Below are 144,179 nucleotides of genomic sequence, written 5' to 3'. Positions count from 1 at the left end.
GTATGCCGTACAGTATGGGCTATTAGACGAGCGTCTAAAAATGGGATAAAAATGTCTAAAAATAGACGTCTAAAACACGTCTAAAATTAGATGTGTTTTAGACGTCTATTTTTAGACGTTTTTTATCCCATTTTTGACCATGGGCTATAGCCCATACCGTACGGCATACTATAGCACGCCGTTTTTCATCATTTTTGAGGATTTAAAAAAAATGGGGAAAAAAATAACGATGGGTTATAGCCCATCGTTTTTTTTTTTTTTTTTTTTTTTTTAATCCTCAAAAATGATGAAAAACGGCGTGCTATAGTATGCCGTACGGTATGGGCTATAGCCCATGGTCAAAAATGGGATAAAAAACGTCTACAAATAGACGTCTAAAACACGTCTAATTTTAGACGTGTTTTAGACGTCTATTTTTAGACATTTTTATCCCATTTTTAGACGCTCGTCTAATAGCCCATACTGTACGGCATACTATAGCACTCCGTTTTTCATCATTTTTGAGGATTTGAAAAAAGAAAAGAAAACGATGGGCTATAACCCATCGTTTTTTTTTTTTTTCATTTTTTTCAAATCCTCAAAATTTATGAAAGACGGCGTGCTATAGTATGCCGTACGGTATGGGCTATAGCCCATGGTCAAAAATGGGATAAAAAACGTCTACAAATAGACGTCTAAAACACGTCTAATTTTAGACGTGTTTTAGACGTCTATTTTTAGACATTTTTATCCCATTTTTAGACGCTCGTCTAATAGCCCATACTGTACGGCATACTATAGCACTCCGTTTTTCATCATTTTTGAGGATTTGAAAAAAGAAAAGAAAACGATGGGCTATAACCCATCGTTTTTTTTTTTTTTTCATTTTTTTCAAATCCTCAAAAATGATGAAAAACGGCGTGCTATAGTATGCCGTACGGTATGGGCTATAGCCCATGGTCAAAAATGGGATAAAAAACGTCTAAAATAGACGTCTAAAACACGTCTAAAAATAGACGTGTTTTAGACGTCTATTTTTAGACGTTTTTATCCCATTTTTAGACGCTCGTCTAATAGCCCATACCGTACGGCATACTATAGCACGCCGTTTTTCATCATTTTTGAGGATTTGAAAAAAAGGAAGAAAAAAAATAACGATGGGTTATAGCCCATCGTTTTTTTTTTTTTTTTTTTTTCAAATCCTCAAAAATGATGAAAAACGGCGTGCTATAGTATGCCGTACGGTATGGGCTATAGCCCATGGTCAAAAATGGGATAAAAAACGTCTAAAAATAGACGTCTAAAACACGTCTATTTTTAGACGTTTTTAACCCATTTTTAGAAGCTCGTCTAATAGCCCATACCGTACGGCATACTATAGCACGCCGTTTTTCATCATTTTTGAAGATTTGAAAAAAAAAAAGAAAACGATGGGCTATAACCCATCATTTTTTTCTTTTTTTCATTTTTTTCAAATCCTCAAAAATGATGAAAAACGGCGTGCTATAGTATGCCGTACAGTATGGGCTATAGCCCATGGTCAAAAATGGGATAAAAAACGTCTAAAAATAGACGTCTAAAACACGTCTAAAAATAGACGTGTTTTAGACGTCTATTTTTAGACGTTTTTATCCCATTTTTAGACGCTCGTCTAATAGCCCATACCGTACGGCATACTATAGCACGCCGTTTTTCATCATTTTTGAGGATTTGAAAAAAAGGAAGAAAAAAAATAACGATGGGCTATAACCCATCGTTTTTTTCTTTTTTTCATTTTTTTCAAATCCTCAAAAATGATGAAAAACGGCGTGCTATAGTATGCCGTACGGTATGGGCTATAGCCCATGGTCAAAAATGGGATAAAAAACGTCTAAAAATAGACGTCTAAAACACGTCTAATTTTAGACGTGTTTTAGACGTCTATTTTTAGACATTTTTATCCCATTTTTAGACGCTTGTCTAATAGCCCATACTGTACGGCATACTATAGCACGTCGTTTTTCATCATTTTTGAGGATTTGAAAAAAGAAAAGAAAACGATGGGCTATAACCCATCGTTTTTTTATTTTTTTCATTTTTTTCAAATCCTCAAAAATGATGAAAAACGGCGTGCTATAGTATGCCGTACGGTATGGGCTATAGCCCATGGTCAAAAATGGGATAAAAAACGTCTAAAATAGACGTCTAAAACACGTCTAATTTTAGACGTGTTTTAGACGTCTATTTTTAGACGTTTTTAACCCATTTTTAGAAGCTCGTCTAATAGCCCATACCGTACGGCATACTATAGCACGCCGTTTTTCATCATTTTTGAAGATTTGAAAAAAAAAAAAAAAAAAAACGATGGGTTATAGCCCATCGTAATTTTTTTCCCCATTTTTTTCAAATCCTCAAAAATGATGAAAAACGGCGTGCTATAGTATGCCGTACGGTATGGGCTATAGCCCATGGTCAAAAATGGGATAAAAAACGTCTAAAAATAGACGTCTAAAACACGTCTAATTTTAGACGTGTTTTAGACGTCTATTTTTAGACGTTTTTATCCCATTTTTAGACGCTCGTCTAATAGCCCATACCGTACGGCATACTATAGCACGCCGTTTTTCATAATTTTTGAGGATTTGAAAAAAATGAAGAAAAAAAAAAACGATGGGCTATAACCCATCGTTATTTTTTTCCCCATTTTGTTCAAATCCTCAAAAATGATGAAAAACGGCGTGCTATAGTATGCCGTACGGTATGGGCTATAGCCCATGGTCAAAAATGGGATAAAAAACGTCTAAAAATAGACGTCTAAAACACGTCTAATTTTAGACGTGTTTTAGACGTCTATTTTTAGACGTTTTTAACCCATTTTTAGAAGCTCGTCTAATAGCCCATACCGTACGGCATACTATAGCACGCCGTTTTTCTACATTTTTGAGGATTTGAAAAAAAGGAAGAAAAAAAATAACGATGGGTTATAGCCCATCGTTTTTTTATTTTTTTTATTTTTTCAAATCCTCAAAAATGATGAAAAACGGCGTGCTATAGTATGCCGTACGGTATGGGCTATATAGCCCATGGTCAAAAATGGGATAAAAAACGTCTAAAAATAGACGTCTAAAACACGTCTAAAAATAGACGTGTTTTAGACGTCTATTTTTAGACGTTTTTATCCCATTTTTAGACGCTCGTCTAATAGCCCATACCGTACGGCATACTATAGCACGCCGTTTTTCATCATTTTTGAGGATTAAAAAAAAAAAAAAAAAAAAAAAAACGATGGGCTATAACCCATCGTTATTTTTTTTCCCATTTTTTTTAAATCCTCAAAAATGATGAAAAACGGCGTGCTATAGTATGCCGTACGGTATGGGCTATAGCCCATGGTCAAAAATGGGATAAAAAACGTCTAAAAATAGACGTCTAAAACACATCTAATTTTAGACGTGTTTTAGACGTCTATTTTTAGACATTTTTATCCCATTTTTAGACGCTCATCTAATAGCCCATACTGTACGGCATACTATAGCACTCCGTTTTTCATAATTTTTGAGGATTTGAAAAAAGAAAAGAAAACGATGGGCTATAACCCATCGTTTTTTTTTTTTTTTTTTTTTTTTCAAATCCTCAAAATTTATGAAAGACGGCGTGCTATAGTATGCCGTACGGTATGGGCTATAGCCCATGGTCAAAAATGGGATAAAAAACGTCTACAAATAGACGTCTAAAACACGTCTAATTTTAGACGTGTTTTAGACGTCTATTTTTAGACATTTTTATCCCATTTTTAGACGCTCGTCTAATAGCCCATACTGTACGGCATACTATAGCACTCCGTTTTTCATCATTTTTGAGGATTTGAAAAAAGAAAAGAAAACGATGGGCTATAACCCATCGTTTTTTTTTTTTTTTCATTTTTTTCAAATCCTCAAAATTTATGAAAGACGGCTTGCTATAGTATGCCGTACAGTATGGGCTATAGCCCATGGTCAAAAATGGGATAAAGAACGTCTAAAAATAGACGTCTAAAACACGTCTAAAAATAGACGTGTTTTAGACGTCTATTTTTAGACGTTTTTATCCCATTTTTAGACGCTCGTCTAATAGCCCATACCGTACGGCATACTATACCACGCCGTTTTTCATCATTTTTGAGGATTTGAAAAAAATTGAAAAAAAAAAAAAACGATGGGTTATAGCCCATCGTTTTTTTTTTTTTTTTTTTTTCAAATCCTCAAAAATGATGAAAAACGGCGTGCTATAGTATGCCGTACGGTATGGGCTATAGCCCATGGTCAAAAATGGGATAAAAAACGTCTAAAAATAGACGTCTAAAACACGTCTAATTTTTGACGTGTTTTAGACGTCTATTTTTTGACATTTTTATCCCATTTTTAGACGCTTGTCTAATAGCCCATACTGTACGGCATACTATAGCACGTCGTTTTTCATCATTTTTGAGGATTTGAAAAAAGAAAAGAAAACGATGGGCTATAACCCATCGTTTTTTTCATTTTTTCATTTTTTTCAAATCCTCAAAAATGATGAAAAACGGCGTGCTATAGTATGCCGTACGGTATGGGCTATAGCCCATGGTCAAAAATGGGATAAAAAACGTCTAAAATAGACGTCTAAAACACGTCTAAAAATAGACGTGTTTTAGACGTCTATTTTTAGACGTTTTTATCCCATTTTTAGACGCTCGTCTAATAGCCCATACCGTACGGCATACTATAGCACGCCGTTTTTCATCATTTTTGAGGATTTGAAAAAAAAAAAGAAAACGATGGGCTATAACCCATCGTTTTTTTCTTTTTTTCATTTTTTTCAAATCCTCAAAAATGATGAAAAACGGCGTGCTATAGTATGCCGTACAGTATGGGCTATAGCCCATGGTCAAAAATGGGATAAAAAACGTCTAAAAATAGACGTCTAAAACACGTCTAAAAATAGACGTGTTTTAGACGTCTATTTTTAGACGTTTTTATCCCATTTTTAGACGCTCGTCTAATAGCCCATACCGTACGGCATACTATAGCACGCCGTTTTTCATCATTTTTGAGGATTTGAAAAAAAGGAAGAAAAAAAATAACGATGGGTTATAGCCCATCGTTTTTTTTTTTTTCTTTTTTTTCAAATCCTCAAAAATGATGAAAAACGGCGTGCTATAGTATGCCGTACGGTATGGGCTATAGCCCATGGTCAAAAATGGGATAAAAAACGTCTAAAATAGACGTCTAAAACACGTATAATTTTAGACGTGTTTTAGACGTCTATTTTTAGACGTTTTTAACCCATTTTTAGAAGCTCGTCTAATAGCCCATACCGTACGGCATACTATAGCACGCCGTTTTTCATCATTTTTGAGGATTTGAAAAAAAAAAGAAAACGATGGGCTATAACCCATCGTTTTTTTCATTTTTTCATTTTTTTCAAATCGTCAAAAATGATGAAAAACGGCGTGCTATAGTATGCCGTACGGTATGGGCTATAGCCCATGGTCAAAAATGGGATAAAAAACGTCTAAAAATAGACGTCTAAAACACGTCTAATTTTAGACGTGTTTTAGACGTCTATTTTTAGACATTTTTATCCCATTTTTAGACGCTTGTCTAATAGCCCATACTGTACGGCATACTATAGCACGTCGTTTTTCATCATTTTTGAGGATTTGAAAAAAGAAAAGAAAACGATGGGCTATAACCCATCGTTTTTTTATTTTTTTCATTTTTTTCAAATCCTCAAAAATGATGAAAAACGGCGTGCTATAGTATGCCGTACGGTATGGGCTATAGCCCATGGTCAAAAATGGGATAAAAAAACGTCTAAAAATAGACGTCTAAAACACGTCTATTTTTAGACGTGTTTTAGACGTCTATTTTTAGACGTTTTTATCCCATTTTTAGACGCTCGTCTAATAGCCCATACCGTACGGCATACTATAGCACGCAGTTTTTCATCATTTTTGAGGATTTGAAAAAAATGAAGAAAAAATAAACGATGGGCTATAACCCATCGTTATTTTTTTCCCCATTTTTTTCAAATCCTCAAAAATGATGAAAAACGGCGTGCTATAGTATGCCGTACGGTATGGGCTATAGCCCATGGTCAAAAATGGGATAAAAAACGTCTAAAAATAGACGTCTAAAACACATCTAAAAATAGACGTGTTTTAGACGTCTATTTTTAGACGTTTTCATCCCATTTTTAGACGCTCGTCTAATAGCCCATACCGTACGGCATACTATAGCACGCCGTTTTTCATCATTTTTGAGGATTTGAAAAAAATGAAGAAAAAAAAACCGATGGGTTATAGCCCATCGTTTTTTTTTTTTTTTTCAAATCCTCAAAAATGATGAAAAACGGCGTGCTATAGTATGCCGTACGGTATGGGCTATAGCCCATGGTCAAAAATGGGATGAAAAACGTCTAAAAATAGACGTCTAAAACACGTCTAATTTTAGACGTGTTTTAGACGTCTACTTTTTAGACGTTTTTAACCCATTTTTAGAAGCTCGTCTAATAGCCCATACCGTACGGCATGGTATAGCACGCCGTTTTTCATCATTTTTGAGGATTTGAAAAAAATTAAGAAAAAAAATAACGATGGGTTATAGCCCATCGTTTTTCAAATCCTCAAAAATGATGAAAAACGGCGTGCTATAGTATGCCGTACGGTATGGGCTATAGCCCATGGTCAAAAATGGGATAAAAAACGTCTAAAAATAGACGTCTAAAACACGTATAATTTTAGACGTGTTTTAGACGTCTATTTTTAGACGTTTTTATCCCATTTTAGACGCTCGTCTAATAGCCCATACCGTACGGCATACTATAGCACGCCGTTTTTCATCATTTTTGAGGATTTGAAAAAAATGAAGACAAAAAATAACGATGGGTTATAGCCCATCGTTTTTTTTTTTTTTTTTTTAATCCTCAAAAATGATGAAAAACGGCGTGCTATAGTATGCCGTACGGTATGGGCTATAGCCCATGGTCAAAAATGGGATAAAAAACGTCTAAAAATAGACGTCTAAAACACGTCTAAAAATAGACGTGTTTTAGACGTCTATTTTTAGACGTTTTTATCCCATTTTTAGACGCTCGTCTAATAGCCCATACCGTACGGCATACTATAGCACGCCGTTTTTCATCATTTTTGAGGATTTGAAAAAATAAAAAAATAAAATAACGATGGGTTATAGCCCATCGTTTTTTTTTTTCTTTTTTTTCAAATCTCTCTCTATCGCTCTCTCTCTCTATCGCTCTCTCTCTATCGCTCTCTCTCTCTATCGCTCTCTATCGCTCTCTCTCTCTATCGCTCTCTCTCTCTATCGCTCTCTCTCTCTATCGCTCTCTCTCTCTATCGCTCTCTATCGCTCTCTCTCTCTATCGCTCTCTCTCTATCGCTCTCTCTCTCTATCGCTCTCTATCGCTCTCTCTCTCTATCGCTCTCTATCGCTCTCTCTCTCTCTCTCTCTCTCTATCGCTCTCTATCGCTCTCTCTCTATCGCTCTCTATCGCTCTCTCTCTCTCTCTCTCTCTCTCTCTATCGCTCTCTATCGCTCTCTATCGCTCTCTCTCTATCGCTCTCTCTCTATCGCTCTCTCTCTCTATCGCTCTCTATCGCTCTCTCTCTCTATCGCTCTCTATCGCTCTCTCTCTCTATCGCTCTCTATCGCTCTCTCTCTCTATCGCTCTCTCTCTCTATCGCTCTCTCTCTATCGCTCTCTATCGCTCTCTCTCTCTATCGCTCTCTCTCTCTATCGCTCTCTCTCTATCGCTCTCTCTCTCTATCGCTCTATCTCTCTATCGCTCTCTCTCTATCGCTCTCTCTCTCTATCGCTCTCTCTCTCTATCGCTCTCTCTCTCTATCGCTCTCTATCGCTCTCTCTCTCTATCGCTCTCTCTCTATCGCTCTCTCTCTCTATCGCTCTCTATCGCTCTCTCTCTCTATCGCTCTCTATCGCTCTCTCTCTCTCTCTCTCTCTCTCTCTCTCTCTATCGCTCTCTATCGCTCTCTCTCTATCGCTCTCTATCGCTCTCTCTCTCTCTCTCTCTCTCTCTCTCTCTCTCTATCGCTCTCTATCGCTCTCTCTCTATCGCTCTCTCTCTCTATCGCTCTCTATCGCTCTCTCTCTCTATCGCTCTCTATCGCTCTCTCTCTCTATCGCTCTCTCTCTCTCTATCGCTCTCTCTCTATCGCTCTCTATCGCTCTCTCTCTCTATCGCTCTCTCTCTCTATCGCTCTCTCTCTCTATCGCTCTCTCTCTCTATCGCTCTATCTCTCTATCGCTCTCTCTCTATCGCTCTCTCTCTCTATCGCTCTCTCTCTCTATCGCTCTCTCTCTCTATCGCTCTCTCTCTCTATCGCTCTCTATCGCTCTCTCTCTATCGCTCTCTATCGCTCTCTCTCTCTATCGCTCTCTATCGCTCTCTATCGCTCTCTCTCTCTATCGCTCTCTCTCTCTATCGCACTCTCTCTATCGCTCTCTATCGCTCTCTCTCTATCGCTCTCTATCGCTCTCTCTCTCTATCGCTCTCTCTCTCTATCGCTCTCTCTCTCTATCGCTCTCTCTCTCTATCGCTCTCTCTCTCTATCACTCTCTCTCTATCGCTCTCTCTCTCTATCGCTCTCTATCGCTCTCTCTCTATCGCTCTCTCTCTATCGCTCTCTATCGCTCTCTCTCTCTATCGCTCTCTCTCTCTATCGCTCTCTCTCTCTATCGCTCTCTCTCTATCGCTCTCTCTCTCTATCGCTCTCTCTCTCTATCGCTCTCTATCGCTCTCTCTCTCTATCGCTCTCTCTCTCTATCGCTCTCTCTCTCTATCGCTCTCTCTCTATCGCTCTCTATCGCTCTCTCTCTATCGCTCTCTATCGCTCTCTCTCTATCGCTCTCTATCGCTCTCTCTCTCTCTCTATCGCTCTCTCTCTATCGCTCTCTCTCTCTATCGCTCTCTCTCTATCGCTCTCTCTCTATCGCTCTCTCTCTCTATCGCTCTCTCTCTCTATCGCTCTCTATCGCTCTCTCTCTATCGCTCTCTCTCTATCGCTCTCTATCGCTCTCTCTATCGCTCTCTCTATCGCTCTCTATCGCTCTCTCTCTCTATCGCTCTCTATCGCTCTCTCTATATCGCTCTCTATCGCTCTCTCTCTCTATCGCTCTCTCTCTCTATCGCTCTCTATCGCTCTCTCTCTCTATCGCTCTCTCTCTCTATCGCTCTCTCTCTATCGCTCTCTCTCTCTATCGCTCTCTCTCTCTATCGCTCTCTCTCTCTATCGCTCTCTATCGCTCTCTCTCTCTATCGCTCTCTCTCTCTATCGCTCTCTATCGCTCTCTCTCTCTATCGCTCTCGTCTAATAGCCCATACCGTACGGCATACTATAGCACGCAGTTTTTCATCATTTTTGAGGATTTGAAAAAAATGAAGAAAAAAAATAACGATGGGTTATAGCCCATCGTTTTTTTTTGTTTTTTGTTTTCCGTTTTTTTCAAATCCTCAAAAATGATGAAAAACGGCGTGCTATAGTATGCCGTACGGTATGGGCTATAGCCCATGGTCAAAAATGGGATAAAAAAACGTCTAAAAATAGACGTCTAAAACACGTCTATTTTTAGACGTGTTTTAGACGTCTATTTTTAGACGTTTTTATCCCATTTTTAGACGCTCGTCTAATAGCCCATACCGTACGGCATACTATAGCACGCCGTTTTTCATCATTTTTGAGGATTTGAAAGAAATTAAGAAAAAATAAACGATGGGCTATAACCCATCGTTATTTTTTTCCCCATTTTTTTCAAATCCTCAAAAATGATGAAAAACGGCGTGCTATAGTATGCCGTACGGTATGGGCTATGGCCCATGGTCAAAAATGGGATAAAAAACGTCTAAAAATAGACGTCTAAAACACATCTAAAAATAGACGTGTTTTAGACGTCTATTTTTAGACGTTTTCATCCCATTTTTAGACGCTCGTCTAATAGCCCATACCGTACGGCATACTATAGCACGCCGTTTTTCATCATTTTTGAGGATTTGAAAAAAATGAAGAAAAAAAAAACCGATGGGTTATAGCCCATCGTTTTTTTTTTTTTTTTTAATCCTCAAAAATGATGAAAAACGGCGTGCTATAGTATGCCGTACGGTATGGGCTATAGCCCATGGTCAAAAATGGGATAAAAAACGTCTAAAAATAGACGTCTAAAACACGTCTAATTTTAGACGTGTTTTAGACGTCTACTTTTTAGACGTTTTTAACCCATTTTTAGAAGCTCGTCTAATAGCCCATACCGTACGGCATACTATAGCACGCCGTTTTTCATCATTTTTGAGGATTTGAAAAAAATGAAGACAAAAATAACGATGGGTTATAGCCCATCGTTTTTTTTTTTCTTTTTTTTTTCAAATCCTCAAAAATGATGAAAAACGGCGTGCTATAGTATGCCGTACGGTATGGGCTATAGCCCATGGTCAAAAATGGGATAAAAAACGTCTAAAAATAGACGTCTAAAACACGTCTAAAAATAGACGTGTTTTAGACGTCTATTTTTAGACGTTTTTATCCCATTTTTAGAAGCTCGTCTAATAGCCCATACCGTACGGCATACTATAGCACGCCGTTTTTCATCATTTTTGAGGATTTGAAAAAAATGAAGAAAAAATAAACGATGGGTTATAGCCCATCGTTCTTTTTTTTTTTTTTTTTTTCAAATCCTCAAAAATGATGAAAAACGGTGTGCTATAGTATGCCGTACGGTATGGGCTATAGCCCATGGTCAAAAATGGGATAAAAACGTCTAAAAATAGACGTTTAAAACACGTCTAAAATTATACGTGTTTTAGACGTCTATTTTTAGACGTTTTTAACCCATTTTTAGAAGCTCGTCTAATAGCCCATACCGTACGGCATACTATAGCACGCCGTTTTTCATCATTTTTGAGGATTTGAAAAAAATGAAGAAAAAAAATAACGATGGGTTATAGCCCATCGTTTTTTTTTTTTCATTTTTTTCAAATCTCTCTCTATCGCTCTCTCTCTCTATCGCTCTCTCTCTATCGCTCTCTCTCTCTATCGCTCTCTATCGCTCTCTCTCTCTATCGCTCTCTCTCTCTATCGCTCTCTCTCTCTATCGCTCTCTCTCTCTATCGCTCTCTATCGCTCTCTCTCTCTATCGCTCTCTCTCTATCGCTCTCTCTCTCTATCGCTCTCTATCGCTCTCTCTCTCTATCGCTCTCTATCGCTCTCTCTCTCTCTCTCTCTCTCTATCGCTCTCTATCGCTCTCTCTCTATCGCTCTCTATCGCTCTCTCTCTCTCTCTCTCTCTCTCTATCGCTCTCTATCGCTCTCTATCGCTCTCTCTCTATCGCTCTCTCTCTCTATCGCTCTCTATCGCTCTCTCTCTATCGCTCTCTATCGCTCTCTCTCTCTATCGCTCTCTCTCTCTATCGCTCTCTCTCTCTATCGCTCTCTCTCTATCGCTCTCTATCGCTCTCTCTCTCTATCGCTCTCTCTCTCTATCGCTCTCTCTCTATCGCTCTCTCTCTCTATCGCTCTATCTCTCTATCGCTCTCTCTCTATCGCTCTCTCTCTCTATCGCTCTCTCTCTCTATCGCTCTCTCTCTCTATCGCTCTCTATCGCTCTCTCTCTATCGCTCTCTCTCTATCGCTCTCTCTCTCTATCGCTCTCTATCGCTCTCTCTCTCTATCGCTCTCTATCGCTCTCTCTCTCTCTCTCTCTCTATCGCTCTCTATCGCTCTCTCTCTATCGCTCTCTATCGCTCTCTCTCTCTCTCTCTCTCTCTCTCTCTCTCTCTATCGCTCTCTATCGCTCTCTCTCTATCGCTCTCTCTCTCTATCGCTCTCTATCGCTCTCTCTCTCTATCGCTCTCTATCGCTCTCTCTCTCTATCGCTCTCTCTCTCTCTATCGCTCTCTCTCTATCGCTCTCTATCGCTCTCTCTCTCTATCGCTCTCTCTCTCTATCGCTCTCTCTCTCTATCGCTCTCTCTCTCTATCGCTCTATCTCTCTATCGCTCTCTCTCTATCGCTCTCTCTCTCTATCGCTCTCTCTCTCTATCGCTCTCTCTCTCTATCGCTCTCTCTCTCTATCGCTCTCTATCGCTCTCTCTCTATCGCTCTCTATCGCTCTCTCTCTCTATCGCTCTCTATCGCTCTCTATCGCTCTCTCTCTCTATCGCTCTCTCTCTCTATCGCACTCTCTCTATCGCTCTCTATCGCTCTCTCTCTATCGCTCTCTATCGCTCTCTCTCTCTATCGCTCTCTCTCTCTATCGCTCTCTCTCTCTATCGCTCTCTCTCTCTATCGCTCTCTCTCTCTATCACTCTCTCTCTATCGCTCTCTCTCTCTATCGCTCTCTATCGCTCTCTCTCTATCGCTCTCTCTCTATCGCTCTCTATCGCTCTCTCTCTCTATCGCTCTCTCTCTCTATCGCTCTCTCTCTATCGCTCTCTCTCTCTATCGCTCTCTCTCTCTATCGCTCTCTATCGCTCTCTCTCTCTATCGCTCTCTCTCTCTATCGCTCTCTCTCTCTATCGCTCTCTCTCTATCGCTCTCTATCGCTCTCTCTCTATCGCTCTCTATCGCTCTCTCTCTATCGCTCTCTATCGCTCTCTCTCTCTCTCTATCGCTCTCTCTCTCTATCGCTCTCTCTCTATCGCTCTCTCTCTCTATCGCTCTCTCTCTATCGCTCTCTCTCTATCGCTCTCTCTCTCTATCGCTCTCTCTCTCTATCGCTCTCTATCGCTCTCTCTCTATCGCTCTCTCTCTATCGCTCTCTATCGCTCTCTCTATCGCTCTCTATCGCTCTCTCTCTCTATCGCTCTCTATCGCTCTCTCTATATCGCTCTCTATCGCTCTCTCTCTCTATCGCTCTCTCTCTCTATCGCTCTCTATCGCTCTCTCTCTCTATCGCTCTCTCTCTCTATCGCTCTCTCTCTATCGCTCTCTCTCTCTATCGCTCTCTCTCTCTATCGCTCTCTATCGCTCTCTCTCTCTATCGCTCTCTCTCTCTATCGCTCTCTATCGCTCTCTCTCTCTATCGCTCTCGTCTAATAGCCCATACCGTACGGCATACTATAGCACGCAGTTTTTCATCATTTTTGAGGATTTGAAAAAAATGAAGGAAAAAAAATAACGATGGGTTATAGCCCATCGTTTTTTTTTGTTTTTTGTTTTCCGTTTTTTTCAAATCCTCAAAAATGATGAAAAACGGCGTGCTATAGTATGCCGTACGGTATGGGCTATAGCCCATGGTCAAAAATGGGATAAAAAAACGTCTAAAAATAGACGTCTAAAACACGTCTATTTTTAGACGTGTTTTAGACGTCTATTTTTAGACGTTTTTATCCCATTTTTAGACGCTCGTCTAATAGCCCATACCGTACGGCATACTATAGCACGCAGTTTTTCATCATTTTTGAGGATTTGAAAAAAATGAAGGAAAAAAAATAACGATGGGTTATAGCCCATCGTTTTTTTTTGTTTTTTGTTTTCCGTTTTTTTCAAATCCTCAAAAATGATGAAAAACGGCGTGCTATAGTATGCCGTACGGTATGGGCTATAGCCCATGGTCAAAAATGGGATAAAAAACGTCTAAAAATAGACGTCTAAAACACATCTAAAAATAGACGTGTTTTAGACGTCTATTTTTAGACGTTTTCATCCCATTTTTAGACGCTCGTCTAATAGCCCATACCGTACGGCATACTATAGCACGCCGTTTTTCATCATTTTTGAGGATTTGAAAAAAATGAAGAAAAAAAACCGATGGGTTATAGCCCATCGTTTTTTTTTTTTTTTTCAAATCCTCAAAAATGATGAAAAACGGCGTGCTATAGTATGCCGTACGGTATGGGCTATAGCCCATGGTCAAAAATTGGATAAAAAACGTCTAAAAATAGACGTCTAAAACACGTCTAATTTTAGACGTGTTTTAGACGTCTACTTTTTAGACGTTTTTAACCCATTTTTAGAAGCTCGTCTAATAGCCCATACCGTACGGCATACTATAGCACGCCGTTTTTCATCATTTTTGAGGATTTGAAAAAAATGAAGAAAAAAAATAACGATGGGTTATAGCCCATCGTTTTTTTTTTTTTTTTTTTTTTTCAAATCCTCAAAAATGATGAAAAACAGCGTGCTATAGTATGCCGTACGGTATGGGCTATAGCCCATGGTCAAAAATGGGATAAAAAACGTCTAAAAATAGACGTCTAAAACACGTCTAAAAATAGACGTGTTTTAGACGTCTATTTTTAGACGTTTTTAACCCATTTTTAGAAGCTCGTCTAATAGCCCATACCGTACGGCATACTATAGCACGCCGTTTTTCATCATTTTTGAGGATTTGAAAAAAATGAAGAAAAAAAAAAACGATGGGCTATAACCCATCGTTATTTTTTTCCCCATTTTGTTCAAATCCTCAAAAATGATGAAAAACGGCGTGCTATAGTATGCCGTACGGTATGGGCTATAGCCCATGGTCAAAAATGGGATAAAAAACGTCTAAAAATAGACGTCTAAAACACGTCTAATTTTAGACGTGTTTTAGACGTCTATTTTTAGACGTTTTCATCCCATTTTTAGACGCTCGTCTAATAGCCCATACCGTACGGCATACTATAGCACGCCGTTTTTCATCATTTTTGAGGATTTGAAAAAAATGAAGAAAAAAAACCGATGGGTTATAGCCCATCGTTTTTTTTTTTTTTTTCAAATCCTCAAAAATGATGAAAAACGGCGTGCTATAGTATGCCGTACGGTATGGGCTATAGCCCATGGTCAAAAATTGGATAAAAAACGTCTAAAAATAGACGTCTAAAACACGTCTAATTTTAGACGTGTTTTAGACGTCTACTTTTTAGACGTTTTTAACCCATTTTTAGAAGCTCGTCTAATAGCCCATACCGTACGGCATACTATAGCACGCCGTTTTTCATCATTTTTGAGGATTTGAAAAAAATGAAGAAAAGAAATAACGATGGGTTATAGCCCATCGTTTTTTTTTTTTTTTTTTTTTTTCAAATCCTCAAAAATGATGAAAAACAGCGTGCTATAGTATGCCGTACGGTATGGGCTATAGCCCATGGTCAAAAATGGGATAAAAAACGTCTAAAAATAGACGTCTAAAACACGTCTAAAAATAGACGTGTTTTAGACGTCTATTTTTAGACGTTTTTAACCCATTTTTAGAAGCTCGTCTAATAGCCCATACCGTACGGCATACTATAGCACGCCGTTTTTCATCATTTTTGAGGATTTGAAAAAAATGAAGAAAAAAAAAAACGATGGGCTATAACCCATCGTTATTTTTTTCCCCATTTTGTTCAAATCCTCAAAAATGATGAAAAACGGCGTGCTATAGTATGCCGTACGGTATGGGCTATAGCCCATGGTCAAAAATGGGATAAAAAACGTCTAAAAATAGACGTCTAAAACACGTCTAATTTTAGACGTGTTTTAGACGTCTATTTTTAGACGTTTTTAACCCATTTTTAGAAGCTCGTCTAATAGCCCATACCGTACGGCATACTATAGCACGCCGTTTTTCATCATTTTTGAGGATTTGAAAAAAATGAAGAAAAAAAAAAACGATGGGCTATAACCCATCGTTATTTTTTTCCCCATTTTGTTCAAATCCTCAAAAATGATGAAAAACGGCGTGCTATAGTATGCCGTACGGTATGGGCTATAGCCCATGGTCAAAAATGGGATAAAAAACGTCTGGGTTTTTATGGGTTTTTAACCCATTTTTTGAAGCTCGTCTAATAGCTCGTCTAATAGCCCATACCGTACGGCATACTATAGCACGCCGTTTTTCATCATTTTTGAGGATTTGAAAAAAATGAAGAAAAAAAATAACGATGGGTTATAGCCCATCGTTTTTCAAATCCTCAAAAATGATGAAAAACGGCGTGCTATAGTATGCCGTACGGTATGGGCTATAGCCCATGGTCAAAAATGGGATAAAAAACGTCTAAAAATAGACGTCTAAAACACGTATAATTTTAGACGTGTTTTAGACGTCTATTTTTAGACGTTTTTATCCCATTTTTAGACGCTCGTCTAATAGCCCATACCGTACGGCATACTATAGCACGCCGTTTTTCATCATTTTTGAGGATTTGAAAAAAATGAAGACAAAAATAACGATGGGTTATAGCCCATCGTTTTTTTTTTTCGTTTTTTTTTCAAATCCTCAAAAATGATGAAAAACGGCGTGCTATAGTATGCCGTACGGTATGGGCTATAGCCCATGGTCAAAAATGGGATAAAAAACGTCTAAAAATAGACGTCTAAAACACGTCTAAAAATAGACGTGTTTTAGACGTCTATTTTTAGACGTTTTTATCCCATTTTTAGAAGCTCGTCTAATAGCCCATACCGTACGGCATACTATAGCACGCCGTTTTTCATCATTTTTGAGGATTTGAAAAAAATGAAGAAAAAAAATAACGATGGGTTATAGCCCATCGTTTTTTTTTTTTTTTTTTTTTTTCAAATCCTCAAAAATGATGAAAAACGGTGTGCTATAGTATGCCGTACGGTATGGGCTATAGCCCATGGTCAAAAATGGGATAAAAACGTCTAAAAATAGACGTCTAAAACACGTCTAAAATTATACGTGTTTTAGACGTCTATTTTTAGACGTTTTTAACCCATTTTTAGAAGCTCGTCTAATAGCCCATACCGTACGGCATACTATAGCACGCCGTTTTTCATCATTTTTGAGGATTTGAAAAAAATGAAGAAAAAAAAAAAAGATGGGCTATAACCCATTGTTATTTTTTTCCCCATTTTGTTCAAATCCTCAAAAATGATGAAAAACGGCGTGCTATAGTATGCCGTACGGTATGGGCTATAGCCCATGGTCAAAAATGGGATAAAAAACGTCTAAAAATAGACGTCTAAAACACGTCTAATTTTTTTTTTAGACGTTTTTAACCCGTTTTTAGAAGCTCGTCTAATAGCCCATACCGTACGGCATACTATAGCACGCCGTTTTTCATAATTTTTGAGGATTTGAAAAAAATGAAGAAAAAAAATAACGATGGGTTATAGCCCATCGTTTTTTTTTTTTTTTATCCTCAAAAATGATGAAAAACGGCGTGCTATAGTATGCCGTACGGTATGGGCTATAGCCCATGGTCAAAAATGGGATAAAAAACGTCTAAAAATAGACGTCTAAAACACGTCTAAAAATAGACGTGTTTTAGACGTCTATTTTTAGACGTTTTTAACCCATTTTTAGAAGCTCGTCTAATAGCCCATACCGTACGGCATACTATAGCACGCCGTTTTTCATCATTTTTGAGGATTTGAAAAAAATGAAGAAAAAAAAAAACGATGGGCTATAACCCATCATTATTTTTTTCCCCATTTTGTTCAAATCCTCAAAAATGATGAAAAACGGCGTGCTATAGTATGCCGTACGGTATGGGCTATAGCCCATGGTCAAAAATGGGATAAAAAACGTCTAAAAATAGACGTCTAAAACACATCTAAAAATAGACGTGTTTTAGACGTCTATTTTTAGACGTTTTCATCCCATTTTTAGACGCTCGTCTAATAGCCCATACCGTACGGCATACTATAGCACGCCGTTTTTCATCATTTTTGAGGATTTGAAAAAAATGAAGAAAAAAAAACCGATGGGTTATAGCCCATCGTTTTTTTTTTTTTTTCTTTTTTTCAAATCCTCAAAAATGATGAAAAACGGCGTGCTATAGTATGCCGTACGGTATGGGCTATAGCCCATGGTCAAAAATGGGATAAAAAACGTCTAAAAATAGACGTCTAAAACACGTCTAATTTTAGACGTGTTTTAGACGTCTACTTTTTAGACGTTTTTAACCCATTTTTAGAAGCTCGTCTAATAGCCCATACCGTACGGCATACTATAGCACGCCGTTTTTCATCATTTTTGAGGATTTGAAAAAAATGAAGAAAAAAAATAACGATGGGTTATAGCCCATCGTTTTTCAAATCCTCAAAAATGATGAAAAACGGCGTGCTATAGTATGCCGTACGGTATGGGCTATAGCCCATGGTCAAAAATGGGATAGAAAACGTCTAAAAATAGACGTCTAAAACACGTATAATTTTAGACGTGTTTTAGACGTCTATTTTTAGACGTTTTTATCCCATTTTTAGACGCTCGTCTAATAGCCCATACCGTACGGCATACTATAGCACGCCGTTTTTCATCATTTTTGAGGATTTGAAAAAAATGAAGAAAAAAAATAACGATGGGTTATAGCCCATCGTTTTTTTTTTTTTTTTCAAATCCTCAAAAATGATGAAAAACGGCGTGCTATAGTATGCCGTACGGTATGGGCTATAGCCCATGGTCAAAAATGGGATAAAAAACGTCTAAAAATAGACGTCTAAAACACGTCTAAAAATAGACGTGTTTTAGACGTCTATTTTTAGACGTTTTTATCCCATTTTTAGACGCTCGTCTAATAGCCCATACCGTACGGCATACTATAGCACGCCGTTTTTCATCATTTTTGAGGATTTGAAAAAAAAAAAAAAAAAAAACGATGGGCTATAACCCATCGGTTTTTTTTTTCATTTTTTTCAAATCCTCAAAAATGATGAAAAATCGCTCTCTCTCTCTATCGCTCTCTCTCTCTATCGCTCTCTATCGCTCTCTATCGCTCTCTATCGCTCTCTATCGCTCTCTCTCTCTATCGCTCTCTCTCTCTATCGCTCTCTATCGCTCTCTCTCTCTATCGCTCTCTATCGCTCTCTCTCTCTCTCTCTATCGCTCTCTATCGCTCTCTATCGCTCTCTATCGCTCTCTCTCTCTCTCTCTCTCTATCGCTCTCTATCGCTCTCTCTCTATCGCTCTCTATCGCTCTCTCTCTCTATCGCTCTCTATCGCTCTCTCTCTCTATCGCTCTCTATCGCTCTCTCTCTCTATCGCTCTCTCTCTCTATCGCTCTCTATCGCTCTCTCTCTATCGCTCTCTATCGCTCTCTCTCTCTATCGCTCTCTCTCTCTATCGCTCTCTCTCTCTATCGCTCTCTATCGCTCTCTCTCTCTATCGCTCTCTCTCTCTATCGCTCTCTCTCTCTCTATCGCTCTCTATCGCTCTCTATCGCTCTCTATCGCTCTCTCTCTCTATCGCTCTCTATCGCTCTCTCTCTCTATCGCTCTCTCTCTCTCTCTATCGCTCTCTATCGCTCTCTATCGCTCTCTATCGCTCTCTATCGCTCTCTCTCTCTATCGCTCTCTATCGCTCTCTCTCTATCGCTCTCTCTCTATCGCTCTCTCTCTCTATCGCTCTCTCTCTCTATCGCTCTCTCTCTCTATCGCTCTCTCTCTATCGCTCTCTCTCTCTATCGCTCTCTCTCTCTATCGCTCTCTCTCTCTATCGCTCTCTCTCTATCGCTCTCTATCGCTCTCTCTCTCTATCGCTCTCTCTCTATCGCTCTCTCTCTCTATCGCTCTCTCTCTCTATCGCTCTCTCTCTATCGCTCTCTATCGCTCTCTCTCTCTATCGCTCTCTCTCTCTATCGCTCTCTCTCTCTATCGCTCTCTCTCTCTATCGCTCTCTCTCTCTATCGCTCTCTCTCTCTATCGCTCTCTCTCTCTATCGCTCTCTATCGCTCTCTCTCTATCGCTCTCTATCGCTCTCTCTCTCTATCGCTCTCTCTCTCTATCGCTCTCTATCGCTCTCTATCGCTCTCTCTCTATCGCTCTCTCTCTATCGCTCTCTATCGCTCTCTCTCTCTATCGCTCTCTATCGCTCTCTATCGCTCTCTATCGCTCTCTATCGCTCTCTCTCTATCGCTCTCTATCGCTCTCTCTCTATTGCTCTCTCTCTCTATCGCTCTCTCTCTCTATCGCTCTCTCTCTATCGCTCTCTCTCTCTATCGCTCTCTATCGCTCTCTATCGCTCTCTATCGCTCTCTATCGCTCTCTATCGCTCTCTCTCTATCGCTCTCTATCGCTCTCTCTCTCTATCGCTCTCTCTCTCTATCGCTCTCTCTCTCTATCGCTCTCTCTCTCTCTCTATCGCTCTCTATCGCTCTCTATCGCTCTCTATCGCTCTCTATCGCTCTCTCTCTCTATCGCTCTCTATCGCTCTCTCTCTATCGCTCTCTCTCTATCGCTCTCTCTCTCTATCGCTCTCTCTCTATCGCTCTCTCTCTCTATCGCTCTCTATCGCTCTCTCTCTCTATCGCTCTCTATCGCTCTCTATCGCTCTCTATCGCTCTCTCTCTCTCTCTATCGCTCTCTATCGCTCTCTCTCTCTCTCTATCGCTCTCTCTCTCTATCGCTCTCTATCGCTCTCTCTCTATCGCGCTCTCTCTCTATCGCTCTCTATCGCTCTCTCTCTATCGCTCTCTCTCTCTATCGCTCTCTATCGCTCTCTCTCTCTATCGCTCTCTCTCTCTATCGCTCTCTCTCTCTATCGCTCTCTATCGCTCTCTCTCTCTATCGCTCTCTCTCTATCGCTCTCTCTCTCTATCGCTCTCTATCGCTCTCTCTCTCTATCGCTCTCTATCGCTCTCTCTCTCTCTCTCTCTCTATCGCTCTCTATCGCTCTCTCTCTATCGCTCTCTATCGCTCTCTCTCTCTCTCTCTCTCTCTCTCTCTCTATCGCTCTCTATCGCTCTCTCTCTATCGCTCTCTCTCTATCGCTCTCTCTCTCTATCGCTCTCTATCGCTCTCTCTCTCTATCGCTCTCTCTCTCTATCGCTCTCTCTCTCTATCGCTCTCTCTCTATCGCTCTCTATCGCTCTCTCTCTCTATCGCTCTCTCTCTCTATCGCTCTCTCTCTCTATCGCTCTCTATCGCTCTCACTCTCTATCGCTCTCTCTCTCTATCGCTCTCTCTCTCTATCGCTCTCTCTCTCTCTCTATCGCTCTCTCTCTCTCTCTATCGCTCTCTATCGCTCTCTCTCTCTATCGCTCTCTCTCTCTCTCTATCGCTCTCTATCGCTCTCTATCGCTCTATCGCTCTCTCTCTCTATCGCTCTCTCTCTCTATCGCTCTCTATCGCTCTCTCTCTCTCTATCGCTCTCTCTCTCTCTCTATCGCTCTCTATCGCTCTCTCTCTCTATCGCTCTCTATCGCTCTCTATCGCTCTCTCTCTCTATCGCTCTCTATCGCTCTCTCTCTCTATCGCTCTCTCTCTCTATCGCTCTCTCTCTCTATCGCTCTCTCTCTCTATCGCTCTCTCTCTATCGCTCTCTCTCTCTATCGCTCTCTCTCTATCGCTCTCTCTCTCTATCGCTCTCTCTCTCTATCGCTCTCTCTCTATCGCTCTCTCTCTCTATCGCTCTCTCTCTCTATCGCTCTCTCTCTCTATCGCTCTCTCTCTATCGCTCTCTATCGCTCTCTCTCTCTATCGCTCTCTCTCTATCGCTCTCTCTCTCTATCGCTCTCTCTCTCTATCGCTCTATCTCTCTATCGCTCTCTCTCTATCGCTCTCTCTCTCTATCGCTCTCTCTCTCTATCGCTCTCTCTCTCTATCGCTCTCTATCGCTCTCTCTCTATCGCTCTCTATCGCTCTCTCTCTCTATCGCTCTCTATCGCTCTCTATCGCTCTCTCTCTCTATCGCTCTCTCTCTCTATCGCACTCTCTCTATCGCTCTCTATCGCTCTCTCTCTATCGCTCTCTATCGCTCTCTCTCTCTATCGCTCTCTCTCTCTATCGCTCTCTCTCTCTATCGCTCTCTCTCTCTATCGCTCTCTCTCTCTATCACTCTCTCTCTATCGCTCTCTCTCTCTATCGCTCTCTCTCTCTATCGCTCTCTCTCTATCGCTCTCTATCGCTCTCTCTCTCTATCGCTCTCTCTCTCTATCACTCTCTCTCTCTATCACTCTCTCTCTCTATCGCTCTCTCTCTCTATCGCTCTCTCTCTCTATCGCTCTCTCTATCGCTCTCTCTCTCTATCGCTCTCTCTCTCTATCGCTCTCTATCGCTCTCTCTCTCTATCGCTCTCTCTCTCTATCGCTCTCTCTCTCTATCGCTCTCTCTCTATCGCTCTCTATCGCTCTCTCTCTATCGCTCTCTATCGCTCTCTCTCTATCGCTCTCTATCGCTCTCTCTCTCTATCGCTCTCTCTCTCTATCGCTCTCTCTCTATCGCTCTCTCTCTATCGCTCTCTCTCTCTATCGCTCTCTCTCTCTATCGCTCTCTCTCTATCGCTCTCTATCGCTCTCTATCGCTCTCTCTCTCTATCGCTCTCTCTCTCTATCGCTCTCTATCGCTCTCTCTCTATCGCTCTCTCTCTATCGCTCTCTATCGCTCTCTCTATCGCTCTCTCTATCGCTCTCTATCGCTCTCTCTCTCTATCGCTCTCTATCGCTCTCTCTCTATCGCTCTCTATCGCTCTCTCTCTCTATCGCTCTCTCTCTCTATCGCTCTCTATCGCTCTCTCTCTCTATCGCTCTCTCTCTCTATCGCTCTCTCTCTATCGCTCTCTCTCTCTATCGCTCTCTCTCTCTATCGCTCTCTCTCTCTATCGCTCTCTATCGCTCTCTCTCTCTATCGCTCTCTCTCTCTATCGCTCTCTATCGCTCTCTCTCTCTATCGCTCTCGTCTAATAGCCCATACCGTACGGCATACTATAGCACGCAGTTTTTCATAATTTTTGAGGATTTGAAAAAAATGAAGAAAAAAAATAACGATGGGTTATAGCCCATCGTTTCTTTTTGTTTTTTTGTTTCCATTTTTTTCAAAAACCTCAAAAATGATGAAAAACGGCGTGCTATAGTATGCCGTACGGTATGGGCTATAGCCCATGGTCAAAAATGGGTTAAAAACGTCTAAAAATAGACGTCTAAAACACGTCTATTTTTAGACGTGTTTTAGACGTCTATTTTTAGACGTTTTTAACCCATTTTTAGAAGCTCGTCTAATAGCCCATACCGTACGGCATACTATAGCACGCAGTTTTTCATCATTTTTGAGGATTTGAAAAAAATAAAAAAATAAAAAACCGATGGGTTATAGCCCATCGTTTTTTTTTTTTTTTTCGTTTTGAAAAAAAAAAATGATGAAAAACGAGGTTAAAAAAAGAATTCAAAAATTCAAAAAACGATGGGCTATAACCCATGTTTTTTTTGGTTCCTTTTTTTCAAATCCTCAAAAGTGATGAAAAACGGCGTGCTATAGCATGCCGTACGGTATGGGCTATAGCCCATGTTCAAAAATGATGAAAAGAGAGGGGTTTTTTTTTCCAAATTTTCAAAAAACGATGGGCTATAACCCATGTTTTTTTTTTCAAATCCTCAAAAATGATGAAAAACGGCGTGCTATAGTATGCCGTACGGTATGGGCTATAGCCCATGGTCAAAAATGATGAAAAACGAGGATAAAAAAAAAATTCAAAAATTCAAAAAACGATGGGCTATAACCCATGTTTTTGTTTTGTTTTTTGTTTTCAAATCCTCAAAAATGATGAAAAACGGCGTGCTATAGTATGCCGTACGGTATGGGCTATAGCCCATGTTCAAAAATGATGAAAAAAGAGGTTATGTTTTTTTTCAAATTTTCAAAAAACGATGGGCTATAACCCATGGTTGTTTTTTTTTCTTCTTTTTTTTCAAATCCTCAAAAATGATGAAAAACGGCGTGCTATAGTATGCCGTACGGTATGGGCTATAGCCCATGGTCAAAAATGACGTCAAAAACACGTCTAAAAATAGACGTGTTTTAGACGTCTATTTTTAGACGTCTATTTTTAGACGTTTTTTATCTCATTTTTAGACACACGTCTAATAGCCGGCTATTGCTCAGTGGGATGGTCAAAAATGATAAAAACGAGGATTAAAAAAATATATAATAATAATAAAAAAACGATGGGCTATAACCCATCGTTTTCATTTTTTTCCCATTTTTTTCAAATCCTCAAAAATGATGAAAAACGGCGTGCTATAGTATGCCGTATATGCTATATATAGCCCATGGTCAAAAATTATGAAAAACCAGGATAAAAAAAAAATTCAAAAAACGATGGGCTATATAACCCATCGGTTTTTTTTTTCATTCTTTTCAAATCCTAAAATTGCGTGCACTCTCGCAAATGTGCCAGAAATTGATTCCTTTTTCGAACATAAACTAAGGATACTATAGATATCTCTTGTTTTTTATTATTATTATTATTTTAAATCTTCTTCCTTTATTTCCTTTGTCTGTTAATTTATGTTTTAATATGTTCAGAATAAATGAAATGGGAAAAAAAGAAGAGAGAGATGGCCCCTAGTGTGAGTTTATGTGGGTGTATATGGCCCTGCCTCGCAGGGGGTGTGGGGGATAATGCTTAAAATTTATATTGAATCGATGGATGAAACAAACCCATGCCTAAAATATACATTACCATATTTACAACCTTCAACATGTTATTTTATCAGAGTTTTCATGTATTCTACTTTTCAAACACTAGGTGGTAACACAACACAACCTAACAATGTGAGACAAAACCTATAGGCCTATAGCTCAATGGACAAAACAGAATGGGTCACATGGCTGCTGTAAGCAGGTACAAATGGATAACAAATCAAAGGAAATAACGGAATAAATGATTTGAGAAACATAAAAGATTTAAAAGTCTTCCATACAGGTGTATACTGCATGATACAATTAGCAATTACATCATATCATGCTCTACGCTACGGCATGTATAAAGCAAGTCCTGCTGATCAGGCCCAGTTGACCTCGATTTCAGATCAAGGTGGAAAGAGAAAAAGATTAAACTATGATTTGTTTGTTTTTTAATTATCATTATTTTTGAGTGTCGCTAGCCCCTCCTATATTTAGCTATAGTGTAGATTCTTGTCCTAACACAAACATAAAATGCCATTGACAATGAATGAAGAATTTACGTCATGTGTCATATGTGGACGAGCAAATCGGCTATTTAGTCCTAACACAAACATTAAATGCCATTGACAATGAATGGAGTGCCATAAGAGCGCCTCTCACTTCACACGGGTGTGATTTTTTAAATGTGACATGGATAGCAGGACCATGGATAGCAGGACCCACAAATACTTTTTTAAACTTTTTTTTAATGAACTGCACATTATCATACACACTGGAGGGGCTCTATGCTATATATGTCTTTAGTTTTTAGCTTTTTTGTTTATTTATAGGCTCTATGTTTTATGTTGCACTGCAAGTGACTGAGGGGAAACGATATCTCATGTTCTTTGTGTATGTAAGTACATAGGGGAAATGACAAATAAAGTGATTCTGATTCTGACTACTCAACTGGCTAGTGTTTCAGGAACAGGAACAGTGACAAAAGTGATATTTGCATTTTGATCTATGACAATTAAGTCATTAATAGGTTAGTAATCTTGAAAATCCAGTTTCAAGTAGTCTCCATATAGGCACGTCAGTCTCCACATAGGCACGTCACATCTGTGACGTAACCCAAGACAAAACAATGTATCCAAAAAACATGAAATTTAAATCCAAAAAGCCCAAAAGACAAATAGTGTGGCACTGACCTACTCGGGAACAATGCAGGTTGGAAATGCATGCCTGTTGTACCCGTGTCAGAGTACCCGTTGTACCTGTCTGTCTGTGTCACTCTCTTCTATGGTGTATCTGTTTCTGTATCTGTTTTTCCATTAATTTGTCACCTATCTGTGGCTCTGTGCTCTAGCAGCTCTCTCTCTCCTCCCTGCGCGACAGGCCAAAGCAGAACCAGTTCTGCAGGTTGACATCTTTTGTTTTTACCAGCAGTGTGGTATTTGTGTAGCTGAAATTGAATACCATCATCAGCCGAACAGATGCTGTCAAACTGGAAGAGCAACTAATCTTACCATGTGGTGTAGGGAATATATTTGACTTCCGCAAGAAGCAAACAATTGCAAGACCTGCAGTCCTGCACCTAACTCGGTGAACCGCAAAGATTGTTATGCAGCTTATGATTTGAGGCATCTGTCACACAACCGATGGCCCGCCATCACCGCTGAGCTCTGAGATGAATGGCAAACAAACACATCTGATGATGAGTCAATGCAACTGCAAACAGAAAGGCTGTATATTGGAATTATCTCTGAGAGAGAGTCCTTCCTCATGATGCTGAAAAAGATTATCATTTGAACAGAATAAAAGAAACTGACCATCAATGAATACCACCTCAATAGCCCATTCCAATATCCCTTCATTATCTCCTCTCGTCCTAATGGATATACTGTAACAATATACAGAGTGCTGACTTATGATCTGATCTACCACCTTTTCTGTAGAAAAAGTAATTAGGTGGGCATGCTGGGAGTCTTTCCCCCACAACAACTATAATCACATCCAAACCTGCTCCTAAAAATACTGGTTTCATTATAAATGGGGTAGCATCACATCATCGGTGGTAATGCTCTCCCTTGTGTTTCCACTCTCTTGAGAAAACGCTATCCACAATATGGTCTAGCTGTCTGGATGAATATCATTAATAGCCAGATTTATACTTAAGCATACAATGGTGTGGTGCGCTGAAAAGAGGAATTCTACAAGCTCACAATGGCTCATGGATGGATACAGTTGTGAGCTTGAAAATCTGCTATTTTCGGTTCGCAAAACACTGATGTACGATGGATCATAAATTAAGCATTACTCCTGTCATTTCTCCTGGTAGGATTAAACTGATGTTGATAATGGGCCGGCATCTAATGGAAAAGACAACCATTCATACAATGTTGATTTATCATTTGTCAAAACATTTAAATGGGTTAACACATGCAAGGTTTGAGTATAAGGAAAAAACTCTTTCTCGATGCATGGGTGAGATTAACCCCCTTGCCTTTTTGGTGTACAGTGGATATACAGTAGCCAACCCATTTGCTGAACCCAAGAAAATTTGCATAATGCCTTTAGACTTATATCCAATAATCTTTCCTACTGGCAGCTGCTTTAAAAAATAACTCCTTAAAAGAGCTGGTCTGTCTGTCTGTTTGATGTTGCCAAAATAATTAAAATTGGGATGTCTGCACATTATGACCCGAAATGGAAACTAGAGAACCATAACATATCAGGTAGCCTAGAGTAGCCGGCATGTCAGTAGTGAAAATGAAGGAATTACAGACTTAATGCTTGTCCCTTTAGCTTTCTAAAGCGGACAGAGAATTCATCCATTGCCCTTCAGAGGCACCTTCAGCAAATAGCCTATAAAAGGAAAGCCCAAGCCCCCCTCACTTTACTGACAGTGGTGGCCTTCAAAGCCAACATGACAGCTCCATGGTTACATTCCTCAAAAAGAAGAAATGGTATATCTCCAAACACAAAGAATATCCCATCGATTTAATATCTCAGTGAAGCCTGGAAGAAGTAGTGTTTTAGGTCATAGGCCTGTTATAGGGAACAATTGGATTGGATCAGAAAGCCTACGTATGGGTTAAGCTCCCAATTATTATACTAATTATTCTATACTACGATTTCATACATCGTGTTTATTTTATTTTTTTACCACCAGCAATTCTTTGCTGTAAGACTGCAAACATGAAAAAGGAATTTCAGAACAATGCATAATGTGCAGCAGTTAGGCCGCATAGGCTATATGTTATAGGCTCATTGATCAACTACTAGTAGCAAAATAGCTTTTGTTACTGTATTAGCTGCATGAACTCTTTAGGTACTTGGTGCTTATGAATGCATACTTTCATAAAAAATTGCATTTCATCATCCTGGCCCATTGGCCCAGTTATTTGACAGTTCAGTCCTATAAACCCGTATTTTAATTCAAGCAAACCTTCCACCGCACTGCAGGCAGCATAGTCAGCACTCAGCAGGCAGGGTGTGTTTTGTCTATGGCCTTGCTAGCCTACCGTTTCAGCTCAACACTGCTGTGAGTGCTGTCTACATCTTTGTAGCCAAAAGCCAAACATAGCGTAGCCTATTGTATTCATACAGCATGATGATGTAATTATAACGTTGTTGTATTATGCTGAATTGTATCAGAGTTACACGCTACACCACTTTGAATAATACCTAATTATTAAAAAAAAACATTCCTAAAACAAAAATGTAAAAGAAAGAAAGCAAAAAAGAAAGAAACTAGGCTAGGTTCCCATGGACCCTAGTGTGCCTATGCCAATAGGCCCACATACAGTAGGACTTGGGCACACCTGGGTGACTTATAATATGCTTATAAAATCCCCCTTGTGTGAAGTGAGGGGCGCTATTATCATCATACATCGCATTCCGTGCTCAACCAATCAAATCATCACATTCCGTGCTACAAACACACAAAGCTGTACTTTAGCCCGGCAGTCGGAGTTGTGGAGTGGGAAATTTCGTATAGTCTTTTTTATTGGCCTAAAATATTGTCTACTCTATATACATACATTCATGAATCCAATTGCTGACCTGCTGTCGGTATTGATAAATTTTTTATAGGGGTTTATATGTTACCCTACCATTAACGCAAAAATGTCAGAAATGTCAAACTTTCCTTATGCTTTAAGTAGCATGTGACATGTCAAACTAGGGGGTTTTCATGATTCTGAATCGATTCCAAGCAATAGTTTTACACAAAAATCACTCCTTGGGCTAAAAACAGCCATAGACACTTGCATATGTGTATGTAGACAATATTTTGGCCAATAAAAAAAGACTATACAGTATACCAAATCTTGCACTTAAACAAAAGAAGCCTGTTGGCTGCCGGACTACATAGTAATTTGTGAAGTATTCATTAAATATAAATGTATGTTGTGCAGACAATTACAATTTGGATCAACCAATTTGGCAATTTAGCAGCGAATTCACAATGCAATTCTGAGAAGCAGGGCAGCAAATCAGCCCTCAGGGCAAGGCTTGCCGCCTTGCCCCAAGTCTCAGTCGATAGCTGCAGTGCTGCAGGGAGGGGCGCTGTCTCAATCTGTGTTTTCTGGCCTGAGGTACGTGTTCAGCATGGGGAAAAGAAGCAGCCTAATTGCTTGTTCGGAAATAGCCTGAGGTAGACTGCCGTCATCTCAATGGGCCTGTGGAGGGAAAGGGATGGCCCCATCCTGTTAAATTACCACCCTGACCTCTGCCCTCACTGTGGCCACTCTGGATGATGCTACTCCGCATGAACACACCGTACTACTATACATGCTAACACGTGTGAAGTCACGCACATCGACATACAGTACATGGACAAATTGAGACACACTCAGTGAAAGCACACGCCATGGAGACACACACACACACACACACACACACACACACACACACACACACACACACACACACACACACACACACACACACACACACACACACAGATTTATCACTGACATCACCATGGTAATAACAGAGATGACCCCAATCACAGAAGGAGAAAAAAGGAAACTAAGGACTAGTTCCCTCACCAAGGCTGCATTTCACTGCTGGCCTCCATTGTACCCTGCTGATGACCTGGCATTGGGGCTTGATTACCTATAATAGAGTCCAGCAGAACTGCAGATTAGAAGTACAAATCAGTGTAAAGGACCAAGTAAAACTGCACTTTCTCTTCATCTGAGGGACCTGGGGTTGATTTGAGGTTCCTTGGCAGCAGTCTCAGAGCTGAGCTTGAGGATTGTAGATAACAGCTACCAGAGCTCACTGCAAGGGAAAAGATCAAAGGACAACATGGTGTGTGCGTGTATGCATGTCTGATAGTAGACCCCTGAGAGAGGATATTAAAGAAGGTGTCCTGCCTCTGAACACGTCTGACCTCTCTACTACTCTCTCCTTAGTCCTTAGTGGGCTCTTATCTGCTTCAGTAACATATGGAGGTGAGGAGCAACTGAGACAAAGTTAATTCACCACACACACAGAGTATCTCCTGTGGTAAGTACAAAGTGGATAGCTTAAATTAAAATGTCATGTTCACTTATACGTGTCACCTTGCTCCAACATGAAAGTCCCTGAAACAGAAAAGATCTAAGATGTTTTGGTAGCCATTGAACATCATGTTCTCGGATGAGAAAAATGTCACATGTATCCACTGACCCTATATTGTCCCCTGAGAAGAGAGTGATGCGTTTGTGGGGGAAGTCATTCATCAAAAGTCACATATTAGTCATCAAAATGTCTTGCTGTCAAGTGTCAACCACACAGGGTCAAAAGTGTGACCCAACTCTATGCTGAGCTGCTGTAGACTTAGAGGTCAGGCAATAACAGATGATCATAGTAGCCAAATGGAGGGTGGGATTTGGATGGTGTGCAGATTTACTTCTCCTCCCGCACTGGGAAATGAGATGAGCTGACAAATGAGTCTACTACAGCAGCTGGGCAAACCTCATGAGAAATCTTGCGTGTCTGTCTGCTGGTATACACAGAGTGCTTGATTGGCCTGCATTTGGGATGTTCTTCACCTCCACAGATATGCTATATGCTGTCTCTGGACAGAACATTCAGGTCGTTTTAAGGCCAGGTATGTATGAAAGCATGCTGAATCCCACAGCAGTATGTAAATAGAAGACTAATGATTAATGTTAATGTTATACTTTGTTGTACAACCATGTTGCTTGCTGAAAATAAGCTGATTTTGTTTTTGGCAACTGACATAAATTATGTCTTGAGCCTAATTTATACGTATAAACGTATAAATTAGGCTCAAGACTATTGTTTTAGACTCAAGTTAAAATTAGTCTAAAATAATATAAATGCTGGTCATGGCCATTTCAGACCAAAGGTAGTAAAGTGTATGGAGACATGTCACTGGGCCAGTTGTACACATGGCGCCCACTATACATGCATGCATATTCCAGTAGCCTACTACATACCACCTCCCTACACCGGCAACCTGACTGAGGTTTCTAAAAACGGCAAATGCTTTGCTGTGACAGCAAACGGCACATTGGACAGCAGCGACTTTGATGACACCACTGCTTTTAGACGGGGAGTTTTGTTAGCAGGCAACGATTCACGCTTTACAAGATAAATCATCCCACTAGAAGGCAGCTTAGACTGTGTACGACCAGATAAGGTTGCCAAGGAAACCCTCCTGAAGAACCAATAAGCCCTCTCCCACCATAGCACCCTCCCCAATCTGTGCAAACAATTAATACCTCACGCGAGCATGAGGGAGCCGCCAGGGAGATGGGCACAAATCCCCATGGGTGCTTAACACAACGCCACTCTCTTTCTGTGAACGAGGAGGCAACAGTGAGCGATATTGTATACATAACTGGTTCTCAAATTATTGAGGACCCACAGAAAAGATTTGCATTGTTAACATTTTCCCATATTATTCCAAAACTAGTCCATATCTGTTCAGGGATGACATACCCAGTCCCTACTCCTCTCCCTCTCCCTCACTCTCCCCCCACTTATATTGGCTCATGTGGCACACTCGTTAGGCGATACCAATCACAGCACAGAATGATACACCTTCCAGCCAATCACAGCAAGCAATATCTGAGGACGCATTCCGGCCACACATTTCGTCCAAAGTTTCTTCCTCAGGCCTGAGGAAGGTCGAAAGACTGAAATGTTGCATTTGACATTAAATAAAAAGCTCTTGAACCAGCAAGTGACAGTGTGCGGGCCTCCCTCCCTCAGTCTCTACAATATCCGAAGTATATAGGGTTAAAGTGGTTAAACTAATTATTCTGCTGGGGACCCCATGGAACCCCTTCAAAGACCGCTGGTGGTCCCCCGGACTCCACTTTGAGAACCAGAGGTACAAATCTCTATATATTAATGAATTGAGAGATGAGTGGCACAATGTCCATAAATGTGATCTTTACACATGCAGAAGAACACATCACTAATGTGTTTTTAATGAATGTTTTCAATGTGCGGCCATAAAAGTGTCATTATATCCCATCATGTCCATTTGCTGGCACTGTGGCGGTGCTGCTGGAAACGAGTACATAACCCCATGTGCAGAACCTATGGGGAGTCATTAGAATCCATGAGTGACTTCGGCTGACCACAGATCAATGCTCCGGGGACCTATCTGTTACTGGCATCCAATTATGACTATGGATGTCCGCTTAGCAATGGCACTAAGTGCTATAGTTTTTTTTTATTGACCACCTGTCAACTGCCAACACACAGCAGAGCCATTGACTAATAATCAGCTATCGACCTATCCATGCGTCAAGATCATGGGCATGTTGTCAAGTGTACAAAGGAGAGAAAAGTATCCCGATAACTGGGTTGCCTTGTAAAATAAAGAGACATGACATTAAAACTTTTCAATCTATATGTAATTGGTTGTCATGTCTAATCTTATGTACTGTAATGCCTTAATATACAAGTGATTGTTACCCTTTGTGGATTCTGTGTGGAAGATATGGCATGAGCTAATGGGATTCCCAATATAACCACATACACATGATTTCCCCCCACAGTAATTTCTTTTGCATTTCACAGTATTCAGCATTGTTAATTAGAAAGCTAATTTTGTACAACTTTGATTAGCCGTGGCTGGTGATGCAGCTAATTACAAACCACATTAACTATGGAGAAAACTGGCATGTACAGAAAACAGCTAAGCAAATGTTGACTTCTCACTTCAAAATGCCCATTATGTGAGGGACAATAATACACAACAGCAGGAGAATAACAATGAGCCAATATCACATGATGAGACTAGTGGATATGACTGATTTATACTTGGTTGTGCGCCTTGTCGTGTGCCAAATCTGCCAATAATAGCACATGTCAAATTGAGACGCAATGTTAGCTATTTTTAGTGCGCAACTAAGTGGAGCTGGTTCAGAAGCTTTCGCATGTTTATGCTAGAGTTGTTGCGGAGATGGCGGGTGGCGATTGAGCATGCCTACTTCATGATTAATTACAGTCATTAAGTGGTTAGAAAGTCCCCTCACCTGGTGCTAGGGTTGAAAATCACTGCTTGATTAAAATTAATCACAGTAGAAGGTGGCAGGAGGCTGAATCCCTGGAGGAATACCAGTGTCTGTTATTGGAGAGAAAATAGGTTATTTAATATGCTTAAAGGAGTAGTTCACCCAACAACAAAAAATATTGGGGTGAACTACTCTAAGTCTGCTGCTGCCAGGGAAACGAAACAAAACATGACTTTTACATTAGTTTTGTGGACTTTTATTAAAAAATACAGCACAAAACACGCACAGAAAAAAAAGGGAAAGTAAAATAAATGCACAGCGTGCAAACTTTAAAGATCTTCATACAATATTAGTACACAATTTTAAAATCTACACTTAATAAGATTAGTAGTACTTGTCATTAATGTTGGATTGTACAGTCTCTCTAATGGCTCTGTACAGTTTGCCTGCAGTTGAAGATCTAACTAAAATACTATATAGAAGTCGCTTCCAGCCAGTGAACCCCCAGCACACACACACGTGCACACACGAGCACACACACACACACACACACACACACACACACACACACACACACGTATTGAGGGACATTCACTCTGCAACGATAAGACCCCAGTGCCCACCTCTCCATTTTAGAGTTTACATAGGCCAAGCACAGCACCGCAGAGCATCTTATATACATACACACATCCATCATCATTGTAGCGTTACACTGTGTTGTGATTAGAACTACTGTTACTTTCACAGGTTATTTATACAGTACATATAGCCAAACATGTCATAAAAAAGCACATCATGTAATGAATTTAAAAAATATATTGTGGGTGCAAGCAACGTCTCAACTATAAAATAAAAGCACAAGAACAGTGTTGTTTTTGAGTCAACCGTGCACAGGTGGGGGGAGTGGTGGGACAAGGTAACAGAACAACAAATATCGTGTACTGGTCACATTTAGTCCAGTCACATAGAGTTGCTCATAAGATACTTAATCTGGCACCACTCTCAAGGCCACCTGGACAGCCAGCGTGACAGCTGTGTAGAAGTCAATATAGGTACAACAAGGCACAACCGAATATTAATTTGCAGCCTGTGGGCTGTACAGGAAACAAACTATGGAGCACTAAATGTAAGGCTGGAGGATTCATTCACTGCAATGTCATTAATCACAAGAATAGGAAAACAGTTAAACTTTTCTGACTGTTGGCTAGTTTATAAGGTGGAGGAGGACAATTTGTGACACACCTACCATAATTATGTCCAATCTGAGGAACAATGAGTCTTAACGTCTCCTCAGGCAAGCCATACTTGCCTGGGGACATTAAGACATTAAGACTTAAAACTTGATGACTAACAATAAGTAGAAAGTAGATATATGGAGTATACTGCTGCATAAGCAGGCTCCAGTTCCAGTTTACCTGCTGTATACACACATTACACAGCACCAGTGGTTCACAATTCTCAGGCTTATCACGTTTCATTCATTTTATGGGCACTTCTCACTTACGTTCTAGATAGTATGCCTCGGTACGGGTGTATAATTTCATTACAAATTCCAATTAATGTCACCAGCCCTGCCAAGTCCTCCATACTGACCATAGAAAGAAGATTAATCAAGATATTGGCTCCTTGTAATGCAACAGCAAATAAGGAGGATTAAGTACTTCAGACCTTTAGACCAGGGTCATAGATACCCCAGATAATGAATTAAGACAGGCTGCTATGTGTTGCATGTTTGGGGGCAGGGATGTTTTGTTAAGGGTCTGAGGAGTTTGGCGGTGGGGTGGGGCGATGTGGTGGGCTGGTTCCAGTCAAACATAATCAGATGAGAATGCTCAGTGAAGCTGCTTTTCGAGCAGTTTCCCTCTATGTGTTCTTCTAGGAACTTGGGGGGCAGGGGGCGGGGGGGCAGTCTTTTGTTTTTACACGGAAAGCCAAAACAATAATCCCCCAATCACAAGAGGCAGTGATTTGCACCGCCCCATTCATCAACCACCAGCCAATCCTCATCTGGCTCCACCCTAAACTAGCCAATTCAAACAGTAAACGGTTTAACAACAAATGGCTGACCTAAATGCTTCCAGGGAGGATAAATACCATATGACATAGTAACGTAACAAGTGTCTTGTAAGTCTAGTAGCAGGGAAGATTGGCCACTTCGTTCAGTTCATAGGTCAAATCTTGGTAATGTCTTCATAAAAACCGATCTGCTACATTAAAAAAATACCCAGAGGTTTTCATCACATATTCTTTTTGTCTAATGTGGAATTCCTGGAGTTAAATATAATAAAAATGGTAAAAAACAACAACATACATATGATACTGTAGTATAGGCATTTCTTCAATCAGACAGTAGCTAGCCCTACACTTCCCATCACAAGCCTTCCTCACACTCACGCATACAGTTGTAATTCTATACATACATGCATAGCATACAGATGTACAGATGTATACGTCACTTACTCATGTCCTGAAACATACAGTATTTATATGGGAAGGGCCATCCAAAAAAAGAGAAAAGAAAACATGCATTTTAAATATGTACAATAAAATCTGTATATTGACCATCCAACTGTTTCCACACCACACTAGTATGATGGTGTTTTGTTTTGCTTTGCCTGTGAGAAAGTCCAAGAAGTAAAATTCGTAAAAGTATATGTAGGCTGTCTTCTGTAAATAGTTCATGTGGTTTGGTGTAGTTCCAGCAATGTACCAGTACCACTTTCCTTCTTAGCACCACACCAAAGCCAGGCCTTCACAGAGGAAGCATCCATTCAATAGCCTGATCCTTCCTCCCAACTTCATTGGCTTGTGTGTGTGCGTGTCGTCCCCCACCATTGTCCCTTCCCCCTTAGAGAGGAGCAATAGCAGGCTAGACAATGGAGCCGTCCCTGTTCTGGGCAGGGATCATGACGGGGATGGCACCCATGCGACTGAGGTTGGGTCCAGCCATCTTGGGGGCGGTGGGCGGGGGCAGCGGGGCGTGGCTCGGGGGCCTGTCGTAGTCCTCCGTCGAGGGGATCTTGTCGTACTGGGGCTTGAGGGCGTACTCGTGCAGGTTGGAGGGCGACATGGAGCCCAGGGACGAGCGCTGGCTGCCCACGCTGGTGAAGCTGCGTGCCGTGGAGACGCGGCTCTTGGGAGGTGGGACGTCCTCCCTGAAGAGACACAGAGACAAGGGCAGGGTTCAGTTTGGAGCACAGAAGCTCTGATCATGAGTAAAATATAAAGCGGTAGGCTCCTCCCCACTTCAATTTCGTCTTTACAGTTGCGCAAATGTATCCGAATATAATCATGTACTAAACATATATAGCTTGCTGCTTAGCAGAAATGGAAATAAAAAAATATTGTTGTGAACACATTACTCAATTATGACTTTGGGAGGTGTAGTTCCAGACTCTATATACTGTTAACATTTGGAGATTGTGGAATAGTTGTCTGGCTACGCGAGACTAGTGTAAATATAACGGGCCACAGGTCAGAGGTGGCGGCACAGAGTTATGGTACTTTCAGACGGGCATCGATTAACCCAGGCGTTGTCGCCTGGATCAACAACAGGGCTGCTCATCATGAGGGGCGCGACAACACAAGTGTAAAAAAAACGAGCGCGCGTGCGACAATTTCACAGGACCTCACCACGCTCACGTAAATACGCTCGCGTTGTCGGCCCTCGAGTTCTTCTCATACAGTGCATACAGGGGGGAAAAGCAGGTAATTGAAAATGAATTACTAGGCACGTTAATCGCTGCTCATCTAAAAGGACCTTTAGAAATAGAAAGCTATGAATAAAGGGACAGAGTATTTAAAACAATATATATATTTGGGGGGGGGGGGGGGGATGGGGCAGGCTGGGAAGTCTGGTCACAGAGAGCGAGTGATCGCCTTCTGCAGTGGCTGAGCAGCCAGACAACCCTATCGTCCCTCTGCCACCACATTAACAACTAATATAATAAGCAGCGATAATCCAGTTAGGAACTCAATCAAACTGAGCCTGAGGGGCCAGGACACATTTGGTACACATATTTTGTTCATACTACAGTGGTTATCGTGTGTGTGCGTGTGTGTGTGTGTGTGTGTGTGTGTGTGTGTGTGTGTGTGTGTGTGTTGGGGGGGGGGGGGGGGGTCTTGGGGGGTACAGTATTAGTATTGTAATCCTCTTTGACCTACAATAATTGACCATAAACACATGGTGGCCATTTTGCTGTTACGTAATAATTGGGGGTTGGAAAACTCTACCTATATATATATATATTCTTAGAATTTAATTTAAGTATTATATTTTGGATATTGCCCAAGCCTAGTTGGGATTTAAGAGCAATATGTTCAATGTTGCGTTCTTAGATACAGTACAGAGCAGAGTAGCGCTGAGTCCAGGGCCGAAAAGAGGCTCTGCATGAAAAGCCCCGACCAGAGACATGGGTTGCGTGTGTGTGTGTGTGTGTGTGTGTGTGTGTGTGTGTGTGTGTGACTGTGTGTGTGTGTGTGTGTGTGTGCGCGCACGCACGCACGCATGTGTGTGCATGTGTGTGTGCTGCCAGCAACAGACAGGGGATCTACAGAGCAAACAAAAGCTTTCAAACTGATTACCACAGCCATTTATTTGCGGATGGGTTAAAAAAAAAAGGAAAAAAAAGGAAACCGCTGATGGAGCGACAACCATTTTCATGGCCCAGTAGTCTGTCTGTGTGTGTGTGTGTGTGTGTGTGTGTGTGTGTGTGTGTGTGTGTGTGTGTGTGTGTGTGTGTGTGTGCGTGCGTGCATGCGTGCGTGAGTGCGTGAGTGCGTGTGTGTGCATAAGAGTGGCCGGATGATGACATGAGATTGCGGTCAGTGTCACAAGTCCCCAGCTGCATTTTAATGGCTGCCCATCCACACATGTGCACACGTATCGTATACATTCCTCAGACATGTTTAAATGCAACAGTTATCACTGGATTTCACTATGACGTTACATATGGGACTCTGGGAGTTTGCTAGAGTACATATTCACTGCCAAGAATTAGTACCAGTCTGTCCAGTCACAGACTGGACCGCCTTGAAACTGGGACTGGGAGGTCGGGGTTCAATCACCGGCCGGGTCATACCAAAGACTATAAAAATGGGACCCAATGCCTCCCTGCTAGGCACAACCAAGGGTTGGATTGGGGTAAGTCCCTGTGATATACAGTACTAGCGTAGGAGCCTATGGGCCTCATGGCTTGGCAAGGCGTACTACTGTCCAGTCACTGCCATGCTGTACTGTCAGGACCTGTGCCTTATTCAACCACCCGAGTGCCGCACTATGAGTTGTAGATCTGCTATTTAAAAAAAAAAAAAAATGAAAAATGAAACGGTAAATATTCTTTCAGAGCCAACGTTTTTAACTCAAATCTTTGCTTCTGCGGGGGTCCCCGAAACAACATATTTTCAGATGGGGGTCGGCGACTGAAATAGAAACATGGGTTTTTCAAGAAAACTGTCATGATTTAGAAGAATTTGTAGAATCGTCCTCAGGTCTAAATGGGTTAAAGTTACAGAATAACAGTTCTGTATGACCAGTTGGACTGATATTACATTGAGAACATGCAGGCAGAGACAGTTGATGAAATTAGCTATTATTGTGTTTAACATTTAACATTACAAGCCCTGTAGTCCTTGGCAGCCCCCAGAGCCCCGTTTGGGAACCATTATGCTAAGCACTCCAGGTTCCAAATGCACTCTTTCAGGTCTGAAACTCTAAATGGACCTGTAAGCGTCCATTTGGTTCCACTTGTTCTATAAATTAAAAGGTTTCAGAACCACTGAGCTAAACTACTGTAATAGTGTAAAATTATTTGTTTACATGTTCATGCTATAGTTTTATTTCAACGAGCTGAAGTAGTCGCCTAGCAACTGTCGCTGTGGTCTCCTGGTTCCAACAGCTCTTTCTTGACATACTATTATCATACCGTGCCAAACCATGTTCTTTAACCACACCCGATTCCAACAACAACATAGAACTCTCATTAGCGTTTAAGAAACAGTACCTGATTTCATTACAGATCTCCTTCTCATACTTCTTGCGGTGTCGAGCACGGAAAAGGCAGAACAGAATGATGGCAATGATGATGAGGATGAGCAGCACTGCGATGATGGACCCCGCAACGATTCCTGCCGTGTTGGGGGCTGAACAAGATGATCAAAGAACATACGTCAACACATAAAGCTCTCACAGTTTGGAAAAGCGACTTAACTACAAACCTAAACTCATGTAACTGTAATTGTATCAATATGCCAGATAAACAATTTGATGATTATTTTCTGATCTGTAACCCATTACAATAGCAAATACCCCCCTGTTGGACACATACATTTCTGGGTACTATTGTCTCATCAGCATGCAAAATCCATATTAGCACTGCCGTGTTTTCAACTCGTTACAATGCTATTGGCACACCGCCAAACAATTATTGTAGCTGCTCACCAACTGCCCAGTGTAAATTGGTAGTGGTTTGAATGTGAAGTAAGTAGGCGGACAGGAAGCTGGATGGGCACTCACGTAATGTTACACTGAGCTGTAGAACGCACTCGTCACTGCCAACGCGATTTTTGACCGTGCAGCGGTATGTCCCAGTCGCTGCACCAGATGCGTTCTTCATGTTCATGGTGCCTGCAACAGGGTCTGTAGGACAAGGATGAAAACATTCACATTCACTGAGGAACTCATGTTTGCATCTGAACACAATAAAAATGTTGTATGTTTGTATGTTCTTCTCACGTAACTCATTGACATTCTTATTGAGGGTAACAGCATTCAGGTAGTATCAGAATTTAAATATCTTGGAATCACACTAGACTCAAACTTGACATTTAAAAAACAGATAAAAAATGTAGCCAATAAAATCAAATTCAATCCATCCAACTTCCGACACATAAGACCATATCTCACAACAGACGCAGCTAAACTCTTCATGCATGATATGGTTTTTTCACGCATAACATACTGTTTCACAACCTGGTCACAGACAGATCAGTCAACGTTGAAATCCATTGAATCACTTTACAAACACTGGACCTTAATGCCCAACCGTTACCACCATTGCCATATAGTTCAAAAGTACAACTTATTTACTTTTGACAGCTTCAAACATTTTGCAGATGCTTGTCTCATTTTTAAAATCTTAAATGGACTTGCACCTCCACCACTGAAACAGTACATAGATGGAAGGGACAGTGGTGACAGAGCAACAGGGGCAACTACCAGAGGAGACTGTGACGTGCCAATCAGACGTAGTGTGTTTGGTAAAACAGTCTTCTCTGTTAGAGCCTCCCATCACTGGAACAGTCTCCCAGTCAGTCCAGTCATCTGCTGTATTAAACAAGATGACACTAATGGACATTAGCCAGACCCCCAGCAAGCGCGTGTGACCTTTAAAAACCTGGCGGATTGAGAAGCAATTTGTTTTCTATTTATTATTACCCAGAACAGCAAAGGCTGGCAGCAGCTTGGTGTCAGTGGTCTTCTCCCAGGTGTACTGCAGGGGGTGTGTGCCCTCACTAGATTTGCACCTCACCACAACGTCCTTGCCCACCTCCGTGGTGCCTTCTGCGTAGCACATGGGCTTGGACGGCTTCACTGTGGAGAGATGACAAGTGGAGGGGAGGAGAAGAGGAGGGGGACATTAGCTACAGCAGACAGACACAGGTGGACCCATTAGCTTGGACCGACACAACACACACAGACACCATTCCATCTCAACCCACACACACACCTCACACCCTCGTTTCTCAATCTCTCACTCCCTGGTGGCGCAGGTTGGCGGACACACACACACACACACACACACACACACACACACACGTAAATGTGTATGAGTGGTTCCTGCCGTTGACTTCCAACTTGCTCATCAGCATCGAGTCATCAGCATAATGAGAGCCGTAATCAGGGTAATTGATACAGCTGCTGTCATTACAGGTGCTGTCAGTCAAGATAATGTGGATTGAAGAAGAGATGTGAGCCATCATACGTGTCTGCATTGCATACACAAACACTCAAAGTGAGCGGAACTCCACATGGGGGAAAAGCTAACATGCACTGGTCAGACTCGTCCTTTAGCCAGTTCTTAGTGTTGGCAGGAGATGGGACAGGCATGGAATTCTAAACCAAACACACCAAAATGAATAACAGAGCAGTTCCAGTGAAATGTGTGTGTGTGTGTGTGTGTGTGTGTGTGTGTGTGTGTGTGTGTGTGTGTGTGTGTGTGTGTGTGTGTGTGCGTGTGTGCGTGCCTGCCCTTTGAATTGAATTGTGTGTGTGTTTTAGGCATGTCTGCGGGAGTGTGTATGTTACCAGGCAGTGCTGACATCATCACGGCGTTGTAATGAGCACTGTAATAACAAAAAGCCCTGGAGCTGAGCAGGGCTTGCTGGGGTGGGGGGCTTAGCAGGCAGACGCGTGTGGATTAACACCAGACAGACAGCTCTGTCCTGTGGGAGCACTCCCACTAATCTAATATAGACAGGGGTCAGGATGGAGGGAGAGAGGGGAACAATTAAACGAGTCCTGAGCGGACGATCGGATGGAAGGACGGAAACCTAACTCCAACAAACTGCTCTTTCGCCACTGACCGTGTACTCTGCTCACTATCTACACGCCCGCCCACACACACACACACACACACACACACACACACACCCACACGCACAGTCACACAGTCACACACACAATAAATGTCAGCCCGCTGTGACATTTTTAATGCCTCTTTAAAAGGTGAAAGTCAACTCGACACATCCCTGGGCTCTGACACGCAGCTTCTCATATTAGCGGTGCTGTGTGACGTGCAGATTTATACGTTTGATATGAGGAAGAAAGATGAGGTCAAAAATGGACGGAGACTACAGAGGTTGGAGAACCACCGAGAGATAAAGGGACGAAGTGGGAGAGCGAGAGAGAGAGAGAGACCGAGATAAGGGACGGCTGTTAGAACATAAATGGATAGGGAAAGGAGATTTATAGGTTGTACAAGGCTATACTGTGGCCAAGATAAGTGGAAAGGGATAGATGAACCATGGTAGTCGTTGTGGTTAGGATGTGGTCATGACCAAATGGCCAACTACTTTCGTTCAGTCACACTGACTTAATGGTACAATTTCAAATAATTAATCATGCCTGATATATGCTGTCGTATGGCGGCCTCAAAAAACCGAAAATACTTATAAGATCACAACGCATCGCATGCACAATGTGTTGTGAGCTTATAGATCAGCCATTTCAACACTATTGTATGACTAAGTATACGTGGCCATGATGAGGAGCATTTGGACTGAGCTCCCTCTAGGTGAGGGCAGAGCTGAAGTGACTGGACACAATGTGTATGGATGAGGTTCAGTTGGAGATGGTGAGCGGTTGTGAGAGCTCCTGACGGGGCCTATTGAGTACACCATTGTGGACTGCAGGTGGGCCCTTCTCCTCCGGTTATCTTCACTGTCTGTCCTCAGCCAAAGACAATACACAACTGTGGAAACTAGACAACCCCCGCTTGGTTCTTGGACTTTTGTTTGAGTGACCTTGTGTGTTACACCTTGATGCCGGTACAGGGCGGGTTAATGGCAACGTTTGTGACGTGGTATAATGTTATACGTATAATGTACGTATGGGCCAGTGTACGGTCTGATGTGCGTGGGCCTCACCCACCCATTCTTGTTCTGTATATTGTGATAAGATCAACCTGAAGGTAAAACGCAGAGCAGGCAATATGTGCACCCTTCCCATCATCGTTTCACGCTGGAGGCCAGAACACCTAGCTGCCCCAATATGGTCAATAGCTAGCAGCATGTCAGGCTCTGTAGCAATATTTATATTATATTAAGAATATTTGTTGTACTTAGCACATTTGGGGAACATTATGTTTGGCTGGTGACTCGTGTGGTGACTAAATATTTTGAAGATTTCGTATCGAAATGGCCTTGTGCACACCTATAAGGACAAGTGTGTCGGAGCCGGCAACCAAATGCGAATCATGAGAAGAAAAGCCGGGTCCCGCACACTGTCTTCACTTATAGCAGTAGTTTTATTCAGATTGAGATACCTGAGGAAGGTCGTTTAGAGACCTATGAATAAAACTACTGCTATAAGTGAAGACAGTGTGCGGGACCCTTTTCTTCTTCTGAAGATTTCGTATCAAAATCACTCCAACTTTGATTGTTTTGATAACGTAGCGACTCCAAGGGTAATGGCAGGGTCTATTTAACCAATGGTCTCTGCTAAAAGTCACTGGACATTAATGGGCACACTGGCGTAGCATAAGGGGGTGCAGCCAGTGCAGTGCACTGGGGCCCAGCGCCCCCTAGGGGCCCATGAGGGGAAGGGGAAAAAAGAAAAGAAACAGCTGACGGGCCGCTGTTTTGTGAATGAAATAGCTGTGGGCTGTGGCCGGTCGGTAAGGGGTTAAACTTCTGTGTGATGTATCCTTCCAAGCCCACTATACCATCAACCATGTAATATACATCCTGCGTCTACTACATCCTGTAGTTCACTTAAGAAATAAAAGTATTGATACAAGTAGCTTTTATTTTGAAGAGGAAGAGGAAGTTGTTTCGGTTGTAGGGTAGCTACCATGACAGTGGTAGTGCCGGACCGGGGTGGTAGTGGAATAATACAAACAACATGCTTTTAGCCAAAACCGCATGCGTCTATGACTTAAACAATGTAGGCTAAACACTTTGGAATTACGTTAAACATGGTATATCCTCCGTGGCGGCGTCATTAGGTGAGTACTAGTAAATTAATTGTTAAGTTTCATAGTATCATTCATCATCAACAGGCTGTTGTTGATGCCCCCCAAAATGAACAGGTTACACAGCCTACAGGATTCTCATTATGTTACTCACTGCCTGCAAGGATGGCCGCCGTGCCATTTCTTATAAACTATCTAATTCATACGTGGGTCGTCGTGGGTACACGTGGAGTTGTTGTTGTTGTTCATGCGCAACGGTGCGCGGTGTGGAGAGGGCATCATCAACTTGTTACTTTTCTCAGAAGGTAATCTGTAACGGCAAGGGATTATTTTTATGGGCAGTAATCCAGTAACCTAACGACGTTACTTTAGAAAGTAAGGATGCCCAACACTGCATATAATGAGGAAATGAGCTGTGTTTTTATTTATTTATGTTTGATAGTTTGGAGACATCAGGCTGTGGTAGTTTTGTTTTTGTGCCCAAGTCAGGGCAGGTTGTTTATTGATGAATATATGGACACTGAGCTTGGAAGCTGGTGCTGTCTGCATGTGGTGCTGAAAGGCTGGTTTTAATGAGTGATTGAAATATTTTTGCAGAATTACAGTACATTTCAAGCACAAACTCAATACAAAGACTGTTAACTGTGAGTGGACGAGTTTACTCAATGCTGTACCATATGTTCTCATGCCAATAAAGGCCCTTTGAATGTAATTGAATAATTTAATTGTGTGGCCGGTCACCTCACCTGTAATGTTAGTCTATACCTAGTGTGTGTGTGTGTGTGTGTGTGTGTGTGTGTGTGTGTGTGTGTGTGTGCGCATGGGCGCGCGCACGCACACTTGTTTATGGCGGTGGTGGGGGGCCTACAAAATATTCTCGCACCGGGGCCCACCATGACCTCCCTACGCCACTGAATGGGCACATTCATCTCTCATTAGAGCCAAGACAAGAGTTTAGTGCTTAGAAGTGCAACACAGGACTGCTAAGAAACTGGATTGTTTCCAACAACCCCTTCCTGGTTGAGCTTGTCGGTGCAGTACAAGGACATCCACACAAGTTCTAAAGAACGATGTCATGTCAACAATGCCGATATGCAAGTTGACATTTCTAAATCTATAGCACCTTCTATAAGGGAAACTGGTTCCGTAATGACAGTAATTTCAACCTTGCGCCAACTAAGCTGTGTCTTATGCAAATCCCAGGCAGGAAGCAATTAAATGTTCGACATGGATGAGTCACTTGCCCGAAACACCAAGGCCTCAGTGTGTTTGTCTAGGGAGTGAAACAGCTGGCTTACACAACACCTACGATGTACTGCAACAGTCTGTTAAAAACAGTCAACATAAAACGTCCACCGTTTTGTTTAGCTTTTTTCATTTTTTGGAATATCAAAAATATTCAAAGATGGCAAATGTACAAGCTTGCAGCCCGGCATGAAGTGACGTGCTGTGAGGTTGTTGCTTTTTTCTCAAATCTAAAATGAGATGAATGCTTTCCTGGTTAAGCACACTTTCAAAAAATGAAATAACAATAACGTGTTTGAAAATGTTTAATTAATATTATTGTGTTTAATTAACACAACTATTCTCTGGGGGTCCCTGGTACAAAACATTTTCTGATGGGAGGAGAACTACTGTTACATGCCCATGAAGATGCACAGTAAAGCGAGGTAAGACAGCAGGAACTGAGTGATCAACTTTGAAAAGTATCTGATCAATGCCATTGCCTTTCCCCTAGGCCTAGAACATACTGTACGTACATTTGTAAAAGAAATAAACTAAGAAAGGTTAGACCCACGGTTTTTAGAGGTGAACAGCTAGTGAATTGTTTCTTGCACGCTGCAGTCCAGTTCATGTTTCCTCATATCTGTCTACAGAATATACTTTGGTGCACTATACGGTCTAACAAAAGTTTAAAAGGTTTAAACAATATTGTAAAAAGAAAGAACAGCAGCTAGGGTAGAGGCATGCTATTTGAGTTCCTCAAGTATTTGTTATTCTGTTCAAGGTTATGGTCCCACCACTCCTGTGCACGGTTGTTCTTGTGCTTTTATTTTATATTTGAAACGTTGCTTGCATCCACAATAATTTTTTGTATTCATTACGTGATGTGCTTTTTTATGACATGTTTGGCTATATGTATATTGTATAAATAACCTGTCAAAGTAACTGTAGCTCTAATCACAACACAGTGTAACGCTACAATGATGATGGATGTGTGTATGTATATAAGATGCTCTGCAGTGCTGTGCCTGTGTGTGTGTGTGTGTGTGTGTGTGTGTGTGTGTGTGTGTGTGTGTGTGTGTGTGTGTGTTTTCTTTAATCACCAGAGTGGAGCATTCTTTGTGTGTCCTGACTATATTAACGGTTGCGTCTAGGGCTGCAACTACCAATTATTTTCATAGCAATTATTCCATTGATTACTTTTTCAATTAATAGAATAATCCTGAAGTGCTTTTTCCCCCATATATGAACAAACCATCACAAAAATAATTCAGAATCACTTATGCCCTATAGTACATACAACAGTATGATGGAAAATAGCTAAAATAGTCCGTTGTGGGTTTGTAGATTAGCTATTTTTCAATAGTATTTAGCTATTTCTGGTAATACATTTTATTTAAAGCGCGAGGCGGGTTCTTAGACACCCCTGTTTACCCTTCCCAGGCAAAAATTGCAAATAACTACAAATTGAGGATCCCGTGACGTGGCTGTTGAACCGGAAGTGTTAGCCGATGCCGTTTCAGCGGGTCAATCTAGCTGCATGAAACTAGCATGGAGGACGCTAATCTGCTAAGCGGAGCATCACGCTAATTTGTTATTGATCTCTTAATATAGTACTTCGTGGCTCGCCTCATCACCTCATCTGAGCCTCAATTCGGAGATAAAAGCAGCTAAAGATTGCTGCCATTACGGGACTCCATCTATGGAGCTTGCCTCGCCTCTATGGGGCGTTTCGTCGTTAGTTATTGACAGTTTCAAGATGGCTGCGTCCTATATGGTAAATATTAGTATGGTCATTTTTCTGTGTTTACACCCTAAAACGTAATGACGTAACAAAAATAATTATTTATTTATCATAATTTAATTCCATTAGTTAATAACTGCTGCACCGCTAATTGCTTCCACTCACCCATGACGGTTAACAGGATCTTCTTGCTTTTGATGCCAGGGGCCTTCTTCACCTTACACTGGTAGGTGCCTGTGTCGGACGACTTCAACCCCGTCAGGTTGATGGAGGCGTCTCCATTCTTGGGGTCGGCAGAGTTGAAGTGGGCACGACCCCTCAAATCGATGTGGTAGTCCTCGTAGGCCCTGTCGCCCGCGTACAGGATCACCTGGAGGTGGGAAGAGACAGAGAGAGGGTGTTATGAAAAGAATAAAAGTGACAATGTTTATTTAGAGTGGGACTTATCGGTTTATAAAAACACCAGCCTTCTGGGAAAAGAAAAACCTTGAGATGACAGTATGATCACTGAGAACATGGGCCTGCTCACTGAACCAAGCAAAACACACACAGAGAGAGAGAGAGAGAGAGAGAGAGAGAGAGAGAGAGAGAGAGAGAGAGAGAGAGAGAGAGAGAGAGAGAGAGAGAGAGAGAGAGAGAGAGAGAGAGAGAGATAGTGCAAGTTATCTCCCCAACGCCCTTCAGTCTGGCAGCCTGTGTGTGCTGTACTGCCCTTCCTCTGCTGCCGTCAAAGCTTGGACATGGTAGAAACAAAGCCACCACTGTGAAGCAAAATCAACACCTGCTGTGTCAACAACAGAGCCAGAGCTCTGCTAGCGCTAACCAAAAAAATAAATATAATACCCACACACCCCTGTGTGAATCTGTCTGCCACTTGAAGTCAAGAAGGAAATACCAGGAGATGAAGGCCAGGTGGAGCTAAAAGCTCTCCAGTAGGTCTGAAGTTGAACACACAAAACAACCAAGCAACTAACCACAAAAAAGGAGGGGAAGGAAAAAAACAATAATGAGGAGAGTTCTAATTGTCATAAAAAGGTATTTGCAGAGGCATGTTCTACACCATTTCCATGGAGACTGTCATCGGGAACCCATCAGAGGAGGCAGAGTGCTCAAAATGGAAGGGGGGAGCCGGGGAAACAAAAGACAAATAGCAAGTCAGCGGGGGGTTCTGGTGTGTGTGGGGAGTGAGCCTCGTTCTGGAGGCTTGTGCCAAGTACAAAGAGAGACGCTGCATATATACCTTAAGCCCTGAAATCCATAGTGGGTCTACATTCCACCCGGTTCACAAGGAAGACAAGAGAGATATCCATCAATCTTTAAAACGTCAGCAGTAATAACACTGAGGTATAAGAGCGTGGAGGGCAGGAAATTAAACTGCCCCGGGCTCAGGCAGACCAGAACTCTACCTCTCAGACGAAAACATTTAAGACCCTGTGTGCGTGTGCGCGTGTGCATGTGGGGTGTACTGTACATGGGTAAACACAAAACTTTGGAAAAAGTGCCAGCTGCGCAATAGCCTTGCGAAACGATTAATCTTATTCTTGACAAAAGAAATACCAAAAAGGTCAGATGACAAGACAAGCTGACAAGTTTGGGAGATTATTGGCCAAGTGTTAACTTGGTTAGTTGTTGACAACATTGAGCTATATATGTACAAATGATGTCACTACAAGGGCCTGTTATAAGTGCCCTTGTAGGCAGTTGTGGTGGAGGACAGCAGAATAACATTGTTGTTTGTGGAGTATTGAAAATAACATGTAGGATGTACGCAGCATTACAATCCCTCCACCTGGCCTTCTGTGGGCAGAACACACAGAGCGGAGGTAAAAGACCTCTAATGTTGAGACAAGGAGGCAGCACAGGTGGAATCAGAGGAGAGGTGGTCAGGGTTATTTCCATGGGGATATGTAAAGATGAGGTCATCGCCATGTGTCACTGTTGCCCTGGGAGAGGATGAAGCAAGGGGGGGGGGGGGGGGGGGGACTTAATTTGAGAGGCAAAGCAGAGAGCAATGACACCTGTACAGTACTCGCCACAGCCTGCCTGCCTGGCTGGTTGGTTGGGAGGGAGAACACTGTTGTTGAGTCTTTGTATTGCTGCTCCCAGAGGTATTTAACTGGAATCACTCTGTACTGCCACAGTGACACGGTGTATGCTTTCACAAGAAGTGGCCGTGCAACCAACCTGATCTCAAGGTGAAGGTGGAACTGTTGCCTGGAATTCAGTGGTCTTTATCGTTGTAATGTAGCTGGAGAAAATACAGCAAGGAATGTCTATAATATCCAAGTGCAATCATAGTGGACGTGTGACAGCCGTCAAATCATTTCCCCTCCATACTGATAGCATTAGCACTGTATGCCCAAATCCTTGAGGTCCTTGCACGTGCACACATAAATTCATGTCTCAATATCTTCAGTACATAAATGGCTCAAGTTCACTCAAGCTCACAACAGATGATTGTGTGACATCATGGAAAGCAAGTAGTGTAGTGAGTGAATCTGTGTCCTACCATTCATATTTGGCTTTAATAGGCCTGAACTTGATTAGTTAGTTGAATAGTCGACTAATCGATCAAGGAGTCTACCAATCTCCATATTCTTTAATCAGTCAAATCAAGGAAAAACAATAAACGCCCCGGAGGCTATTATTTGCCATTTCTTCAGCCTAATTTATATTCCTTTGAATGACAGTGTCCTGCGCCAAAAATAGCAGATCTACAAGCTCACAACGAGTCGCGGAGGCGACACTTGTAGCTTTAAGTCTGTTGTGAGGGTAAATACAATACAGAGGGGTATAACCTGCTTTCAGCCAATACATAGGCCAGCCATGAGAGCCAAATGCAAATGACTGTTACTGATGGCATGCCTGGCATTTCTCATTTCTGCACAACAAAGCAACTCGCATTAGCCATGCTTCATCAGACCCCAAAAGACTCTCATGATATGTGGGCTATGTCAGATGAAGAGAGCGACGGTTTCCCACTAAATCTAATTATGAACAGCATGAAAGCTCAGATTGGGAACATGTGTTTTAATATTGTAATGAATGAGGGTGCGGGGGTGTGTGTGTGTGTGTGTGTGTGTGTGTGTGTGTGTGTACTGTGTAGGGGGGTGTACTAGTGCAAACACAGGCCGTCAGTGGATTTATGTTGTTGCATCTCGTGAAGCTGTAGACAGATTTCACTTGTATGCGTTATTGCGTTTACATTACGGTAAAATCTTTTTTATACATTTTTATACCTTTGACGAGGTAAAAGACATGGCCAATATATAATTTTGAAACAAGCCAAAATATGGGTCCCATATCTATCAGTACCATTATAAACAGATCTAACCCTGACAGTTATGATGAGTTCCAGACTTGGCCAAGAAGTTGCAATCAGACATAAATGTGTGCATGGTCGGGAAGAACGCACCATCAACTCAGTTCTCCAATGTGTAGCGATAAAGCTATAGTTATTGGGTGTATGGTACAGCTGTCTTGACGCCATGGGCTAATTCTCCTTAATTATTGCACGGTTGGACATAATTGCTATTCGTTGGTCTTTAAAGCACCATTCTGTCTGCATTCACTCCACATGAGCCCTAAGAGCCAAGGTTGAAGATTGTTTTCAGGGCATCTCGGCCCCTATGGCTATAACTGTAGTCTTGTTCCTTGTGTCCTTGTCCAGCCTAGTAGCGTTGGTCTCAGCAGGCCAGTCTAATCCTACTGGGCACTGTCACATATATTAAGCAGCCGCTCAGAATTAACAAGTCATTAATTACGCTGCACGTGACTTCATAACAGCAGCACACTATGAATGTGTGTACGTGTGTGTGTGTGTGTGTGTTGGGGGGGGGGGGGAGACAAAACCTAAGAGGTCATTGAGAATGATCCCGTGCACAGTGGGAGATGCCTGTCTGGAATGGCTTAAGCCTGAGTTATACTTAGTCGTATGCCGGTGTTGTGCACTGGAAATAGCCAATCTACAAGCTCATAATGCGTTGAATTGCGCTGCATTGTGAGCTTGTAGATCTGCTATTTTCTGTCTGCTACACCGGCATTCAACAAAGTATAAATGAGGCATTAGCGACATGACGTCTGAGAGTTGAATTTGATGGGCTGCAGCAGATGAAAAGGGAGAAAATAATGAACCATGAAACTGGACTTCATTTACTAAAGGGAAGGAGCTCCCACTAGGGAACCACCCACACTGGAAGCTGCAATTACTTGACGAATCATGAAAATGCAGAAAAATAGGATTTTTTTAACTTCTCCCACATAACTAACAAATAGCAGGTACCTTTTCAAATAGAAAAGCAGGTCGAAAACAAATTGGTGGGTAAAGAAAAACGCCCCTCTATGGCACAGTTTCAGACAAAAGAGCGCAGAGGGCATGGTAGATGGGTCAGTGAAAGAGAGAACAAGGTGGAGGGGTGAGAGAAAGAGATGAGGGCCCTTGAGATAGAGTCAGAGAGAGAGCGTAGGAAGAGAAGGATGTGGGAGAGTGGTGAGTGATGGTAGTGGAACAGGCTGCTGCCTCTGGTCTGAAGGCATGTGATGGCAGAGCCGATGGATGAGGGAGGGCCACCAGGTTGGATTGTGATGACACAGCTAGTGCTCGTGTTTCCGACTGTGTGGCTCTGGGATCTCATAGAAACACACACACACACACACACGTGGCTCAGGTTACCTTTTACGTGTATACATAACTGCCCATTCACAATAACACATCCGCGGATTCCGCGCCCTTGTACAATTATATGGCTATACCATTTCATCTCTTACATAATGTGTTTTGTGCCAAACCACACACACTCTGTCCATATGGGATTTATAAAGCTTTAAACCCATGTAACAAGTTAAACATTAACTGCTGTTTTATAGCCCGCTTTGAGGAGTGTATGTGAATGTTTTTTCCCCCCAGAGCCCTGTGTGCGCACGTGGGCTCTGGTGTGCGCACGCACACACACACACACACACACACACACACACACACACACACACACACACACACACACACACACACACACACACACACACACACACACACACACACACACACAGGAAGAGTTCCATTCAACTGGCTAGAACAGCGGAAGAACAGAGTCCAGTTTCATCAAACCTGCTTAGATCTATGTTCCAGTAAAAAGAAACTGTAAAGTAAAACTAAATGAAATACTTGAAACCCCACTGACAATGACCACTTTCACACGGCAGCCATGGACACTGGGCTCACTTACTTCCTGGACTAAATGTTGTCTCAGTAAAGGCTCATTCATAGACTGGATTTTCGGTGGTGAGGTGACCACCGCTCCGGTGGTGAGCTGACCACTGGAGCTGAAATAACGTTGAGTGGTGGTGAGTAAAAACAGAGAGAAGGGCTGGGGCAGTGGCGGTGGTTTGCTCTTCACCGTGGCTCGTGACGTCATGTTGTAGTTCCAGACTATGAATAACGCTTTAGACAGCCCTCCCTCTATCCACAAGGAGGAGCAGTGCACCAAAGCATTATGGGAATTGTAATCCAGGAAGGAAGTGAGCCCAGTGTCCATGACATCAGAGACACTGGCCTCACTGCTAAAATCTAAAACCACATATTACACACATAAAGATCCCCAGGAAAGTGTCCCTTTAACTTCTGTGGGGAACATTACCACAGATGTGCCACCACCCACACACCTCCCAACATTCCCAGAAACGTACCACTTTTTCATCCTTTTGGTTGTCGGAGGGCAGCACGCTCCATTCAATGTCCAGCGGTCCAGTGTCTTCGGGGGCCAGGGTGAAGTGGCAGTCCAGCTTGGCACTCTGGCCGCTAGCCCGCTCTATGTCATTGGTCGTCTGCCCTGTTGGCGTGATCTGCAAGCCAGAGATCACACCTGGATAGACAGGAAGGAAGGAAGGAAGTATTTAAAAGCTGTGGCATACGGTCGGACACATAGACCAACATCATCGACATAGTAAAGAAAAGTCCTGATGTCCTGATGTCCCGGGACCTCCCCCCCCCCCCATCTTTCCTGAATAACAGGAAAAAGGCTTGTTTAGTACAGTGGTTCTCTCAACCTTTTCCATTTCAAGGACCCCCAGTTTGATATGCATTAGCCCACGGACACCCATCCGATACGGTTTTTATACTATGGCACCCTAATCTACTCCTAGAAAAGGTAGTGTGCATGTGCGTGTGCGTGTGTTCTTCCTTTAATTTGTTAATTGCATGGTAATGAACAAAGAAAAGTTTGACTGTAAATATCGGTATTTATCAAACTATTTCGATATCAGCCCTTAACCTTGAGGGAAAAAGATAATGTTCTGCCCGACAACAGTGACATATAGCAACAAATAAAATGTCAGATGCGTTCCCAGCTTGATATAACAACGTATAGGTGTCTAAATGTTAAAGCAGAGCATGCTTTGACTGTAATGAGATTCGAGGTAGGAAATAACATAACTGATACATAATATGAATGCTGTGCCACATAAAGCTGGTGTATCATGGGATTGCCATAAAAAGGAGGAATGTGTGTTGCAACAAAAGCTTGTGATGATTATTTTATAAATGTGGGGTTATGAAAAATACATTAACACTTTTCCCCTGTAAAATTAAATTGTGGACATGTGGGTTATGAATTGTTTGAATCAGGTGAAAAGCTAGTTTTTTTTAAGATTGGCAGCGTATTATATAATATTATTATATATATATTATATATTATATTATAAATATATATAATTGATGATACAGTGTGAGACAAAGGGAATAAAGCAGTGCTCAATGAAGGAATGGCAATGATGACACAAAATTCTGCAGCCTATCATCCAACTGGAGGAGCTGCTTAAATGTTTATTCTTAGAGCGAATAAACACAATTTCCTGGTGACATTCTGGGCTAAGATTCTCTGTTCAATAAGAGATTTAAGCTGCAGTGAGGAACACAACAGACCATAGAGAATAGAGTTGTCACATGTAGCCTCGATACACACAAACCCTTTTGACAGCCCGCCACGTTCCTCTAATAGACAGGGGGTGGGGACAGCTTTTTAAAAATATGATGTTGTCACAACGTGCTGCTGTCGATTTCCGTTGCCGAGGCAAAATTATGCAAAATGCAGCAGAACTGTGAAATACTCATCTATAAACAATGAAGAGGCAAAAGTGTTTTTCAAAGCAGCATTGTGTATATATGCTACATAAAACATGAAATTCCATGGCCTGTGTGAAACACAGACATTCAATTTCAAGTAAAGCTAGTGTTACATGCCCCTCATTTTCCCAAAAAGAAGCTTTAAAACCACTAAACAGCTCACAAAAAAGCACATGCCCTCGTATGTAGGGGCACAGCGCGCGCACACACACACACACACACACACACACACACACACACACTTGAAAGTGCATCATGTGTGATGCACTGTATCAGATTCTGTATAAACTAAGTAATGTACAGACAGTCAGACAGACAGAATATCTAGCCATGCTGCAAACTGAAAAATGAAGTGAAAATGAAGTAGGCACAGATTTTCCTCGTTGAGAGACAGGGCGCTCATTTGACGAGACACTGATTTTTCATCCAGATTCTGTCTTTACAGAGAATGTTGAAAATGTTATAAAACCTGTATCGCAGGCTAGGAACAGGATGTTTGAGGCTTCAGGTGACCTGTCTCCTCTGTCCTCTCATGACCTCCGGTTCAGCACAACAGCTCACCTCTCCCAGGACTAAATAAAAATGAGCTGAACCCACACACAAAATGCACAAAGGGCACAGAAGTCTCAGTCACACCCACTATTGTTGAGGCTAGTAGCCTGCGAGCAATTGATACGGTCACAGAACTATACCCCACATAGTTCTATTCCCCTACTGTTACAACTGCAGCTGGCTGATTCATCCCACTGACTCTGACAGACGCTCTTGATGAGAGCGATCCATCGCCTTGAGCACAAAGTGAGAGCAATAGCAAGCATTTGAAACAAACGGAGATATGTGTCCGTCAACGTCAAACAGGATAGCGAGTTTGGCATCTGTGTGACAGGAAGCTGTTTCAATCCATCAAGCGGGACTTTAAGTAGTGGGGGACTTTTCTGCAAACAAGTGCAGAGAAATAGGAGAAAATTATGTAAAAAGAAACACATTCAAATGCATTCAGCTGGAACCATTTATCAGAGTTATCGTCTCCCATGACCTGTTTGTTATGAGGTGATTGTCCTGTCTCACTTCTAATCAATGACACACTTGTGACCTTGGGACGCATTCATCTGTACTACAGTATAAAGAGACATGTCATCCAATCTAAGCCACACACTGGGGACACAGAAACGTGCCATTTCAGACTGCCATCTGTTCCACTGGCTTACAGCTGTGCAAATTGTGAATCTGCCCGTGATGGTTCAGGTGAGACCTGCCAGGCCTCATTCACACGTATCAAACAACATCAAACTAATGTTTGATCGTTTTTGACCAAACATTTTTGTTTGATCGTGTTCTGTTCGATTGTGTTCTGCCCCTCCCCCCCATCAAACAAAAATGTTTGGTCAAACATGTGACTCCCATTGTAAAAGCATTGTGGTGGACATAGAAAAACAAAAAACGACCAACCATTTGTTTGATGGTGTTTGATACGTGTGAATGAGGCCCCAGGGTGAGGAAAGAGATTGCACACGAGTGATCTAATGCTGATTCAACACTGACGTCAACAGAAGGAATTTGTGTCCGACTAATCCAGCAACTGCTGACTCTACACATTAAAATCCGGAGAGTTTATTAGGAGTGCAACTAATTGTCAAATTGGTCAAACCAATTGATTTGATCACGTTTAAATATAAAAATAAATTGGGGGTGGTGGAGGGATTTAAATTTTGTTTTTAAAATGTCAAAATAGTTTGTGCGACAATGTTGTATAACCAAGTATAAAATGGGGCTTACGTGGTTAATCAGACTAATTGATATAGTTGATAACAAATCTATTAGAATTGTTTCGTACCGATTCGTTGATGAAAAAATACAAAAGAGTATAACAAATTATGAATAAATAAATACACCCTTCTCGATTACACTCCAGCATCACATCTCAAAAACCAAGAGCAAGGCATTCTGGGAAGATGTTGGGCTAATATTTTTACTGCAGCGACGCAATTAAGTAAGTAAGTAAAGTGACGTAATTGCATTGAATCGTCACAACAAACTAGCAAAATAACAAAGAGAAATTCAAGCATTCAAATCATTGGGATGACCCACATAACCTCGGCTCTCACATTTAACCAGGCTTTTACATTGATAGATCCCCCGCTATTGAAGTTATTTGTGAGCGACAGACACGCACCATTCCTTTATGCTTGATGTAAAAGCAACCAGATGGCCATCCTATTTATGCAATTCAAATTATAATAATGGGAATTCCCTGCAGAAATCCCTTTCAATTTTATCATTTTAAAACGGGCAATAGAATGAGACTATAACTGTGGAACTCGACTGCTGAGACACAATTTCCATGTAATGAGTGAGGACTATTATGTTCACGCACTAGTAATAACTCTGGGCAGCAGAGTAACATAACCCAGTTGGGACACAAAAACATGGTTAGTTGATAGTTAATGATTAAAACTAAATACACACACACACACGTAACCATAGAGCATGTGACTTTGGAGAGAGGGGGGGGTGGAGGTTATCCACTGTTTCACGTCTGTGGAACAATGAGAGTGCTCCATATAATCACTGGGTTGCATGAAATGTCCTCCATTCACTTTATTTAGAGTAATGGCACCACTGGAAAAGGTAAAACTGGAGTGGCCTTCCGCCCCAAAGGTACTACGGCAGGTAAAAGAATAATTGCTAAAGTCAAAAGGGGTTCCTATGAAAAATTAAGCTGCTGGTGCACGTACATGCAGGTGCACACACAAAAAGGACACATACAGACACTGAGCTAAGGTTGTGAAGCACACACATGCAATATCATTGAGCATATATAAACTGACTGACATCAGTTGAGTATGTCCATCCTAAAAAGTAAGCGACTCACGTGTGTGTGTGTGTGTGTGTGTGTGTGTGTGTGTGTGTGTGTGTGTGTGTGTGTGTGTGTTCGTGTGTGTGTGTGTGTGTGTGTGTGTGTGTGTGTGTGTGACTGTGTGTGTGTGTGTGTGTGTGTGTGTGTGTGTGTGTGTGTGTGTGTGTGTGTGTGTGTGTGTGTGTGTGTGTGTGAGAGGGGGAAGAGCAGCAGGGGAGGTTACACTGCCTAATTAAAAAGCCTTTCTTGCCTGTGTCTCTGTTCAACAAGAAAGTTTTTTCTTTCCTTCGACTTGCCGCCTGACACAGCACATCCCGCAGTGGTTGCTCAGAAACGGGAAATGAGCAAAAGGAATGTTGGGGTGACACCATAGAATCCCAACCCCCACACACACCCCCATCGCCCTCACACACACATATGCACGCACCCCTGATTACGGTATGCCAGTCCCCTGGGCCTCCAATTCTCTCCAGTCCTGCTGATTGTAGACCTCTTTGTGACCACACAATGGGGAGTGAATCCTGTCTCCTGGCAACCGATACTACTGAGAAGACTGCCACGCCACTTCAGAAACATCACGAGAGAGTCAGGGAAGTGTGTGTGTGTGTGTGTGTGTGTGTGTGTGTGTTTGGAGGGGGGTAGAGGAAAAGGTTGAGTAGGCGGGGATAGAATTGGGGTGTTCTTAAAAAGGTGAATTGGCATGTCATACTCAGAGTCTTTGTCACAGGGCCCGACTTCAACTGGAATTCAGCGAGGCCATGTTAATCAGCGCCATACCAAATAAATACATGAATCTGAAAATGTCTAAATGTATTCTCTGCAATTGTTTGGTCTTGTGGCCATAAGGACTCTGTTGTTGTTAATTTCTGAGGCTTCCAAAAGATATATTATAATTAGGGATGCACCGATCCGGCTTTTTGGCATTCGATACCGATTTCGATACATGGGGGTCCAGTATCTGCCGATACAGAGTACCGATCCGATACCCCCCACAAAGAAACGTAATAACCTATTAAGCTGTATGCCTCACTGTGTGGAGTCTGGAATCATTATTTTGTGTAAGGCAACATCAAGGCTTGACTTAAACATTACTTTCCCAACTTTGTAAAACAAAATGTAACAAACACAGATATAAATGCACTGAATTATTTATTAAATAACTGTGCAACAATTAGACCAGGTTAATGTGTGCGCAGGCTAGCCTGGCTGCATTCCACATGTTATACTGTCAATACTACACTGCTGTGTCACAGAGGAGGTAGAGTTGTTTTCATACTGTAATTACACATAATTATCGGATCGGATCGGATAATGGATCGGCCACCGATCCGATACCCGATCTAGAATTTTAGCCTGGATCGGTGCCGATCTCCGATACGAGTATCGGATCGGTGCATCCCTAATTATAATATTAAAAATCACACCCGTGTGAAGTGAGGGGTGCTAATATATTAAAGTCTAACTCATGTTGCTATGATTAGGTGATGTAAAACAAACGGTGACAAAACAAAATTTTTATGTTTGCGTTAGGGACAAGATGACGTAAAATGTCCCTTCATTGTCAATGGCGTTTTTGTGGCTTTCGCCTTTATTTTATATTTTTTTATGGAGGGACAGACAGTAGGCTGACAGGACTATTGAAGGGGAGGAGCCAAACCAAGTTACTGTCTCTACACAAAAATGAGGTGGTGCCCCCAGAGGCACCCACCACCTCATTGGTTCCCAGATTGGGCTCAGAATGACATGTAACCTAAACTGTACGCATGCATTTGTGCAACAGCCTCCAGACACAAGACATGAGGTTAAGCCATGTGGCCACTGCTGGCCAGGAGGAACTGCTCCAGAATAAAGTAATAAATCCTTTAGCTTGAAGACAGTTAGCCAAACCAACCTCTCCTGACCCTGATGGTCGCCCAACTAAACACGCTCCCAGCCTTTGGTTAGGCCGGGCCACGCTGGATCATAATCCTCTTTCCCTAGCAGAACTTTGACCTCAGAACACCAGCAGGAGTGAGACACTGTGTGTGTCTTAAAGAGAAACCGAGGCCATACTGCAGCTATTTCAGGCTCAAAAGGCCAACAATAAGACGGTAAACAAGATAGCTTGGCTGAGTGAATGACATCGACTTGTTTACATCCTTAACCACTTAAACTGGTGAAATGAAAAATAGGTTTCTCAAGCTTTTAGAGCATATTATCCGTGGTCATAATATGGATATACCTAAGAATAGATGCAATGTTCTTTTTTGTCAAAAGTCCCTAAAAAGCCAATCTTAATCACTTAATCTTGAATTCATTCACCTGTTTGATGGCCACTGACCCCATGTCAAAATATTTTGTTCCAGGGGCCCTCAGAAGCAAAGATTTGAGTAAAAGAAAATTCACTTGATTTCACAGAATTTGGCTGCCCAAAATAGGGATGCCTGGTTGAAATTGGTTAATAAGACTATGAGACTTCTGATGCAATCTAAAGCTTTCTTTTTGACAGAAGCCAGCTAAATGGTTTGTCAACTCCTGTGCCAAGAAAATGCACTTGAAGTGGAAAGAGGTTTTGAGAAGCTGGCGAGGCAACAGTGTGCACAGTGCATCAACAATACACCAGTTCTTCTAATATAATGAGGATTCATGCAGACAACTCTTCCAAATTTAAACACCTTTTGCCCGTTCAAAGAAAGAGAACATGGCATACAAGAAGCTTGAAAAGGTTTAAGAGCTATTTTGGGCTGAGTGAAAAACAACAACACAGATGGATCATTATTACGAAATGGCAGTCTGGGAACAAAGTGAGCAAATAATACTGACAACTCTCGTCTTTAATTTGCACACCGACAAAAACCCTGTGACCGCGCTCGCCATGAGGCACACAAAATAACTTTATGAATAGTGTGGTGCTCTGAATGCTTGCCCTGAAGTCAGAGGATTTGTTCAATGTGAAGCCATTTGGATGCCCTGAGAGCGAGTGTAGACTGGAGAGATGATTAGTTTGGTACTGTTGAGGGCCAGGACTGTTCAGCCGTACTTAATGCAGCCTTAAAACTCAACCTGCCACATGGTGCTTCTCACATCAATTCTCAGAACATATGAGCTAAAGGGTGGGCAGACACAACAGATCATTAACCGATGAACGGGTAACAAAGGACAGGCACATTACTTGGTGCACACTGCACAGACCATTAAACAGCATTCTGAAGAGTGTATGCCTGTGGGGGATGAAGTCTGAGCTTGTGAGCATCCACAGGCTTCTGTTGCTTCCAAGACTGATACTGATTGAATCCAGGCTCCTCTATCATGACTCTAACCTTAGCAGTGTAGGCCCTGACCTGCCAGGCCCCTTGACATTACTATTAAAATATACTGTGTATTGTGCAGCTGCTGCTGTGAATGATTTGATTGCCAATAGCCATTTCAGAGCAAGCCTGGTAAAGAGTAATTAATATACATTCATCGAAAATAGAAGATCTACAATCTCACAACTCACATCCCAGCTTGATGTAGAACGAAGTATATAGGGGAAATGATTTTATTTAGTTGGTTAAGCAGCCTTTCCTTACAGTGCCTTTTTACAGGCATCCTCATGCCATGGCCTTTGAAGGCGTACTAGTTATTTATAGATCATGCATTACCATTTACAAGGTGTAGGACTTTGGATTTAAGCAGCTGCTGCTTGTCCAAGTCCTCTGTCCTCCACTGTCTGTCCTTGAGCTGGATGCAAGCCACTAACAGCCAAACCCCCAGTGATGAACATTAAACCCTACCTTCATCCACCCATCCATCCCCATATCCAATTCAAAGGAGCTATCCCCATGACAACAAACAATGGGTATTTGTTTAAAGCACCCTAAAGACTCAAGAGTCAGATAAGATAAGAATGCCCCAGTCTCCAGTGTCTCTGCCTCACCCCCTATTGCACACACACACACACACACACACACACACACACACACACACACACACACACACACACACACACACACACACACACACACACACACACACACACACACACACACACACACACACACACACACACACACACACACACACACACACACACACACACACACACACACACACACACACACACACGGAGCTCAGGGACACAGTGTGCTGGTGACAATGGGGAGGCTGGCTGATAGGCAGTGGGCCAGTAGTGGGCCGTTCATATAGCCCACTGATAACAGTCCTGTGGGAAATAACAACAGTACACAGCCTGTGTTCCTGCGTGAGGAGGAAATCAAAAACCCAAAAGGCAAAGAGGTGCAAAGGTACAGTATGTGAGGCGTCCCTAGAGACACGATTCCTTGCTTTGTTTAGAAAACGCATGCCTTTGTAGATGTCGTTGGGGAGGCAGAGGGATATGAAGATGAAAAGGATGGAATATGTTCTTTTCAGTCAGGAGGGGCCGGTAGAGTAATTACAAAATCATGTCATCCTTACTTCTCATGGAAGCGAGAAAACACTTCCCTGAGAGCAATTACTAAACAGTGTGAGTACTGGAGAGTGAGATTTGTGGAATAATTAAAAATAGAAAATGTGCATCTACACGCACATGGGCTTATCTTAGTTTACGGACCACCACAGCATTAGCAGGATGAAACCATTGCAACTAGTCAAGCCCTGAAAGTAGTGTGGGCTGTGGGGGCTAACTTGACTTCAACCGGAGATGTTAGTTTTAATGTTAACCAACCAGGAAACGGCAACAGTGTGAAGCACGTCGAGCTGTGTGGTTGGCTGGAACAATGACCCAATTAAAACAAATGGATAGAAAGGCTGATGTTTCAGGTGCAGGTTTCAATTAATCATTAGCCTGCTGTTTGTTGGTGAACGGACATTCCAGAAGGAGCGCGTCACCATCAAGAGTGGAAAGATAGCTGGAATCTCTGTTGCCATTCTGAGCTGGGAACAGAAGGCACGGTCACGGAGGCATTACAATGCTGTAAATCATCACACTTCCTGTGGGTACTTTAAATTCCACCACTGTACAGATCCACCACAGGTGGAGGACACTTCAGGCAGAAATTCCACTACCAGCCTTTTCATACACAGTGCTGCATTTTCATCCTCTCAGTAACAAGTCGGACAAGAATCCATTAGTATAGATATTCATCATGATATATAAACAAACGGTATTGAGAAATCAAGCTACTTTTGAAAGTTTAAACAAAGAAGAATGAGTGAGGGTGGTAAAAGATCTATTTCAGATTAATGTCATCTCAGGTGAAGGGTGGAAACTTTATGATAGACCATGAAAGCATTTGTACTCTTAACTTCCAGAAGTTTAACACAAAGCAGAAATGAAAGCCACATGTCTCGCTGGGGTGTAACCGTGTAAGCCTCTCTCACTCTCTCTTTTCTGACTCAGGAGGGTCTGTGCACTGGGTAGTGGGGTGAGAGAGGAAGGGTTGCAGCCATGGTTTTCAGCACAGCACAGCATAACCTATCCCCCCCATCCCCCAAAACAAACAGCGACTGTGATAGAGGCCAGACCCCTGCCCGCACCCCAGCCTTAGCCTTTGTCCAGCCCTCAGGGCACAATGCCAACGTCCATCAGGAGGCAGCATCGCTGATCAAACACTCAGGCACAACTGTTGCTGAGTAGTGAGTACAGCCACTTTAGTCAGACTGCCAACAGACTTACACCAGGCTTCTAAATGTGAGGTTGAGATGTGTGGAGGAGGGCAGATAAGGAAATGGTCTACACATGCTTAAATTGAAGACACTGACAGTTTCATACCCCCCCCCCCCCCCCACACACACACACACACACACACACACAAAGAGCATAGAACATAGCCCAAATATTTAAAGCTATGAAAAGCACACAACGGTTCTCACGATTAGAGCGTAAGACTGACAGAGCGTGAATATCATTCTAGAACATTCCCCTCTGAAACACAGGGCTCAATTAAGGATTAAGAAGTGGAAGACTGGAAGTCCTAACAAGCCTGGCTCTCAGTCATTAGTAATGTAAAAAACTATACCATGTATTTGTTATAGTTACTGTACTGTGCACTGTACTATTGTAATGTATTGTATTGTATTATTTTTGGAAAGAATCTTCGAGAAATGACAGTTACCGTGTGGGGGTCCCCGGAACATCCAGACCCCCAATAACACACCCAGGGGGCCGGCGAGCCTCCCCCCCCCCTCTCCTCTCACCCTGGTCAGATTAGCCATTTTTTCAGTGATAGGAAACGGCTTTCTCATACCATCTGAAACGCATCACTGACACTAACAACTCTGGTATGCCCGAGTTTCAGCATGCGCAAAACTCACAACGAGCATGTCAAAGTTCCCAGGCACGTTGTTCCAAAGGTGTCTGGTAAGTAAACGTACGCACATGCTCACAAACAATACAGTAAAGACTGTCGTGGCTGGCTGCCAAGCAACTAAAAGGATTGAGGTGTGAGGATATAGGCTATAGACAATTTACAGACAGTGGTATGTAAGGACTATCATCATGACTAGCTCCTGATGCATTCCTGGGCCTCTGTTCCTCCCTGGCCTCTGTAGCTAGCTAGGGAGGGAGCCTTTTAAAACTCTGACGCAGATAAATATTGGATCCGACAGGTTTTAGTACTTTCATGTGCCCCATTTGTGGTTCAGAGGAATGTGTATAGATATTTCATATTATGTACCCCCTCACACACATCCACACAAACGGTGTGTGAAAATATTTAAGAAATCAACTCAAAACCAGGATTAGCTCAAATAAAAACATCAACAAGCTGGTTTCTGTGAAATTGTCAGTTCTCTTTGAAAACATAATTGCTGCCAATTGATCCAATTGTCTCGGTCGCGGATGACTTTCTCACGTTTTTTGTGTAGACATTTGCACATTCCAACAGATTAAAGTATTAACTTGAACGCCCGTTTTTAGATGCATGTTTTACACAGTATTTCCTCTATGCAGCATAGTAGCATGTAGGCCAGTCAGCTGGGTTTGCTCGGAGGCACTCAATGACTCTGTCTTGCTCACGTTGTTCCCTCTGAGGATCTGGTCTAAATTTAGGCCCTTTCCCCAGGACACTGTAGGGTGGTAATTGTCCTCTGGCTGGACATTAATTTGTAGAACAGCATCATATATGTTTTTTAATGTGTGATGCCTGGGTGGATGCCAGTGTGACCCTGCTTCTGGATGAACAACGCAACACATTTCAATCTAGAGTTATTGGATTTCCATTAAAATAGTCTTGGGGAATCCGATACAAAACTGTTCTATTGAGAAAGTGCTTTACAATTACCACAAAACTGTCCATTGACAAAGTGCTTTACAATTACCACAAAACGATCAATACCATTTCCCCAATGCTTTTTTATGGCAGCATCTTTCGGTTTTTGATGGCTCACACCAGAAGGCAGAATAGGGGGTTGAAATCTGGAACAACACAGACAACCTTCCTGTCCTCTGCAAAGGAGAGGACAATAAGATAAGCACATTGATAAAAGATAACGGTGTGGATAAACGGCCTTTGACTCCTAAATCCTTCCATCCTCATCTCTCTCAGTCCCATTGTACTTTCACAGGCAGGGAATCTGCTGTTAAAAGACCATACCATAGTCTATAATTTCAAAGATTCACGGCAGGTGTGTACTAGTAATGTAGTGTACCTGAGCATTGAGCCCTGTAGGAAACCAGAGGCACAGGGCTGTCATTTACCACTGGGCGTATTTATGTCTCCAGCTCACATTCTCAGCTTAGACATTAAGAGAGAGCTCAACACAACCACACGTCTACAAAAAATACAAATAATAACATGACGAATGAAGGAAGAATGAGCAAGTGTGAGAATTTAAAAATAAACATTCTAAAAAGAGGCAAGCAGGCAACCATCCCTCATCCCTCAAACCTCCATTGTGGTCATGACATCCCTTGAAGGTATTTATTCTCGATGTTACGTTCTGTTACAGCGTACAAGATGACACTTGTCAGGCTGAAATAAAGAAGAGCAGAGAGTCTGGACAGCAGAGATAAATGCAGTAAGCCCTTAAAGCTGCAGAGCTCAGATTTGAGAAGTGTTGGGATATGGGGTGCAGCAAGTGAACAGTTTGTGATTTGATTTTGACCTTTGTCTGACATTTTAGAGGATTTCAAGATCCCATCTTGACTGTCAAAGCATCATTGAGTATCTTGGTAAACTGATTACTCAAGGGCCTATAGTCAACTGGATGCAATGTCATTTGAAAACATGTGAAGTGTTAATGTACGTGGACATACATTAGTTCTACATTAAATTGGACTTCAGAGCATGAAATTGCCTCTGGAATGAAGAGCAGCAGCTGTAATGTTTTTGCAACTTAACACAGGAAAGCAAAACTGACAGTAAGGTTATTATAGATAGAAGCACAAAGTCTCAAGTTAAAAAAGGAATAGAAAATTCAACAATTGGAGATTCAAAGTTTGTTGAGGCTAGCCAAAAGGAAAATTAAAAAATATTGATATTATTATAAGCAGCCAATAGGCTAATATTTGAAATATAAAAAGCATACAAGTTAAGCTCCTCCAAAAACAGTTCGGAAACGTTATTTTGGTCGATTATTTCTCCTCTTCAGTAATACCAACTGAACTGGTATTGTGTTTCATAAAGGTGGTAATCCTGATTTAGTCATGTTTAAAACAAGGTAAAGATTGTGCAATTGTAGAATGAGCAGCACAGCTAACCGTTGTCATATGCCGTGCCTAGGACAGGGAATTACAATGTCTTTAGAAGACAAAAAACATACTACGTAAACTAGTTTAGCCTTTCAGTCTCAGGGTGAAACATTACTTCTTTATCATTACATCTGTCCTAAATTACCAGACACATTTGGTCTGAGATGTAGAGGGAACACGTGAAAGGATGCTGCATCATTCTCAATAATGTTCAAGGTTAAATGAAGGTGGTCTGTCTTGTCTTGTGTACAGGTTCAGGAGTAACAGGAAACGTGTCCATGATAAAAAACAAAAACCTGCAATGTCATCTAAAAGAGATTTTGAAAGGTCATTTCTCAGGCTACCTGGCCAGGGAGGATATATTTAGTGACTGGTCATAGAAATGTGCCTTTGACCGAGAACTCCCTCACGAGCTGAGCAGACAACAGCAAGGCTTAAATTATCTAAAAAGGGCTGAGCCTCAAGTGGCCAAACATACATACAGACAAGCAAGCACGACGTATAGATCAGACTGCCAAGTACACAATCCCAGTGAAAGTGTTGTAAAAGAGTACAACTCTTTTAGAACCAACACTGCATGACCTTACTCATGGTCCAATCAGAATTGGGGGGGTCCAGTGTCCAGTCTAAAAATGCCCTTTAACAATTTACAATTTAGGCATTTAGCAGACGTTCTTAATCCAGAGCGATTTAAGCAAGAACAAAAACAAAACAAAACATGGCAATACATTACATAATTATATAACAAGTAGTTATCATAGTTTAAGAGAGATGAAAGGACAGAGCAAATCATAAAGATCTTTTTATAAAGAAACCTTCGTAAAAACAATGATGTGTACAAAGCCTAAAGCTACCCCAAAATAAATAATATGCCAAGTTTGATGGGTTCACCAGACAGTCATTGAAGCTTTGTTATTAATAAATCTTTTCTTTTCACAGTGTCCCCAAAACTTAAGGGGCTTTCCCGCTTCAACGAAATCCAAATATCGGCAGTCACATCCTTTTAACGATATCTCGTGGGAACTACAGGAGCTGCAATTCAGCCCAAGGCTAATTAATAAGACAGTACAGTAAAACAATAAAGACAGTATCAGACTGCCTGCCCTCTGTGTGCACGTGTTTCCACAGGTCACTAAGCAGTGAGCATGTATTCTAACTGTTACAATATTTCCTGAGGCTGGTGTCATTACAGTTCCAGTTCCAGCAGGAGACAATACATCATCTTCTTATTGTTGCCAGACATGGTGTCTCAGAGGGATTAATCGCAATGATGTTCCTCCACGCCTTGCAGAAGGAACAGGGTGCCATTTGTGCCAGTTTGACAGTGGGGACACTTCAGTCTCACAATTATGAGCCGCTAAGATTGAGCCAGCCAGCAAGCTCTGTGCGAGCGCTCATGAATTATACAGGAAAACCATTAAGACACTTAACAGCTGGTTACCCAGGAGCTCTATATCCCGGCCAGAACTGCAGACTGACCGCCCCTTTGAGCCTGCATATTAAAACAGGAGCACTAGTCATTAAGGTTGTGCCTTAATGTGCCTTCTGACCACCATAAACGAACCAATCACTGGGCTATTTTCAGTTCCATATACACCATCTCTCTGGAAGGCAACCTACTGACTTCCTCACATGGCTGCGAAGTGCAAGACAGTAATTAAATGTCTGTGGTGGCTTATTGACCTTGCTGTAGTTCAAGCACTCAGTCGTTCCCCAGACAAGACTTCAGCAGATGTCCTCGTCATTGTGTCTTAGATGCATGTCCCAGCAGTAATAGACTACGTATCAGTGGGAAGGAAAGGGCATTCCTAAATGACCATATGTGGCGTCCATTTTTATCTCACTTCAGAGTCACTCATAAGTTATAACACCTGCCCCCCTCCCAATCCAAGTATGAAGTAAAGTAGCAGTCAGAGAGCAGGTAGCCACATTGTTGTCAGGACACCAGGTTGTTAATTAAATATTCATAGTACTAGTATGCTCTAGTAAGTGGAGCATACATCCATGCTCTGCACCAAAACATCTTCTTTCTGTGAATAATATCCTCGCCAAAGAAAGAATGTAACTCCTGTTGTCTTAGATCCCAAACAGTTGGTAGGGATATATTTGTGGGTTGCAGCAGCAGACCCATTTTTATGAGTCATGAGTAAGTCTAAATAAAATGCCATCTAAGTTAGATAAGTTGAGCCTTTGCATACGCCTGTAAGGTCGTCGGGGCAAGGGCAAGTGCTACGGGCTAAGATGGATACAGTATATATTCCTATCATTTCTTTCAACATTTTCATTTCAGAAATAAAAATAATAATTTATAAAACTTTTAACTAATTGTGAATTTGAAAATAGCAGATCTTCAAGCTGAACGTGTCGCAATCTGACCTTGTAGATCTGCCATTTTCACTAATTAAGAGGTTAATTCATAATGTAAGTTGAAGTGAAATTAGCTTGTGTGCCAGCCTGCAGATGGATATCCATTTATGCTCTTTCCATAGGACTAGCCTGCACATCATTTTCTATCCTAGTCTCACTCTCATGTGCTTATAAAGTCACCTATAGTATCAAGTACTGTGTATCCACTGTACCGGGCACAATATGAACAGGCATCACATGATGCTATGGGGTGTGATGTGTGAACAACTCAGATTTCCCTGCTATTGATTCCCTGCCCATGCCAGTAATATAATGTATGTTAATCTTTAAGTCGTCATTTAGCAGGGGTTTTCAACAGGTGGTCCGTGGACCACTGGTGGTTCGTGGAGGTATTGCAATGTGGTCCCTGACCATGCATTTAGTAATGTAGGATTTGTTTATTTTATTAATTTTCTTTCCAGAAACTGTGAAGTGAATGACCTGGTGACCTATGATGACCATCCATGTAGTCATTTACTGACAAGTTGGAGGTCAGGAAATTCAAACAGAAAAGGGGAGTTAGACTCTCAATAGGTGGAAGTCAAGTGCACCGGATTGTCTGGTTGAATTGAGCCATTATTATTAGTCAATTATTATTAGTCAATGGACCATTGAACAGTGGGATGTATACACATGGGATGCATAGCAAGTGTTACAAAAACACTAATCTTAGCCCATATCCCCACCCAACACAACAGTGGTCCCCGGGTTTATTCTAAGTCATGGTGGTGGTCCCTCATTCACAATCTGTTGAAAACCCCTGATTTAAAGTGATATTGTAGTGTACTGTAAACACAGTAAACTTGAACATGGGGTGCTGGAATTTCTGGGGTACAAGTTGCTAAAACAGCTGGTAATACCTACTGTACACGTTGCGTTTCAGCCAGGCATTCTTTTTTTTAAAGCTTTTTGCCATTATTGATAGAGGTATAGTAGGTAGACAGGAAACATGGAGAGAGATGGGGGGAAGACACACAGTAAAGTTCACACACTGTCATGCTGGATTACCAGCCAAGGTACCTGGACCGTTAAGCCGACTCAGGCCTTTTTTTTTTAACTCTTGATCATCTGGTGATTTTATCCTGGAGGTCAAATTTGAAGGATTCAATATTATATTTGAAATGATTCTCACGACGGAATACTACAAAATGATGGAGGGTGCCATGAACAAAGAAAATTGTGTTTCAGTGGTCACGTAACGTAATGTTCATTGCTGTATTTGTAGAAAGGAAAGACGTGACGTGTACATCCACACCCTATGCTGAGCGAAAAATTATGAATGATGCTTGATGAAGGGCAAGTGAGGCCAAAACATCACAGCACTTTAGGGATGTAATACATTTATTTTCCCTTAAATGGAGTCCATCAGTGTGTGAGCATTAATGTATTAAAAAAAATAACGATGGGGCTATGAATATGAAAATGTATGATAGAGCAGAGACAGTCAAACTATTTGACTCCTGAGTAGGACGAAAAATAACTCATTCATATCAACAATCACAAATCCCTTTTTCCTACCCACATAATATGAACATAATGAGAGACCATCACTGATTTGGAGTCGTGATTCAAACATTAGACAAGGACATGAGTACCACTACCAATGCCACAGAGTTGATGCACAAGAGGGACTGAATCAACAATCCCTTTAACAGTCTACGCTCATTTTCATTTTCTCCCTACATGCCTGGAGCCTACAATGTGTAATGTTTTGTGATGAGATAAAGGCACTAAAAATGGCTCAACAGCTGCCTGAATCTACCCCTTTTCAAATTCAGCTCCACCTTATTTTCTGAGCCATAATATTTTTCAAGATTAGACATGCAATTATGTTCTAATGTGGGGGTGGGGTGTCGCAAAATACACAGTTACTGCCCCGTTTCTGTAAGAGAGTCGAATGGATGTATGGTTTTGTTTATGATGCACACTTACATTTGATAATGCTGATCTCAAACATAGCCCAATACATTTATTGCAGTGTTAAGCAAATATTTATTGATTAATGTTTAGGTTTGTCTGTTAAAGATATTTTTGGGGCTTTTCTGCCTTAAAAGTACAGTTGAGTTTGACAGGAAACAGAGAGAGAGAGAGTTGGGGAGTTACATCAGCAAAGGTCCGCCACACTCAGGAATCAAACCTGGGACTCACTGTTAGGCTGCATCAGAGCCTATATATGTATGGTACACGCATGAACCACCTAATGGTCACGTTTTCAAACAATTTTCCCAATACATCTTACTGTTAAACAGAATCCTTGGTGTTACACAACAGAGGTTCAGTGTGTATAGAGTGGAGCTGACACCTACCTAGCAGGTAGCGACTGAAGCAACAGACCCAGTCTACCAGCACCTGCAGATGCAGCACCCTGGGGACATGCCTGCCACATTGTGTATCCTCACATGAGGATGGGCGCTTTACATGCCGTGAGGATATTATGCAGAAGGAACCAGAATACAGTTAAGTCAATTCAATCTCAGCCGAGAGTGAGAACCATGTTCTCCCTCTCGTATTAGGTACAGTATCGTATTAGGTATTATCTCAGAGATATTTTAAACCTCCCCTAAAAAGGTTTAAAATACGGCTGCATATGGACAGCAAAAAGTCTAAAGAAATTTGAATTCCCTACCAAAATGCATAAACCCCTCCTTATTAAAATAACACGTTTAAGTGTGATTAACGCATTTTGGGCGGGAACCCCTTTTGGTGTTAGCATTATGTTGTGCTTTAGCTATTGAAAAATAGAAGATCTACAAGCTCATAGCGCGCCACCGAGTGACACGCTACGAGCTTGTAGGTCTGCTATTTTTGAAAAATCAAACCATGATGGAATTTGTCACATAAATAAAAGTCATCATCATGTGTGGTTGTCCCATAGTTCCTCTACAGAAAGAGGGTCATTTGCATGATGAATAGTAGAGATATGTATGTGTTGGACTATTACCATCACAGGAAACAGTTTATCTGTCAAAGAGCCTCATTCTTTCTCATTAAGAGCAGAGGGCATTGTGGGACCACGCAGGTCTGGGTATCAAGTGGCTAAGTGATAAATGTGTTGGTGGTGTTTATCGTTCTAACTGAGCAGAGTTGATGATGACCGATGGGATCGGAGAGCAGAGAGAATCAGCAACGCGGTGACCTTGTTATTATTGATGGCTTACATGGAAATTCTTCCTCACTCGATACAGTCCCCAGTCCACCAGGCTTTTAACAATGCTCAAATATTGCCATGCTTGTCTTACTCTGAGCATATATTCTATTATACTGGCCGCCCAGTTAATGTGACATGAACATTAAAAGTTAATTAAGCAGATGTGGGGACTTGAGTAGTACATGTTAAGAAATGTTTATATTAATCATTTAGACTATCAGGGGCAAAGACTAGAGTAAGGCTCCTGTGGTTTGTATGGTATTCATTTCATAAGCATAAGAATTGAGACAGATATACAGTAACTTACACACCCAACTGTGGTATATGTCAGTGGTTCTCAACCAGTGATTCTTGGGGGGGGGGGGGTTCCAGGTGGGGTCCCTAGCTAAATGATGGAAGAGTTGGTAACCAAATGGGCCCTTATCGATCTTGAAACCGAAACCAAATGGACCTGTAAATCATTTTACACTATCAAGAATTACATTATTGTTAAACATCTGCATTACTTTATTTACGACTTAATTTTAAGTCTACACGATTAGAGAATGTAGAATAATTGCTATTTTGATCAACGTTTGGCGTTATCTCTCCTATAGTACCACATGGAACACAGCACACAGCATGGAATTATGGTCCATGGCTCAAATGCTGAATACATAATGGACAATATGAAAACAGTTGAAAAATGAAAACCACTGGTCGTATACAGTATGTCAACAGGTAATTTTAATTTTGGTGGCGAGTATGCATTTATGCAATCTTGCAAATTCAGGAACACCATCTGAATCATCAAGGCCATTTCAAATTAATATTACATTTAATTGAACACAAATTTAAGTTTTGATGGATGCTTGGAAACTCAAAATCAAACCCTTGTGGCTTTACCCACTTACTGCAGTGTAGTTTGGGTAATTCTTTGGAAAGGTGATACCAGTTGAACCTAGTCTGCCTGAGAAAGCTGGTCTCACAGCCAGGTCAGGTGGTATTCAAGTGACCTTGAAGCACTAGAATGGTTCAAGGAAACAAACTAAAATACATATTATTGCTGGAATGTTTTTCTAGGCACAAGAGGACGGTACAAAAAGTTAAATCTAGAATAGAGTGCCTGAGAAAAGGAAGGTAGGCTAATAAAATAGTTGTATAATTTCTAGTCAAACAATTGAATTAATATATATGGTTATCAAGGATGTATGTATGGCAAACATCTACAAGAACAACACATTTTCACTGAGGGCAATAATATTTGGAACCCTAATGATAATAAAAACCATAGGCGTGAGTAAACGTAAACGATTATAAAATCTAAACCACCACTTTCATTAGGAGACCAATTCCATGGTATGTGTGCGGTACAGAGCCATGGCATTTCTCAAATGATCAGCACCTGGTCAATGACACCAGTGGCAAATACAAATCAATATAAAGTGGGTTTTATGACCAAGGCATTCAAGTAATACGTTCCTAATATTTCCTCTCTACATAATGCTTTGGCAGAAGGCCCAGGAGCCGACATAACTCCCCCACTACCTGGCAATAAGGAATGGATTCTGAATACAAAGTGGCTCCAGAGCTATTAACAGTCCTACGAAACAAATAGGCTACTACTATCAATCATTATCACTATCAGTTCTCAAGATTGTAATCTGCTCCCAGTATATATTATAGGAAAGGGTGATATGAAAAGGGGTTAGCTGGTGCATTTGGTCTCAGACTAGGATCAGTGTTTCACACTGCCATACAGGGGAACAGGAGTCGACACTGGGCTTGTACATCCCTGGCATGTTAAAATATTAACAGCCCAGGACCTGAATATTCATGGCCGGTCGTCCTCATCATCAGATTGTGGAGGACAAAACGGCGTCCCCGGAGTGTAATCCGATTCTACATGTTCTTGCTTTATTTCCAAGGACGGGGGCTCGAGGCAGAGTGGGCGACTGCTGGGGTGGAGGTGAAGCCGTTGCCGGAGTGTGTTTAGTGCCGACAGGAAACAAGTGGAGGGATGGGACAGCCATGTCACGAGAACTGAATGTGAAATCATGACCTCAAGGCGAGGCCATCTCCATGGGTACAAACTTACAAAGACAATAGCTCAGGTTGAACAGTTCATGTCACCACCATCTATCTGCATAGCAAATTAGCAATATTGCTACATTTACAATGCTGGTAGTGTAAAGAATGATTATTTTATCCCTATCTCTAACTCTTGGATACTTAAAGTTACTTTTTTTTGTATTTGTTCTACAAGCTCACAATGAGCTTGTAGTGTAGACCTACCATTTTTGTCAGCGATAAGTACAGAACCCTGTGGTGGTTTAAATGGTTAATAAGTTGCTTCTGTGCTCTGTGAGTGCTAGCCTGAGCTAACGTGTTAGGTTTCTGGTCTAGAGGGGCGGGTCGCGGCTCAGATTTGTGCACGCCCTGATTGGATCTCATCGATCTGTCCGTCACCCCCGGCCCCTCCTCTCCCCCCTAGTGCAGCGCTACGTCACATAATTTGGAGCGACGCCCACCCGGAAGGGTTGACTCCCACTTTTAGACCAGAGTGGCCAATGCGTTCCTCCAGGCTTTACATTTTTGCACCAACAAAAATGAAAGCCTGGTACCGAGGCTATGTGAGTGCAGATACTTTTTTTGTCTCCATTAGCTCTCATTGCAATTTGCATGGTAAATAAATAATATTAAAATAAAAATATTAAAACAATTATGAGGGAAAACAAAGTAAAATCTGCCAATATATTAAATCAATAATAATAATACTACTATTGGAAGAAGATCTCTAGTGCCACCGGAATAGATAGGTCACCAATGTCAGTGAAACACTACTAGTAACTATTCAGCAGAAACAAATTGGTTTTGCGTTTATTAATGTGCTAAAAGTGTGATTCTGAGACCCGCTTCAACAAGTAATGAAAACCATTTCTCACTCATGGAACAACAAATAGAGATGACTGATAATATTGTGATGTAAATTATGCCCAGGGATCTACACAAACCAGAGCTCTACCAAAGTTCATCACTTATATGTTCATAATAGTCTCGCATTAGCCAGACCTTCCTTCAGCTCTCTGGAAGTCTGGCAGTGGCTATGTGAGACCATGTTTGTATTAAACTATGCTGTGTACAAAGAGGCTCTACGCACACCAAAGTCCTATGCACCATATACAGTAAATAGGGGGAAACTTTCTGCTATAAAAAAGGACTCCAAAGAGAATTTCAAGCAATGGGGGAGGGTTTACTTGAGCAATACACTCCCGGGGATCTGTGTGTCTGTTTTCAAAAGGTATCCTAGCAACCACCTCACGTCAGGGACCTTTGAGTGTAGGCTTATCAGGTAACAGCACTGTGAGCCTGGCTTCTTCACATCACATTTTAAACCTTACCCCAGGTCAGTGGTTAAGAGAGCATCAGAGATAATGACTGACTGGCCTCACAGGTCAAACATAGAAGACTGGCTGGTGTTTGGCAAGACTAGAACTGGAACTATACACAACTACAGTATACTGGAAGGGGGGCTTGTGTACTAGATCTTAAGTTACAAGGGGATCACACCATGACACCAAATCGGTGTGTATCGTGCAATGGAAGACATGACAGTGACACCAAACACATTAGTTTGGTGAAACAGCCAGGTAAATTGTGCCAGAAAACGATGTGCCATACTGTGTTTTATTGACATTTCCTCATTGGTGCAAGTATCTTTGGATATGTACCCAGAATGGTTGCTAAAGTCCAATTCCAGGGGAGGGGGTTTCATGAGTGAACCATCATGTTCAGAAAAGGGGGGGCGGGGGGTGAAGACAGAGGAAGACCAATGTCTGGGGTATTGGCCAAATAATTGAAAACCCTTTACTTTCCCGCCCTAACATGAGTTACACGAGCTGTAGAACAGCTTCCCTCCCAGTTTAATTTGTTTAATTTGCGTTTTAAATTATTTAACTATTATTAAGCGTTTTGATGACATCATGGGAAAAGAAATTGAGGCCCAATGCATTGCAATGGCAGCCGTGGCACGCAGCGGGCGTATTTTACGATGATGTCGGCGCAGCCGTTCAAAGGTTAGTGAAATCCAGGCAGTGAACATGGCATTGTGATGTTTACAGTTACTGAGACTTGTCTACTGGAAACTTGTTAGCATGTTGTAGCTAGAGATGCTCCGATAATCGGCCAGCAATTGGCCATATCGGCCGATATTCACTCTGATCGGTAATCTGCATTTACCCCATCTGTGATCGGCAATTTACCCTATCTGGAGAAACTGCTCCAGACACACTTCCTTCCGACACACAGGAACAGTTTTGACGTGGGTTTTGACATATAATAATTTTGGAAATATTACAATTTGCAACATTTCACAAGATCAGTATCGGACCAATCGGTATCGGCCGATCATGAGAAAAACAATCTGTGATCGGTATCGGTCCCAAAAAACCTGATCGGAGCATTGTAGCATTGCTATGAAAACAAATAGTATCAGCTAACTAGTATCCGTTTACTCCCCACTTCCGTAGCCCTTGCTCAAACCATATTCATCTTCCAATTATTCATGTGATTTCAACATTACACCTGCAAAGCTTAATGAAGTTTGTGATGCTATCATGTTGACAAAACACCAACATAGTACTGAGAACCACTTCTGTATTAGTAGTTTCCAGTGTTTCACTATAGTTTTCTAGGGTCTGTCTCAGATACATTTTGAACAAGTTGAACAAACACATTGAATTATCCATAAATGCACAAAGTCTCTGTATGTATGTATGTACGTACGTACGTACGTACGACTGTAATCCACGTAACTCAGAAACCGTTCTCCCAACCGACTTCAAATTTGACACACCACCACAGGGAGTGCAGTTCCTGGTGTCGAGTCAGTTGGATAGCCGGTTGTCCAGAACCAGCACAAAAGCCTCTGCCCAGGGCCCAAATTAGCCATTGATCACACCTGATCATCCCTAGATCTCCATATATGGAGCTGGCCTGTTCTGACATCACAGGGTCTGGACAGGACCCCTGCCCACAGTGCCCAGGGTCCATATATGGAGCTGGCCTGTTCTGATCATTCTGACGTCTGCATAGACTCCATATTTGGGCATGCCTGACAAAGAACTCCATATATGGGCATAAAAAGGGACACAGACATAAGGGGATGCATTTTTAACTTGCATCGTTTCAAGTAGGCCAGTGCCCAACGGGCACCGCTCTAGTTTTCTAAATTTGCAGTGGCCCCTGACAAACTATACCTTTATGAAGATAAATATTGCCCTCCAGTCATAATGACTCTGTTAACATAACTCTAAATGATAGTGTCAACAAGATCCAAGTTAATGCACACACACACACACACACACACACACACACACACACACACACACACACACACACACACACACAGTTTGTCAGAATTCGTACTGTGCAGGGATTCACTTTTGCTATATATCTACTATTGCATTTTTAAATTATCATTCATTTAATCATGCAAAATTGCAATGACTACTTCAAGGCTGTCTGTAGTTCCATACATAATATGAAGAATTTGGCTAGGACTTTTAGCTTTCCTCTGAAATATACCTATTAAAAATAGAAAATGGTATCCGTTTCTCCATTTAAAAGTGGGGCTTGCACATTGTTTTATTCTAAAGAATGCTACCGCCTGGCAATGGCAAATGCTGTTCTTGCCTGCTGAAGTGGAACAGTGCCCAAATGACAAGTCCATGATGCTATTAAGATGGTAATGAGCTTGTGAAGTATACATACATCATTGTGTAGCTTGAGAAAATGTAGGTTAAACACACTACACAGTCAGTCCTTTACATATCACTCTTACGTTCACAGTTTACATGGAGTGATTTGACTGTAGTCTTAACAAAGCACTTAATTATTTCTCAGTAATCATCGGACTGGAATGGCATTTTCCCCTTGACCATCCATGTCTTTGTTTCTCACATTCAAACTCCCTGTAAACATTTAAGTACTGCTAAAGTATGCCACAAATGCATACTAAATGAAACACCTGCTACAGTTGTTACACATGGGATGCCTAGTTTCAGTTGACATTCCTGAGCACTGTATGGACGGTGAAACACGCCCATACAATAAAATGTATCAACAATCAACAAAGAGTAGCAGGCATGGGTGAAACTGTGATTCCAGGCACGACTAGCAAGCTTATGTTCCGTTTCACGAATTATCACTCAGCAAACCTTCTGAATCTATTCCGTCAAGTTGCCAAATCATGGCAAAAACCAAGTATGACATGAACATTTAGAAGCTTTCAATCTGAGCTTATCGTTATTTATACAACATAGGCCTAGGCTATACATGTTGGGGACATCAGGAGGAGGGCTGATCTAGCAGACTAGACAAAAGTCAATAAATAAACTGTGCATTAAGTCTGAACGCGTACAAATTTAACCACATAGACCCGGATGGGTACACCTGGTTACATTTCTAGTTGGACATTCAAAAGTCTTGTACGTCCACCTGATTTGTGTGTAGGCTATTACTGCTGACTTAAGTTGTGGTTTAGTTTTTAGTTTTTTTACAGTCTCTCATTCATTACTTAGCCTACTTATTCGCAATCAGAAGGCGAGAACAGAACAGATGCATTGCAAGCACAATATATAACTTAACTTTAATATGTAGTAGTACTAACAGTTAAGGTTAAAGTTGCATTAACCATATTCTCTAAACATAGTAAGTAACACTAACCTAAACTTATACTGGCCAACTAGTTATTGTGATTAAGAACATGGCTATTATCATCAACTTTCACAAGAAAATACAACTAATGTTTAAATCTATCAAACCATAGTCTCTCATTCCATCATAACGCGAGACACATAGCACAATATCCAGAATTTGCCAATAGAATTGTATTAACCTAAATCTTACAATAGCGCTGTGTGGTGGTTTCTACTGAATGACCACACCACACTGTTTCACACAGATACTACAATAGCTCCTCGCTTGTTCTTGTTCGGAAAACTTACCTGCTAAGACACTTAATAGTACACAGCTGAAGTGGGGTATCGTGAACTCCATTTCTTTCGGTTTATTCCAGAGTTCTTTTGACAAAGTTCGCTTGAAGAACTTATGTTGAATTAGGAGAACGCAGACCACTCCACCGTAGCATCCAAAACTCTACTCCTCCGCCGCGACTAGTCGGCAGGTGCACACATGAGGGAGCTGGTGGGGTCACGTGATAGGCTCCTCGTCAAAACCAAAATACATGCACTGACGCCCCCTGCTGGACGATAGCGACAACAGACTACAATACATGGATATGGGGTTTTCCCGTTTCTTAAAACATACAAGGATGAAGGATCCTTGGCTAATAAGCCTTAATACATTATATTTGCCTTCTTCTATAACTAAAATAAAAAACACCATAAATATTTTATTACTTTTAGAAATTGAATTGTTAATCTTTCATCTTAGTAGGGCTGCATGCTCCCGTCACAAGTTGATGCCATTTCAGCCCTATGAAATGTATGGAATACATGTGCTAATAAAAAAAGATTTAAAATCTTGCTTTGATGCTCATTAACCTTACGAAGTTTTTTAATTTGCTTATGCATTCCATACTTGTACAAATTACATCAACTTGCTACAGTGGTCTCCATTGAGTAAATTAACCATTTCTAAAATAATATATTGAAGGTGTTTTTAATTTTAGTTATAGAGGGCAATTATGATGTATTTTGTATTATAAGGCATATTAGCCAGGGATCTTTTTAAAGTCTGGAAATTTTCAAATGTTGATACTGTGAGTTGCAAGTTTCTGCCCATACTAGATATACCCAACCTACCTAAATTTGTTATTGTTTCTCCTAACAGTAGTCACAAAAATGTGCCAGAATGTAGAGTTCATTACAGGAATAAGTAGACTCCAAACATGATGCTGATTTGAGTCCATGTTTAATGAACTTCGTAATAAAAGGTCTATGAACCTCACAATTCAACACTATGAATAAATAAAACATTTGTGAACAAAGGACGGTAGGTGGCAATGGCATACATGTGATTTTGTAAAAGAGGAAAACAATATGCACATCCCCGTTTTTTATACGGTGCTGGACCCAAAAAAGTGATCAAATGAAGAAAAAGTGGAATGTCAGCAAACAAAATAATTCTGCTCCCCGTCCTTTTTATTTCAACCTACCCATTTTGGGCGGGAACCCCTTTGGTGTTATCTGCTATTTTTTGAAAAATCGACAAAAACTGACATAGAAACATAGCTTTTTCAGAAAACTGTCAGGATTTAGAAGGCATTTTTAGAATCTGATCTCAGGTCAAAATGGGTTAACAACGTTTCGCTCCACTGGGCTTTCTCAAGTTCTGTTATTGTAGGTTGAAATAAAAAGGAGGGGGAGCAGAATTATATCATGCGGACATTCCACTTTTTCTTCATACATCTCCCATAATATAAATACAGTACTTATTCCAAGGGTACAAAATAATACTTCCAATATTTCTAATCAAATACAATAATTTGACTCCCACTATTAAAATAGTCTAAAGTGCAAAGAACAATTTGTATCAAAATAAACAATTTCACTATTAAAAAAAGAGCGAAAAAGGAAAAACAGTTTGGTCAGTCATCTAATGGGTTCCTTTAATCTTTTGCTCCCCAAATGTCCAGTGTTAATTATGTTTGCCACCGACTAACTGTAACAATGCTGATTGCTGCCCCAGTATGCAGGTCCTCCTCTGTAGCCAGGTGGGACCCAGAGATTATGTCCCGACAAATGGGGGGGTCTGCTATGAGGTCTACACTCATGGTGAGGACCTTTATCACGCACCGTCGTCTTCCTCTTGGGATTCCATGTAGGTGCAGCAGGGTTCAACACCTTGACAAATAGACAACAGTATTATACTCCCCATTACAAACATTGTCCAACCTTGGAAAACCTACACCTTTTTGAGTGGTGCAACCACTCCAAGGAACAGCTTTGTCCGTGTTCACCTATGTGTTCATCTATGTGACTATGAGCATCATATAATAAGTACCAGTAGGGGCGCTGTTTGCCAGAAACACAGAGAGAGAGAGAGAGAGAGAGAGAGAGAGAGAGAGGGGGGGGGGGGGGGGGTGGGGGGGGGGGGGGGGGGGGGGGGGGGGGGGGGGGGGGGGGGGGGGGGGGTGAGTTGCACCACTCGGTTCACACGGGTGTTATATTCCAACAGTCTTTGTAAGTGCACCAAACCAGAGACATCATGATGACCAACTATCAACACTGAACGGGCAAGCAGGAGTGTTATGATATGCAAGGTTTTGACTTCAAATCAGCATAATATTTAAAGAAGTCAGACTAGTGTGGTCTTGATTTTTGGAAAATCCCATTGTTTACCTGGTGCGTATGGTGACAAGGGGTGGAAGAGGTTTCCCTGAGCATGGTCTCCTCATCCGAAGAAGAACCCGAGTGGTAGTCTGATGTCACCCTCTCCAGGGCACTGGTCACCTTCTTCATAATGTCTTTGTCATTTTCATCATCACCAGAAAATCTGGCCACCAAGAAAGATGGATTCTGCTCTCCATATCTATTGATAAAATAATAAAACTCAATGCCTTTTTTTGGGGCCCACATTTTTAAATCAGACCTGGCTTGACGTGCTATAAGAACAGAAATTCATGCTAATGATTACCTGCAACAGACCTCGCCGGGGTCAACCCACAGGGTTAGCTCTCGTGGAAGCTGCAGGTCTTTGTACTGAACCCCACTCTCTTGGCAGGCTCGCAGAAACTCTGGATCTTGCCTCTGGAACACGTTCACTCTGATACACCTACAAACAACAAGACTTTGGTATTATAGTACCGGTACTAGTCTTGCGTGACCAGCGGCGACCTCTGCTTACGGATACGTTTGGGGACATCTAAACTCAATTTATGGGCCAACCAACAGTCATGTTGAACACTGAGCATCCCACATCTCTAATAATATGCATATTATTAAGAAAAGACCGGGCTGCTTCCCTACTTCCTTCACAGGTGTTACTAATTAAGGCTCTGTTCCATTTAGTGTGCAGCGGTTCTCAAACTTTTTAATTTCAAAGACCTCCATAACTCTGTGTACAATAGTGTACAAAAGTGTCACACAAAAGTAGCAAAAACAAATAGCAGATCTGCTGAAGGTTGAAGTGGTCAAGTCTGTCTGTGGGTTTCATAAATATGTAACCAATGTATTAACAAGAGCTTGTGACTAAATGACTACATTGGATTTAGACAACTGACCAGTACCTGAAAGCTTGGCCCCTGCCTGGGTTGTCAGGGTACCAGTGTCCCCGGAATTTCTCCTGTAGTGCAACAGTCAGCCTCTCAATAAACATGTCCACCTTCTGAGATTCCAACTTCTCTCCCGTTTTGACGAGTCTCTTCAAGAAAAACACCACTGCTGCAATTTCTTTCTTCATATTTCACATGAATTTCGAGTGATTAGTGCCTGGAAAGTGGGAACAAAAGTAGCACAGTCAAACAAGATGCATTCTATCCAACAGAATATAGATAGATACGATTTATTTTCTCCTGTCAGAGTAAAATCCCACAGTGACTTAAGTCTTCCACCTGTGATCATACAAATGGTATACATTGTAAAGCCTTATTTAAAGCTGCAATCTGGAACTTATTTTAATGAAAGAATTATATTTTAACAGGCAAGTTGTTAGTGGATGGACTTGGGAGTCTTGATCTCCCTACTTTGCCACTGAGAAATGTAGACCACGGTGGTAGGTAGGACCATCAGGATTGAAGCTTTAATAAAACTTTATTACTGTCTGTCTAGTGTCTATTATTAATTTAGCTGAAACCAAACTAAATAGTGGAGCAGGCCACTAGGCCTAACCATAGATGGGCCTAACGACTAAACCAACTTGAAAGGTATGACGCATGGTCCAAACTTCGTCAGACAGTCTTGTTAGTTTGTTGCCAGCCAGACATGTTCAGGCAAAGCGCGCTGCCGCCGTCCGTCTGTGACGCAATGTTTCCGTTAGCCATGTGGTGCCAGCCCGCCGGGGCTACTAGTACTAGCGTAAACCAAAAGCGTGAATTAAACTATGTAGTTGGAGTTCTAAGTATGTTTACGTGTCTTCTGGGGATCACATGTGCTCAATGAAATGAATAACGTTTTATTTTAATCTGACAAATTAAGCTTTTAGCGTTTATAGCCAGATTGCTAACGCGCTAGCTACTTGCTGTTGTCAAAACAAAAAACAAACGAGTTCAATGAAAAATATCAACCAAAACCGTTAACTATGGGGCGATGCCACGATTCGTATAATTTTAGATAATGAATTATACAGAATATACGACACAAACTGAATTAAGCTTACCTTAAGTGTAACCATGTGGTTGACAATGATGAATATGATGATATATTTGACTGAACGGTGAGGAAAAGTTCCAACGAGGTTTGCTTGCTTTGCTTTGCTGCTAGAGATGAGTCTGCTAGATGTGATGGACAACCCCGCCCATTCCTCCACCAATTCCGCCCCTAGCCGTTCTCATTGTTGTCATTGGTTCAAGCAGGTCAAAGTAGCGTTTTCAGTGGCCGAGTCAAATGTCTCTCATTTTACAGAAACGGCGTCACGCGGCATGCCTTTTCATCCTCCATAATATGATTTGATATCTGGAATATTCCATACAAATATTCTTATCAAAAACGTAAGGGACGTTTCCCTTACTTTGGGGGGAGACGTTTCTGCAATACAAGCATACAGTCTTTTCCTCATGTTTCTGGAAACACTGGAGGCAATGTTTATATGTTTTTAATTGACAAGGACTGCCTGGAGTGAAAATAGCCTGATACATAGGCTATCTCTGTGTTGTTGTTGTTGTTTTGTTTTTACTGTCTTGTTTTACTCTGTTGTTTGTACATGGACCCATTGTGTCTGAAATAAAGTTTTCAATCAATCATATACATAAATTATACAAATCATTATCTATCTCTTGGTCACTGCTACTTTATGGCCTTTATCTGCTTGAGTCTGACCCAGTACACACTGGTGGTGCAGAATCACTCTTTTCTAGAAGGACTGACTGACGTCTGTGCTGTGACCAATGATACAATTTACTAGGTAGGCTATGTTCTATCAAATCTGTTCTTGTCCTTGGCTCATATCTTAATTCTGGTCATGTCATTCAATCCAGCGCTCCTTAATGATTGTGCTATCCTGTCCAAATGCGTTTTTTTTTTACTGCAGCCCAACGGTTTAAATACTTTCCAGAGCTCTCGCTGTTTGTTTGTTTTCATCAATTTTTCAAAGTAAAAATATATAGTTTTAATAGTACTACGGTAAGTACCCTATTAGTCTCTGATCTTCATAGCAATCATTCAATCAATTCATTCATGGCTCAGAGCGCTCTTAAAATAATAATAAAAACATTGAAATCTTGTTTGAAAAACAAAAATCTTAAACGATGATGTCACTGTCACTGGTAGGCACGAACGTTTCTGAACTGTCGACTCCACAGCCCTTCTCTGTGACAGATACCATTTCTCCACTAGAGGGCATTCAATCTCCATCTTCCGTTCAATCAAGAGTTGATATACAATTTTGATTGATTGATTGATTGATTGAAAAAAATTGTTTCCATTTAGGCCCTGCAAGTGCCGCCCTATGCAATCAATTCATAGACATGACATGAACAATAAGTTAATAACAACGCAATTCAATATCATCAAAGGTAAAAAGTAATACAAAATCCACAGTAAAGAAAAAATCACACCCGTGTGAACTGAGTGGTGCAGTCCCCCCCCCCCCCCCTCCCCCCACACACCCCTCTCTCTCTCTCTCTCTCTCTCTCTCTCTCTCTCTCTCTCTCTCTCTCTCTCTCTCTCTCTCTCTCTCTCTCTCTCTCTCATTAGCAGGCAACATTGCAGCACTATCGCTCTCTCTGTTTCTGGCGCCCCCTACTGGTACCCTATAGTCATATATACTCGTGCTCATGGGGGGTAAGGGCGTTCCACGCTGTGGCGGCGCTGTAGAAGGAGAATTTACCCATATTGTTTGTAAAGTGGGTGGTACCAGATTGTTGTTCTCGCTCCCTCTAGTATTGTGGCTGTGGGTGTTGCTGACTTCTTTGAGGTTAAGTCAGGTTTACGGGTAGTGACGTACTGAAGGCATTGAGGGCAAACGTTGTCACGCCCATTTTCAATTGCTTTAAAGGGATTGTGACATAAAAAAAAGGTTTTGGAATTGTTCTTGTTTTTTTAAGGTTTTCTAATCTTAATTGCACCCAAAAAACATGAACTTTTAACATTCAGTAGATTTTCTGTGATCTGGGGTTTTCTGGCTCAAACAGGTGCTCTGATTTGCCGGCAGTAAGTGACATCACTTACTGCAAATCCCATATATGTCAATGGGATTTGCCAGCAGATGTCACTGTTTCACTGTGTTGCCTGTTTTCATTGTAGCTCAAAAGGCCCAAAAAACCCCAAAGAAAACTTCAGACCACAGAAAATCCACTGAATGTTCAAAGTTCAGGTTTTTTGGGTGTAATTGAGGTCATAAAACCTAAAAGAAAAAAGAAAAATAAATGAAAATGAATGTCATAAAACCTTTAACTCTTGTCTTCTACCTGGAGCCAGTTTAGACTATGAAAATGGGTTGGTAAGAGGTGGGTCATCATGGGCCCCAGGCCGAGAAGTTTGTTTTGGGAGGTCTAAAGTTAGTAACATTGGGATGCTGGAGAACCAGGAGGTGGAAGCATAGGCCCAGGAATCTTGTTCTTTAATTTATTTTTGATCACCATTGTTACCATGCTTTCACCTGTCTTGTCAGTTTGTTGTCAAGAATACAGCCCAAAAATGTAATCTCTTCTTTGCTGGAGATTACTATGTAATCAACAATAGCACTACAGTACATAAATTACTTAAATTAAGTGTACTAGACAGACAACAGACAGACTTCAACTTGTTAAAAATGCAGCAGCTATGAGTTTTAACTAAAACTAAGATGAGAGAACATAATTATTACTCCAGATTTCGCCTCACTACATTGGCTCCCGGTGGTTTTCAGCATTGATTTTAAAATGATTTTACTCGTTTATAAAGCTCCCAATGTCCTCTTCGAATGCTAGATATGTCCCTAACCGCCCCCCTCAGGTCCTCCAGTGCAGGCCTGCTCAAATATGAAGTAGCTTTCTGCTTCTACAGGCCGACGGTTTGGAATAAACTCCCATACAGGCCGATGGTTTGGAATAAACTCCCAGTCCCACCTCTCTAGACATCTTTAAAGCACAGCTCAAGAGTCAAGACCCACCTCTTCACTCTTGTTTTTGACTGTTCTGACTGATTTGCTGCCGTTTTGTTTTAACTGCTTGCTTGTTTTATTGTCATTTAGTTTTTCAGTTTTGCTCCGTAAAGCACTTTGAGCTGCATTTATGTGTGAAAGGTGCTATATTTAGATTATTAATATTCGTTTGACAATACCAAAATGACTTGTCCTGAAGTTTAAATTCCTTAATATAAGTGACTTGGTAAGTAGATGATATAGGACTTTATTCTCACACTCATTTAAGATGCTGTATACAACATCAATCTCACCAGTAAAAGGTTATACCGGTACTTGTTATAATGTAGGCATATCCCTTGTTAACACCAGAATTAAATCCAGTAAATGTCATAATTTGAATAAGGGTTAGACAAACTTGAGTGATTATCCATGTAATAAAACATGGCAAATGCGAACTTAAAAAACAAACAAAACCACATAAATATTAAAAAAAATAATTGTATTTTATTTAAATTGTTTAGAAAAAATACAAACTGTTAACATATCACTCCAGCGATAAGCTCCATGAACACACAATAAATACAATGTAAAATTCAACACAGCATAAAACCAGCCAAATTAATTATCAGAAGGGGGATAACCTATCCATAATCTAGTCTAGAAGAGAAAGTTAACAGGTATGTATATACATGTCAGATACAAATCAATGGGATCCGCCACAGACAAACCAATGGCAGGCAGCTTGAATTGTTTGCCGAGCAGAGACATTGGTTAAGAGTAAGACATGTCTTCACTGCTAACAAGCCTGCACAGCACTCAGATTCAAAATTCATATAACAAGTAATGGAGTAAAAATGACTGGACCCATAAACTTGCATAATAAGACACAACCAAAACACACATTTATCGATTAAATCAAAATTAAGATACGTTTTGAAATGGAGTTCAACCCACAAGGGGTCAAATATATGTAATCTCTTATAAAGAGCATAAAATGGGATGCGTTGACAAATAATAATATATTATATAATATAATATATATATATATTATATAATATAATATATATATTATATAATATAATATATATATATATATATATTATAATTAAAAATGGCAATTCAATGACAACAGGGTTTTTCCATGTGCACTATATTTAGGTAGCCAACTGACCACCTTAGGGGACAAAAACGAAGTATTATATCTATAATCTTTCCACATATAAGGCTTCCGATTTATTTCAAAGTGTCTATTTCTTGCATAGGATTCCTGAATACATATTAAAAGCAAATAGCCATCTTGTTTAGTTTGTTCCTCCTCCCACAGGGTGGGTTCTGTAGTCTTCAGCCCAGCTGGTAGCATCTCTGCCTGACACCCACCCAACCGGCAAGGTCAGGAAAACCTAATATAGCGTTTATTGCCATTACAATTTTGGAGAGCCGACAATAGAATAATCACATCAAGATTCACGTTTACCATTCACCGACTGGCTGAACCTCAGCTCTGCCTAAGTAATATCTAAAGCTAGATGCAACATGTTGCGAGCTTGTATGTACAGTATTGTATTGTATCTATTTTTGGTGAACTACATCATCCTATGAGACAGTATAAATTAAGCATGAGAGATGAGACAAAATCATCTACATCATCAACTACAGGCTAAAAACACTGTCCATTATGTGCACCCTAACTGTAAAGTCAACATTTCCTTACAGCATGTCGCCTTCAAACCCTAGTGAGCTGAAGAAGAGGAACTGTATAAATGAAATCCATTCATGTTTATATTGCTGTAACATCAGCTTAGCCCTCGCAGATTAGTGGTCACCAAATAAGGAGGGAAAGGCAAAATTCCAAACACACAGAACTTGAAAGAAAAGATAAAACGAAGACAGTTAAAAAGAAAAAAAAATATGGGTCAATAATTTAAGTTGCAGTGTAAACATAAGATACATACACAGTATTTCTTTAAAGTAACACGTTCACTGGTAGGCCAGTCCAAATCAAGTATTCATCCAATTCCATTGGTATAAAATACTGTAACTCAGCACTCGCAGCAACAAGAGAAACATTTGCCTAATATGGAAGAGTGGTATAGAGTGGTGCTGGTGCAATATCCATATTTGAATATTCTCCTTTTTGATACTGATAACTCAAAATACTACTGAAATGAAATAAACTGGAGAATACAACCGACATCATAAATAAAAGTGAAATAAAAACAAACAGCAACCATTTATGTAGATTAGATTTAGAAGTCTGTATACAGTACATCTAACCAGGCATTCTAAAAGAATGCCAGTGTCAGTGTAGAGGTAACATGTCCAGCAACAGTGGAAAGCTCACCTCAACCTTGAACACATAGGACCCTAAGGTCAATGTGTGGCATTGCTTTGGGCAACCTTTCACACAGAGAAAGGGAATCAATTAGTTTGAGTGACCATGGAATCAGTTCTGGAGCCTGGCTTATGGATCAGCTCAAGTGATTTAAACACCAAATCAACTGAGCTGCAGAACAAAGCATAAAACAGGACTGTCACTAGCGTTTCCATGTCAAGCAATTAAAACCTTCAAAACCTTCAAACTATCTTCAACTGCACATCATCAGCCCAACCTCGTGGAGGAAAGCCACATCACCCAATGCACACGCACACCCTCTCTCAACTTCACTGTGCATAAAGTCAAGAAGGCTACACAACAAGGCTCGTTTCAGCCTGTCTGCAGCAAGCACGGAAGGCAAGACAAAGACGCTGGCCTTTAGCCTCCTTTACTCCACAGGGCCACTGCTGCTGGCCTTCACGCCAGCCCTGCTGATGTGCAGCCATGGCAGCTTGGCACAATTCTTGAACAGCTGCTCTATGGCGATGTGACGCACATGCAGCTCTGATGCCAATGAGTCCTTCTCCTGCACTGCTGCGGTCAGCTGCTCAAACACCTCTGTAGAGAGTGACAGAAACACAGGGATCAGTGTTAAGCTGTCAATTTACACACAGGGTCAAGTCGTATAAAGAGAGCAGGCAGGAACAACAAACAAACGGGAGGGAAATCAATAAATCTGGTTAGAGCAGGTTGCAAAACATGACGTAAAAACACATAATTTATAAGACAAAAGAGAAGCCAAAAACAAACATACAGTATAATGCCAGCATAATGTCAACCAAGGACATAGTGACATAGTGATCATTTACCAAGTTTATGGATGGTGCAAATGCATCCAAAATAACAGATCATAAATACTAGCATGTGTGTGTGGTCTGCCCTGAATAATTTATGAAAACTATAGCCTACACATCTGTTCCCAGTAACAATATTGTAATCAAGCAGATCAAGTTGTTCCAAGAGGGTTGGGTTGCATAAAATGAGCACAAGCTTCCATAGTTACAATTAACTTAGAATGGTGATGGATGCAGTAAACATGTACATGTACAGTATGCATGGCATGAGCCAGCGCACCACCACCATGTCTGCTTTAATGCAGTTGGTTACGTGCTTTGACTTGTCTGTCCTTCAGAATCCAACACTGTGTTAGGCACACCTTTATTGAATTTCATTCAGTGAATCCATGATGTCAAAACTCTACTTGGCATTGAGTACTCCATAGTATTGTACTCTCTCTGCAAGCACAAGATGTGATATACTTTGTTGACCAGGGTTCCTCGTTGTTCACTACTTGGCCCCTCCTTTTTCCCTCTACACCAAGGGCTCCATCTTGCACCACCCTTATCCCTAAACTTATTTGCCATTTCGAAAATAAATTTAAAATAGTTCAACTATCCGATCTACATCTACATGTTATCAGCTATTTGAACTATTTTAAAAGGTTTTATTTAAATAGTAAAAAATGGCAAATAAGTTTAGGGATAAGGGTTAACATGCTCACGAGTCGACGACACGTTGTAGATCTGCTATTTTCGCCAAATATTTATGTGGTTAAAGGACCATACCGGTATGACATCTCATCGACTACGACAGGGTATACTTGACATTACGGTGTCCATTTGAGTGTTGCATTAATTTCAGTACAGTATGAAAATAAAAACATGCAAAGACTTGCACCCTGCTTGTCCAACATTCTAAGTATCACAATGACAAAAAAAGTGTGATATCATTCACTTTCATAACATATATTTATTTGTTCAACAGCTCCTTACTTTGTATCTGCAACAGTAGCTGGTCATTCAGCTGATGGATTTCCTCCATACTCATTTTAACCACTAAGGGGAAAGACAGTTTTGATTAGAAAATATCAAAGGAACAACATGTTTGTCAAAATCAGAGACCCACCTCCACGTGTACATACATATTCCATCAGCGTGTACAAATAATACAGTTAATTTAAAATAACCTTATTGCCTCTGGTATGCTCAGTCCCATCTTGAGGAAGATGTAATTCATAAAATTAATAAAAATAGAAATGAAAACATTGTAAATGAAGTATAAGAAATTAAAATAAAATTGACAATATCATTGATATTAAGTCTTTTTAGGTTTTCTTCAGGGCCCCATGTCATGAACACAAACAACCCTTGCTGCCATGACGAGGCAAGAAAGAAAGGATTATTTTGCGGTAGAGGTAGACCAGCAAAAAGTTTCCCCTGCAAACTGAATGCCCACAAGAAAGGTAAATACTAGTAGTAATGTATAACTTATGGTCATGTGTCACTGCTTTGTCTGACATGTTTAATGAGCGAGAGCTCCGAGGCAATGAGAATCTCGCGATAGCAAAGATCGCAGAAGGGAAGGAATGCTTCCATTCTGTCTTTGGAAATCAATAAATTACCGTTACAATCCACCAAGTCATTCATGTAGTAAATCTAGGCTATAATGATTGTGGCGATTCATGCTTACGTTCGTCTCTGTTATGACCCTGGTGTCCATGCTGTGCCTGGTCTCCTGCAGAAGATTGACTTCCACAGCGTAGACCCCTCCTGCTTTTGCCTGCCCAAACATCATCCCGCATCAGACCCAGCTCCAGTTCATCCTCGTCGGGGCACTCCAACATTCCCATAGTGTAATCGGGCAGCCCTGTGGCATTGGCTGCATCCCAGCAGCGGGGAGCGTAGCGGGGAACCTGGGCATCAGACTGAGGCAGCAGCTTACAGTCACTCGGCTGGCTGTAGCACAGGAGCTTGTTTCCCCGTCGGCCCGGGCCCTCGGAGGAATCCGAGGGGTCTTTGTTTTGGGCGTACTGGATGATGCGGCTCAGCTTCTGGCTGAGTGCCAGCTTCATGCCCTCGTAGGCACTGCGGGACACTTTGGAGCGCGACAGCTTCTGGTTGGCGATGAGGTGGTATTTCTCAAAGCAGTCCCTGTGGCCACGCAAGGACTTGGAGTGTAACAGAGTGGAGGAGGAGATGCCTGAAACAACATACACACAAAGCATTGAGTCAACGATCAGCCCGTGCCCCGGAGGCATAGTCACAGGAACAGAATTGTAGGGATATTGTTGGACAGTAATGCACTTGATAGATTGAGCATCTTTATTTATAAATTAAATAGCTCAATTAAGTAGCTCAGTTGAGCTACTGACAGTTGTTGAGCTATAGAACTCAAGTTAAGTTGAGTTGATTAAACTTCTGTAAAAGCAAGCTAAAACTGGAAGATTCACAGACGGTGACCTCTTGTGAAAGCTGCTTAGTGTGCAATGGATTAGCCACCAGAGCATAGAGAGAAGTCTCACTGAAGAAGCTTCACAGAATATATTATGTTCACACAGAATACCTGTGAGTGAGTAAAAAAATAAATCACACCCGTGTGAACCGAGTGGTCTCTCTCTCTCTCTCTCTCTCTCTCTGGCAACAGCGCCCCTACTGGTACTCATTATATGATGCTCATACATACGTGAACGTCACATACATAGGTGAACACGGACAAAGCTGTTCCTTGGAGTGGTTGCACCACTCAAAAACAGAACACCCTTTTACTAATTTAGAATACAGGGAGTAGAATTCAAGGATAGCCACACTGACCAAAGTCAAAACGACCTTGCAGCAAACTGGGTTATATAGAGTACGTTTTGCTAATGAGAGAGCTCAATAAATGCCAGAGGCAAAGAAGATAGTTGGAAGAAGGGACAAGTGTGTGTGTGTGTGTGTGTGTGTGTGTGTGTGTGTGTGTGTGTGTGTGTGTGTGTGTGTGTGTGGCGTGCGCACGCGCATGCGTGTGTGACTGACAAGAAAGAGATGCTTATTCTTCAGGCTTTGTTTGAAAGCCTTCAGCTAGCTAGCAAGGTTACAGTAAAAACATTAATGGGATTAATGAAAATCATTCATACAGAATGAAGCTTGGCATGATTTTCTCAATACTTTATCAGAAGTGCTACAGCGTTCCGCACGTGATTGGCAGGATCGCATGCACACATGCACATGGCGGTCACACTGGAGAACGATGTTTCTGTAACTTTTTATATATTTAGTCTGTGGTGTATCTTGGTGTATGTATGCTACGGGCTGGGCATCTTGTGGTGCAGGACACCAGAAGCAAAAAAAATATGTCTAATAACAAGAAGACAGACAAAACTATTAAACAGGGCGGCAGTGGCTCATAGAGAGGCCACTTGGGAACCGTAAGATAACAAGTGTCCTTGAACAAGACTAATTGCTCCCGATGAGCAGCTGGGTGCCTTGCATGGTTTCCTCTGCCTCTGTGTATGAATGTGTGTGTGAATGTAATGCACATCTATGTAAAGCGCTTGGATAAAGGCACTATATAAATGCACCATTTATCATTTATAAAACACATTTAAGACCACCTTCTGTTGTAAAGTAACATCTACAGCCTTGTATTTTTATGCATTTGCTACTTTTGTTCCTTTTCTCTCTCTCTTTTCTCTTTTTTTCTTTACAGAATGCCACATAAATTGATTACAGTATCGACAAAAGAACAAAAAGAAATATACTGCGAAGTGAGGCGTTGTGAGCTAAATGTAGATCTTCTATTTTCACTAGTTTGGGTCTCGGGCAAACATATAATGTATTTTTTGGGTCTCAAGCTAAGAGTTTGAGAACCAGTGGTATACAGTACAGCCTGTACTGGGGCCCATGGGGTGGGGGGCTGTGCCCTGAGAACCAGTGGTATACAGTACAGCCTGTACTGGGGCCCATGGGGTGGGGGGCTGTGCCCTGAGAACCAGTGGTATACAGTACAGCCTATACTGGGGCCCATGGGGTGGGGGGCTGTGCCCTGAGAACCAGTGGTATACAGTACAGCCTGTACTGGGGCCCATGCGGTGGGGGGCTGTGCCCTGAGAACCAGTGGTATACAGTACAGCCTGTACTGGGGCCCATGGGGTGGGGGGCTGTGCCCTGAGAACCAGTGGTATACAGTACAGCCTGTACTGGGGCCCATGGGGTGGGGGGCTGTGCCAAATGTAACTTTGTGAAAGTGATTCAGATTGCTGCTTCAAAACACCCTAGTCTGGGAGCCAACAGGCTTCATTTGTTTAAAGTGCAAATTTTGGTATATAGTCTTCTTTATTGGCCTAAAATATTGTCTATACATACATCCATGAATCCACTTGCTGACCGGCTGTCGGTATCGAGGGGTTTATGTATGTGACCCTACCATTAACATCCTATATAAACGGCAAACATTTCAAACTTTCCTTATGTTTTACATAGCATTTGACATGTCAAACTAGGGGGTTTTCATGATTCTGAATCCATTCCAAGCATTAGTTTTGCACAAAACACTAAAAACGGCCATAACCGTCACCACAAATATGATGAGGTCAGTACATTTTGCACCGGGTTCATTTCTGATATTACCAAGCCTAATTTAAGTATGCCAGGGTTAATGTCTTTTTAAATGTGGGTTTGATGCCGTGTTCAAACAAGCAGCAACAATTGCTACAGGCTACGAATAATTTTCAATGAAAGCTACAAACTGACATCCAACACTTGGTGAGACTAGGTGACTTGTTAAAACATTTCAATACTCCAATGACGCAGTGAAATATCAATCATATGTTGTTCATTTCACCATTTACACCCTTCTATCTAGCCAAAATCCTGTTCCATTCTATAAAGAAGAAAAACGAATTATTGTCGTTAATCAAGCTGCAATAATGCTCAACACATTTGAGGTGATTCACTATATTCTTTTTACAACTAGCAGTTTTTTGTAGCCAGGACGATCAACCATTCATATGTTATGTAATGCTGGTCAAATTAATGTAGCATTTTCTCCAACATTATACAGAAAAAAGTCTCCAAGTTCACCTATAAAGCTGTGTGACTATCAGGAACCATTCCTTTCAAACGGTATTTTCAACTAGGATCAACTACAAAATGCAACAGTGGATCTTCAGTTCATTCTTGTCCTTGCAAGTCTGAACTGGACTGGCTGATTAAAGAGCTAAAAGCAGCAAATAAACTCTCCCATTATATAAAAGGTCAAGCTGAATGCATCCAATTTGCCTTAGCACATACTAACTAGACTATGCTGTAGCTGTAAGAGTGTGACTCTGCAATGTGTGGGAATATCTATTCTTAGCTTTTGTGTGTGTTGAATGTGCACTCTCTCTGACCCAGAGGTCTTAAACCTGACATATTTACAGTGAACAATTAATCTTGTTGGGGTACTATGGCTACAATGACACTAGCCGCACGTGGGCATGCTTGTGCATATTGGCATTTAATTTACTCCATTGCAAGACGGCGTTGCTTGCCAAAAATAACTGATCTACAAGCAATGCAACAAAGTTGTTAGCTTGTAGATCAATTATTTTAGGTAAGCAATAGGGTCATGCAACAATGTAAACTTGATCACATGACTACAGAGATAATGTATACCGATTTGCATGAGGTTTCGAGACTTTAAACAAAATATGTAGGAGTAGTAACAAAAAATGTGTTTCACACAATCTGTCATGGTGGCCCTATAGAGCACCGAAGTCTGATGTCACTTTCAGTAGAGGGCGCCAGTCCACAGGTTCATGTATTTTTTTGAATTGCATTGAAATCCCCATAGGGGGATTTTAGGTCGCTTCATATAAGAACTGCGTTTGAAATCCTGGCCTTTTCACTCATATGGATATGATATGATATGATGGATATATATATTATTATTATTTATTTTTAATATATAGTAGCTCAAGCTCACAACGCGTCGCATCATGCCACGAACTTGTATTTCTGCTATTAATTCTCAAATAACCTGGTCGCTTTTGGGCGGTTTGACTGCGGTTCGTCTATGTCTAAACGGGGTCACAGACTACTAGCAGACCATCAGAACATCAACCAGGGTAGTACACAATCAGGTTAGATCCAATTCTAGCTAAGCAGCTTAGCGTTGCTGTATTTCACTGTCAGACACAGACACACAAGCACACATACACAATTCAGGGGAGGCCCTGGTGACTCAAACTCTGTTTTGCCGTGGCAGCCAGGGACATTTACCAGCATGACAGTGATGATCAGCAGCGCTTAAAGAACAGCCTCTTTACTACAGTACAACAGTGAACTGTCTTTTCACTACTGAATAGAACAGTGTTTTTCCAAGTGAACAGCAGTACCTGATGGTGGGCCATGGGCCTTCAAGTGTTTGTAATCGTGTTAATTAGAGTAAAAGAGCCATTTCAGGTGACTTGAAACAATTTCCAACTTGGGTGGTACAAAGTAAATGACAGTGGATAAACTATAGGCTGGTGTGGATGTAGCAGGGATAAAAAGCACATTTTGTTTTTCTAATATAATGGTTTGGTTAGAAATGTGGATCCACTCCACAAAAATACAGCACATAAGAGTTGTATAAAAGTAGTATGCAAGTGATGAATCCTGCTCTTTATTTAGTAAGCAACGTTTTAGCAGCCAGACTAGGACCTGTAGTGGTTGCCGTCATGGAAACGGTAATCTTATCATGTAATCTGTTCCGAGGGTGTCTTTTCATGCCCATGAGAGCCTGCTTTGTTCTCCTGTATTTCTATCCTGCTCTGCAGATATAAATGAGGCAATCCGTTATAGGTATCCTAAGGGGAGTGGTTCTCTGTTCCCCGGCTTACCTAACCCTAAGGTAAGTGAGGAACATAGAACCTGCGGCACATAGGGATGACCCCCCCCCCCATCTCTCTCCCCATTTCCTGTCAGTCTACTTTCAAATTATCACTTTGGCTATCAGAGTGTGCGGCCACTCTTGTCTTTTTAAGACTTAACTATTTAAAAAGAAAAAAGGAACATCATATCTGAAATTACATAGAAACCCAACACATTATACAAGATGTACAAAATAACCAATTAACATTCCACAGACAACGTTGTGTATTCCACTCCAGTCCTTGTGCCGACCTCTGTTTTTGCTTTCATCTGTTTATTGTGTGTACAAGGACACTTGATCCTTGACACACTTTTACTGGAGCTTGGGATGACAGTTGGTACAAGTAGGACAGGGGTCATTGGGTTAAGGTGTCCAAATAGAGCTACTTGGCACAGCTCCATGTGCAGTGTTTGACAGCTGTGCATGCCTTGGTTCTAAACCAGACAGAGCTCACATGAACAGATGCTCACCCAATTCATCTGACACAGGAGAGAAACCAACGTAAATGTACATGATCAACTCCCACCACATCCACATCCTTGTGTTGGGGGTCCTCACTGGCAGGTGAGCCAGTGGGTAAAACAGCAGTGGCAATGAGTGGGAGGATTTGATTGGCAAATCAATACTCCAACACAGATGGATAGCTAAGCTTTCCCTTGCCACAGCTTGGTTCAACAGCAGTGTAAATTCATATAGGCTACTGGGGGGAAAGGCATCAGTTGGTACTTTGGTGATAAACTGATACTGTGTGTGGTGGTGGCAATAAATGTTTACCTAGCTCTAGTCCATGGTATGATTTAAACTTTAAATAGTTAAATATAGAAATAGACTATTATTTAGCAATCAGAAGCAACACATTTGACAAGTCCTACACTCTTTAATGTGGCTGTGAATATGGCCAAAAAAAGTCCTTTAGGTGTAGGGAAACGGAAATGGTGGGCATTTTATTTTTGAGTGGTGCAACCACTCCTACAACCAGCTTGCAATGTCCTCGTACCTGTTTGTTTGTGTGTGTGTCTGTCTGTGTAAGCACGAGTATGTGACTTAATAATAGCAGTAGGGGGCGCCAGAAACAGTGAGAGGGGTAGTGACTCTAATGAGAGAGTGAGAGAGAGAGAGAGAGAGAGAGAGAGAGGGGGGGGGGGGGGAATTGCACCACTCAGTTCACACGTGTGTGATTTTTTCAACATGAAACACCGCTCTGAAGTTTCTGAACCAATCAGAAGAGAGGGATTGAGTTGTCATCTGAGGAGGAGGGGGAGGAGGAGGCGGAGGAGGAGGAACTTGGATAAGGACAACAACAACCCGCATGCAGGTATTTAGCATTGCGTATTGTTCGGATGATGGGCCACCCTAACTTAATACTATATTTTATACAGTATCTAATATAAAGTTGAGCCGCTGTGCCAACTGAACTGCAAATGCCTACTGTAGTTGTGTATTGTGAGCCGACGGGCCCCTGTGTAAACTGCTGCTGCAAATGTTATTGATTGACGGATTGGAAATATTATTCAGTTTGTAGAATAATTTAGAATAGTTTGTACAGTTCAAACGAAAGTAGCCTACACAGGTCAATACAAAATCTGACTGCTACGACTATAAAACCAGAAAAAGCTTAAGACTTGTTACTTCAGGGTCCTCCATTCATTCATCAGAACATTTAAAAACATCTATATGCCTACTCTATTGTTTTTTGTCACCACCAGGCCGAAGGCATGGGGGGAGAGTATGTTTTGCACTCCGTCCGTCCGTCCGTCCGTCCGTGTGTGTGTGTGTGTGTATGTGTGTCCCCGTCCGTGTGTCCGTGAGCAGCTAATCTCGGCCACCGTTAACCCGGTCGATGCCAAATTTTGCACACACACTCCCTGGATGCCAACGATGAACCTCTGCCCCAAACTTTCCAGAACGGCCTGTTATAGCGCCACCAGGAGGCCGATTTGTGCAAAACAAGTTTTTGCACAGTACACCTACAGATTTTGTCCAAACATCACGCAAATTGGTACACAGTCTCTCTAGAGCCATTCAACGAAACCGGTCTTTCAGATTTCTCACACTCCATCCTGATTGGTTAAGATTGGCTTCCAAAGTTCACAGGAGTGCTCAGTTTCAAACAAAATGCTGCAAATCATGAACACATTGCGTGATTTCCGTGAAATTGTGCACCCACATTCCCACTAGGCCGAGGACGAAATGCCACATGAACAATTTCAACTCAGCCTCAAGGTGGCGCTATAACTGGCCGAAACGTGTTTTTACCTCTAACTGCACGGATCTGTGGATAACTTTGTATGCCAACTCCCTAGAGGCCAAGGAAAAACCTTTGTCTGGAATTTTTCACATCTGCTCTTTATAGAGCCACCAGGAGGCCGACATATGTAAAACACATTTTCTATTATTACTCCTTCAGATTTTATCCAAATTTCACGCAAATCGGTACACATGATCTCCATAGTCATGTGATCAAGACAGGTTTGTTTGATTTCTCATATTCCATCCTGATTGGCCACGATTGGCTCCTACAGTTTTCAGGAGTAGCCCGCTTTGTACAAATCGCCACAACTCCTCAACGCAGCGTCCGATTGCGATGAAACTGTGCACGCATATTCCCACTAGGCTGAGGAAGAATCCTGGTGGAGAAGGGCACTTTTTCTAGTTTTTTTTTTTTTTTCCACAATTTTGTAACCCTTTTTTCACCCCTGTGTCAATTATCTAATGTGATCCTGGGCTCTACACACCCTCCACCAACCTAGTCCCACTCCCCATACATGGGGGACATGGGGAGAGCAACGGACTTGAACTCATGCTTCCTTCATGCCTGAGTGTCCAAGTTGCTCCTTTACACCTGACAGGGGGGAGTTTCTCTGGTAGCACGTGGAAGGAACACGTTATACCAGTTCCTTTCCCCTCCATCAGGCGCCCCGGCTGGCCAGGGGGAGGCAGTTTAGAGACCAGGATTACTGCATGTTTTTTGTGAGGGTACCTACAGTACCCTCTATTGTGTTCTGATGAAACAAATTTTGCACGTGCATGTGCGTGTGACTGCATGCACGTGCACGCACCCGAGCTCCGGCACCTAAGAATTTTGAAATTAAGCACTGATAATGAGCCTCTATATCTAAATCAATGATAAATGAATATTGAAAGCAGCCCATTATATATGACCACCAAACATCTCCCAGACAGTAAATTAATTAGGGAACCATTCAGCATCAGCTGGGTGGGGTCAAACACCACATACAGTAGCACAGTCAGCACATTCTGGGCCATCACCGTTTCCAGACATAACACTGCCAGCGGCAGCAGTGCTCTGTATACTCCAGGGGTTAAGAGTTCACCCACAAAGCATGCCCCTTTTAAGCACACACCACAATAGATCTTGAACAGCAGTGGCCACTGGCCAGCATCAGCGGCAAATTCATCATTCCAGGGCATTGTGCCTCTAGCTGTAGGCATTTTTGTCCCTCATCACAGGACTCAGCAAAATGCCATTTGCATTATGTAAGGTCACGGAGGAATGTGTTTGGGTTCAGCTGAATCTGGCAGCTCAACAGACATGTTTTTAAGAATGAGCTATACACTACCAGCAAGTACACAACATCATACTTATAGCACTAACAGCAATATATTCCAATCTTTTCTGGACATCATACAATTTGACTTAAGGGCCATTCACTCAAGAGGCTCACCCCAATAATAATATAGGGTCTGTCAAAATGTGTCTCTCTCCCCGTCTGTCCCGCTGTGTCTTCTCAGGTAATATAATGTTGACACGTTAGTGTTTTGTTGTTAATCGGAAGTGGGCTTTAAATTAATGATGTCTCCCTCTCCTATGCATGACAAGGTGCGCTGTCTCTCCCACTTTCTGTCTGACCCACATACACGTATGTGTCATAGGTGTTTGGGTTATCATGTCACGTTGAGTATGTTGTGTTAATCAGATGTGTAGCAGAACTGTAGATCAGTTAAATGGAAATGGAAATTTTGTCACTTTCAAAGACTTTGAAATAAAGTTTTCCTATCATCCATTAATGAGGTTGGCACAAAATGTATTAATTCCTAAACTTTTCCAGGTCATTATAACTAATGATTTAGTCATAATGATTTAGTATGCAACAACAATACTGTTTTCACTAGAGGCCCAATAATAAAATAGCCCAAACTAATAAAATAATTAGCATAAATGTGTGTGGTATAGTACCTTAAATAGCTATACATAAACGACGGAAGCCCTACAAGACCTACACTGTGTGCTATTTGCGGACGACACCAGCCTGTACTGTTCTGGGGTCGACCTTCAACAACTCTTGCAGGTAGTGGAAGCTGACCTAATTTTTTTAAATAAGTGGTTTGATATAAATAAATCATCATTAAACATAAGCAAAACTAAATGTATTATATTCGGCAATAAAAATATAAATTCATCAGTCAAACTAACCATAAACTAGAAAAAGTGCCCTTCCGGGCACAGGTCTCCACCAGGTTATCCACAGATCCGTGCAGTTAGAGGTAAAAACACTTTTCGGCCAGTTATAGCGCCACCTTGAGGCTGAGTTGAAATTGTTCATGTGGCATTTCGTCCTCGGCCTAGTGGGAATGTGGGTGCACAATTTCAGGGAAATCACGCGATGTGTTCATGATTTGCAGCATTTTGTTTGAAACTGAGCACTCCTGTGAACTTTGGAAGCCAATCTTAACCAATCAGGATGGAGTCTGATAAATCTGAAAGACCCGTTTGGTTGAATGGCTCTAGAGAGACTGTGTACCAATTTGCGTGATGTTTGGACAAAATCTGTAGGTGTACTGTGCAAAAACTTGTTTTGCACAAAGCGGCCTCCTGGTGGCGCTATAACAGGCCGTTCTGGAAAGTTTGGGGCAGAGGTTCATGGTTGGCATCCAGGGAGTGTGTGTGCAAAATATGGCATCGACCGGGTTAACGGTGGCCGAGATTAGCTGTTCACGGACACACGGACACACGGACGGACGGACGGACACGCGGACGGACGGAGTGCAAAACATACTCTCCCCACATGCCTTCGGCCTGGTGGAGACAATAACAATCAGATCGATCAAGTAACCCACATAAAATTCCTAGGAATCATGATTGACAGCAAACTCACCTGGAAACCTCACATAGACTACTTAAAAACTAAAATATCGAAAACAATAGCAATCCTATACAAAATGAAAGACATCATTAATACAAAATCACTCCAGACTTTATACAATTCCCTAATTCTACCATATCTAACTTACTGTGTCGAAGTCTGGGGAAACACATAAAACTATACTACACCCCATTTTTATTCTACAAAAGAAAGCAATAAGAATTGTCAACCGGGCTGACTATGATGCACCATCAAATCCACCATTTATTAAAAACCGCACATTGAAATTTGCAGATCTAGCCAACCTCAACACAGCAATAATAATGTACAAAGCATATAACAGGTCGCTTCCAGTCAGCATGCAGGAGCTATTCAAGCCTAGGGAAACCAGGTATGAACTCAGGGGAATCGGAATTTTTAAAAAGACTACAATTTCACGGACCAACATCAAAGAGAGATGTCTATCTGCCATTGGGGTGAATCTATGGAATAATCTGGACACTGAATTAACATTAAGCAATTCAATCATTAAATTCAAGAGAACATATAAAACAAGGGTAATCGAGGGCTATACGAAATCACTCTAACTAAGTGTTAATTATATAATAACAGTAACTATACAGTATATATGTGTATCCCCGTACCGACCGTTATCTGTATAAAGGAGTGTGAGTGTGTGTGCGAGGACATACACATCTCAAAATCAAACCAAAACAGTATTCATGTATATGAGGCAACCACTTCATATACATGTAAACACATATGTATGTAGGACCATATGTATATATATGTGTGTTTGTATCATAGGCAAATGTATGTAACAGTATGTATGCATGTATGTATTTGGTTAAAATGGGTAGGGTTTAAAAAAAAGGCAAGAGTTTGCTCTGGTGCACTGGCCTAAAAGTGGGTCCTTAAAAACAGCTAAAACTTCTGAAATGTATGTATGTATGTATGTATGTATGCTATGTAAGTTTATAAAATAAACAAGTGAATAATTATTATTATTAGTAACATCATCATCATTGTAACAATTATCACTAAGTTGTAGAAATAGTGATTTTTGACCAGCTTTTTTGATCAGATTTATTTTTTGATTTTTTCTTTCAACATGGTTGTGTCCTTTCATTAGAAATGCAGCAATGTAGAAAACGGATTTCTTTTTTTATTTTTTATTTTTCCGATTACTGAAATCTCAAAAAGGTGGTCATAATAAGCTTCGGCTTCAGCCCTTTCCTTTTCGGTCAATTGTATCATGACAACCCCTTTTCCTTGTATGTAATCATGTTGGATAAACCATGACCGAGACAAATAAACTATCTATCTATCTATCTTATACTATATACACGAGGTGACTGTAAGCATGCAAGACTAACTTTAATCCATCGGAAAAACAGAAGATATGGTTTTCTTTTCTCTCTCAATCATTCATTATGGCGGGGGTAACAGATGGAGTTTACTTATTAAATCAGATTACAGACAGCTGTGTGTACGCTGCAGTGTTTCGCAAGCCCCATCATTCAGTGTGCCTTTCTCTTCTCTCCCTTACCCAACCTCTCCTTCCCTCATCTTCATGCAACTAACTTTAAGTTTCACCTTTCCTCAGGGCCTATCGTCAACTCAACATTGCTCTGAAGAATTTAGTCAATGAACAGTTTTTGGCTACAGGCAGCCTAGCTGTCACACGCTCTCTCGTCTCGGTACTAAGCACCCGCATAAAGGAAGGTGGCTCTATGCAAAATGATGGACTTATGGTCTCTGGCTGAAACAAATGCTCGTCTCGAGTCTCGACCACTAGTAACAACAGCCTCTCAGCTCTACGCTGAGCTCTTTCCCTTTCTCACCATTTCTACCATTTTTACTACAGGGAAAATGTTACTCGACCAGTACATGACGAAAGAATTACTAGGTAGCTTGCCGTATAATTTCTAACATCAAAACTGCCGCCACACAAGATCAGTGGGAATTTTGACATGAGATGGAATTCAAACTTTCCACTTTGAAATATTTATATTGTGGCTATTCATGGCACAAAACTTTGAGCACAATGCGATTGATCAAATTCACAAAACTGGTAAAAGAAATCACATGCGGCCCAGGCGGTGGCGTAACCGTCTGGTAGAGCCATATGAAATCCGTTTTATTATTTTCCCAATTCCGTTTTATTTTTTCCCAAATTCCGTTTTTTCCGTTGTAATATTTCTGAATTCGGTATTTTGCTTTTTATGCAATTTTTTACAGTAACAACCCCCCCTATCAAATGCAGCTTTAATTTAATTAAACTGCAAACATGTACTGTAGCAGAATATGGAACATAGTGCTGTATGAGGTGCAGGCACAGGCTTAAAACATTTTTATCAGGGAAAAATAATCAGTTTATTTATCCAAATTGGTGATCTACAAGCCCACAGCACATTGCAGCATGACATGTTGAGAGCTTGTAGATCTGCTGCCCAAACTCCCCAAAGCCATGTGACCTTGTTGTTTTTACTCCACCACTGAAATTTGCCACATAATTTTATAGCAATACAAGACAATAGCCTTGTACGTATGTCTCAAAACACTGGCCTACAGTTAAATTATTGTCAACTAAATAAATATGAATTAGAAATTAAGACAAATACTGACAATGCTACTGATTGGTTAATTCTTCATTGGCTTGCAGTTAGTTATTGCATCCAAAATGCAATAATAATAATAGGCTGGTCAGGATGGGGGGAAAAGAAGTTGTCCTTTTAGAAAACATTCAGTTGGCTCGCATGCACGCACCCACGCGCGCGCGCGCACACACACACACACACACACACACACACACACACACACACACACACACACACACACACACACACACACACACACACACACACACACACACACACACACACACACACACACACACACACACACACACACACACACACACACACACACACACACACACACACACACACACACACACACACACACACACACACACACACACACACACACACACACACACACACACACACACACACACACACACACACACACACACACAATCAAAGAACCGTTTACAGGTGCTGTAAGTTTGCAGCGTTAGCATAGGAGCTAGCGTTGGCTAATGTAGCCTTGTAGGTCTAACACTGTTACACCTTCTGTCCCTCAGTGTGGATTTTATTTTTGTTAATGCAAGATGAAAACAGCAATGCTTATGGACTGGTTACAAGGTTAGTAATAGTATTAGTCCTAGCCCTGGTCCTAGTCTACTCCTCTAGTCCTCTCTCTCTTTACTCCGTGTGTGTGAAACTGGGAGGGAGGGGGGAGCAGGCAGAGAGAGTGCGCTCAGTGTTGCCAACTCCCCAGTAACGGAAATAGCTAGTGGCTCCTCGAAAAGTAGCTAAAAGTAGCTAGAGGTGGGATATGCGCGCGCGCAGCGCGCGCCGCCCCTAGCGACTTTTTAGCGTCCCTAGCGACTTTTAGACGACCCTAGCAACGAAAATATGTAGCCAGCCCAGAAAAACATTTGTCATTTATGTGCACTTTGTATCATCTCTTGCTGATACGTGACGTGACAAAGTTGGATATCACCATGAAACTTCACATCAAACTGACATCAAAACAAAATTTGTATTTTGTTAACAGGAATTTAATTGTATTGGACCATACTTTGTCTGGCCCCTCCCCCGAGACCACTTTGCTATGGGAAACCCTACCAGGAGCACTAGGCTCCAGACAACACAGCTCCCGGGTTCATTGGGGCACACAAACCTCTCCACCACGGTAAGGTGATGGTCCTTGGAGAGGATTTTTTTTTTTTTTTTTTTTTTTTGGGTTTATGTTTTTTTTTTTTTTTTTATGGGTGCTAGCCCTTCCTAACACGTCATCATAACATAATAACACGTGGCACATTTGCCATTGACAATGAAAGGAGAAATATGTGTCTCAACAAATCGGCCAACACAAACATTAAATGTCATTGACAATGAACAGAGAATTTATGTCATGTGTGTAATCGCCTTTTTTAAACATAGTGCAACTGTTAATATCAATTAAATTTGAAGACAGGGAGATAGATAGATAGATAGATAGATAGATAGATAGATAGATAGATAGATAGATAGATAGATAGATAGATTTTTTGGGGGGTTTTCATGTTTTTTTTAGTTTTTTTTTTAGGTGTGCTAGCCCCTCTTAACACGTCACCGTAACATCATAACACGTGGCAATGAAAGGAGAAATATGTGTCTCAACTCTCAACAAATCGGCCAACACAGACATTAAATGTCATTGACAATGAACAGAGAATTTATGTCGTGTGTAATCGCCTTTTAAACATAGTGCAACTGTTTTAATATCAATTCAATTTGAAGACAGGGAGATAGATAGATAGATAGATAGATAGATAGATAGATAGATAGATAGATAGATAGATAGATAGATAGATAGATAGATAGATAGATAGATAGATAGAAACTAATTAAGTTAAGAGTGCCCCTCATTTCACACTGGTGTGATTTTTATTTATTTCACACCTACACAGCCGTGTATGTGTGACATTGAACCTGTGTTACACAGGTTCACATATCATCCAGGTCAAAGTCATCGTCACTAACATCCAGCAGGTCCTGCACTATATCATCTACCTGGTCCACTGCAGCTTCAGCAGGTGCTGCTGATGTTGATGCTGTGGCTGCGGGAGGAGCTGATTTGAAAGAGTACACTGCTGATGTGCCAAACTGCTTCAAAACGGTGTCAGGCAGCTTGTGCTGATAGCAAGCAGCTCCAGACCATATCTGATGTACAGGATTGAGTTCAGGGTCTGCAATGACATCCGATTCCTCAGTTTTGTCTTGACCACACTCATCTGGCTGAAAACCCTCTCAATTTCAGCATTTGAGTGTGGCAAAGACAAAACGGACATGGCAGCCATGGCAAGCTCATTAAATGGGTTGCTGTCAGCTGCATCCCTGAACTGCCACACTTCAACCCAAAAGCCCACGGTGTCCTGCAGTTCATTCCACTTACAAAGGTGGATTGTACGCCATTGCTGCATGATCTTATCAATATCACTGGGAGAGTACCCAAGGAGCTTGGCAATGTTTAGGATTTCTTCAAAGTTCTTCATGGGCTGTAGAGCCCCACCAACACTGAAGACAGACATGCCCTGAAGTGTTTTTATGTTGTCAGGCAATCTCTGCCTCAGCTCTTTGGTCAGGGCGATGATGAATGCTACACATCTACTTCTGATGTTGCTCAGCAATTGTTCTGGCAAGCGGGCCTCATCTGCCTTTGCTTCAAAAAGGTACCCAAGATAGGGTTTGGGGCTGATGAACCCATCTATGGGCTCATTGAGGACATCAACCTTTGCCAGGGGATTTAGCACCCTGCTGCTGACTGACTTGATCAAGCTAATCAAGCAATCAAGCAGCTTGACTGGGTCTGCCTTTTCCCCCTCAAAAGCCTTAATGGCCTGCTGTACCTCACCCAACACTGACTTCAGAAAGGTCAGGTATAGGACGTTTTGAGGGTCATTGTACATATTGTACAACACCTCAGCCATGTAGCAATGCTCAGTTGCTTTTGTGACGCTAAAATGCAACTTAAGCTCCTCCCACTGGTCCAAAATACGTGTGACAGCTGGTTCAATTGAAAGCCAGCGTGTGGCACACACCTTGGTGATCATGAGTGGTTTATTACCAAGGTTGATGGTTTCATATATGGCCTTGTAAGCCTCTCTTCGTTTGGGAGACACTGAAAACCAGTTGTAGGTCTCCCGCACAAGGTATTCAATGCTGCGTGGAACTGTGTCCTTGCTGGCATGACTTACAGCCAGCTGCAGGGAATGACACACACAACGGATGAGGACAAGCTCCGTCCCACACTCCTCCTTCAGCACCTTGTGGACCCCATTGTTGACCCCTGTCATTACAGAGGCATTGTCTGTTCCTAAGCCTAGGAGTTTCTCTTTTTTCAGTCCACATTTCTGCATGAAGGCCAAAACAGCTCTGGCTATAGCCCTGGCATCCCCAGACTCCAACTCGACAAGCCCTAGAAATGTTGACACTACGTTGTTTTTAGTCTCACTGAAGTAACGTATCACCACCCCAAGGTATTTTGACACGCTGATGTCAGTGGACTCGTCAAGAAGGAGGCTGAAGCGTTGGTCACCCACATCCGAAACCAAACGCCTGAGAAAGTATGGAGCCAGACATCCATTTACCATCTCTGTGCACTTGGTCCTATGCATTTTGAAATTGGTGGCAGCAGTGGAATCTGCAAACGCCACTTTGCAGGCTTCCCCAATGTGGTCACATGCCAGCATGGAGCAGTGCTCTGCTATAGCCAGGGCAATAGTTGCCTCTGCCCTTTTTGCCTTATCTATATGAATGTTGATGGTAGGCAAAGTGCTTTGTGTAGCTCTGTTGTAAGGCTTTGCCTTTTGTATGTGCTTCTGGGAAGCCACATGCTTTTTAATATCACTCATTTTTGCAAAAATGTCAGATTTGCAATACATGCAATATGCACGTGTGTCATTGCCTGGCAATGGCTTTAACCATCCCTTGAATTCAGGAATAGTTTCCCACTCCCTCCTGTACTTCTGAGTGTAATGCTTAGAGTTAGCCATGCTGTAAGCCTGTAATATGCTTCTGTGCGACTGCCTGCTAAGGTTGTAGAGTAGAGTGAGTGGACGACGTGGGTACTGGGTAGGTAGGTAAACTAAAGTTTTTAGAAAAAAAAACCACTGAAACTTTTATTTTTCAGAATATATATAATTAACTGATTCATGGATCCGTCGCTGGGGCAGTGGGGCGTGGTTAATGTGTAGGGGTTTTTCGACACGCCAGCGACAGCGTTAGTTTAGTATTAGTTTCAGTCAGAGCCCTCTGTGCTGTCTGAACTCGGAAAATTTGCTGCTCGTTTAAACGCATTGTAATTAAAAAAAAACATACCTCAATTCAACTAACGTTTAGAACGCTATTTTGTTCTGATCCATACAGGAGTTAGAAGGTTAATACTTTATGCATTTGCGTGTGTATTTTATTTTTACTAGCAGACTAAAGTGCGCTGCCACTGCCAGTGCTTTGCTTCCTCCTTTCTTGCTCTGGGTGTAAGCACACCATGATGATGATGATCGCATTCATTCCATTGTTACAATGTGAGTCAACGGGACTATGGGAGTGTCATTACTCTCTCTTACTAGATTACTCTGCTGTCACAGCAGAGCTCAGTGGCTTCCTCGACTCGGCTCGGTTATGTGCACATAACCGAGCCGAGACGAGGAAACCACTGAGCCAGACGCGCCGAGTTTTTTTTTCTTTTTTTTTAGGCTGAGAAGGAAAATTAATAAAAATGAGGGTTTTTATCTCTGGCGACTGTCAACACGATTTATCCCCAATTCACCAGAAAAAGTAGCTAAATTTCTCGCCAGAAGCTTTTCACTAATTAAGTCGCTAGGGGGGTCTGGAAAGAAGCTAAATATGGCGACAAATCCGCTAAGTTGGCAACACTGAGTGCGCTGTGCTCTGTGTCTACTCCTCGGTGTTACAGAGACACGCAGCTAAGCTATACATCTCCTTACAACTGTACTCTACCGGATTTTCAATGAGTGGAGAGTGGTTTTTTGCGCATTTATGACAAAATATAATAATCGGCCGTCTTCACTTGATTTCTGAACAAACCTGACCCCTGAATCATGTTCCATTTTCTCCCAAAAACTGAATTTCAGCCCAATTCCGCAATATTCCGCGTTTTATTCCAATTCCGTTTTTATTGGTCATTTCCGCGATTCCGTCCGCGATTCCGTTAACACGGATTCCATATGGCTCTACCGTCTGGGCACCCGACTGGTAATACAGTCGCAGTGTGCCGCGGGTTCGACTCCCGAGCCCGACACGGCCTTTACTGCATGTCTTCCCCCATCTCTCTCCCGTTTCCTGTCAGCCTACTGTCTGTCCCTTCAAAAAAACTAATAAAAGGCGTAAGCCGCAAAAAGAAAAGAAAAAAAAAAGAAATCACATGCGTGTGAAGTGAGGGGCGCCTTTGACAATACGTCATAGTAAAAAGTCCATAGACTTGGCTGCCACATGACGGGCCAACACAAAGCCAGGCGTTGGAGGGGCTAGCGGCCCTCGAAAAAGCCTACAGGTCTCCACAGGAAACAGACACTACAGTATTCAGCTACAGTATACAAAGGCTGTGCTTCCGGAGACCGGAAAACACAATACCCCCCACTCAGTACTAAATTGCTACTCTACTTACTGTAAATCTCTCGTAGCTTCTCTTTTCTGGAGCACACGTTCGGCAAAAATCACTAATCTACAATGTCACAAAGAGAGAGTTTGTAGATAATGTCATTGTTGCCCCAGGGGATGCTGGTCAATGTAGTATAGGGTTCAAGTGAATAATGGGCAGGTGGTTAATGTTCACATTTGCAAGACAATAAAAAAATATCATAATATCCTGTTGACAGCCTTTTGTTAAAGATTCATGTATAATACAAAACTCTAGTGTAGTCTTTTCATATCTTGCCGTTTAATTTATGCTCCATAATATGACTTAGCGCGAGCTGTTCCAAAAATAGCCAATCTACATGCTCACGAGGCTAGTTTCAGCACACCATATCAGAATGCAATGAAGTATAAATCAGGCTTTCGAGTTGATGTAAGGACTGACTTCAGCTGTGCATAATGTCAGCAGCTCACGTGTAAACATACACGTGTGAGCATCACTAGTTAAAGTAAACCTCTGAGCAAGGACTCAGGGGTCTGTTTTTGGCAAGTGCCAAGTGCGCATGAGCGTACAGTAAGAACTTATAGTGTGATCATATTTTGTGGCTGTCACATCATGTTAAATATACTCTTTGTAACATAACAACAGATTACATTTTATAGTTGAGTTACAATACCAGAAAGACGCCTGAGGGCGTGCACTGCGGCTGCACTAATAACTTTGGGGCAGGCCCGTCTAGAGTTTAAATGGATCATTCAAAAGGGAGACATCGAAGAGGAAGGATGGATGGTGATTGGTGAAGGATCAACATATGGAATGTCAGGGTTTGAGGTCAGATTTAGAGTTGCTGGCCAATATTGATGACATCAGGATCTCCATATATGGGCTTAATATTGATTACATCAATCTGATGATGTCACGTGAGGTGGGGTGACCACTGACCAACCAACCAAACAACCGACTAACGGGAAATGCACGATATAGTAAATGCGAAAACAATAGTCGCAAAAACAATACAAGTTTGACAATGCATATGTTCAGTAATACATCAAGATTAATGAGGCAAGGAAAATAGTGAATGAGAAGAAGAACCCACTGCGCTGAGTGTGTTCAGGCACGTGTTTATGCGAGGGAAATATTTTCTTTAGTTTCAATCATGCGTCCCAAATAAAAGGCCCTTTATTTTAAATGAGCCAATGTCCCAGTAATCGTTTGCAGATTTCCTTTACACCATTTACAAGATTATGATTGAATGAATTTCTAAAATGTGACAGATTGTGACTAATTTGAGTCTCCTTTGCATTGCAGCAGGCGCTGCACGTTCTATTAGCAACAGACAATAAATAAATCATTCTAACCAACTTTAGGGAGATGGCGACATGTCTCTTGGAGTGGGGGGGCAGAGTCTAGGTACTTTTCTGCATGCTTCGTCTGCCTTCTTAGCATGGACAGTGAGCAACCTTTTGTTCCCTTCTCTTCCATGCTAATGAATACTGGCACATGAACTAGGGGTATTATGCCTGTGCAATCAGTGGGCACATAACAGAGCCAGGGGTTCCTATCAGCAAAGCCTGCATAAACTAAGCAGTCAGCTGAGATTAGATATCGTCCCCTTAACCCGGTTATCACTAATTTATTACATCGAAACATTTGTCCCCTATACCCTCAAGTCTGCTGCCCAACAGTTACATAGAAGAAGAAGTAGTAAAGGGGAAAAGGAATTGCATGTTGTTTTGAGACAGAGTTGGATGGCTTGTATTTGGGAATATCATGGGTTTTACCCAGATGCAAAACGTTTCCTCTATTCAAACAAAGGCTCTTTTTAAAAGTCTACGTCTGTACTGGATGAGACAGTATCACAGCATCATGCTCCGTTTAACACTTCCAGTGCGCTGGATTTCTTCAAAATAAAAAAGGCGCTAGAGTGCCCAGCAGATGAGGCAGATTTTACTCTGAAAAGCCCCGCCTTCCATTTCCCCCCAAACCGGGAGGTATAATTTGCCATTACTACCTCGTGCTGTCACATCTGATCTCTCTCTCTAGAAGCGTTTATATTCCAAACGAGATGCTTGGTTAAGTCAGAAATGAGGAGAACATGGAGCGCGACGTAGAATCAGAGAGAATAGACAGTTTTGTCGGGCCGTAAACAAGGATGTGAAAACGGCTGTGTGCAAAACATGACGCTGAGCAGTATGCAAGACGTTGCCTAGCAACGGCCCTGTCAAAGAAAATCATTAAAAAATAACCTAAGCTTCCCCACATGTCCTGGGCCCTCTACGGGTGTAATTAAAAGATTAATTCATTATTAAGTTAATATATCACAATCCAAATCATATCCTTAATGTTAACTATTCGTATGGAGGGCAGAGCAACATTTTGGAGATATGCAGGCATAGAAAAGATATTAGCGGTATCCAAATAAGATGAACAGGGTTCTGCCTTCTGCGAGTGGAAATGCCATGCCAGAAACATTTTTAAATACTCACTATTAGAGTGCAGGTTTTAGTGCTATATAACATCTAGGCTCGCCTTGAAACTATTCGTGAACTTCCCTTTAATTGCTGATGATACAAATACCAAACATACAATAACAAATGTAGTTGATGATGACACACCAAGCACCAAGATTGCGCCCTGAAAAGGTTGAGAACAACTACTCTCTAGTCTAGACTAGAACACCGTTTCCCTTCCTTTTCCTACATAAAATAAAATCTATATCTACTATTTTCACTAGTTTGGGTCCCGGGCAAACGTCTCTCTTTTGGGTCTTGACCTGAAACGTTTGGGAACCAGTCCCACTGCTCTAGATGGTCTCCTTTAAAGTTTGTAGCACTTCTAAACAATATTTTGAGGCAATCACATATTAGCACGTGAAGCCGAAAATATATCAAAACTATATATCGATATCAAAAGCAAACAAAGACCAGACTAAACTCCCTCATTCAGTTCACCGTTGTCATAACTGACCAGTCTAGTCGTGTAAATATTAGCTGCGTATGGATTCCCTCTCCGTATCAACGGCATGATATCTCATTCAGAGAATACTTTACTCCTCTAGCCTAGATCTATGTGATACCATTATCAAACTCCCCCCACTCCTTTTGTGAAGAGATAAATGCACCGCTCTGCTCTCAATCGCAAAGAAAAGCTCCTGTGGATTTATCAGACAAATGGTAAGAGGGAGGCATATCTAATCCCCTCAGAGCCACCACACTTGTTCAAATAGGCTGCTCATTAATTAAGAGCAGAAAAGGCACTTCAAACACAGGCTCTTGTGCTAGAGTGACACATCAAACGGGAGCCAGCATAGTGGCATGCCCCGGTGACGACAACAGAGGGTTATGACAACCAATTATCCAGCATAGAAATATGACATATTCATCCTGGAGAGGATACAAGGAGGGGGGGGGGGGGGGGGAAGAGAGAGAGAGAGTCCTTTCTATGGATTCATACCACTGGCAGAATAAGAACCTTAAACAACCCAAGTAACTGGAAAATGCGAACGACTAATTGTGTGTTATTATGCAACAGGTTGCCATGCTGCCTTCATCTTTTAAGCTATATATTTTTTCTACCACAAGGGAAACTTGCCCAAAGAAATCCCAAGATGACCAGCACTCACTTCACTTCTGATTTACTACAAGGCACAGGCAGCACTGGTACACAGACTTGTTTCGGCGTGAGCCGAATGTCAAGCGCTATGGAGGACTCACGTCAAAATCTTTGGATTTGTATCATACCCGGCAAAAGACTGTTGTTTGACGAGTGCTTGCTTACTTTGAAAACTTGCCAGTAAGACATTAAAATCACATTTGTGTGAAGTGAGTGGTGCAACTCAGTGTGGGGGTTCCCGGTAGTGCTGCCGTAATTGTCCAAAAATCTGCTTCGAGCAATTCGAGCCATTCGGATTTCGGATTTCAATTCGAGCCATTCGGATTGCCGGACCCGGCACCACATTTCATCCTTACGCATTTTATTTATCTTTTTATAATTTCCTGAAGGATAAAGTCGCTTCATGATTGAAGCTTGAAGAGTGATAGATCTGTGTGTTGTCTAAAAATATACTCTCCCGTCTGTCTGAAACAACACCGAAACAACTCCCAGATTCTGATCACTAGATACGCTTTTGACGGAACATTTCACCCTTCTGAGCAGCGTACACCCACTGCGCAAAGAACGTAAAAGGCTCCCGCGGCCCCGCCCGCTCTGTGCTCACTACGCAGGCTGCGCTGCATAGTCTGCATTTAGGAAGAGTACGAGGCAGCTGATTTATAATAATTTGTATTATTATTTTTAATTCGAACCTTAATTGTATATACATGTATTCGGTTATTCTTTTTTGAAAATATATTCGGATATAGAATATTCGTTGGCAGCACTAGTTCCCGGGGGGCTCCAGACCCACGGTCCGAAACGGTAGAGAAATGACAGTTACCATGTGGGGGTCCCCGGGGGTGGGGGAGCTCCAGACCCCCAGGAACGCGCGCCCAGGGGGCCGGGCAGGGGGGACGGGACGGTTCCGGCGTGCCGCCCCACGTCCGAAACGGTTGAGAAATGACAGAGTTGCCGTGTGGCGGTCCCTCTACTGTACTGTCACTGTACTGTACTGGCACACCCGAAAGCATCATATATACAGTTAATATGTGCGTGTGTGTTTGTGTGCGTTAGGTTGTGCACAGGTGGTGAAAAACAACCATGCCGTTTTCATGCTCATACCCACCCACCCACCCAGCCACACACACAGCTCCGTAAGGGAGTGAGACTTGAAATTCCAAGCACACCTAATATAATTGCCTCTCATGTCTCTATCAGTGCACACATAAGGTTAGAGTATTTAATTCATAGGGAGCAGTAGCTGAGTGGGTATAGAGTGTGTCCCACGCAATAATATGAATGGCATCCACTGGTACTACTTTATTGTCTCCACCAGGCCGAAGGCATGTGGGGAGAGTATGTTTTGCACTCCGTCCGTCCGTGTGTGTGTGTGTGTGTCCGTGTGTGTGTGTGTCCGTGAACAGCTAATCTCGGCCACCGTTAACCCGGTCGATGCCATATTTTGCACACACACTCCCTGGATGCCAACCATGAACCTCTGCCCCAAACTTTCCAGAACGGCCTGTTATAGCGCCACCAGGAGGCCGCTTTGTGCAAAACAAGTTTTTCAATGCCATATTTTGCACACACACTCCCTGGATGCCAACCATGAACCTCTGCCCCAAACTTTCCAGAACGGCCTGTTATAGCGCCACCAGGAGGCCGCTTTGTGCAAAACACGTTTTTGCACAGTACACCTACAGATTTTGTCCAAACATCACGCAAATTGGTACACAGTCTCTCTAGAGCCATTCAACGAAACGGGTCTTTCAGATTTATCAGACTCCATCCTGATTGGTTAAGATTGGCTTCCAAAGTTCACAGGAGTGCTCAGTTTCAAACAAAATGCTGCAAATCATGAACACATCGCGTGATTTCCGTGAAATTGTGCACCCACATTCCCACTAGGCCGAGGACGAAATGCCACATGAACAATTTCAACTCAGCCTCAAGGTGGCGCTATAACTGGCCGAAAAGTGTTTTTACCTCTAACTGCACGGATCTGTGGATAACCTGGTGGAGACCTGTGCCCGGAAGGGCACTTTTTCTAGTTTAGGCTCTGTAATTGCAGAGGACAAATTTCACATAATGTATGTGCAAATGTACAGTGATAAATTCCCAACAAGGAGGGCTGCAATAGCTGAATTGGTAGAGAGGCCGTCTGGGAAACAGAAGATTCCCTGGTTCGCCTCCCGGCCCCAGCTATGTCCCTGAGCAAGACACTCCCCCTGAGCGCTCTTCATCTGATCAGCAGCCATCAGCTGGATGAAATATAAATGTCTTTCAATGGGGACAGAATTATTATTATTATTTATCATAAGACAATATATGGCATTTGGAAGAAAACAGCCCTTGTGCCAAAGACTACAGCCTGCACGTTGCTTTGAAACATAAGCTAGCACAAATGCATCAGTTGCATGTGAAGGTTCAAGATTCACATTTTTTATATTAGTCCTCCATATTTTGTCAAACAATTCCGCAAATCGTTACACAGTATCTCTATAGTCATGTGCTCAAGACGGATCTGTCCGATATTTCATATTCCATCCTAATTGGCTAACATTGACTTTCAAAGTTTGCAGGATAGGCCCGTTTTGAACAAAAAGTCTCAAATCATGAACGCAGCGTGCAATTAACATGAAATCTTTCACGCACTTTCCTACTAGGCTGAGGAATATATCCCACCCTTTTCACATAGGCCTGTTATAGCGCCAACAACAGGTAGATGTTTGCAAAACAATTTTTTTTGACCAAAATGCCTCAAATCATCCAATTGCCAAACAAATGGCACCCTTTTCCCATTAGCCTATTATAACAACCTGACCTGGCCTGGTGGAGACCTGTACTTTTTCTAGTTTGCTGCTGCTGTGAGCAAACACGAGCCGGAGGGAGCTCAGGTTACGTACCTTCAATACTGAGTTCAAAGCAGACGTGGCAGAAGGACATGGTACCAGTGTCTGTCTCTAACTTGCAGACACTGCAGATGTTGTCATCATTCAGGTCAATGTTCACAAACTGCTCCTCTTCATCCATAGTGTCTCTGGGAAAAACAACACTGCAAGAGAGAGAGCGAACACATGGCAAGGCATGAGTATCTAGGTCACACTCATGAATGAACTAATTCATCAACAGTCCATTCTATTCCTTAATTAGCAGAGAATGTTTTTTTGGTTCACAGAATAACAAAAATCCTATTTACTTTACCATTACTATACAAGTATGTATGCCTAGAGCAGAGCATAAATCCTATAGATAGCTGACCTAAACTAGGAGCTTCTCTGCTGCTGCACGCTATTTTTTTGCTAAACACCTAATCTTTTTGGCTAAAACAGGAGATCTTCTTGCTCACAACAGGTCGCACTGTGAGCTTGTAGACAAGCAATTTACACTGAATTGTTCACTGCAGAATATGGACATTAGTAGTTTACTGTGTCATGGTCTTGACTCTTAAGATTTCATTCTCACTTTCTACTTTCGCTTTACTCTAATATGCTGTAAGTGTAACTATATGTAATTTACACGTTTTGACAGATTTTTTTTGCAATAAAAACTTTTGGTTAAGACACATCATATTATTAGGTGATGCATCTTGGGTTCAATGGGTTTTGTTATTTTTTTACCCACAATTTCTTCATGGTTTTATAGATAAGAAACTACTGTATGCCTAGCCCTCCAAGCAGAACCCAATGGTACTGAAGTTTCTGACTTTTTGACGACACAGACCATGGGGTCCTGTTCCAGCAGTACCATGCCACCTGGTATGCGGACATACATAAAACATAAACAACGTGTTTACGGCCTGTCTGCGCTCTTTGACGACTTTTTTTCGTGTGAGGGCTTCTGAATCTGTGAAGTATAAGTACCTATACATGCCGCTGCGAATATCTCCTGTGGCGCGGAAGCCGTTAAGTATTTTTAATCTTTGTTTGACCGATTTGGTCGCTTTGATTCTTCTCTTCCTTCCTTGTTTATTGACACCTCATTGTACTGCCTATCTGGCTAGCTAGTGGCGCTATAGCTATGACAGAGCAGATCAGAGGCAGGGACGTAGCCGCACAAGCTAACCGCACACCGGGAGGCGGTACAATAAACGGTAAACAAACAAGAAGAATCAAAGCGACCAAATCGGTCAAACATAGATTAAAAATACTTAACTGCTTCCGCGCCACAGGAGATATTCGCAGCGAGATGTATAGGTACTTATAGTTCATGAATTCAGAATAACTCAAACTAAAAAAGGCCGTCAAACGCCGCAGATACGATCTTAGCGAGCATATTTATGTCCACGTTCCAAAATTCCCATACGAAAATATAGTTATGAACATGGACCCTACATAAAACTCATAAAAATTTCAAAAAAGCTTTATGGAGGGTTCCGAGAGGGGCTACTGTATGCCTAATACCTTCAATGTATCATCATCATCCTTCCATGTTTCAAAGCTACAGCTATATTTATAAAGAAAGAAGGCTGTCCAAAATTGGAAGAAGTTTACACATGATGGGCTAGTGTAGATTTAACCCTACTTCAATTTACAGGTTCAAGGTTGGCTTTTGTCTTTGTCAAAATAATCGCTTTAACCTTTGTCTATTTCTCAGGAAGACACACACACACTCTCTCTTCTTTAGACGTTTACAGCTTTGTTCATTTTGTCAGATCTGACCACTCAGTCAAATGCGTTTTGGAGGTGGACCCCCCGTGGGATGTCGTGGACCCCTGTGGGGTTTGTCAACGGCAACAAAGACCAACAACAACGAGCCCATGCGTTATAACTTTCCCTCACACATGCAGCGTTAGGCCCATCATGTCAGCTAACATATGTTCACCAAAGAGGTACACTAACCCCACAGGCATTACCATTTAAACTCCTGCGTGAAAGATGTATTTTATTAACATAAATATTTATAATAAATAAACCAGTTCAATGTGAACGTTCAACACGCACTAACGACGTTAACAACAGCTAGTAACAATACATGAAGTTAAGCTAGCGAGACTGGCTGCCTTTCTGACTGATTCGTGACCCGTTATTCTGCGATGCTCCATAAAGAAAGACCCAGCTAGATTAAAGTGTCAGGCCCAGGCTGGGTTCGGTATCGACTAAAAGCGCACAGTACTTACCTTAAAATATCAACACTTTTCAGAGAAAGGTTGGGGTTCTTTACGAACCAACAATTCGTGTCCTTCCCTCCCGTAGGAAGCCAAATATAATATGAGCCAGCCAGAGTGAGGCAGGATGACGACGAGCGTCACGCAACAAGCACCCCCTCCCCTCCTTTTGGAATGGTCCATTAGTTTACCAGAGGGGCGCTGCAACACGTCAACACATTATAGAAAATATTATACCGGCAACAACATAGTAAAAAATAAATATTGTGACAAAGTACAAGTGCGTAGAACGTTATTCTGTTATATGCGATTTCATAATTAGACAACATTACCCTCAAAACAATATAGGCCTATAAGTATAATATCCCCATAGTCAAGAGATGGTGCCGTCATCAAAACATTTACAGATGAGAGGAGAATTAATTTATAGGCCTACATGTTTGCTATTTTACGGTTTATAAATAAACGCATGTGATTGAAAGCTCGTTTTCTTTGGTCAATATTCAAAGGATGTTTCAAATTGAATATGCAAGCAGTCAACAATCATTCATCACATCGCCGTCCATGTTCTCTAGCCTTTTCTTCATACAAAGCCATGCGCCACGCGTGGGAAATTCCCGCGACCTGATCAACCCATAATAACAACAAGCCAAACAAGGTCGGTGGAAAACTGATTGGATTCACGATTTGTCAGATTGTCGACGACGTAATTTATTTATTGTTATATAATGATCTTTGCTATTATTATTATTGTTAATATGAAATATATTAGTAGTAGTAGCCTAATTGTTAATAAAAAATGCTTTAACATACAAACGACACAAACACAATCAATGACGGTCATTGAATGACCTATGACCTAGTGTATCATGTCTGCAGTGCACCTTTTAACACCATGAAAGACATGATAAAGTAGCATATACAATATACATAGCCTGCCTGTGTATTTGTAGGGCTAGTAGCCTGGACTGGAGGAGGCTGCCTGTGCCAGGCTGCCAGCATTATTATTATTATAACATTCTTGACATGTGGCAGTAGTAGTACTATAGTACAGCCAGGTAAAGTGAAGATAACAGGTGTGCATATTTAAGCCGCGTTTTCAGCGCCCTCTGGTGGAGAAATTGACAAACAGCGTGTTCGCAAACATGTACAATAGGGAAGGACAGTGACATATTCTCATTACTTTAATGATGATAGTTTTGCACAATAGTTTTGCTCCCGCTTAGCATAGCTCAACCTAAAATAATCAGAATTTGCATAATGCTGTCATGTTGTAAAAGAAAACAGGCCCTGTTAATTACTGAAGCTGCATTGACAACAAGACAGCGGTAGAGTAGATTTCCAGTATTCTGGTTTATTTGGGGAGTTTGATACTTTTATCAGGCTTTACTAATACTGTATATGGGAACACACATATATATATATATATATATATATATATATATATATATATATATATATATATATATATATATATATATATATATAATGAAAATGAGTGCACTTCCATGGTACTGGACTCAAAAAGTGTGGCGGAGTGCTTTAGAATTGTCCCCCGACCCACATCCTTAATATCCTCCAATATTATGTAGCCTAATGTACCATTATGGACAAAGTACCCAAACCCAATCTCTTCCCCCCTTACTTGAATCAATCAATCAATCAGTCAGTCAGTCAGTCAGTCAGTCAGTCAGTCAGTCAATAATCAATCAATCAATCAATCAATCAATCAATGTGCATTAACTCCTGATGGAAAAAGGTCTGTGCTCTGAGGATACATTGAATGCTTGTAGATACGACATTCTTGGTCCACTTAAAGAGGACAAACACACAATGGAACAGGGATAAGTGAACCCGGAGGACTTTGTGTTCACAATGCACAGGTTAAGCAATGTGGATAAGAAGTGAACCGTATTCACACTCCCGAGTATGGTTCACTTCAGAGGGGTCTGACTGCAGTCTTTTTTCATTTTCACATATGCACAAAAACCTGCTGACCTCTTCAACTCTAGTGTCCCTATCCTGGGGGAAACATTCGATTTATAAATACAAAGCTCACAATGCTTCACAATCTGATCGTTTGGCTATTTTTGGCAAAGATATGTAGTATAGACTATAGTGAAAACAGCCTCTGAAAGATCCATTGGGGACTCCAGTCAACAGGTTCAAAGCAATCTGGGTACCCATTGGCAAAAGAAAGGAAAAACAGCGCCCTCTTTTCCTTTAGTCACAGTCTGTGCAAGAGAGACTAGGTTCAAAGTGGTTAACACATTATTTAACGAATTCTTACCAAATTCACTTTCTTTTCACTTTTTTTATTTTGCTTTGTTTAGGTAGTAGGCTAGAGTGACAAGAACTGAGAGGGGGCATCAAACCAGTGATTATGTGCAAATCCAAAATGTTGGTGTGCTTTTAGGCCATAGCCTTATATATATTTTTTCTTTTTAAGAAAGGGGGAGTTTTGAGGTTTTGCATTTGCATGTCACTGATACACCTGCAATTGTTTAAGATCGGTATGGTTTTATAAACAAGCAATTAACATCCTCCTCAAAACCACATAATTGATTTCTCTGCCTCTCAAGTCTATGGATGAGTAACTTTCCATGGTGTGTATATCCAGTAAATAACTGGTCATCAATCTAAGAAGTCACGGCTGACTTTTGTATGCCCACATCCACATGTTAGCTCTGAGGGCCTGTATCCACAGGTTGCAGCTTGCCTCTTGCATTCAGATACAAGGTCTTGGATCTAGTTTGACTAGTTCTGTGAGGTTAAAAAGGAGAGAGAGAAAAAACTGTGGAGAAAAACAGCCTGCAGCATTCTGTGATTATGATATCTGTGCTGGAAGCAACCAGTACATGAGTACAGAGCAGATGTTGTAACTGTTTGCCTGTCGCTGTTTCACATAATCTGACCGTGAAGGTGTGAACTTATTGATTTAACTAAAGCACATCTGTCTGGACAGTTACCACTCCACGTGTAGCTGTAGCTAGTTTGATGTAACGATGACAAGGATTTTGATTCATATCATCAGTCTTTCAACTTGATGGACTACATGTTTGATCACTCAGCTGTGAGGTAGGTATGACTCAGTGAACTGAAAAGTCCCTGTTAGGTACACAGGAGCTACCAGACATCCTTTCTGCTAACAAGGAAGTGTTCTATCCTTTGAGACAATCATAAACCATGACCTCACCAGATAGCGACGCAGACAAGTTCTCCTTTTCTCCTATATGTGCTTTAAGAATGGTCATAGGAGTTAAAGGTTCAAAGTGTTTTTGATTTGTTTTGTTAAAACAAAACATTTTGTGTTAAAAAGTTAAAGCTATATAGTAAATGCAATTTGAATTGCCACTAAACACAGCATTATAATTTTCCTTCTGAAAACAACTGTCACATTGATGTTTGCAGAGACCATACTATTCAACACTCCCTATCAGATGAAACATAACATTATGTTTGCATTAGCTACCTGCTAATGGGTATTAATAAATATTAGTGTTACTCATTATTGTTGGCTAGAGAATGACATGAAAAACAACCTCTACAGTTGCACTGGGTCACATGCACACTCACACTGCATCCACAGAGGCAAACACACAATGTGTGACACACAGTAGGCCTACATGCCAAACACTAAGACTAAAAAGCTACTTTAACCACCACTGCGCCTAGGACAGCAGGTTATACAACAGCTAGCCTGAGCTAACGTGTTAGGTTTCTGGTCTAGAGGGGCGGGTCGCGGCTCAGATTTGCGCACGCCCTGATTGGATCTCATCGATCTGTCCGTCACCCCCGGCCCCTCCTCTCCCCCCTAGTGTAGCGCTACGTCACATCATTTGGAGCGACGCCCACCCGGAAGGGTTGACTCCCACTTTTAGACCAGAGCGGCCAATGCGTTCCTCCAGGCTTTCAATTTTTGCACCAACAAAAATGAAAGCCTGGTACCGAGGCTATACAACAGCCAGAGGCTGCCTGTGTGGCCTAATATACTCTAGAATCCACCTTGGACAAGTGGCACTGGTTTCACAGTTTATGATATAGATGGAAAGGGGCACGCATAGGGTGGATTTGTTCTGCAACCTGTTTTTTCTTAATCCTTGAAGGGTCTATTTTGAGATTCTTCCAGGTACCAAGAAAAATAAATGTCCCATGTGGTTCATTTTTAACCCTTTCTTACACTATTACCCAGGCTCTGAAACAGTGTGGGCAGTCACTGTGAAGGCTCGGTCACCTCAGTTTTTTAGGCTGGTCATTGGCACAACCAGCAGCAACTGTTCGGTGTACTGCATCTATAGAATACTGTACTACATCTAAAGACAACTGTACTGTATCTATAGCTGTACGAGACCCCTGTACTGTATCCATAAGACCACTGTACTGTATGTATAGCTGTACGAGACCCCTGTACTGTATCCATAGAGTCTATGGCATAGACCACTGCACTATATCTATAGCTATATGAGACCACTGTACTGCATCTATAGACTACTGCACTGTGTATAGACCACTGTAGTGCATCTGTAGGCCACTTTACAGTATCTGTGGACCACTATAGTGCCTGTAGAGCATTGTTGTGCATCTGTAGAGCACTGTAGTGCATTTGTAGATGACTCTAGTGCATCTGTAGACCACTCTAGTGCATCTGTAGACCACTATAGTGTTCTACAGATGCTGTACAGTGCTCTACATATGCACTATAGTTGTCTACACATGCTGTAAAGTGCTCTACATGTGCACTAGTGGTCTACAGATGCTGTACAATGCTCTACATATGCACTACAGTGGTCTACAGATGCACTACAGTAGTCTACAGATGCACTACAGTGGTCTACATATGCACTACAGTGGACTACAGATGCAGTAGAGTGGTCCACAGATGCACTAAAGTGGTCCACAGATGTGGTCCACAGATGCACTACAGACAGTGCAGTATAGTCCATAGATGCAGTACAGTGGTCATGATACAGCTATAGATATAGTGCAGTGGTCTATGGATACAGTACAGTGGTCTATGGATACAGTACAGTGGTCTTATGGATACAGTACAGTGGTCTCGTACAGCTATACATACAGTACAGTGGTCTTATGGATACAGTACAGTGGTCTCGTACAGCTATACATACAGTATAGTGGTATTATGGATACAGTACAGGGGTCTCGTACAGATATAGATACAGTACAGTGGTCTTATGGATACAGTACAGTGGTCTCGTACAGCTATACATACAGTACAGTGGTCTTATGGATACAGTACAGTGGTCTCGTACAGCTATACATACAGTATAGTGGTATTATGGATACAGTACAGGGGTCTCGTACAGCTATAGATACAGTACAGTGGTCTTTAGATGTAGTACAGTATAGTCTATAGATGCAGTACAGTGGTCTTTAGATGTAGTACAGTATTCTATAGATGCAGTACACCGATCAGTTGCTGCTGGTTGTGCCAATGACCAGCCTAAAAAACTGAGGCGATCGAGCCTTCACAGTGACTGCCCACACTGTTTCAGAGCCTGGGTAATAGTGTAAGAAAGGGTTAAAAAGGAACCCAATGGGACTTTATTTCAGCTTGGTACCTGGCAGAATATTAAAATACACACTTCAAGGATTAAGAAAATAACTGTTGCAACGTCAAAATCCACCTAAGAATTTAGTAAACAGAGAAATATAGATGTGATAGGACCCCACTGGGGCTTAACAGGTTAAGAAAAAATAATCCATCTAGACTAGGCTGGTACTTACCTGCACCTGTGTGGCAACTCATCAGCACCCTGGAGGCATGAGCTAGGGCCCTTCAGTAGCACCTGGCTTCTACACAGTAAGATCCAGTGTTCATTTAAATCTCAGACTGTCCATTTACACTCCCACTCCCAGTGTTAAATAAACAATGAGGACTTTACCGCTCTGCAGCCTCATCGACAAACGTCACTAGGTCACTAATATCGTAGACTAGAGAATAACATCCCAGAAGTGGTGAGCCTGTATGAAGCAATGAAGGTCTTTCACTATGTGCAAGGACACTTTCAAAATAACCCAGGACAACAAACAGGAACCTGGGATTGGATCTGATCCTAGCCAGACTACAAATATGCTGAAAAGCAGTGCTCAAATTTCTCTCTCTGAACAACGTAATATCACATAGACATACATACAGTCATACTGCCTATATTTTATGGAACACTTAATGACCATTAAGCACCAGATGACTGTTTTATTGCGTGCACAACTAAAATAGAAGCTCAGTGCATTGCAGAACCACGTTTGAGGGCTTCAAATCGGCTATTTGACACAACTGTGCTTAACTCAGGTTTAAGAATATGAAAGCCGATGTATTGTGTGGAGATCAGGAGCGACTCAAAATCGAACCAGCCTGAGGATTTTGTCCTTGAGATAGACAGCCCAGTTGCAGGGTGACCCTTATCTGTTGAGGTAAGAGGTTCAGTTATACATGTGCCATTTAGTAATATTTAGATATGTTTTAACATGGATTGTGATATTAAATGGTTACAACTAGAACTGCACTCTGTCGAGTGCCTACTTGCTTGTTGCACACACGTACTAGTGCGCAAGCAGAGCTCGCACGTACTGTCGACCGCTACAAACTGTAAAATCTCAGCTTCTCTGTGAAAGAACGTTTGAAATATTGAATTATTAGGTTTAGCTATTTGCTACGTACCTAGTTTTTGGAGGTAAAAAAGTAGTATTGTGAAGTATGGTAAATCTATAAAAGATCAATTACGTAATGTTGTAATTAATACGGATGAGTGACGGCTTTCGATGGTGACGTATATGACACCACGGCCAAATCAAGCAAGTAATCATTACGTCATATGCTGCCACGGGACATACGCAGATACGACGGACATACACATCGAAGCACTGGACGAAAACTATTACTTGCGCGCTCTGCTTGCGCAAGTAATAATACTCATGAATAATAATAATGGTTGCAACTATTATATAGGTTTCATTATTGAACTATTTAACCCATTGAGACCACGTACCCCTATATGTAAGTTAATGTAACTACAGGTATACCTTTTTTCAGAAAACTTAGGTCAGGATTTAGAAGGCGTTTTTATAATTGTCCTCAGGTCTAAATGGGTCAAAAGAAAGAAAGAAAAAGGATGGACCTACACAGTACCTTCGAGCTGTAACAAGATATGGAAATTATTCGTGGCAGTGAAAAATATTCTTCTAGCACACAATGATCCCGATCCAAATATTAAAATACGAGTGAAAATATGAGTGAATCTAAAAAGCTCACTTAAAAGACAAAAGCAGAAAGCAGACCAGGGTATACAGTAAAGCACACTTCCCTTGCCAACCTATTAAGCCATATATATCAGCCATGACAAGTGAGACCAAAGATTGGGCAACAGCAGCATATTAATATCTTCCATGTGAAGGATCACCAAGCAGCAAGTGAGATGCACTTACAAATACAAAGGTCTCTGATTACAGAGACTTTGGCAATCAGACATCTTGTGGGTCTCTGCAGCATTAGCTATGAAAACAGGGTGATTACCAGTACCACCAGCACTCAGTTCAGAAGGCTCAAGTCTCGGGTTACTAAATGCTGAACCCTTCAGGCGTCAAGAATGGCGTGTTGGTTTAGAGAGTGATGAAAAGGTAAAGTGGTCTGAGGAATTAGCCAACAGGCTGGAAATGCAGGTAGAACATCAGCCCCTTTCTCCACGCCCATCATCCTTCAGCCTGCGATCCCCCTTGAGGGCAGTTCCCATGGACTGTGCCAATCTGATCGTGCTCACTGGGGTCTGGGGCAGAGACATAACAATAACATTTAAAAGCAATGCTACAGATGCAGACATGCCGATCTCAAACACATGCTGGTGTATCGGTGACATGCAAATACTCCAAATACTAAAAACTCCCCCTTAAAAAAAAGAAGTTAGGGGCTATAAACACACCAATATTTTGGGTATGCCCATAACAAAACATTCTTCCTGCTACACAATCATACACTGAATAATTGTTTTCTATTCTATTAGCAATGCTCTATTTACAGCTAAATACAAGCAAAATATAGCTGCACCTCGGGTATCTATAGAGCCTGAAACACATACTTACAATAATAATCCATTGCCTATGCATCAGCGTGCCATATTCATTGTCTGCATGCATGTACATGCACACAATCATACATGAATGCAAGTACTGTACATCATTTTGTTCAATGTAGCGTCTCAGGCACATCAACTCGAAACATATTCTAACACTAGCTATAATTTGACAAATGCCTGAATGCACCCATTAAGACCCGAGGCCAATTCTACAAATGTATTCTAAACTGTTTTGTTTTCTGAAAAACTTGTATAGTGGTTCTCAAACTTCTCTTGTCAAGGACCCTAAAATGGTATGTATTTGGCAGCTGACCCCATCTAAAAATATTTTGTTCCAGGGACTCCCAGAAGCAAAGATATGATACAAATATATTCAAAGATTTGCAAAAACGTGCAAGATTTTTCAAAAATAGCGGTGACGCGCTATGGGCTTGTATATCTGCACTTTGAATAACTAAAAATCTAAAATGACTCAGTCTTTCGCAGTTTTTAATGGGTCAAGTTAGACTAAAACAAGAACGATAGATGGTAGGGATAGTGGTATGACACGATGCACAAAGTCTGTTAATTGAACATTTTATTGTCACTCAGTATTTATTTCAACAGGACAAAAAAAAAAAATTGTACATTTGTACCACTTTTGTGTTTATCAAACATTTGGAGGTCCATTTCCTGTGAGCATACATGAAAACAAGAACTTTAAAGAAAACTAATGGTTCAATTTGCAGCCCTCTGTAACACTGCTGTGTAACAGATATTAAACACTATGGCTTGTGCCTACAATCAAATATTTTTTTCCTTTCTCCATTGGTTAAATATAATTTATGAACAGTACTGTACATTAAAAAAATGAATTACATGGGTAAAACAGGTCATGGAAAATGACAAAGTTACAACTCTGGTAACCACAAATGTGCTTGTAAAGTAAAAGCAAAACATATCTACACTTTACCAGAAGAAAAGAGGCTACTGTGATCTATTTATATGTTGAATTTACAGTGTACATATTTACATCCATCCCATAACACTATAGTGATGAAAGGGCTGCTAACCTGGCTTTTGGAGGCCAGTAGAATCATACCATTTTACCAATGAATGATTGCTAGAGCTCTGCTGTGATAGCACAATAAAAATATTTACATAAAGCTAAACAACAGCAGATTTTTCCTAGTCTGGAACACCTCCCCATATCACAAATGGGATCGAATAAAAAAGTTAAAAAAAAAACAGTAAAATCCTCCATGTTACATGTATTCGTTGGTAACTCTGATAGTGTGCAAAAATGTACCCTTATGGGTCCGTTTGGTTACATTTGTACACTCTCAGAGTTAAGTTAACACTCAGGATCTTATTGTGCAAGTTCTGTACAACGTCAATAATGTTTGTGTCCTCAGCACGGGGCCGAGGCATACAGTGAGCTGGGTTTGTTCTCATGCTCTGTCAGTTTGAGAATAACAACTTTCCGCTGGAGCTGCTTGGCTGCCGGTGGCTTGGGGTCGTCGGCCACTACAGGTGGCTCCGTACTCTCAGTAGCAGAGTCCTGGCAGTCCAGTGGCAGCTCCACGACTCTGCTACTCTCAGTAGCAGAGTCCTCCTGGCAGTCCTGTGGCAGCAGCAACGTAATAACGTCTGTGTAGCCACCTTGTACTGCCAGGTGTAAAGGCGTGAGGCCCTGTTCGTCCGATCCACTTCCACCATCGGGACAGTGTAGGAGGAGCTCCTTGACAACTTCACAGTGCCCACCCTCTGCCGCCAGGTGGCAGGGGGTACGTACAGCCCGGTTGGTGCTGTGAGGGTCTGCCCCTTCTTCGATCAGCATCTTGACTGTGGGCAGGTGGCCGCGCTGGGACGCTAGGTGGAGAGCTGTGAGACCGTGGGAGTTCTGAGCCTGGATGTCTGCCCGGTGTTTGACCAAGAGACGGGAGGTGCTAGTGTGTCCCGTCTCAGCCGCTACATGGAGGGGCGTGTTCAATCCTGCCGATGTCACGTGGACAGTTGCCCCAAGCTCAATGAGGATACGTGCCACTCTGTACTGCCCCCTCTGGGACGCCAAGTGTAGAGGTGTGCGCCCGTCTGTCGTCTGCGCATCCACGTCGGCACCGGCCTGCTTGATGAGGAGCTTAACAATACCAAGGTGACCCTGCCAGGCAGCTAGGTGAAGCGCTGTCCAGTTGTCCTTGCCCTTGACTCGGACGTCGACACCACGGCTCAACAGCACCCGAACCACATTCTCCTGGCCATGTTGGCAGGCAACGTGGGCGGACGTGCGACCCTGCCCGTCTGTCTCATTGATGGCAGCGCCCCGGTCCAGCAGCAGGCGCGTGATGGCCTCGTCTCCGTTTTGGGCGGCCCAGTGCAAGGCCGTGTACTGGTCCTCGTCCTTGGCGTTGACATTGGTGCTGCGTTTTCCCAGCAGAAGTTCCGCGAGGGGCTTCAGCTGCTTCTCGGTGGCAAGGTGGAGCGGAGTGGAGCCACGGTCGTTGGCCAGGTTTGGGTTAGCGTTGTTCATAAGGAGGAATTTGACCGCCTCTTCATTAGACAGGGTGACTGCATGGTGGAGCAGGCTGCCTCCTCCGTCCAACAGAAGGTCAACATCCTGAGGCTGGAGGATCTTCATCAGCTTGGCAATGTCTTTGGTCCTGATGGCCTCACACAGTTTCCGTTTCTGGACCTCAGTAGAATCTAGACAAAGGAGAGAGAGGATAGATTATAGATCTGTGATGTAGAGTTTTTGAGGATGCAATTATGATCTACATGGCAATAGTTCTATTTTTGAGTGGCGCTAGCTTTGTCTGTTTCTGTCCGTTTAGCACGGAATCTATGGCTTTGATTGGCTGATGTATGATTACGTTCTCGTCATCGTACGTCATCATTCACGATGAAAAAGGCTCCGCTCACAAGTGTGATATTTATAGTTATATTCAGGGGTGAAAATGGCTTGAATTTCTTGCCGGAACTATACCCCAACCTTCATTTGCTCATGTTGTGTTTGTTTTCCTCACATTTATGCATGAACACATACTGTACCGTTATTCCTGTACAGTATGGTTTAGAAATTACAAGCACATATCATGCATTGAAAATGTTTACAAAGAACTTGACACAAAACTTCAATATCAATTTCAAACTCAACAATTAGGTGTACAATTAGGTGTATTATGTGTACAAAAAAGAACTTCCATATGAATGTCAATATGAAATGCAATTGTTATGTTTCTTTGAAATGAAAAATTTAACTCAACTAAACTAACTATGCTAATAATGTGTCAGCCTGGGCTAACCACAAAAATGTTTAGCCTAAATTCCATTCCAATTCCTGTTCCATCCAACATTCTAATTTGTCTCCGTCAGTGCTCCTGATGTCAATGTACAAGTATTTTCTTGTTGGACATGTGCCAAAACCTGCAGGTTAGCTTCCCCCTCTTCTTAACGGTACAGCGTGCCGGCACGGAATCTTTTTTTAGCGGAACGCCGCACCGGCCGGTTCCAGCCCAATTTCACCCCTGGTACATTTTCAGTGAAACAAGCAAAATCGAAGGATCTCATCTATCAATCTATAAATGCACAGAATCTGTGTGTGCATCTGTCTGCCAGATATGTCCGTTAACCATAGGACCTCAACTTTAAATAAATTTGTTGCGTGTATCGCCGTCGACGATGACCAGAGGGAGTGCATTGCCGAGTGGAAAGACAGTCAGAACATCGTCCAGAAACTAGTAATGTACAATACATAGTAATGATGTCATAGACTGGCTTCCATGTACAATGAGAATGGGTAAAAACAATGTTCCACGTGCACTGACAATGGGTACAACAGGTACAGCGTACCGGAGGGGCATGCGTACCCAACGGTATCACCCTAGTAGAAGTGGATGTGAAAATAGCCTTTGGATTTTGTAGTTAAGAGAACCTCATAACTGAAGGTTTTGACCGTTTGCACCATAGTCTAGCAATCTTGGTTTTCACACTTTTTTAAGTTATATATTCATTTCATATTGGAATTGATTGTCATTCTGGTTTTGTCTAATGGCAGCATTTACCATATGTGTTTTCTTTCTCAAAGGAAAGAGTAATGGAGTCTTGGGAGGAGAAGGCTGAATCTATTGAGGAGATTCCCGACAGCCTCTTGGAGGTGTTTTCTTTGCTATGGCAGCAGTCCTCCTTCACGCGGTCAAAGCTCCTGGAGATCCCAGAATCCACCTGGCTCAACAGCTCCGATAGACTGTAGTCTTTTTCTGGCAACATGGCTGATTTGGGCCTCACTGGTCTGTTATCTTTAACCTGTAGAGCATACAGTACATTTAGATTAAGACACCAGCTTTTTCATATCAATTATATTATAAAAGAAATGAAAAGCTCAGGAAGACGACAGTTTCTTGAACCAGTTCTTTTCGTTTGTAATTGTCTCCACCAGGCCGAAGGCATGTGGGGAGAGTATGTTTTGCACTCCGTCCGTCCGTGTGTCCGTGTGTCCGTGTGTCCGTGAACAGCTAATCTCGGCCACCGTTAACCCGGTCGATGCCATATTTTGCACACACACTCCCTGGATGCCAACCATGAACCTCTGCCCCAAACTTTCCAGAACGGCCTGTTATAGCGCCACCAGGAGGCCGCTTTGTGCAAAACAAGTTTTTCAATGCCATATTTTGCACACACACTCCCTGGATGCCAACCATGAACCTCTGCCCCAAACTTTCCAGAACGGCCTGTTATAGCGCCACCAGGAGGCCGCTTTGTGCAAAACAAGTTTTTGCACAGTACACCTACAGATTTTGTCCAAACATCACGCAAATTGGTACACAGTCTCTCTAGAGCCATTCAACGAAACGGGTCTTTCAGATTTATCAGACTCCATCCTGATTGGTTAAGATTGGCTTCCAAACTTCACAGGAGTGCTCAGTTTCAAACAAAATGCTGCAAATCATGAACACATCGCGTGATTTCCGTGAAATTGTGCACCCACATTCCCACTAGGCCGAGGACGAAATGCCACATGAACAATTTCAACTCAGCCTCAAGGTGGCGCTATAACTGGCCGAAAAGTGTTTTTACCTCTAACTGCACGGATCTGTGGATAACCTGGTGGAGACCTGTGCCCGGAAGGGCACTTTTTCTAGTTTATTGTGATTCCGGAGCAATAATTTGGTCATCGGTCATTAGGAGACCTCGCTGGTCATCAAGTTACTCAGGAATGCGACAAAAACAAAACAATCTCCATGAATTCACGGGTTCATCTGGTGTGTAATTGATAGAAAATAAGTAATTTTTTGGGTGAACTACTCCTTTAAGTTATTCTATACGGCTATGCAATCCCTCGTCGAAACAAATAACTATATTTACATTATAGGCATTTGTCTGATCCGTTCACCCAATGTAATGACTGAGGGCAAGTTCCAATGGGTGTTTGTTCAATGATGATATTGAGATAAATCATCTATGAAGTTGAACTGAAGATTAACTATTAACTGTCTGTGAACTGACTGATTAAAATTCAGTCTTAGTCACTTCAAACCAGAAGTAGTACAGCATTCCAAAATAGCTCAACTTCCTTCCACAGACTTGTGTCCTTCAGTAACACTTGCCATTTCTTGCAAGGGAACATTTGTGCATTTCTAGTCACGTACAACAAACACACCGGATATGGCAAAGAGCACAGGTTGATCCCGCTGGTCTACATTCTTCAGGTCTGATGCAACTGTTTGTCAGGATCAAACATTTACCATATGACATATGGCCATATGAGATAAGCAGCCAGAATATACTGCAAGTTTGCATAGTTATATCATAACATGTTGATGAGAGCACATGCATGCTGCTATGAATGTATGAAAATAAAGCGGTATTCAGCTAAAAGTGGAGAACAACTACTAAGACGTTGCTGCCATCACATGAGCACCATAGAGAGATTGTGTACACCAAGCGGTTATGATTTCAAGGTTGAAATATCATTATTATTACAATTATTATTATGTTATGACATAACAATGATAACCACTTAAAATAACGTTGTTGGGAGTTAAAGGGCTTTCATTGAACAGCAGGGATATTAAGTGGTCATTATATTCTCTTTTTGACTAAAATTTTAGGCATTTAGCAGACGCTAACAAAAAACATGGCAATACATCAAAACATAAAAAAGTCATCATGAATCCTACGTAAGCTTAAGAACATAACAGTGGAATATCCATCTAAGGAAACTATATGTGTTTACACTATAGAGTGCTATGTCTACATAAAGTGCTATTTACTGTAAGTTACATAAGTTGAGCCTGTGCATACGCCTGTAGGACTCAGAGGTCGAGCCCAGGGCAAGTACTACGGCTACGACTGTCTGAAGGTGCGTTTTCAGACTGCGGCGGAAGATTGACTACAAGAGCAAAGTGTCATGAAACGTATTTCCCATATTTGTTTCCAGTCACTACGGCTCAGTTTCAGATAAGGTTGTCAGGATAAAGTCTGGGCCCTGCTCAGGAGGTGGTAACTAACCCTGAGTTCTGGCAATCCAGAACTAGCGACTTGTGCTTTTTAGTTTCCTTTTTTCTTTCTTCTAAAATATCTAAAATAGTAGATACTGTATATAAGCAGAGCCTTTTTTGTATGATTTAGTTTTTTGTTATGTACCTGCCCCTTCAGGGCTGGTTCTGGTTATCACGTCACAGGTTCTGGGTTACACTTCATAGTGGAAAAGAGCCATACCTGATCATTAGTGAGGCCATTGTAAAGGTTGGGCTCCGTCTCTGGGGTTGGAGTCTTGGGCTCATCTTGAGGTTTGGAGCAGAGCTCCTCAGCTTCAGACGTGATCTCTGTGGGGAGATGACCATTAGCAACTCAGTGGTAAATAAAAATGTATTTTAGTGAATTAAACCTACTAGACCTTACCCGTTGTTGTGAATATATAAACAGCAATACAGTGTGGGTAATGCGATGTAATAGATCACATTACTGATTGGGAGGTAATTGTCCTGTCTCGCTATAGCGCACGTAGGCTACGCCATCGTAAACATAGCGGATTTATCCCCCAAAAAGCATGTTTTCGCAAATAAAGTTAAAAGATTCCTCAATTGCGGCGCCCCCCCAGGGATGAAAATGGAATTGCTTTGGGCTCTCCACCCTCGACATGGGGATACAATTTGGGGTGGATTGGACATTTTGTTTGTGATTTGTATCATTTTGTGTGAAACAGGCCCCTCCCACTAACCTTGGAAGACGATTACAGCCGAACGATACGGACTACGTATGAAGATTCTGCCTGTGGTGTTTTAATCGGATAGGTGCAGAAAGCATGTGTAAAGCTTTGTGTGAGATTTGCACAAAAGCTGTAGGTGAAAAAGCAAAAGGTGTGTTTTGAAAAAATGGCGGAAGATTTATCTTGACGCAAATGGGCGTGGCCTATATGGGGAGATGTGCGATGACCCAAGGAATCCTGGGAACGTGAAATTTTACGATCTACGGTTGAAGAGTTATAAGGCGAAATGTAAAGTGGGCTGTTGTAGCGCCACCTGATGTCATTATTTATTACATTCATTTTAATAATTATGAACCTCCCCTCCAAGTGTTGTAACTGTAGGTCCGTCGGTTTCTGAGAGAAAAATACTTGAGAGTTTACGCATTGTCCCATGTAAGTGGATGGGAAATTTTATTCACTTATAAATGAGTTAATTCATAAATTGAAAAAAGGGCTTTGTTAAGACCTCCGTAATATTATGGCCAATGCCTGTGTGAAAAGTCAGAGCGATTGGTGCAGCCAGTGAGGAGCTACGACAGTGTTTCAGTGTTTCAACACATCGCACCGTGTTACGTTGTGAGCTTGTAGATCCGCTATTTTCACTGTTTGTCATAGGACTAAGTCTAGGGATTTATTGGTTAAATCAGTGGTTTACAAAGTGGGGTCTGGGGGACCCGCACAGGTCCTTAAAACGGGTTCTGGGGGGGGGGGGGGGGTTCCTAGCAAAATTATTAATATTTTGGAACCAAAATGGACACATACAGGTTTAAAAATGTGACAGTGTACAAATGGAATAAATGGTCCATTCAGTTATGGAGTCAATGGCTTAATTCATACCAAAAAAGGGTCCTTGAAACTAAGAGGTTAGAGAATCACGGCATTAAATGAACACTCATGATCTTCCAAGTGTGGTGAAGTGTTTCTCACCTTGGAAGCTAGGTCTTGCATCAGGGGAGGTAGCCCAACACCGCTGCATGAGACCCAGGAAGCCGCTGCAGGTCAGAGGTCGACAGCGTGGTACCGTGCCCAGGTCCGGCCGCACCCCTTTCACCACCTTCACCATGATCTGAAGGATGTTGTTCTCTCCTAAGACAAAAAGATGCCATTATGATCATGATCTGAAGGATGTTGTTCTCTCCTAAGACAAAAAGATGCCATTATGATCATGATCTGAAGGATGTTGTTCTCTCCTAAGACAAAAAGATGCCATTATGACCATGATCTGAAGGATGTTGTTCTCTCCTAAGACAAAAAGATGCCATTATGATCATGATCTGAAGGATGTTGTTCTCTCCTAAGACAAAAAGATGCCATTATGATCATGATCTGAAGGATGTTGTTCTCTCCTAAGACAAAAAGATGCCATTATGATCATGATCTGAAGGATGTTGTTCTCTCCTAAGACAAAAAGATGCCATTATGATCATGATCTGAAGGATGTTGTTCTCTCCTAAGACAAAAAGATGCCATTATGATCATGATCTGAAGGATGTTGTTCTCTCCTAAGACAAAAAGATGCCATTATGATCATGATCTGAAGGATGTTGTTCTCTCCTAAGACAAAAAGATGCCATTATGATCATGATCTGAAGGATGTTGTTCTCTCCTAAGACAAAAAGATGCCATTATGATCATGATCTGAAGGATGTTGTTCTCTCCTAAGACAAAAAGATGCCATTATGATCATGATCTGAAGGATGTTGTTCTCTCCTAAGACAAAAAGAGGCCATTATGATCATGATCTGAAGGATGTTGTTCTCTCCTAAGACAAAAAGATGCCATTATGATCATGATCTGAAGGATGTTGTTCTCTCCTAAGACAAAAAGATGCCATTATGCAATTGCTTAAGAAATAATTACAATATCGTCGCTCTCGGGTGGAAACCTTGTATGTCCAAAACTTACTTTTCAGGAAATTATGGGAAAACAAACCCTGTGTTCCAATGGATCCACTGTAGCTATTATTTAGCCACAAGCACTTTTTATTTGTTAATAGTATTAACTAATAGAAGTAAACACTCACTCTCAATTTCCAAATCTGTCAAATAGTGAAAATAGTGATGCGTGGACTTGTAGATCTGCTGTTTTTGCTTAATTTGTGCAACAGTTCTACACAACGAAGTATGGCATTAATATACGAAAATCCATTAAAAGTTCAAAATTGGGCAGATACAAGGTTTCTGCCCAACAGCAATGCTATATGGATCGTATAGTTTGTGCAGTGGCGTGCACAGATAGACACTAGGGGGTGCTAGCACCCCCTGCCCTTTTGGCAATGTGCCTTTTTTTTGTACCATGTACACTGTACAGTATGTGGACCATGGTGACATTGATCAATTATTGATAAAAAGCTTCCAATATATTATTTAGGCCTCAAGATCTATAAATCTCACACTATTAAGCAACCGGCTGGTTCCACGCACTGCACAAGGTGCCCTTTTTTCACTTGAGCACCTGCCCCTCTAAATGTCTGTGCACGCCACCGAGTTTGTGTGTACAAAGCCATGCACAAATAAAATGTGAATTCTATTGGCATTATGGAGAGACAACATAAACTAGGGTTGGGAGTGTCCAGGATCAATATTTTTTTTTTTACTTTTTTTTTTTTTTTTAAGATATTTTTTTGCGGCTTACGCCTTTTATTGATTTTTTGAAGGGACAGACAGTAGGCTGACAGGAAACGGGAGAGAGATGGGGGGATGACATGCAGTAAAGGCCGTGTCGGGCTCGGGAGTCGAACCCGCGGCACACTGCGACTGGATTACCAGTCCGGTGCCCAGACCGTTACGCCACGGCCTGGGCCCAGGATCAATATTGACCATCCATCTGGGCTTAACTTTATCACCCTCGTCCTGAGAGTTCAGATAAGGTTGTATGTCGTTTCCCACGGGAGCAGCAGTGGAAAAGCTTTTTGTCCGGCTCCTCAGTCTGCTTATCGGGCTGCATGATCAGCCGTGTCAGTCATTCAAAGCAAGCAGGTAGATGGCTTAATAAAAGTACTTAAGCTCCCTCTATAGCCCTTATAACCTTTTGTAGAAGACGGAACATATCGAGGCACGTTTCTTTTTTTCTTCATTTTCCCACTTTCCTCCCAGTTTAGTTGTCATGCCAGTTTCCCCTTGATGTGTACGGTGTAGGGTTTGTCACTGCCACCCCCTACAGGTGGTCATGTGGGAGGGTGTAGACTGTAGACAACCATGTGTCCCCTCCAATACACATGAAGTCTTTTCATCTTACTCACACACCATTCCTCTCAGTTTCGCTCCATGTTAAACAGGCACCCTCGACAAACCATTTGTCTTCCAACCTGCCAACACAGCCAATTGTGTTTGTTGGGACACCTGGCCAAGCCGGATGAACCGTGGAGCATTCAAACCACTGTGGTGGGCAGGAACTTGACCCCTGTGCCACCCGGACGCAAGGGGCCTTTTTCTTACTGTGTCATTAAATCTAGAGCAGCAGAAGTGTTGCCAATGCCACCCTGGCTACCCTACCTGAATGATCCACAGCTTGTGCTTCACAAAAGGAAGAAAATTCCTCTAACTGTAATGCCACCTGATAACCCTGGGAAACAAACCACTCCATTTGCCCGCCTATTATGCCTGACTTTCCACCTGTCGGCCCTGGAATTTACTGGATAAACAAATACAGCAGCTGTACACACACACACACACACACACACACACACACACACACACACACACACACACACACACACACACACACACACACACACACACACACACACACACACACACACACACACACACACACACACACACACACACACACACACACACACACACACACACACACACACACACACAGACGCACGCCTGCATTGTCAAATACTGTACATGCACTTTCGTTCTTAATACAAATAATATTTATTTGTAAAGCACCTTTCAAGAACAATGTTACGTGCAATGTAAGTGCTTGACAGAAGAATCCATAATAAAAAACCAATGTATACGAAAAACAGAATAAATAAAGAAATACATTCAAACAAAAAATAATTACAAAATTCCTAGAAGAATAATTTCTCTTTCCCCGGCCGTCTTACCTTGGTAAGGTTTCTTCTGTGTGAGGATGCCCCAGATGACAATGGAGAAGCTGCAACAAGTGGGAGATCATACAGTTATTCAGACAATGACTGCTGGAACATCAATATGTGACTGATATATACAGTATTTCATATTCAGTCATACTAAAAACAATCACACAGAGGTTTTTATGGTTATTTTTAACAGTACAACCACCTACAAAGTAACAAAAACTAAAAGAAAAAAGGATTTAGGATTACCAAAATACTTATTTATGGTGAATGAAACAGTCGTACAAGTATAAAGTAACGGCATATCATAGAACGGCATATCATAGAATGTGTATTCACTGTATCACGATATACTGTATACGATCTCTCGGAAAAGGCATATTGTGGAGACATTGCATCTTCGACGATATTTATCGGCATAATCTCCCACCCCTACACAACACACTGTCATGCACACACGCATGCAATCCCATACAGTACATACTGCTGAGACCAACCTGTAGACATCATGCTTAGTGTCAGAAACTCTGTCCTTCTCAATGATGCGCTCTGGGGGCAGGTAGGCAATGGTTCCACAGAACCCATCTCTACTGATGTCATCAGCCCGCGACAGGCCATTCCACCGCGCCAGGCCAAAATCTGATATCTGTGAGGGAGGAGATCAGATAAGATCTTCAAACACATCCTGGCTTTCCCATAAAAACATCGACAACGATGACTAATTCTGCACGTTCTGTGAGCAGCCCTCTGTGAGCAGCCCTCATTTTATGCACCCAGTGACATGAGGGCAACCCAGCCATGTCCTAGCCTGTAGATGCGTTCCTCTTGTGAAAGGAGAGGCCCTCCAAAGTTGTGTGTAGGCGTGCACACACACACACTTGCATGTGCGCACATAGCCATAGAGAGACAGAATTGACAGGGCCTGTATGAATCCTGTCAGAACAGGTCCCGGTGAGGTGTTTACATTCAGGTATTAAAGTAGAGAAATGATGGTTCCCACCCTCTTTGCCCTCCCTACAGCTCCTTCTAGCTATTTAGAGGTTGGATGGAGGCTGGGAGACACCTTTCTGCCCAGAGCATGAGCAGGCTTAACAAACCACCTCACAGCTGAGATTCCCTTTAAAAAGGAGCTCTAAAAACAGATTCTAAGCCAGTGTGGTAGGCTCACATGGGCTTAAGGATTTTGCTCCTGCGTTTAGAGATGTGGTTGTAAAACACCACAACCGTATATTAACTTTACAAGAAATGCATTATGTTTTGTCAGTTGTTACACTCACAAGATAACCCCCAGTTTCAATATTTGACCCTCCATTTTCAATCACATTGACCAGTAATAAAACATTTATTGCAGCCCTATTGTAAAGGACATCAATTCACCCTTTTAAAATTGGACTGGTTTAAGGACTTATATAAAATCGAAGCAAAGCTGAATGTTAAATCGGTCCAAATCACACAAGTGAATGCAACAACATCACTTCAACAACAGGATCAAGTAGAGCTGGAGCCTGAAGTCTAAAGTCATTTTGAAAATACAGACAAACTCTATGTTCCTCCATTTGGTAAGCGTTACATTTTCACAAGAGCATGACTCAACACAGTATAAAGTATGAGGTAATCCACCTCTGAGACAATTCATTCATCTCCACTGCTTGAACCCTGGTCCCCATTAAGTGGCTTTGCCAATAAAAAATAGCAACTGGACAAGGTGTCGTGTAGCTTGTAGATTTGCTATTTTCGGCAAAGATATTTATTGTAGAGCAAAAATATAGAGCCCTGGGGGTCAATGAAGTATAGGGTTTAAGAGGTTAAAGGAACCAATGCATCTTCTTCCTCAGCAATCATTGTTATGTAATACTTCCCATGTTTCTAGCTCAGTGGTACACATAGACAAGAACCCAGAGAGGGATACAAATCATATTATTTTATTGATGTTATCTCCGCCAGGCCGAAGGCATGGCCAAGACTAGACTATGCACCCTGTCCATCCGTGTGTCCATCTGTTTGCGAGCAGCTATTCTTCGGCACGGTTGGCCCGGTACCTGCGAGCACACACACTTCCTGGATGCCAGAGCAGAACCTCTCCCCCGAATTTCTAATATTCAATGTTTAAGCAAAACAATTCTTTTTAATATTTACTCCTACAAAATTTGTTCCAAAGGTCCACCAAATCGGTACACACTAAAGGTCCCCACACACGGAGCGTGTTTTTGGGATTTTTTGCAGCGTTTCTCCATCGGTTTTCCAAAAAACGCGTCCAGTGTGCAACCACCTTAAGATCAACACAGAACTGTTATAGCGGCACCAGCAGGTTGATTTTTGCAAAACACATTGGAACAAAATGCCTCAAATCATGAATTTCAGTCTGATTGCCTTGAAATGCTTAAGAATGAAATGACACCCTTTTCACATTGGCCTATTATAGCGCCACCAGGAGGCCACAATAACTTACCTGACCTGGCAGAAACCTGTGCTCTAAGGAGCACATTTTTTCTGCTAAATTTAGATAGGAGTGTGAGTAGAGACCGGAAGCTGGGGGTAGAGAGAGGGAATGACATGAACATCACACAGGTCTCCAGCCAGAACCGTGCCAGTATGCGGTTGAACACACTATCCGGTCATCTACCAGCACCAGGCAGCACACCTTTTATGCACAGTATACATTGTAAGACTACCTATAACGTTGAATAAAATGATTTAGAACAAAACAACTGTACCTTAACGTGATAGTGAGCGTCCAGTAAGATGTTGGCTGGCTTCAGGTCTAGATGCAGCAGGGGTGGGTTCATGCAGTGCAGGAAGTTCATTCCCACGGCTGTCTCGTGGATGATGCGGAAGCGGAGCTCCCAGGGCAGTGGCTCCGTATACAGCAGTGTTTCCAGAGAGCCAGTTTCCATATATTCCATCACCAGGCCCTGTGGGTCTCCACAGATCCCATATACAGGCAAGATATAGCGGAACTTAGCAGCCTCCATCTTCTTGGCTTCCTCTAGCAGCTCTTCTCGCTCCCTGTGATGGACACCAATGTTAGTTTGGGCTGAGGCTCTACAAAGCTTTAGGTTGAGTCTGAGGCCAACAGTGCATTTGAAAGTCACAAAAGAAGCTCCAGGAGGTATTTATATTTAACGCAAAATATATCAGAACCAATAATCGACTTAATTTTGCTCATGCAGGTTAATTGAATTATTAAGAAGCAGGTTATATATATATATATATATATATAACACACACAGGGTTTCAAAGTCAACACTTGTTCACTGACTTGCAGTATTATACCTTTTGATTCAATCCAAACGCTGTGTAGCGACCAAGCTTCAGCAAACCACCTGTGCATACAAAATGTTGGCTACAGGGAATGTTACAGGTGGTAGGAAGTGACCCTTGTCAACATGAATAAACCAGTGCTTCCCCAAATATGCAGGCCATAAGCAAAACTGACTGTATGACTGCTTGTTAAAAACAAGGTCTTAATTATATCCCCAGCCATGCCTGGAATGCATCAGGAGAGTGCCATAAACTTGAACAGGCCTCTTGTTCTTAGGCCTCTTGCTCAACCTTTGCACAATTCCCTTTATCAGACTCCCAGACGGTCGTGCACACAGCCTGGCATACAACAAAGGTAACACAAACAACAGTATGGGTCTCACCTAGACTGGGGCAAGACAGATCAGCAATGATTATATCATGCACAGTTTACTTTACAAAGTCAGTATGCTTTGCAAACTGCAGCCCACTGCAGACACGAGCAACCGTGGCACCATTCCTGAGAAGTAAAACATTATTTATACCATAAAGAAAGCTGACACGGTCACAATGTGCACTGTGTGTCAGACTTCTCACTCATGGGACGGTCAATTGTCATTTTAGTTCCTCAAATTCTACAAAACCAAATGAAGCACATGTCATTACATCCAGCACGACCAGCAGCCATGATTCATGAATAATCAAAAGGTGTGGATTAAGGACAGTGGGCAGGCACTGTTTTGCTAAATCCCCTGCTTTACCCAAAGCACTCCTCAGTACCAAACAATGCCCATGTCTTTAGCAGAGAGGCCCGGTAAGACCGGTTTTACAACTTCAGTCATTGTCTCTGACTGTGACACAGCGGCTGTCTCCAACCCAAGCAGACAAAGGTTGCTTTCAGTCACTGTGGTGTGTGTGTGTGTGTGTGTGTGTGTGTGTGTGTGTGTGTGTGTGTGTGTGTGTGTGTGTGTGTGTGTGTGTGAGTGAGTGAGTGAGTGCGTCCAGGGGGCAGTGTACTGCCTATGTACTTTGCAGATGTTTGGAAATGATAAAATCTCTGGTTTAGGTTCAGTGGATGCAAAGAGTGGAGCCACAGGTTAGGGAAGGATGTCAAACCTCTTAAGAGGAAGATTAAATCTGCCTTCAGACAGTCTAATAGTTGAATTTCACCATTGTTTTGTTGTAAGATAAGCGACAAAACAAAGACTGTCACAACTTCAAGAAACAAATAATTTTCTAGAAAAGGTAAAGACAAATGATGCTATTTGAATATGTAATGAACTAGTGGAAGCAGTGGGCTGCATAAGCGAAGTGCAAGGAAGGTTAAACGCAACCTGATCCACTTCAATGTTTTCAATGCTGCAAAATATCTCAAATATCTTATCTATGAGGACCAATGCCGATAAAGTGCTCCACATTGTAAGTCCACAGTCTTCCCATGGGCAATATGGGCATACGTTTTCACTTAAAGAGAAAAATAACCTGGAAATGGTAGAAAAAAACAGTAGACTGTGCTGATGGACCTTCTTAAAAGTGGGAATGCTGCCATCAATTAGTAAATTAATATATTTATTATAACTTTTGTAATACTTTTGGGGGCTTTTCTGTCTTTATTGATAGTACACAGTGGAGGTAGACAGGAAACAGGGAGAGAGAGACAGAGAGTGACATGCTGGAAGGGTCCTGGGGATCGAGATTCAAACCCATGGCATGCCGTCAGGCTGTGTTACAGCGTTGTGTGATATGCACCTGGACCGCTAGGCCAGCGGGCACCCCGAATGCAGCTTTTACTATGGTGTAGGAAATGCAAATGTCTTAGATCTGCAATGTTTGCCATTTTTTACTAAAGTGCCCCTTTAGAAATGCCTCTGACCCCCTGACATTCTCTGCATGTTCCTGATACTTAACTTGTTCACATGACGCAGCAGGTCAACCACACAGACTTACAGCTGACAACTCCCCCCCACACACACGATAATTTCACCACAATTCCAAAATATGCTCCATTTTAAAAGATGCAAGCAGTAACAAATGTTTTCCATACTCATGCATACCTTATTCCACTACATCCATTGCAGCATACCACAGTGCTGTGCAATGTGTAGTGTTGCCTAAAGATAAAGAGTGGCTTGCTCCTGGTTTTAAATCCCTAATTTAAGGGAGCCCCTCCCGGGGCAGAGCTGGTGGTTAACATCTTTGTAGATAAGAGAAGCTCCTTTGAACCATACTTGCATGCACTAGGTGCATTGAAAATGTTAATTTGTAAAAAATAAAAATAAATGACCCCAAGCAATGCAGACTTTCTCTTCAATCAGAAATGAGAATCCTCTCAATCATTCCAACAACAAAGGAAACATCTGGAAAATAATAACAGAATATCTAGACGCAGTAGTTTATTTGCTTCTCAACTTTTCTGCCTCACTATCACTATGTGTTCTGACTAGAAATGAGTATGAGTCATGCATGTAGCGTTCAAGGACACGGTAAGAGTGGATTACTTTTCACCCCACAATCTTTACCACCACAAACAAGCTTTTGTCTGTGTTGCCATAGAACAGGTGATCAAATAATAAGCCTGAGATGGTGGAACAGTTGAGAATGTATATGCTGCCTACTCACAGAGCACATAATAAAGTGGTAGTAAACAGAAGTGTGACTGTGTCCGTTTAAATATAGGCCTAATAGCCTAAATCACACATAACCCTTCACACAACTCATAATAAAAAGCATTCTCTAAAATACTGTACATGTAGCCAAAGCTGCAGATTAACAGCTGTATCACTTACTTGTCATCCACATGAAGGCATGGAGGACACTTGATAGCCAGCCATGTTTTCCACTGTACATGTCGGACTTTGTATACTTGTCCAAAGCCACCAGAGCCAATCTTTTCCCAGCTGCCAAACTCAGAGGATTCAAATGTCCTCAATAACCCCATGTTTGGCAAATTAACATGGGGGGAGTCCAGAACATCCATATCCCTGTTTGGAAAATCTTCAGTCCTGTTCAAAGCTTCAGCCCTTTTAGTCGTCTTCAACACACTACCAGTAGAAATGAACATACACACTAACCTGCCTAATGTGAACTCTTCCTTGTTTTTTTCCTCTGATCTAGCTCTGTGTGGCCCCTCCTCTTCAGGTGAAAAACAGGGATGGGCTTGATGTGATGACATCACATCCTGTCTAGGTTTGTCATACAGGGGAGATTGGGAGAAACATAATAGCAAGGTGCACTGTTTAGTGCATGGGTTGAGTGTGCCGCTATAAGTCACATTTACCCCCCAAAATGCCCCGAGACCCAAACTCTCATATTTCTTCCCAGAAAAAAGGGAGCTTAATATGTGTATTATGGGTATTAGGGATAGAATTCAAGACCCAGGAATGTATCATATCATAAACACACATCTTTGTTCCTCTACAGACCATTATCCAACTAAAAGCCCCTTAAGGAATGACCAATGATGAATATCCATCAACAATGGTTATGTGATATTGGCCAGATGGTTCTGCTTTGGAATGTGTGGATTCATCTCCACCGGCACACACACATTCATCTGGAGGAGATCATTAATCCAACCCCACAAGTCCTGTCATACAGCAGCAGGGGAAGGACAAACTCCGAAAGCCATGACTTGGCATCACTGATAATAGACTGTGTGTGTGTGTGTGTGTGTGTGTGTGTGTGTGTGTGTGTGTGTGTGTGTGTGTGTGTGTGTGTGTGTGTGTGTGTGTGATTGATTGATTTATTAACAGTTTGCAGAATTACAGTACATTTCAAGTACAACTAACTGAACTAAAATACAAAAAACTGTAAACTGTGAGTGGACGACACCATAAAGCATTACACTTGTTTACAATAGGGTCCACCATTTTCAATTCATCAAAACATTAAGAGACGTACGAATATACATAACTATATAGTCAAAACAGGAAATCATCATAGGAGGTAAAAAGGGAAAAGATCTAAAGGGGGGATTCAGATTCAGATTTTACGGGGGCCAGTTTCGAATTGCAGCCGTCCGTAGGTGCCCTTTGAGAGCAGTTAACTTATTAACAAAATAAGTTTTATATCTGCTCTGAAGAAGGCATTGTCTTGCATCTTTTACTTTGGAGTGACACATTTTCAACTTGGTTTCCAGTTGGTTTATGAGTGAAGTTATTTTCAAAGCTGAGCACCCACTGCCTTAACCAAGGGCAGAGGACACGCTTTTTGTTCTTTACAAGCAGAGGTCATTGTTTGTCCCCCAAGGCCTTATCTGTCACAAGGTAGTTTCCATATAACACTGCTTTAGCCACTGTGATAGTGTGAATGTCAATGAGCCTTTTGATGTTTGAGGGACTGCACACACCTAATGTGTAAATGCCCCATAGCCGAGGGGTGTGGTGTCACACCTCATCATTTTTTCAAGGACAATCATAACAAACCTCAACAACCAAAAAGAAAAGAAAAACAGATATGGTCACCATTTTTCTCCCTACATTACTGTGTAACAGAATTATCCAATACAGGTCAGATTTCCCTTTTATGGCTATACACTGTATACCAGGGGTACTCAACTGGCGGACCGCGGTCCGCGACCGGACCACGGACCACTTTTTTTTTTTTTTTAAGTTAATAATATAAATAACATCAGATGGTACATTTCTCATGTGAAATTGCTGCAAAGGCCCCCAAAATGTCCCCCAAGGGCCCCCAAAATTCTGGCGCGCGCTATGCGCGCGCGCA

General features: G+C 41.8%; 4 protein-coding genes across 5 annotated transcripts; all 4 read right to left on the bottom strand.

The window, feature by feature from the left end:
* Positions 1–33,982: 33,982 nt before the first annotated feature.
* cxadr (CXADR Ig-like cell adhesion molecule) lies at positions 33,983–77,740 on the bottom strand. Its single transcript, XM_083774754.1, has 7 exons — positions 77,568–77,740; positions 52,083–52,258; positions 46,566–46,770; positions 40,177–40,332; positions 39,256–39,378; positions 38,744–38,882; positions 33,983–35,896 (listed from the first exon to the last, which is right to left on the bottom strand). Exons 1-7 carry the CDS (start codon positions 77,617–77,619, stop codon positions 35,611–35,613), a joined length of 1,137 nt encoding a protein of 378 aa, XP_083630880.1. The 5' UTR covers positions 77,620–77,740; the 3' UTR covers positions 33,983–35,610.
* Positions 70,115–81,993, bottom strand: btg3 (B-cell translocation gene 3). Of its 2 annotated transcripts, XR_014569834.1 has the most exons (6): positions 81,901–81,993; positions 80,813–81,014; positions 80,221–80,358; positions 79,926–80,115; positions 78,804–79,427; positions 70,115–70,155 (listed from the first exon to the last, which is right to left on the bottom strand). XR_014569834.1 is itself a non-coding variant. In XM_083774766.1 (5 exons), the coding sequence occupies exons 2-5, from the start codon at positions 80,983–80,985 to the stop codon at positions 79,242–79,244; spliced, it is 687 nt and encodes a 228-aa protein (XP_083630892.1). In that variant the 5' UTR covers positions 80,986–81,014; positions 81,901–81,993; the 3' UTR covers positions 78,477–79,241. The 2 variants fall into 2 exon arrangements, 1 of the variants encoding a protein (XP_083630892.1); XM_083774766.1 differs by lacking the exon at positions 70,115–70,155 and having other exon boundaries at positions 78,477–79,427.
* A 3,919-nt stretch (positions 81,994–85,912) lies between these two features.
* cUnh21orf91 (chromosome Un C21orf91 homolog) lies at positions 85,913–116,950 on the bottom strand. The gene is made up of 5 exons (XM_083767237.1): positions 116,861–116,950; positions 114,648–114,796; positions 89,648–90,157; positions 88,951–89,013; positions 85,913–87,736 (listed from the first exon to the last, which is right to left on the bottom strand). The coding sequence occupies exons 2-5, from the start codon at positions 114,772–114,774 to the stop codon at positions 87,567–87,569; spliced, it is 870 nt and encodes a 289-aa protein (XP_083623363.1). The 5' UTR covers positions 114,775–114,796; positions 116,861–116,950; the 3' UTR covers positions 85,913–87,566.
* An 8,551-nt stretch (positions 116,951–125,501) lies between these two features.
* On the bottom strand, positions 125,502–142,532 carry ripk4 (receptor-interacting serine-threonine kinase 4). Its single transcript, XM_083789227.1, has 8 exons — positions 142,241–142,532; positions 138,929–139,220; positions 136,712–136,860; positions 136,224–136,273; positions 133,088–133,246; positions 131,632–131,738; positions 128,976–129,216; positions 125,502–127,617 (listed from the first exon to the last, which is right to left on the bottom strand). The coding sequence occupies exons 1-8, from the start codon at positions 142,513–142,515 to the stop codon at positions 126,326–126,328; spliced, it is 2,565 nt and encodes an 854-aa protein (XP_083645353.1). The 5' UTR covers positions 142,516–142,532; the 3' UTR covers positions 125,502–126,325.
* Between the last annotated feature and the right edge of the window lie 1,647 nt (positions 142,533–144,179).

Source organism: Protomyctophum parallelum (genome assembly GCF_964188405.1).
Source record: "Protomyctophum parallelum genome assembly, chromosome: 1".
NCBI classification, from domain to species: Eukaryota; Metazoa; Chordata; class Actinopteri; order Myctophiformes; family Myctophidae; genus Protomyctophum; species Protomyctophum parallelum.
This window is presented reverse-complemented; position numbering and strand designations above follow the sequence as displayed.

Excerpts from the sequence above, each read along its gene's own strand:
- cUnh21orf91 (XM_083767237.1), bottom strand. The coding sequence starts at position 114,774 with ATGGATGAAGAGGAGCAGTTTGTGAACATTGACCTGAATGATGACAAC. Across the intron at positions 89,014-89,647 it reads GGGTCATAACAGAGACGAAC|TGGTTAAAATGAGTATGGAG; the intron begins GTAAGCATGAAT and ends CTTTCCCCTTAG. Across the intron at positions 87,737-88,950 it reads GCTACTGTTGCAGATACAAA|AGGTGTTTGAGCAGCTGACC; the intron begins GTAAGGAGCTGT and ends CACTCTCTACAG.
- btg3 (XM_083774766.1), bottom strand. The coding sequence starts at position 80,985 with ATGAAGAAAGAAATTGCAGCAGTGGTGTTTTTCTTGAAGAGACTCGTC. Across the intron at positions 80,359-80,812 it reads GGCAGGGGCCAAGCTTTCAG|GTGTATCAGAGTGAACGTGT; the intron begins GTACTGGTCAGT and ends TGTTGTTTGTAG. Across the intron at positions 79,428-79,925 it reads CTTGTCACCATACGCACCAG|GTGTTGAACCCTGCTGCACC; the intron begins GTAAACAATGGG and ends CTATTTGTCAAG.
- ripk4 (XM_083789227.1), bottom strand. The coding sequence starts at position 142,515 with ATGTTCATTTCTACTGGTAGTGTGTTGAAGACGACTAAAAGGGCTGAA. Across the intron at positions 136,274-136,711 it reads ACTAAGCATGATGTCTACAG|CTTCTCCATTGTCATCTGGG; the intron begins GTTGGTCTCAGC and ends CACTTGTTGCAG. Across the intron at positions 131,739-133,087 it reads TGCAAGACCTAGCTTCCAAG|AGATCACGTCTGAAGCTGAG; the intron begins GTGAGAAACACT and ends ATCTCCCCACAG.
- cxadr (XM_083774754.1), bottom strand. The coding sequence starts at position 77,619 with ATGGAGTTCACGATACCCCACTTCAGCTGTGTACTATTAAGTGTCTTA. Across the intron at positions 40,333-46,565 it reads GATCCTGTTAACCGTCATGG|TGAAGCCGTCCAAGCCCATG; the intron begins GTGAGTGGAAGC and ends ATCTCTCCACAG. Across the intron at positions 38,883-39,255 it reads ACAGCTCAGTGTAACATTAC|CCCCCAACACGGCAGGAATC; the intron begins GTGAGTGCCCAT and ends CATCTTGTTCAG.